The sequence below is a fragment of the Falco peregrinus genome, chromosome 6 (genome assembly GCF_023634155.1).
Source record: "Falco peregrinus isolate bFalPer1 chromosome 6, bFalPer1.pri, whole genome shotgun sequence".
Taxonomy (NCBI): domain Eukaryota; kingdom Metazoa; phylum Chordata; class Aves; order Falconiformes; family Falconidae; genus Falco; species Falco peregrinus.
Genome location: NC_073726.1, coordinates 29,642,331 through 29,784,157, shown reverse-complemented (window position 1 = coordinate 29,784,157; position 141,827 = coordinate 29,642,331). Strand labels below are relative to the sequence as shown.

At 46.9% G+C, this 141,827-nt stretch overlaps 3 protein-coding genes across 11 annotated transcripts in view; 2 read left to right on the top strand and 1 right to left on the bottom strand.

The window, feature by feature from the left end:
- Positions 1-12,803, bottom strand: part of LOC101919123 (uncharacterized) — a 25,392-nt gene extending 12,589 nt beyond the window's left edge. Inside the window, exons 1-4 of one of the 2 annotated variants that reach the window (XM_055808803.1) lie at positions 12,448-12,803; positions 2,239-2,424; positions 1,895-2,017; positions 1,363-1,590 (exon numbers count right to left, since the gene is read on the bottom strand). In XM_055808803.1, the coding sequence (XP_055664778.1) occupies positions 1,363-1,590; positions 1,895-2,017; positions 2,239-2,424; positions 12,448-12,508 (598 nt within the window). In that variant the 5' untranslated portion in view covers positions 12,509-12,803. The remainder of the gene's footprint in view (positions 1-1,362; positions 1,591-1,894; positions 2,018-2,238; positions 2,425-12,447) is intronic. The other variant, XM_055808802.1, reaches the window with a different exon arrangement.
- A 23,388-nt stretch (positions 12,804-36,191) lies between these two features.
- RBM17 (RNA binding motif protein 17) lies at positions 36,192-50,197 on the top strand. Of its 4 annotated transcripts, none has more exons than XM_055808359.1 (12): positions 36,192-36,284; positions 38,031-38,171; positions 39,674-39,790; positions 40,704-40,870; positions 42,785-42,879; positions 43,867-43,923; positions 45,856-45,997; positions 47,974-48,125; positions 48,821-48,897; positions 49,259-49,357; positions 49,701-49,773; positions 49,919-50,197. In XM_055808359.1, exons 2-12 carry the CDS (start codon positions 38,049-38,051, stop codon positions 50,020-50,022), a joined length of 1,206 nt encoding a protein of 401 aa, XP_055664334.1. In that variant the 5' UTR covers positions 36,192-36,284; positions 38,031-38,048; the 3' UTR covers positions 50,023-50,197. The 4 variants fall into 4 exon arrangements, with proteins under 4 accessions (XP_055664334.1, XP_055664331.1, XP_055664333.1 ...); XM_055808356.1 differs by having other exon boundaries at positions 42,782-42,879; XM_055808358.1 differs by having other exon boundaries at positions 36,253-36,284; positions 42,782-42,879; positions 48,824-48,897.
- A 14,917-nt stretch (positions 50,198-65,114) lies between these two features.
- PFKFB3 (6-phosphofructo-2-kinase/fructose-2,6-biphosphatase 3) lies at positions 65,115-108,404 on the top strand. Of its 5 annotated transcripts, none has more exons than XM_055808058.1 (17): positions 65,115-65,248; positions 91,967-92,092; positions 92,419-92,515; positions 92,976-93,042; positions 93,197-93,271; positions 93,538-93,594; positions 95,370-95,494; positions 96,217-96,424; positions 97,267-97,413; positions 97,794-97,898; positions 98,855-98,984; positions 99,195-99,257; positions 99,428-99,492; positions 101,088-101,258; positions 102,365-102,387; positions 104,364-104,414; positions 105,407-108,404. In XM_055808058.1, the coding sequence occupies exons 1-17, from the start codon at positions 65,233-65,235 to the stop codon at positions 105,411-105,413; spliced, it is 1,533 nt and encodes a 510-aa protein (XP_055664033.1). In that variant the 5' UTR covers positions 65,115-65,232; the 3' UTR covers positions 105,414-108,404. The 5 variants fall into 5 exon arrangements, with proteins under 5 accessions (XP_055664033.1, XP_055664035.1, XP_055664036.1 ...); XM_055808060.1 differs by lacking the exon at positions 65,115-65,248 and adding an exon at positions 86,716-87,115; XM_055808057.1 differs by lacking the exons at positions 65,115-65,248; positions 104,364-104,414 and adding an exon at positions 86,891-87,115.
- The last annotated feature ends 33,423 nt before the right edge of the window (positions 108,405-141,827 follow it).

Here is a 141,827-nt window from a genome sequence, read left to right as displayed (position 1 = left end):
CTCCACATCCAGGGCTCAGGAGCAAGCAGGAAAAGCCTGCACAGACTTCAGAAACAGCCCTTACAGTTACACAGATGCAGCCTCTGAGATAGCCATATGGGCTCTGCTATCATCACTGGGGAGAAACAAGCCTTTAAAAGGTGCAAATCATCTCACCCTAAAATAGACCTGAAATAGGGCAGCTAACACAGCACCATCAACACCTGTTCCCCCCTGTTGGTTATAAAGGCAGTCCAGCTCAGGTGTGGGTATCTATGCAGCAGGCACCTACCGTTCTGCAAGATTAATTTCCCCTTAAAGGCCCAAGTGCTGGTGAAAACCAGTTATTTCCACTCTCTGTTGGTAGGAAAAATCCTCTTGTGTTGACCTTGCATTAGCTTCCACCTCTTTAAAATTCAGACCAGTGCACTCCCCTATCTCAGAGGAGGTTGGAAGGGTAAGGAAGGCCTGAGGACTGTGGAGGTGGTGGACAGCTGCAGCCTTCCACCATCAATAACTCTGCCTGACACCCAGAGAGAGCTCCAGACCCTCAGTGCTATCACAGACCCTTTGAAAAGGGGCTTTGTTTTCTCCCTGCATATTGAACTCCTGCACTGTAGATTTAGGAGAGGTGCCATCAGAAAAGGTAGATAATTTAGGTGGAATGGAGTAGGGGTCATAAAGTGCCTTTTTTGGTGGTTTGGGTTTTTTTTTTCCTTTAACACGTCTAAAGGCATGAAAGCAAGGTTCAGAGGTTCTGCAGCCTCACTTGGGAGCCCTGCTAGCTCCCTGCACAGTGAAACTCAAGATGCCAGACCACAATGGGGCACATCCTGCTGAATCTGGGTCCAATATTAGTGGGCTTCTTGCCATCTTCTAACAGCATCCTGCATGTTAAATTAAGAACCGAGAGACATTGCTCGGGTTTAGCTATGGACTAGATAAACTCTGGATCCTAAACCCCTGAGCAATCATGAGAAATGCTTAGATATACCTTTTGGAGTACCTTACTGTGAAGTGACAACAGATGACCTGTAACTGCCAGGAGGAAGGAGAAAGAGAAATGCTTGTTCTACTGTTTTCTTCCTAGTATATGACAGTGTGGCTCTATCTGTCACACATTCTCAGAATTTTGCAGTTAGTCTGAAAAGACACCCAAGACAAAGTAGGATACAGCTATCTACAAAGTAGGATACATCCTCCCCCGAGATTTCAACTCCATCAGTCAGAAATCACATCTCCATTGGTGTCAGATACCTGAGGTCCCTGATCTCTCCACCCCCAACCCCAAGCAGGTTGTTCCCTAGGACTGATGTGCTGAGCTGGGGGGTCTGGACCCTGTCAGGTCATGACACCAATGTGATGCTAAAGCAACCATCATACCTGGCTCAACAGTCTGTGGCAGCCACTCACTGCTGTCGTTGGTGCATCGTATGTCAAGGCAGGTCCAGCTGATTTTGCCATTCACCTTCTTGCACGTGCAGGTGCCAGAGGTGGGGGGTCGCTTATCATAACCGCTCTGGCATTTGATATTTAATACTTGTCCCACATAATACTGTTTGTTCAGGCTTATAGAGGCATGTGGAACAGTCTTGGGAGGACCACAAAAATCTGTGGGATCACAAGGCAGCACATGGTTAAAGCAGGTAGATTTTACCTTCTGCTTTTGTTCTTGAAACAACATGATTTGTATTGGTTCAAAGTACAGACAAGCAGGATATACCAAGCCTTCCTAATTCTTTGTTGGGATATAAAATACTCGTTCGCTTACACCACACCGCTTGTTTAGCCAAGATATGATAGCAATTGTTTCTTTTGGTCTGTCAAAATAATCAAAAATTACTCATCAGTCTTACACTGCTTCCATGAAAATCAGCAGAGAAAGTGTTACAGTAATGAATGGGCTCTTACTTACCTTTCTGGTCAAACTTAGAAAAGTTTTCTTGCTTCTGGGGTGCAGGGGTCTGTGTTTTGCTTTCTGGCTTCTGTGTAAAATCTAACTCCATCATGGGAGCCGTTGACAACAAAATTTTCTCGTCTGTGGGAAAAGTTATATTTGCTGAATTACAGCAGGATGAATAGCAGAACAAAGCCAGAGCACCCAAACTTTTAAAGACAAGGTAGAATTGTTCCAAGTTCTAATTTGCAAAGATAAGCACAAAAGATCATTTGTTAGAGCAATGCCCAGATGTGTCTTACACTGACTAACTCATTGGAAAAACACCTCTAGAAGTGTAGAAAAGGACAATAATCACTTACCAATACATTCAAATTCCTTGTAGACCCAAGAAGCAACCTGACCTATACTCTGACACCGAATTCCCATGTACTGGCCACTTCTTCTTGCATAGCCGCTGTCACATTCATAATACAGTTTGGTCCCCACTGGATACATGTCGGCAGTGACATCAGCAAATTCGGTCCTTGGAAGAGCTGGGCACTTTTCTGCAAACAGAATGCCTGAGAATCAGGGCAGCCTGTGCATCTACCTTATTCACTGAGGACTTCCCACATCTTTCTGTCTTATCAGTACCAGATCATGCCCAGAGGGCAGTGAATTAAGCATAATTCTGCTCCCAGCCACAGGGCTAAATTACAGCTGAGAGATGAAACTGGGTGTCATGAAGGGAACAGGAGGGTAGCAAAGCTGTGTTTCTTTGATTGTCTCTAAGCCAAGGAGAGGCTCTGAGTGTCTGGTGAAACTATTAGTTATTTTAAGTGAACATTTTTTATTTTAATATTAGAACCGTCCCACCATCCAAAGCCACCTTCACATTGGAGTCAGCTGTTGCCATTGATTTTATAAGTATAGATTTGTTCAGGATGCAGAAAAATCCCTTGGGAGTGTCTCCACCAAGTGAAATAAAGCCTGTATTTGTCTAGATTTTTTTAAGTGTGTGTGTGTGCGTGCTGATTTTATTCGCTTGTGTTTCTTCTGGAGGAGAATGGATGCTGGAACAAGGATGTTCTGCAGCAGCTGGGGGCGGTGGCAGGACGCACCAGACCTATCTGCCTCCCTTGCCCCCCCTGCCTGAAGCAAGCTGTTGAGCCCTTTCTTTCTGCACCCAGCAGATGGGCAACATGAAACGCTACCAACTTTTTCTTAATGAAGCTGTATGCCGTCATATTGTAGAGCTGCTGCCTGCAGCAGAGCGTGCAGCCCTGAATCTATGCAGTGAGGCATAATAAGCAAAACGAAGTCATTAAAAGTTGCAATAAGCAAACACTGGAAAGGGGAGTAGACTTTTAGTTCTGTCTGAGCACACCAAGGAGCAGCTCACTGTGAAATAAGTTTGCAAACCTAAATATAACTTGCCCCAAAACAAGGACGTGAAGTACTGTGTCATCAGCAAATCACATCTAAATATACTTCTCAATCAGTTGGAATGAATTAAGTTAGGTCATTTCAGTGCACTTGAAAAGCCCACTGAAGCTGAGCTGGAGACCCGAAAGTTGATAAAGGCACTATTTAATGAATCTTTAAGGCCTAAAGGCTAAGAAATTAAAGGATCAAACAAGCTGGTTGCATCAGGGCTGGCATTTGGGATCTTTGGGTGCATGATCTTTGGCCCTTTATGCTTATGCATAATAGTAACAGCTATTAGGAGCAAAATTTCCTAGTCATCACGTCTACACATTTTCTGCAGCCATAATTAACGCAGCCTTAGCAACCAGCAAGAATGACTGCAAAAGGGCCTTGAATCCCTGAGACTTGATCATTTGGCACCTGCCCTTGACTCCCAACGTGCCTTCTTGAAACAAAGCCATGTCTTGCCGACAGCAACACAATCGGCGACTCCCAGACCCAGTCCCGCAATGCCCTTTTCTTTCAGAGCCACCTGTCATTTTCTCACTTTGATATTTTCTGCCCTTTTTAACTTTTAATTACCTTGCTGCTTAGTAAAAGTCACAAAGTTTGAAGAAGGCAACAATGAAAAGTATTCTGAGTGGCTTAACATCGAAGCTGTGTGAAGGCTGTTTTAACCCCCGTGTATCTTTGTGTTATCAGAGGATTCACCTTGTAAACGACATCAGACTGTGGCTTCAAGAGAAGTGACTGTACCCGAAATAGTTAACCACATGGTTTACCACAGACTGTCAGGGTGATTAAAATTAAAGAGTTATCAGATTAGCAGTAAGTTGAGATCACGTACTCTCACTTTCCCTGAAAGCTAAAAGCATGTTTCCCTCAAGACTTCAAAAGCCTCTTTGAAGCAGACTGTAGATCTGAATCTCAGCACGAGGCACTCAAACCTACAACTCTTTAGTCTCTTCTTAAGAAAACCCACAGTATTTAGCCTACTCATCATATAGGGCAACTGTTGTTTTAATCGATGATCAAAGTTAGAGCTCTGTACTTGCACGTGTCAGATAAGGATTACACAAAAATGGTGCGCTCGGGTGATGGCAAAGCAATACGCATCAGGCCGGTGCTCTTGGATCAACTCACCCACGTTGCAGCTGGATCTCACACAACACTCCGAGCACCCAGCCTTTTCATTACATCCACATCACTCACACCCTTGTCTTCTCACATCTAAACCACTGCGGTATCTACTTCTTTGGCCTTTACACCCATATTCCAGACTCTGATCCAGAAAGCACTTGGAAAGATGAATTTCCTAGGTCTCACAGTGATCTTCTGTTTGCTTCCCTCTGTTGACTTCTAACTGCTTCACTGTCACATCCAATATTTTGCTCCCATTTTCAAGAATGTTCTCCCTATCAACCATCATAACCATTCAAAACATTGGCTTCTTTTCTCCTGCTAGACCTCCTCACCACCGTGTTTGATATCAAAGTCATCAGCTTTTGGATTTATTGCTATACCAGTCCTCACACTGGGAGGAGGAGCCGTGCATGAATATGGACATTTCAAGATACCTGTTGTCATCATTCCTCTTGATTGTCTTTAAGTATCTTATCTATTTTCAGAGGTGCTTTTCTTTAAGTGGCCTTTTACTCATCTTTCAAGAACAGGCAGGCACGCAACATGCTGATCAGCATTACTTCTGTACTTTCTTGTCTTACATTTGGATCCTAAACTTCCTGTGTTGGTCAGCTATTTGTACCACGCTTATGCAAGCAAGTCCATCAGCCAGGACTCCAGGCATTGTGGCAGTAGATGTGATAATAACTCTTGATAATGACTACACGCTCAGCGAAGTCGGTCTGAGAATGAAAGCTGTAGTTTGACCCAGAGGAGCTCCCCGTGCTTTGATATTTAGCAGCATCACAGGTTCAAGCTAAACACTGTATTCAAACTCCCATCAGGGAAAAATAAGTATCCCCCAAAGCTGCAGAGGCCGTAGGTGGTGGCGTATAGGTGTGCAGGGGTGTTTCATGGCATTGGACCTCCTGGCATAGTGTGGGGAGACTGTGCAGAGGGCAGGCAGACCTGGTGAGGTCTGGACCATAGTGCCTGCACAGAATGACCTCTTGCTTATCCCTGGAACTTTGTGCCCAAGCGAACTGCATGGTTTTCCCTTAAAAAAACAACATCCCTGCCATGTAGGGGATAGAAAAAACAAGGGATGGGAAGAAACGAGGGAACTATGGAATGGCAGTGCAGATTTACTCCTTGACTAGGTTTCTGACTTTTTTACATTTTTAGGGAAGATTAACTTTGCTTTTTTTGCTGTTTTGCACCTGATTGGGAATTAGTCTGTCAATTCCTTTGAGCCCTTGTGATATGAAAATGTAAATCTTACAAAAGGTCAGTACACCTAGGTGTAACCTGCCTCATAGCCTCTAATGACCCAGTTTTGCATAGCCCAGATTTCCACTGGATTCTGTATCCTTCTACAGTTGCTCCAGGGCTCCACTCCTGCTAGCATTGGTTTAAAAGACTGCCCTCACATCATCTTCGCACTTCTTGGGGTTTTGTTTGCCTCCTCATTTCCCCACCCCCATCCTCCAATTCTCTACCCCCATGACAAGGTGCTCTGTGTCCCTATTTCCTTCCCTTTCAGTCCCAATGTCCTCTGTCCTCCCTTTCCTTCATTCACCAGCTTCATCAGCCCTCACCTACCATTCTTATCTCCTACACCAAAAAAGTGCCCTGTGACTCCATTTCTATGCACTCAGAGGTACTAACACAATGTATTGAAATGGGCTGAACAGAGAGGCTGGTGTAATTACATTCATGAGATTTAGCACTGCTATCAATTGCAGAATTGCTAAACCACATCACTTGCCTAAGGCAGCTGGGAGTCCACATTTCTCCCCATATTAGTGACTCTTTGATGTCTACAGTATTTCTGGAAATTTTGGAACTGGTTTCAAGTCTTACCGTATAGTGGATGGAGACATGCTCTTGGGATTAGGAGACTAGTGAATTTAGATGATAGACATCCATGAAACATAAAAATTAAAAAGTAGTTACTGCATCCTCTGGTGTGCTCCCAAAATTAAGTTTGATAACCTTTCTGAGACCTGCAAACCTTGTCATCTAAGCCACCAGATAGGGGGATTCTGCTATTCCTGCTTAAGCAACAGTGCCTGAGGCCATCAGAGGCATCTTAAGGCATCTGGAACCTCCACATAAGCTGTCAGGTATCACATAAGCTGTCAGGTATCACACAGGAGTTATTGGAGGCTGGTGCCAGGCACAATACCCTGCCATGCCCTGTCTTTTGCAAGTTCATTGCTGTGTGCTAAATAAAGCTGAACTGTCTTTGGCTACCCTCAGCATCTAGCTTTTGGCTGCCCTCAGCATCTAGCATCATCATGCAGGCTCAGGGCAAAGAAACCTGCTGGCTAAATCACTATCAGTTCTTTCAGTGCTTGCATTTCTTCCCTGGGGTTTCCCACTCAAATACAGTCAGTGACTTAACACAACGCCGCTCAGAGTAGACCTGCTAGCAATATTAGGATTTATGAAGCTCTCCTGCCTACTTCTCTTCCATGCCTGAGTTAGCAGAACAGTGTTAGACAAGGCATCAGAACAATATATTTTATCCAGAAGAAGTGAATGGGGAAAATTCATGATAAGTGTTTTCGGTATTAGATAGACACAGACAGTGAGTCATGCCATGATAACCTAAACTCAGAATTTCCTCTGTCATGCAGCTGTGTGTCACCAGCACTGATATTATTCTGGTGTCAAGTTAAAACATCAAGGTGCAAAAATAGGACAGTTTTCCCCTAAATACAAAAGCAGTAAGGTGGGATTTGTAGGAAACTGGCTGTTCTGAAGATCTCGGTAGAAGCAGTGGAAGAAACCAGGCACTTCATATACTTGCCCAGTTCAGAGATGAAGAGAGTCTCTTCCCAGAGGTACCAAGAAATCAAACCGTGCCCAAATGAAGGCATTTCCCCAGATGTGCCTGAAAAGCTAATTCAGCCCTGGGCGTTCATATGCTGTCTGAAACTATGTGCTCTCTACATAGCGCATGTCTTTGGAAGATGAAACTGTTACGGGTGAAAAGAAGGAACTGGTACTGGCAACTGGAATGAAATGGTAATGAATTTTTCTAACTTCAAAACTTATTCCCAGAGGGTCCATTAAGAAGCTAGCTACAGCTCTGCCTGCTTCTTTCACTTCTGATTAATGTCATTTATTGTCTTTGTGGATTTGTAAGCTGGCAATAGATCCCAGCTGTGGGGCTGGGGTGCAGACCTGAAGTTTATGGTAATTTGCCTGTGAGATTTTGATTAGCTATACTGTAGACTACACAGAGATTATCTTACAAAGTCACACGAATAGCAATGAGTCTGCAATGTAAGTGACAGAAATACAATGCAGATAAATTGCCAGGCACATGATTTAATGCAAACAGGAATGGAGATCAGCCTTATGGGGCAGGACATGGGTTTTATTATTCCTAGCAGTGGAGAAGAGGCATGTCTGATTCTAAGGCAGTTCAACACCTGCTGAGTTTGCTGTACTAGAAGATGCCTCTGTTGGCAAGACAGTGTAAAAGAATATGAACCATCAGGAGCTGTCCATTAACTCTGTAGGACCATAGAACATTAGGTTTGGGAGACATGCACTTCTCTTATCTGTTGGCTTAATCTGCTAACCTGCGGTTTGCCATTGACCTAGTCAGTGGAATGTAGTGCAAAAAAAAAAAAAAACTTCCATATACAGCAAAGCTAGAGTTGGTTTGACAGTGGACTAAGCTTTCTCATGCTCAGCATAATTTAGCCTCAGGAACCAGCCTTCTCAGTTCCTTCTGTAAAAAGCAGAGATGAGCAGACCTCTCTAGAGGACAGCAGATGCCTAACTTAAGTTCTCCAAAGCAATGCTTAAAGGTGCTTCTCTCTTTTTATCAGCTACAGTGGTGGACGAACGCTCTTACATGCTCACATTAATAATTGTATGGTTTAGCTAATGCATGGAAACCATGTTAAAGCTCACTTTGCTGTGAGCTCCCAGGAAAGCAGCCTGAAGATGTTGTGTTTTCTGCTGACCCAGTTGTTTCTTGATTTGATGTCTGCCTCCCCTCTTCCTAAACACAATTATCCCCCTTCAGCACCATATGACTCCTGTTTTAAGGCATGGACTGAGTGCCACCCAGTCAACAAAATGCAGACATTTCAATTCCCTGCGTAGTCACTAGAAAGACATTTACAGGACATGACTCTGCACCCTTATCTGCAACCTGGAGGTGAACTGTGCCCTGAAAGCACTATGTTCTCTCTCCTGGCTGTGAAGGGGGTCCACATGTCCAGCTTGATGGAGAAGATGGTGCAGAGTTCTGAAGTTAAGAAAGATGAATCTCATGCCTGCCCTGGCAGGGAGGCTGGGCAGGGGACTTGGACTGCAAATGTGGAAGAGGGAGCTTTAGGAAAGAAGGAGAATGTTTCCTAAGGCAGGGAGAGAGAGGAAAACTAGTGTAAGCACGGTGCACCACATAGAAAATACATGAAGTGGAGAATGGAGAACTTTTTTTTTTATTCTTTTGTTTCTGGGTGTTTACAACCTTCTTGGACCTGTGGTAAAGCCACAGAGCTCACACTCTTTAAAGGCAACCACTGCACATGTTATGGTAGCAGAACATAGAGTCTGGTTTTGAAAATACCAGATGTGAAAGCCTTGTTTTGGCGTGTGGCATTTGGGTTTTGAATAGGTTTGGCTGCATTTTAATCTGTGAGTTCAGTAACACCCGCCTCTTCTGTATTTTCATCTAAAGGGAAAAACACATTACTGAGAAAGAAAACCAACTTTTAAAACAGCAGCAGAAATTCAGATTCTTCTCTTTGGCTGGAACTTTCTCAGCCTTGCTTTTTGTTGGGTTGGAAGGGCACAAGAGAATAACCTCTCTGAAAATAATTGAACTGGCTGACAAGCATGTGTCCCAGTCTTGGGTAACAGTGAAAAAAGGTCTGATGAGGGTCTTCTGATTTCAGATGTGGCGTTAGGACTCATCTCGTTTGACTTGTGGCCTTAGCAGTGTCATTGATCTTTTTGCTGGAGCTCTCAGGAGTGGGATGGAAATTATTGGTTAATGTTGATGTTATTTTCTGTAAAGCATTAAACATTTTTCTAAATAAAGAGGGCTCTATATTCTTCATCTGAGGGCTCACACTTTACAAATGGAGAACATAAAGAAAAAGCAGCAGATGAGAGTGCTGCTACCCTGGCAGGGCTGAGGAACAGGGAGTCAAGTGAAGAAAGTAAAGGTGGACTTTGGAAATGTGTTTTGGAGAAGCATTGGAGGAGACGAAGCAAAGAGTCAGTAAGCCAGGTGGTTGAATGATTCAGGACCAGGGTCAGGAGGTGGAAACCATGGGTAGAAAACATCCAAAACCCGGGCTTTGAAGATACAATTAATGCAACAGAAAAAACAAGAGAGACAAAGCTAAACATCGAGGAAGAAAGCAGGGAGACCGAAATTGCAACACTCTGAAGGCAACAGAGTGAGGTCAAAGGTAGCGGCTTTCTAGCAGTAGCTAAAGAGTGGATTTTTTGCTGTGATAAAATAGAAGGACATAACATCTTATCTCTGATGAGATGGGGAGAAGCTTTCTCCCTCTGAAGGCAGAAGCAGATACTGCAGGATCTCTGTCCATAACATCTGCTTTTTCTCAGCAGGATCACAATTTTTTAACAATTTTTTAAACATTTTTATTTTAATTGTAGCCATGTATTGGACACTTCACTGCTGAGGGCCACTGTAACTGGAAGGTTTATAAAGGTATTTGCTCTCTGGTTGACCTTACAAGAATTACTTGTATGTGTTTGACAACCTTAATTTATTCTGCATTGCGTTTCAAATCCATGCAAGCAAGCACTAATATGCAAGTATAATGGGAAAGAAATTCCTCTCATTTAAATGACTGAGATCTGGTACCCATCTTGTGTGAATGAAATTCAATTGAATAAAATTCTTTCTTTTGTGAGTTTTAATCCTTTCAGGTTTAACTTGCAAATCTATTCAATGTACTCCTGTAAGATGAATAGCAAGATGGAAAGGTCACAGGAGCACAGAACAGCTTTTATCTTGTGTTTGACGCTCACCTAGCATACTTCCAGCCTCATCCATGCAGCTTCTAGGCACTGCTGCTGTGCAGAGTAAATGAGATAAATGTGATGCTTTTCACAAGAAAATCAGCATTTCTCTTATCCTCTTTAGCACTAAGGTGTAGTTTTATTATTACTAAATGAACGATCATCCCATGCCGTAGTTTTCGCAGATACATATCAGAGGACTTTGCCCTTTCAGAACACATCAGATCTATCAGTGAAACTGTTCTGTAAAACAAAGGGGTTTTATTTTCTTTTTCCCCTAATTATATCTACTCCTGATAGCACATTTTGCCAGAAACCTTCTTGCAAACAACATCTACAGCAGGATCTATTTACAGAACTGAACTTGCAGTGCTGGGACAAGCTGAAAAGACTGAGACAAGATAATATGAAGAGCACTGTGTACACTGAGTCATAGCTGATTTTTCACTAGTTTGACCTAGCCTCTTTCCCTTTTCTTGGCTTATGTCTGTTCCCAGGTCTCTCTGTTGATCCCTCTAATGAGTTAAAAACGGTAGGTCTTACAGCCACAGTACTTCAGGCATTTCTACAATGAAAGACCCTGAATGGTAAAAGGTGGTATTTCTACCTTAGCGTATTATTTGCAGGGAGAAATGAAAAAAAAAAAAAAAAAAAAAAAAAAAGATACTATGTTTAAACATTGGGAGAGACACTGAAAATAAATACAAGAAGCTGAGGAGAGATGAGCTTAGCGATACAGTGAAGAATGCAATGCATTTATTCATTCACCAGAGAATTAAATCACATCAAATAGCATAAAATGCAACTGCTCTAACACCCCTCAATTTTTTCCAAAAACCAGAAAGATTTCTGATAAATGAGGCTTGCCAGCAAGAAATCTCACAATGTGTCCCACCACAGTAATACAGAAAGCATGATATAGGGACCTGACTCATCCCAGAACTGATCCTATTTACATATCGTTGGCTGAATGTCTCGCAGCGATGCTCTTGCACGCAGCACTGAAACACTTGCCGCGGGCACTGGCACTTCACTTGGCAATGAAAACACCCAGTGAAGGAAAAGATACAGCGTTTACTGGCAAAATATTTTAAGGAGAATAAAATCACCTGGGGGTTAAATATTTTGAAGGTCCTTCCTGCATTAATAAATCATAAGCTACGCAATCTTCCCTTGAGATGCCCAGCCCCTAGTAAAATTCACCACCCTACTAGAGACGATCCGTCAGCAGTTACAGTACCAGTGTATCTGAGAACCTGCCTTAGGCTGTATCTGTTCATACCTCTCAATCTGGACATCCTCATCAGATACAGAAGGAAGGAAATACCACATTTAATGGACCACTGAGAATGTAAGATTATTTTTTCCCCCTTTAAACAAAGCAGTTTAAATTCAAATACACTAGTATATCACCAGACCATTTCTGAATGCACACACTTGTCACAATAACTAAGCCCAATATAAGCAGTATCACAATTTATGAATGTGTAAAATTATGCTGAATGAATTAGCTGCCTCTGTTCATGGTTTGTAGGCACTACTGGATGGGAGGCGTGGCTGAAAGAATACTTGGTATCTACATACTCATAGCAAACCTGGATGGCAACTCCGAACTAATAGCATTGCCATCAATTTTACCTACAGAGGTACTGACATTTCAGTGTCTATTTTTATATTTCCTTAAGTTACGGGCAAAATGGAAAAAAAACAAATTCAAAGAGCTACCTAAAGTGCACAAGGCTGCTTTGATCTGCCCACCATTCCAATGATGGGTTGGAGGATACATACATTACTCAGACAAAAAATATCCTGTAGTGCGCTGAATTGCTTGCAGTTGATGGTTTGTGGGCACAAAACCCATTTCTCTCATTTCCTTAGAATAATAAATTCCTTAAGCTCTTAACATCTTTCCTTACCTGAAAGGAGTCAGGATGTTGCAAACATCCTCCAGCAGCCACCACAAAAAAGCAAATCATATTTTCCCTACCCAAAAGGCAGAAGTAGTCTTTTACCTGGTTTGTTCCCCTTGGCGGATCCTAAAAAGAGCCACATCAAAAGGTACTTGAGCTCCATGGGACTTGTTCACATCTTTTCTCCGTAACACAGGATGGTGAAGCTTCTCAGAACTGATGAGCTGGTGCCAATCAAGCCAAGGAGTCACCTACTGCCTGGCTAGGCTGGTGGGGAGCATCGCCCTGCGTGCGCGGTGAGGTCTTTGCTCTTCGGTCAGCAAATCATTGTTTCACTGGCTGGCTCTGCAAGACAGAATAAAAGCTGCTCTCTCTTCAGGTATTAGTAGCTTTTATCCAGGAAATCAAACTTAATGCTCAGCGTGATGGAGTCTGCCATCGTGTGTAGGAAGTGGTTTGACACATCAGAGCTACTGACTCCAGAGCTGTTCCACTACAGCTGAGGTCAGTAGAAGGGGGAAAGATTCTGGTAGGTTTGTGCAGCCACTTAACCCTGAATTTGTGTCCAGGCAGGTACTTAAGAGGGACCATCACTGTAGCATAGTTGTCTTGTGTATGACAGTGGACCTTAGGCACTATCTGTGGGCTCTGCCTACAAAGAGAAGGTCCCGTGGGGTATCAGTTTGGCTTCTGGGGGGTCGTCTGCTAAGGATGATAAAGCCACACTCCGTTCGTTTCTTGATGTATGCATGTCTGCAGTTTCACTGTGTGAAAGCTGAGCTTCTGAAGGATGGATGGTTTGATCAAATAGAATCTATAAGGATGAGGCTGGCAGGCTGGGAAAGGGTTTCTCTTGTTCCGAAGTTGTCTGGTTTTCCATGCCTCAGTGAAATTTGTTCTTCCAAATGTCAGTGGTAAACTGGAAATGATGAAGGAAGTATCACACTTTATGTAGTTTTCTTGAGCCACTTCCACAGAAATTATTATCTGTTAGTACCTAGAGAATTAGTTGGGATAGATTGTGGAAAACCAGATTTAAACTCTATGTGGTATTCGGTCTATTCTATTTACAATCATATATATATATATAATCAAATCAATTACACGCTGGACATTTACTTCTCTCTAAGGAATAAAATCTTCCAAGCAGGCATGCTAAGAAATAGATGTGATACATTTTTAAATGCCACTACAGCTGCATCCATCAGTCACAGGCACAGATGCAGAGGATGCTGTGTTAGTAGAGACTCTTCTGTCCTCACACCCTTAAGGGAGATAGTCCTGTGAAAGACAGCTGACACAAGGGAGCTTCTTTTGAGTGAGACCTAAAACAGACCTTTTCTGGGGGCGCGTGATGCCATTATCTATGGGAGGCTGCACAAAGGTGCACCTTCGCCCCAGCATGTGAAAAGATGCAGCAGACAAGAGATGCTACAGTGCCTGCTTGCTCTCTCCTGATAAGTCTCCTTTTGCCCTTTTTCTGAAAGCTTTTGTGCAGCTTCACTGATGCAGGTGACAACTCCTCCTGGGGGGTCTGTTGGCAACAAGGCTTTGGCCAGGAGGTTACTGCCCAAACCCAAATGCAACAGGGCATAGAGAACAAGTAAGACTTCTGGAGCAACTGCTGCAGGTGAAATGCTTTGCTTACCCAGGGCTGCTCTGTGCTCCACAGATATTTACTGCCTTTGCTTTAGTACCAAATAATCTCCCATATTTAATAGCATAATAGGAAACGCTCATGCCAAAGCCCACTGAAGGATTTTGAGGGATTTGTTCTTGAAACATCTGCCCGAAAATCTTAGAACCAGTTCTTCACCTTTTGTCCACAATACCTGGAGATATGCAACTGCATATGCAGAACCGCAGCCATCTGAGTTGGTAAACCATATTTGCTAGATTTCCCAGAAAGAAATCCCAGTCTTTTTATCACAATTTGTCCTTCCCCTACTAAGCATGGGGTCTGTTCTTTGAGGGTGCGGGGATTTACACCCCACCATCACCTTCTGTTTTCTTGCCTGGTCAAACTATTTAATTTCATAGCTATTTGCATTACGGAGACAGAGAGAGGGCACCTTTTCTGCAGTCCTTCAGCTCAGTCTGCCTCTCTCAGCTGTACAAAATTCTGCCAGTTAATCAAGGATTGCAGGCTGAGCAGGGGGCAGCAGCTTGGACCACAAGCGCAGCTTCTCAACAAGCTGAATTTTTCCTTTTGTTGCAAAAGGTCTTTTTTCGGCAGATGAGCTGAGATCCACTCCCTCTTGCACGCAGCCATTTGCTTTCAAGCAGCAGATCTCAGCGTAGGTGGATAATAGCCACGAAGATTTTACTAGAAACGGTGAGTTCTTATCCTAGCAAGAACACGCTATGTGCAGTCAGTTGTACGGGAAGGAACGGTGACCCCAGGTGGCTAATTGCTACAAGCACAGTTTGCAGGAGAAAGACTCGTAACTCGGCATTTAGGCCTTTTAAAGGTCAGAATAAAAACCGTTACTGCTGGCGAGAGCAATTAGTTAGGTCAGCTTTGTTAAACAGGTCAGCTGGTGGAACGATTCCAGGAAAAACCAGTGCCGCTTCTTGCAAGGAACTGCCCCAAAGCAGAGCGGGGTGGCGACTGGAGGGACCCAGCAAGGGTGAAAGTGATCTAGAGGTAAAAATAAAATAAAAAACAAAAAGTAAAAATAAAACCAGGGGATTGGGGGGGGGGGGGGGGGGGGGGGGGGGGAGGCGGGACAGGACGACACGACAACATAACTAGCATTATAATTTAGATTATTAACATCAGATGTTATCAACAGAGGTGTGTGGCAATAAAGGAGGGGAAGCACTGTGAAAACTTGGTGGGAACCTGGAGAGTGATGGAGGGAAACAGGAGCAGCTTGAACATCCAGGAAGGTGTAGGGGGAAAAGCAGGTGCTGGTGCCTCTGTTGCTTGTTGACTTTCTTCCACTGATCGCCAGATTTTGCTGCTCAGAGTAGTCTTCTCTTTCAGCAGAGAGCTGGGAGGGAAAGGCCTGTCACATGGCCCAGGTCACCACAGACAAGATTATGAAGATTATTTTTATACCATGCCACGTGACCAAGAAAGATGCAGAAATGGAGTTGCCAGGGAGTAAAACACAGACACAGCTCCAGCCTTCTTTAGGTCTAGATTTAGCAAGGGCTTTTCAAAATTCTGCAAGTGCTTTTAAAACTCTTAGTGCACAAACTCATTTGGTCTGGAGGTCTGGAGGTAGCAGAGGCTGTAGGCAGATTCTCCAGTGTATCGGGTGCAGTTTTATCTGATGAACAGAAACCAGGATCATTCAGAAGCTGGGGAGAAAACAGGCATTCATAGAGGTGTGTATCGAGATCTCCTGAGACTTAGGAGACATGTCCCCTTTAAATCAACATCTCAAATAAAACAACGGGTATTGAATTTTCAGTTGGGCATTGATTATTTTATAAATCCAATGATGTTTCAAGGAAAAATCAGCCAGCTTTAAAAAAGGACAACACTAGGATCTTGTTGCAGCCCTTCCCAGTTCAAAGCAGTGATAAATATCCACATAACTCACTAAAATAAGCAAGCTTTGTTGTCTTCCTTTAATTCAGTTATCCTGTTCTGAATCACACTTACATGAGCCCTCTATTCAGGGGAGTAACACTTCATATGGACCTTGCCAGGAGCATGTGTGGGTGGCTCTAATAGCTAACTAAACTCTGTTAATCAGTAAATTGCTTATACATCCTTGAAATTATGGTAATGGTGGTTGTAAACTCACTTTATTTTTTTTAACTTGGGAGGAACTGTATTGAGAATTTTACCTTAAGCATGGGATATATTACTACTCTGTGAACAGCTGAAGCTCAAATAGCTAGGTTTTGCACTTAAATAGGCCACCCTTGGCTTTGTTTACAGACTACCTAGAGGGCTATGTTTAGTATTTCCAAGAAAAGATATTAAAGATGCCATGCACAAGAGCCCTTCCCATCTTCCACAGCAGCACCCAGCTCCGCTGCAAAGCAGGGGTGTGAGGAAGTCCCAGTTATACCATATACTAGAAATGATCATTAGAAATTTTTCACCCAACCTCATTATTTAGAACAGTCGAACTGTTTTAACTGCTTTTTATTTCCTATAAAAGTGAGACAGAGCTGACATGAGGCACACAAACTTTGCATCTTAAGTGGAGCATATTTACAAGGTCAACAAGGATTTAGGTTCAAGTCACGAGAGTTGCATGGTCAACATAGTAGTCAAAGTTCCCCCTTGAGTCAATGGAAAAAGTCAACAAGTGCATCTAGAGAGTGATTCACCTCCTCTTCTGGACATCTACCTCTACTGGATGAATCACCCATCTGAGCTTCTCTCCCTCCCTTCCATCTGCAGACAACTGTTAAACCAGCATAACTAGTTTAAACCAAACACAAGTCTTTCAGACAGCTGCAGCTGAATGAGACAAAACCACCCTGCAAAACTGTACTGAATTTGAAAAGAGTATTTAAATTGCTTATTTACTGACTGAGAACAGTCTTCCCTGTCAAACACCCTGAACGTAGTTCATTATACTCTTATTAACTATTCCTTTCACGGATGCAAAGTTCTGTGATAAATATGTGAGGACCATAAAACTGCAAAGGACCTCGAGGGTCCAGTATTCAGTGTTGGGCTAAATCCGTCAAACAAATCACTCTGTGTGGTTTACCATCTCAAAAATTGGAGGGGATGTGTGCATTGAAAAGTTCCTACTCCTCAGCAGGTACCAGAAGGGTTTCATCCTCCAGCCTGAAGTGGAGAGCAAGATTCTACAGCTGTCATTCTTCTGTGTTTATCATACTTCTCACCATAGCTTTCTCCATGAATATTTGTTACGCTAAGGCTCACTTCTATCAAATTAAGAATATGGGCCTTTAGTTCACATCCACAGAGACAAAGGAAATTCCGGGTTTTTCTGAAACACAAAGTGCTTTGAATCAAACTCTCTGTTGGAAAAACAGCTCTGAGATGTGTATGAAAGAACAGACTAGTATGAAGACCTCAGTGCAATGCAGGGATCCTAAAGATCTTTCTGTGTGAAAGAGAAAAACACAAAAAAGAGCCACCCTCACTGGCCAGTAAGAGCAACCTCTTAAACCTGAAGGTTTATACAAATCAGTACAAGAAGCATGAGAACAGCCTTGCTGGATCAGGCCAATGGTGCCTCAAGCCAAGCCTTTTACCTGCAGCAACAGCAGCAGGAGATGCTAGTCTAGGAGGGCACTTGACCTAGGCTGCTTCCAAGCCCCTCATTTCTCCAGGTGTCCATGGTTTTTGCATGAAATGCTGCTTTTCTGCCCATGCCTTTTGGCCCTATTTATGGACCTGCTGTCCATCAGTGGTGTCATTCCCATTTGAACCTGTGTGCTGGTTTTGGCTGGCATAATTGACTTTGTAGTAGCTGGTATGAGGCTGTCTTTTCGATTTGTGCTGGAAACAGTGAATACAGGGATGTTTTTGTTATTGCTGAACAGTGCTGACACGAAGTTGAGGCCTTTTCTGTCCCTCACCCCAACCCACCAGTAAGCAAGCTGGGGGGCACAAGCAGTTGGGAGGGGACACAGCCGGGACAGCCGACCCCCACCGACCAGAGAGACATTCCATACCATATGGTGTCATGCTCAGCATATGAGCTAGGGGGGAGGTTGGCAGGGGGCCGCTGCCTGGGGACTGCCTGGGCATCGGTTGGTTGGTGGTGAGCAATGGTTTTCATTTGCATCACTTGTCTTTCTTGGGTTTTATTTCTCTCTCTTTGTTATTTTCCTTTTCATTACATTATTACAATTATGATTATCTTTCAATTATTAGACCTTTTTTATCTCAACCCACAAGTTTTCTCACTTTTACGCTTCCAATTCTCTCCTGCATTCCTCTGCGGGGCAGTGAGTGAGCCGCTGCATGGGGCTGAGCTGCTGGCTGGGGTTAAGCCATGACAACCTGCCAGTGCTCCTGGCCTCCACAGCCTCCTCTGGCAGCAAGCTAAAGGACCCGTCCTGCAAATAAAGGACTCCTTTTATCTGTTTTAAACTGATGTTCTACTGAATGTCTCCAAGTTCTGCTGTTGTGGGATTTGGTGGCTTATGGTCTATATTCACCATATCACCCACCTTCGTGGTACAGTTAACCTACCCACATCCTCCCCTTCTCCATGTTGAACAGCCCTAGACCTTTGCTGCCTCTCCTTGTAAAGCAAATGCTCCAATCCCATGGTTATTTTAGTTGTCTTCCTCTGGACTTTCTCCAGTTCCACTATGTCCTTTTGGAGATGCAGAAAGCACAATGGCTCCGGCTACCCCACATGTAGGCCCACCAAGGTTTTATATGGCAGCAAAATTATCTTCTCTGTCCCATTCCCAGTGACAACACCCAACATCATGTTGGCTTTTTCGGCCATTGGTGCTGTTCTCCAAAATCATCAGGTTAGTATGCAACAACAGCCAAAACATCCCCCCAGTACTTCCCTGTGGGAATCAAACAACAAGCACATTATTATTACAATAAAGCAGTGTTTAATTAGCAGATCTGGAAGAGAATTTGTAAACTTACTCTCCTCAGACTTAGTGTCGGGCTGAGTTTCCAGCTTACGTTGAAAACTCTTGATATGTTTAGTTTCCATGTAGTGAATACTGCCACAATGCCATTAACACAGCGATGCCTAGGTTGGGATGTTTAATACTTCCCCATGCAAATACAGCCGCATAATACAGATAACTTTCTTCTAGAGATATTCTTATTTGCAATCATCATTGCTCTGGTTTGAGCAGAAAAATTTCAGGATCTTAAAATAAACTGATAAGTGAAGTATATTATTGTGTGATCATATTTGTTCCTTCCTTTCTCCTTTTTAGTACCATCAAGTTATAGTTAATCAGGCGTACTCAATCCTACAAAGCGCACAAGCCTTAAGAAAGCCTCTGTAGTGAGCTCCTTCCCCAAGACACCCTGTCTCTTTGCTCGACTTTAGTAAGAATTTTTACACTATCTGTCAATTTAGGGAAAATAACCTAGTTGAATTACAGGGTGAGTAAAAAATTGATTGGAAAAACCCTGAAAAGAAAGTGCCTTAAAATGGTTCAAAAGTGCGTCTAATGGAAGAGCATATTGAGCGGCACCGATTAAATGTCAGACAAGAAGGATGTATTGAAAGATGTTCTCCAGGTTATTATGTGGGTCTGAGGCTTTTCAGGTTTTTTTAACAGTTATCTGAATGATGACTATAGACAATCTTTACTGCATTTGCAGCAGATGCTAAGCCAGGAGAGATCATGCGTATATTAGAGGTCAGGAAAGAAATTCAAAGTTACCTCAATACACTAGACAAAAAAAGTAGGATGCAATTTAAAGAATAAGTGCAAGCTTTATATGTAGGCAGAATAAAAAAGCCTGTGAAATGGAGTACTGGTGTCACTGGTTAGATAGCTTTTCTGAAAATGAACCAGGGGTTATGTGCAGAAGGCCAACTGGCAATGTCACATGGAAAAAATGTAAATCTAATTCTGAAATATACAACATATGCAAAATAATCCCTTGTTTTATGCTTTGACAATAAAGCCATGGATGGAATGCTGTGCCCAGCTGTGGGCACTACACATTGAGAAAAACTCGGACCAGCAGAAGGCAGTTCAGAGGAAAGCAATGATAATGACAATGACAAGGGGGTCTAGAAAACATTTCTTAAAAGGAAAGACTGGATAACCTGAGACTGTCTGAGGAACGGTGATGGAGAAGGGGGCAAGATAACAGCCTTCAGCAGTGATAGAGATGGAGCCAATTGTGCCTAGGCATGGACTAGGAGACCCTCAAGTTTCCTTCCAGCACTGCAGTCTTGGGTCTGGTAAAGACTGTGCTCTTCACTCTCACTTTCCAGACTGCCAGCCCAGTGAGCTGCAGCCCGTGCTTTAACCCTATCACTTACAGTCAGAGAAAGTCCTTCTGCATCATCCTTAGCTCTCACTTGCCATCTAACCCATCCCCAAGCAGTCTTAGAACCTGACTGATTTTTGTACCAGTTAAACCTTCTTTAGCCCAGAAAAGAGCTGCACCTTCAGTTTTAAAGGGCTCTGTGCCTGTACTAAATGAACAAATGCACATTTTGCATAACTTAACAGCATTGTCGCCATAAAAGTCAGTCAGAAACTACATACTATCCACCTTGGGTGTTGGCTATGTAATATTTGCCTTTGCCTAACCAAGAAGGCGGCTTTCTTACCTATCTGATATCTAGGTACCAAAGGTGGAGTCCTGCCCGTGGGGCACAGCAGCCCCCGGCAGCTGCGGGCTGGGGGCAGGGGGCTGGGAACTGCCCGGGGGAAAGGGCCGGGGGGGCTGGGCACAGCCGCTGGGCAGGAGCCCCCAGCGTGCCCAGGTGGCCAAGGGGGCCAGCAGCGCCCTGGCCGCTGTCAGAAGCGCTGTGGCCGGCAGGGCCGGGGCAGTGCCCGTCCCCCTGTGCTGGGCACCGGTGCGGCCGCCCCTCGGGGCCTGGGCTCAGGGTCGGGCCCCTCAGGGCAGGGGGGACGCAGAGGGGCTGGAGCGTGTCCAGAGCCAGGCAGGGGCTGGGGCAGGGGCTGGGGGGGGGGCGGCGAGGGGAGCTGGGGGGGTCAGCCTGGAGAGGGGGGGCTCAGGGGCACCTGGTGGCTCCCTACAGCTGCCCGGCAGGGGCTGTAGGCAGGGGGGGTCGGTCTCTGCTCCCAGGGAACAAGTGACAGGACACAGGGAACCGGCCTCACGTTGTGCCAGGGGAAGTCTAGATTGGATATTAGGAAAAATGTCTTCACGGAAAGGGTGGCCGAGCGTTGGAACAGGCTGCCCAGGGAGGTGGTGGAGTCACCATCCCTGGAGGTGTTTAAAAAACCTGTAGATGCGGTGCTCAGGGACATGGTTTAGTGATGGGCTTGGCAGTGCTGGGTTAATGGTTGGACTTGATGATCTCAAAGGTCTTTTCCAACCTAAGTGACTCTATGGTTTTATAATTTCTTTGGAGACTCATATGGGGGACAAACACCTGAGCTGGCTGTCTAGACTCCTATTACCATCAATGAAGACAAGAAGACTCAACTAGGGCAGGGCTGTATCTTAAAAAAGATGTTTAAGTAGGTCGGATGGAACGTGCCCTGTAGGTGTTTGGTTTTCCCTATTGAAAATAAAGAGGATCTAGATGGTGAACTGACACACAGATACCCTTTATTACAGGCATCTAAAATCAGAGGAGATGAACCTGACCTCCAGCTAGTTTTAAAACACAGACTGTTACATTATACTATTGCCATCCCACCTTTGGCCCTTATATTACCAAATGAACTTCCCATGGCTGAAGACTAGCATTAGAAATCTTGCTGCTGCATGTCATAAGGCATCTTTCTACCTCTCTTTAGTTTTATGAGCTGGGTAGATGCTTCTGTTTAGGAAAGCAAAGTTCAGTGCCTTCCTCTAGCTCAGTGATGGCACAGTTAATCTCAGCTGTATGAATTTTGTTGAGTCAGCTATGAATTTACCACCTCATAGGAAGCTGTTGTAGATGTTCCAAGAAATGGGGCTAAACACTACCCCACAGAAATAAATGTAAACAGTTGCATTTCAGTTCTTAGATGAATCTTGCACCTTTTCCCTAAGAGGAAAAAAAAACCAAACCAAACTTCTCAACGGTACGGACTTTGAGGACTCCTTACAGAAATGCAAAAAGAACATCTAAATGCAAATAGTAGTGATATGAAAAATTTACAGAAGTTCTTCAGCTAGAGTAACGTGGAGGTTTCTAAATCTAACCACTAACCAAGAAATGTTAGTGTATGAGTGAGAAAATTGGTGTGGTCCTCAGGAAGGAAGTATAGAGTGAGAAAATGAAAAGGTGATTTAGAAAAGGTCAGGATACATTTTTCATCAGCCATGCTAAAGAAACAGAAAACAATACGAGTTTTTCCTCCTTGAGCATAAATTATTAAAGCTGACCCTTTTATTCACTGCAGAATAAGGATTCATTCCATGTGTTTTGCTCTTAATGAGGCTCAGGACTTTTTTACAACATTTTTTTAATGAATCCCCAAGTTCTGACAGTATCAAGAGCAATCCTTCAAATTGCTGCCAGAGTAACTCAGGCTGAGTTTATGCTACAAAAGTCAGACCTCATGTTTCAGGACATTATTTTAGAATCATAATTTCCTGTGGTTGCTCTGGGATTTTCTTTGTAGGATGTTTTTCTAATGCACCTTCAGCTGTTCTCAAATAGTGCAGTGACACCAGCATTCAAGGTGTTGTAGATGAAGGCAATCTAACATGGGGCAAGTAAGCATTGTTCTGGCTAACAATGGAGCACTAATGCTGGTCAACAGAGCTGGACATCTGCAGAGAGAAACTTATGGGTGAAGTATTAAATAAATAGCTAACTGGTGGCTATCCTTTCCATCACATTAGATTTCCATGACCCATTTTGTTACTGTTACCCTTGTACCGTATTCATGGACCGAGCACTATTTGTGCAGTGGAGAAGGTTGGGGTTGACGTGAAGACGTTGGGATTAGCAAAAGACCATGAGATGATGGATGTCTGAGGTGCAAAGCTCTGAGTAACCCAACAGGCCTGTTGAGGATTTCAAAGCACTCCATCTCTTTCTCTAGAGGGAAGCTTGGCTGCCAGACAAGATAACACTTTGGGATGAACAAGGTTGTTTTCACCTTTTCTCACTTAATATTAGAAGTTGATGTAGATGCAGACTTCTGAGTTAGTCACCTGTTTGCCATTGCAGTCAATGGAGAGCAGCAGATGTAGTTCAGATGATGTATGTTAGATGTTTGCCTTAGGGGGAGATGAACTTCACTGCAGAAGCATATGCTTCTCTGCACCGGCTACTAACAAGCCAAACACCCAAATGCTGCAGATGTCACATTTGGTCTGAGGATATCCACCAAACCTCCCACCTGGTTTTTGAGTGTTACAAACTGCTGAAATTGGCAGCAAATATTGCCCTGTGTTGCCTTGGTGTCTATAACTGTCTCCCAGTGCTCTGGGTCCTTGCCAAAAATAACTTCCCTACCGTCAGATTTATACCCTTCACTCAGATGAGCTAGCATGTTTGTCAAATATCCCAGATCCAGACCCTATCACCAACCCCACCATCTCTCTGGCTCTTGTGGTATAGTGCACATGTTATAAATACTGGAGCACATCGGAGTTTGGGGCTGAGCTCTGGGCAACATCGCTCTTCAAGGTGAATACAACTAAAACTGAAAGCAATGGACTGCAGCAAGCGAATCTGTAGTATTGAAAGGTTTGAGATGTCCACACCAGTCCTAACACTTGAGCTGTTCAGGGCTTCCAATGGTGAGTGCCTCTCTGGTGCTTGGAAGAAGGAAGGAGAAAGGTGACCTAGACAGGGTCAAGCTGACTGTAAAGCATGCTAATGAAGTGCAGGAGTTATTTCCATAAAGCAGTTCATATTTCATGCCCTGCAGCTGTTCTTCAAAAAAAACCCTAGCAGCTATTTATCAGGCTGTTCAACAGAAGTATGCTTATCCCACGGAAGTTCTCCTCTGACCTTCATAAATTGAACTGTCCACACTTTATAACCAGACCCTGTTGTATCACCTGCATCCATCCAGCCAAGGGAACTGCCTGCCCTGTGGTTGGCTTTGGAGGTTGCAGAGGAGTCACTCGTGTGGGGCAAATGGCCTCAAACTTTCTCCCCAAGGCCAAGACAAAGCTCGTTGTAACCAGAAAGCATTCAGTGCTGAAAAAAGTGTCCTCACCCCAAGACTCTGAGCTCAGACAGCGAGTGCAATGGGCTTTGAATCTGGTTGCATTTCCCAACTGCACAAGAAATGTGCAAACTTTGCGGGAGACCACTTTCATCCAGCAGAATCCCATCACATGTGGGATGGTCTCCAAAGGGTACGGCAACACTGCAGGCAAGAAATGGGATGGAAAATCAACATGTGGGATCTTTTATATCTCTTCTGGGCACAGGGACACTTTCTTCTCTATTGACACCTCTGATTGTCACAGTTCAGCCCTTCTGAAGTCCTATTTTGATCACCACATGTTGATAACCATAGACAGCCCTACAGGAGAACAGGGTCCTAGGAAGAAAGTATTAAACAATCTTACAATTCCAGGCTCTGTCCTAAGGAGCATAGTCCAAGCTCCTAAACTTCTTGATTTCTAATTCCCAGAGATCAACATTTCTTCATCTGGTGAGTTTGACTTGCAACTGTAGCTTTCTTTTAAGATAGGAGATCATTCAAAATACACAATTTTTAAAGCAGAAGAAAGAAGTGTCTGAAAGCAAGTATTTTGGGGATGAGGGAGTTCACATAGCTTCATGTTACGCCGAGTTTCGTGACACTTGTGTTGAAGCAGTGAAAAGAGGACAAGATTTCCCAGAGCTGATTTACTTCCCATCAGTCAGACTGCTCCTCACTCAGATGCCCTCATGAACATCTTCATTACGTCTGTTACTTGCATGATAAAAAGAGTAGCACTCAAAATAAAAAAAAATCTCCATCTGCCGTTTTCATGGTGAGCAAGTGGAAAACATGAAATATTTGACGTGACTAATAAAAGCCAGACGCTGAGCCTCCTCAATTTGGAGTGTTTTATCAGCTCATTTAAAGCTAGAAGAGGAAAGCACTCCAGACACTATGCCAGATACAGCTCAGATGCTATAGAAAGAACAGATAAAGGATAATATGAAAATATAAATTATAGCAGAAGGATAGTATCTACCTGCTTGGCTGTTTAGTGTCCAAACTGTGTCCACCAAGGTGATTGTATCATCTCTCTTAAGTGGAATCAAAAAGATTAAGAAATTAAAGACTTGTATCAAGACATTAAAATGAATGTTCCCTTTCCCAGTTCTTGGCCCAGACGTTGTTATGTATAGCTTGCTCCTTTTTCCACTTTATCAAGTTCTGCAGTGCAGCAAAGGCCAGACTTGGAATCTTCCTGCTATGTCTTCAATGGGCACTGCCCTAGAGCGTGGCTAAATCAGTCAGAGAGGGAAGAGAGAGAAGAAAACACGGAGAAACTGGACAGGTATCAAGGACATGGCTTGCTTCAGCTCAGCACAAAACCAGCACCTCTCACTGTGGCTCAGTGTGGCCAGCAGTGCCAGTCAGCATTAACGTACTGTATAATTCTGAGCTGAAGAAACTCAGAAGAAAAAAACTGTCCTTCAGGTAGGAGGCAACTGCACCTGTTGTAATGCAAATGGTTTTGCGCTGGGGTTGCTGTGGCATTCCAGTGGTCATGCACAGCCAAACCTCAGCTTCTTATGCTCCCTGAAAAATCACATTGTAGAGCAGAGCTGCTGGTACCGATTCACCACCATGAGCGTTGCCACAGGCTCCCCATGGTGGCACAGCCTGGCTCTGCCCTGGGAAGGCTCCATCCCAGCAACATCCAGCTCCAACAGTGGGCTTTAAAATGACAAATTGTAACCAACACATGCAACTGAGAAAGCAGATGTGCTAAGAGAGGGAGAGCTTCATGAGAAAGACTTGCTGTCAAAGGCAACAAGCATCAGAAGGATGAGGCCAGAGGAGACAGCTAATTTTGGCTCCTCCACTAACTCCAAATGTGGCCTGGGGAAGTGACTCCCCTGCCTTCCCCACTGCCTCACACCTGTAGGCTGTTAACAATAAATTGTTGATAACAATCTCTATTGTAACTGCAGCATGTCTCCATGTTCTCCTGCTTAAAGTCATGCACCCTTTGAGAAAAGACAGTACTTTAAAAGTCTTAATTTGGAGCACCACCTCCTAATGCTGAATAGCTAGAAAGCAACTGAGCAGAAGCTCAGTCAAAAGGTTTCCTACTTTATATTAAAAAAGAAAGAGAGAAGAGCTTCATTTGTTTTTGCTTCAGGAAGCTCTCTGCACCAACAGAGAAGAAAGTCCCTTTCTAAAATAACAAGAAATTCATTAGCATTTCTTGTACTTTTTTAAGGTCACCATTATAGATATTTTTGATAACACATCCTTTTACGTGCATGTGGTCTGCTCTGACGGCGGAGGTAATGCTGTTTACAAGGCTGTTACCTGAAGAGTGGGGTTGGTGTTTTTTTCTGATGTCTTCTTTGTTTTTCAGGAACAGAAGGATGGACAGTGCTCACACCTGGCTCATTGCTTGCTTATGGTTAAGGTCTTGGAAAGACACTTGGAAAGAGTGTACGAGGAAAAACAAAAGACATGGCGAACATTGCCATATTTAAAAAGATGAAAGCTCAGTGTTTGGCCTCCTTCATTTGCCTTCCATGATGCTGTAGGACCAGATCATTAAGGACTTCAGGATACTCTACCTCTGCTTACAGTGCTTTTTCTTAGGAAACATAGGAGTTGACAAGCTGGGCTAGATTACCATCAGTGTAGTCCAGTTATGAGGCCCTTTTCCAACAATCAGGATATCTCCAAAGGAAGAGGCAAGAAATCATACCTAGACAAATCAGAATAACCTGGTCCTTAATCCAGTTATGAGTTTGTTTTACAACATACAAAATAAAAGTTTTTTCTCTCTTGCATGAGATGGCATACTCTGAATAAACACATAGCTCTTTGTTTCTTACTACAGGAGTACGTTGCGAATTGTAGAGTTACCAAAAAGTTCAAGGCACACAAACTATTTTATCAAATGAAAACTATGAACAAAAATAACTCCTGGGACATAAGGTAGCATATGGAAACTGTCCCAGTAAACTAAGAAAGTGCTGTTCCATGGACTAGAAATGTCTTATAGAGATGATTCACCACCTGGCCATGGACCATGCTTGAAAACTTCCTAGGCATCTCAGTTTTAGATAGCTAAAATTGGATGAGATTAATTGTAATTGTATGAGACATCTTACCTGATCTTATATGTCCATATATCCAATACACACAGTCTGATTCTGAGATGGGAACTATCATTGCTAAACAGCTGGAAAATGCTGCCTGGAGCTTGCTGAAGGTCTGGATCCTCCAGCAGAATCCCATCATTTAGACCAGACTGGTCCATTCACAACGTCAAGGATGAGGATGTTCCAATATACCCGTCTCTGCATCAAGCACCTCTGTGGCAGAGATGATCTTGAAGGTTGATGTGTAAGTCTTCTAGGACTACTCTAAACCAGCAGATCTTCATTCAACAGATTCTGAATATCAGAAGCTTTATCTTACCTTCAAAAATTCACCTAGAATATCAATGCTATTGGACATACTTCAGGGCCAAGGATACTGTGCATTACACACACAGGAAGAAAGCCACAGAAGAAACAGAAGAGAACATGTCCTAGCACAAAAAGCTGCATGCACAGAAAATAAGTTGAACTTCTGTTAAGCTGGCAATCCTTTGCACGGACTAGGTGAGATTCTGTGGTACCCTTCATAAAAGCAACCTTTTAAGTTATGTGAAATCATCAGCTTGGGTGAAATCATCCCATAACTGGAGACCAGCAATTCCATAAGGAGGTCTGAATCCATCCTAAAGACGATGGACATACTGGAGAGAGTCTAGCAAAGGGCCACAAAGATGATGTAGGGACTGGAGCATCTCTCCTGTGAGGAAAGGCTGAGAGAGCTGGGGCTGTTCAGCCTGAAGAAGAAAAGGCTCAGAGGGGTGTTATCAATGTGTATAAATACCTGAAGGGAGGGCACAAAGACAATGGAGCTGGCTCAGTTCTGCTCAGCGGTGCCCAGGGACAGGACCAGAGGCAATGGGCACAAACTGAAGCAGAGAACGCTCCCTCTGAACATCAGGAAGCCTTTTTTTTACTGTGAGGGTGACTGAGCACTGGCACATGTTGCCCAGGGGGGTTGTGGAGTCTCCATCCTCACAAATATTCAAAAGCTGTCTAGACATAGTACTGGGCAACCAAATCTAGGAGACCCTGCTTGAGCAGCTGATTGGACAAGATGCCCTCCAAAGGTCCCTTCTAGCCTCAATCATTCTGTGATTCTGTGAAATCATAACAGCTGTGTTTGCACTAGAGTGTTGGATTGTGTAAGATCATTATTACTAAGAACCCATATATTACTATGTGGGATGTAGGCTGAGGATCAGAAATGAGAGGACTGTTTAAGTGGCCTGCACCTTTTAGATGTCTGCGTAAGATAATCTGGCAAGATATTTTCAGATAGCCATCTTAAGTGCTCTGGCTCTCCATGTAGTCACAAGCAAGAATATAGGGTTCTCTAGAGTGATTCAAAGGGTTCAAGGAAAATATCTAGCTCTCTCCATTGACCTAACAGGTCTTACATAGACATCTGACATGATGCTCCTCTATGGACAACAAGGTGTCACTTGGAATCAGACAATAGGTAGTTCACTGAGGTGAGGCTGAGCAGACGGCTGATTCAGGGAACATGGCACTATCCACTTGCATTTTACAGTACTCGTGCCATTTCTGAGCTAAACAACTAATGGAGGAGAAGGAGGTGGAGAACTTCTTTTGCATATTTTCCCAGTGCTCAAAGCACTTGGTTAGTAATCCAGAGCAAGCCTGGATGCTAAAGTTCTCTCCTTCACCTCATTTCTGTATAACAAGTAACAAAGCCATAGAAATAAGAGATTCATAGGATAACACAGATTGGAAAGGAGAGGTTCAACCTGCCGCTTAACACAAGGTTGGCTATGGGACCTCACCTGGCTTTATTCAGCTGGGGCTTGAAAACCACCAAGGATGGAGACTGCACAACCTCTCTGGGTATCTTAATGCCCACCAATGTGTTATTAACACCAAAAAAATCTGGTTATGCCAAGAATGTCATGATGGCCATCACGACAGGAGCTCAAAGTATTCTCCTTGAACATTAAGTTCTTGAATTCAGCTGTTTTGGACTGAAAACGGTTGTTCATAAGAATCTGATAAAAATCTGCAGCAAGCGGAAGGGTAACCTTACCTATCTCTAAAACGTCAGTACAGATGCATTTCCAGAGCAAAGTTGTATTGCTCAGTAACAACCCACAGTTCTTAGAATGTAATCTCAAATCCAGAATTATATTTCAGTTCAAAAAATGTACCTGTAAATTTGGAAGGAGCTTTCATTCAGATGTTTCAACTGCTGGTGAAAATTGCTGTCTGAGACTCCTGGTTTTGAGTACTCAACTCGAGATGTTTTCATTTGCCCAGAATCCTTCAAATGGTCCCAAGCTGGGCTCTCAGAATGATAGGAAATGCATTAGTGTCACTATTAAACTGTAGTAGATTGAAGCAATGTTTTAGGATGGAAAATCAGAGGAGCTGAATGATTCTGAAAAGGAGTGAGCTCTTTTACATGGGAAAAGGTTTAGTGAATTTAACCAATGGCCTTTCCTGGCATAAAATCTTCAAACCTGGAGACAAGTCTAACAGCGAGGAATCTCCACTGTAGCACTTAACGTCACTTGATCTTTAAAATGGAGTGGCAGCTATTGAAATTTTGAAAAAAAAAATAATGGTTTAACCAAGGTTTGGCTCTGATATAAGAGAAAACTAAAGGAAAGATGGGAATGCTGGACCAAAAGCTTTCACCGCAGGCACACAGAGTAATGGTTGGGAAGGCAAGCAAGCCAGCTTGTAAAGCTGATTTTCTCCTTCTCTTGCAAATACTCCCTTCACTGTTTGCCTTGGCTTCCAAAATCTTTCTCAAAGCTATTAGTTTTAAAGCTGATGACCAATGTAACAGAGGTTTAACTCCCACCCTCCACCCCACCCCACCCCCTGTCTCCTTCATTTTCATAAAATCACAGAATCCTAGAATATCTCAAGTTGGAAAGGACCCATAAGGATCATCGAGTCCAACTCCCAGCAAACACAAAACACCTGAAATCCCTCCAATTTATTGATGCCCCAGACAGTGGGATTTTAAGCATGTAAGAAACCTGTATTTTTGGCACAAAGACACTCTTGATGGCTGATGCAGGGTGATCTGAATAACTTTCTACCCAAATCCTTCCTCTAGCAGAGCAGCACAACCATTTTTTTTCTCTCAGTGACAGCAGACGTCCCATCTGTACCAAGTCTAGTCATGTGTAATATTTTCACTGTTACATTTTCAACATGTTTTCTCAGTTCTTCAAACAAACTTGAGACAGTGACGGTAGGACAAAATGGTCACTTCCTCATTTATAGCATTTTTTTCCCCGTTGCTGGCCAAACAAAAATACTCCACTGCAGTGTCAATAGCAACGGAGCTTTCTTTAGTTGTAATCAAAAATATTGAAATATGTGTGTCAGAAACTTCATCTGTGATGAAGTATTTCTGTTTTGAGACACTTTTTACTCATTTTCATTATGGAACTCAGCCAAAATATGAAACTAGGTAGAAATGTGAAATAAGTAAAAACTAGGTAAAAAAAACCCCACAATTTTCTGGGGGTTTGGGTCATTCTATATACAGCAAAAATACACCATTTTCTTCATCATTTTCACAGTCACATTTTCAGCTGTTCCCTTAGTAGAAGAAAAAATATTTCACACGTCTTTCTACCTATTTTCAATTCTTTCAGGTTACTACTCCTTCCAGTTTTGGGGGTTTTTTTCAAGCCACCAAGCCTAAGCCAATTTTCCCAAGGCAGGATAATTTTTTTTCTTGCGCTTTCCCCTTCATATTTCATTTTGCCACATGGGCAACGCCGAAGGAATTCATTGGGCAGACAGCAGTGATAATCAAACAGATATTTTCTGTGCCAGGGTGCGGTGCAGGAGGAAAGAAAAAATGTCCAGAAAGGTTTGAAGGTGCTGCCAGGACCAAGCCAGCAAATGTAGTGTGTGGCAGGGTCAGTTCTCCTCCTGGGACCTCCACCAGTGGCTGGAAACCACCATCTGATGGGATTTAACAACTTTTCAACTTAGAAACCCTTCTCTGAGCAGCCTTGGTGGTTTGCTTTTGCGCCACGTTGTGGTCCCCACCATTTCCCACCTGCGTGGGTGGGAACCGCTCGGCTCTCCTGATGCTCTGCGGTTTTGGGGGGGTTCCTGCAGCCACCGTGGCCACCCAAAGCCCCCAGTTAGCTTGCCGCGCACTGCCCTCTAATGCCATGCTGGCACATTAGCAACCCTCGTCCTCAGCGGAGAGCTGTAATAGGTAGTGCAAATGATCCACATCCCGCTAAAACTGCTATCAATGCTTAAGGGGAATTGTAAGAAATGAGGCATTTATAGGCTGCTTTTTCTCTCCAGCATTGCTTTATTTTACGTCTTCTTAGAAATCGCCATCAGGAAGAAAAATGAGAACTCCCTGTGTACCTTTTCTACACCATTTTGGCTGTCAGATGCATTTAGGATCCCCTTCAGCTGCCTCTTTTCACCCAACATATCTGATTTCTTTAAGTTTTTGTATTGCAGTGCTGCTTCTTGGAAGGGATGGGATGCCCAGGAGTTAGATGGCCACTCAAAGGTGTCCATACATGTTGGATTTATGGGTATGTTTCCTCCCCTTTTTTTTTTTTTTATTTCAATGCTTCCTAGCAGCCCGTTTGCTTTCTTGCCTCCTTCAGAGCACTGAGTAGGCATTTCTAGAAAATTATCCACAATGAAAGCAGAATCTCTTTCCTTAATGGAAGCAGCTGATTTAGAGCCTGCTGCTGTGTGTGTTTTGTTAGTACTATTTTCTCTTGCGTGCATTGCTTTGCATTCATTAACACTGGGTCCCATCTGCCATCTCATCACCCAGCCAGTGTTCTGCCATCCTTCTGCAACTTTTTGCTTTCAGCTTCTGCCTGATTACTCTGAATAATTTGGGATCCGCAACAAATGCTATCACCTTGGCTGTTCACCTTTTCCAGGTTGCCTGTCGGTACAACAAGGGCTCACAATCCAGGCTGGTGGCACTTCTTACAGTGTCACGGTGTGAAAATCATGAGTTTATTCACAGCTTTTTGGTCCTGCCTGTAACCCCATCTCCATAATCCCCCTCATCTCCTCTCCCAGGAGTCGAGGAGACCCAACCGCATCAAACCCATCTCAAACAGCTGAGAAAATTGCTAAGTTGGGAGAAGAAGCTGCAGGAAAAGGTACAGAGCAAAGCCAGATGAGATAAAAAAGGCAGGTACAGAGGCAGAACTGCTGAGACAGTGATCATTAGTGGGATTCAACATTTAAAATCCTAAAGGAAAAAAATATATTTGGAAGATCAAGTTTCAGCATCATCGTGGCTCTGTTGGAGGGCACAGAGCTGGCCAGCGCTTCCCCACCTTTGCAGATATAGCTGAAAAAGAGATTTCAGCCACAGTTACTACCTGTTTCCAAGATGAGTAGTGCTGGGGATGACCCCGCAAATTTTTCCTCTTTTTCCAGTCTGTCTGGGATCTCTAGATTTGGCAGCTGGGTGAGATTTCTCGCTCTGCCTGCAGCCTTCCTGAATCCAAAATGAGATGGCTTTTGTTGGCTGCTTTGCTCTTACACAGGTGTGTACAAGTATATTGTGGTTATTATTCCAATGATTAACAAATTCTGATCCATGCCTAATGCACTTTCTAGACTCAACCAAGAGTTGCTTCTCTTCTTGTGAATTATCTGATGCATTGCTTTAATAAGTAGTTATTTACAGGTCTAATAATTTAGCCTTTGCCCTCCCTGTTGTGACTTGTTCCTAGGAGGAATTGAAAACTCCTATTGCTATCTTGTTTTCCACCTTTTCAGACTCTAATCTCTTTTTAGTTTTTCCCAGCGACTGTCTTGCTGTGGTGTTCCCCTGTGACATTTCAACCCACAGTGATTTCTCTCAATACCTTTTGATGCAATTAACTATTTGATTCCTTGCTTTAACATAGGATACCAGTTTTCTCAATGGGATTCTGTCACTGTAAAATTAGTATTCAAGTGTCCTGATGATTTTCTTTCTTCCAGAAAGTTACAGATATGTGAATTATAGCAATCCTTCCTTTAAAAATGCAGGCATTGCTAGGGCAAGAAACCAAAGGAATATACTTGGGAGATCCTCCATAAATAAAGTGAAGACAATTTCTTCTTATATTTAAGAAGCTTTTACTGTTATTATGAAAATAGGTCCATCTGTAAATGCACTGCCTAGAAAGACTGCCTTAGTAGAAAGCAGAACAACTAGGAGAACAAGAGTCTAGTATAGTCCAGAAATTGAAATTGGATATCTTAAGTAGTAACTTTACTTACTAGCACCATTTTTTCAGCTAACCATGGAGAAATAAACTGCATAGAAGTGCAGTCAAAACCAATGCTGGAGATAGTCTTTCTTTCTGATTAATATATAGTGTCTGTAGCATTTTGAGGCTGAAGTGACAGTGCTATCTGCTTTGAGGTTGGAGGTTGTGCTTTGCTTTGCAGACAGTGTTGCATGTTTATTTACATTGCTTTATCATGTGGTGCAAGTGGCCATAATTCCTAGAAATCTCAGCTCATCCTATCTGACATGCTTGGTAAGAGCTGGAGATACACCTGTCCATTATAAGCAAAAAAGAAAATCCATTTTTGCTGTTGTCAAAAAGAAGACTCTGAATAATTAGTGCAAGACTTTGAGGTGAGCTACCTGGAAAAGATGGTGTGGTTGGTGTGGCTGGGTGAAATCCAGGCTCAGACAGATACAGAATTTTAGGGATTGTTTTGGAAAACAAAAATTATTTCTGCAGCTAGGTGATCAGAGAAATCAACCGATCCAGTCCACTTTAGGCCCAAATGTCATAATGCAATAAATACTTCTAAATAGCCAAATAATTTGCAATAACACAATTACGTGGTGACCTCCGTATTAGTGACAGTGATGGCACAGGGAAATGGTAATAAACATGCCTGAATACTAGATGGGGATGTTTGAAATACACTTGATGTGAAATGATGGCAAGTTTTCTTTCCTCCTAACATTTTCGCGACAACTGTGTTGTCAAACTCAGAAGAGTCTCATATTTTCTTCATTTTTTTCCCCCAGAATTAAGGTGTGCTTTGTAAGTAATTGGAAATGCTGAACACCCAAGGAGACAAGCTGCCAGATTACTCGTTCACTAAACTACTCAAAATTCTTAAGGAGTTAGAAATACACTATAGAGTATGGTGATATAACATGCAGGGAAAATGCAGTGTTGGGCATAAATGTAGTCCTGTTCTCTGCCAACTGAATTCCTAAATCTGCTTCAAACTCCAGTTTAGCTCCAACTAAATAAGGGTCAACAGCAGCTCATCATATTGCAGGGACACATCTCTACACTCGACTGTTTCCCAAAAAACTCACAATTCAGCTACAACAATTATTTCTTCTCTCCTCAGCAGCGACATGGACTCTTAAACCTGAAAAACCTTGACGATCATTGAAATTCTGAGTGCAGTACTAATATGGGGTTTGGTATTGCTGTTGCCACTGGGATTTGAAGCGGCTTTCTTCATGTGAGCTATGTAAAGCATCTGATAGTGTTTGCTATTTGGTGTTAAACCATCCTGGCAAAATATATTTTACTTTCTGTTTAATGTTGTTTGTCTCTACTCCTGTGTGTTCTTGTTTCAGCTGGGATCAAGTTAATTTTCTTAATAGCTGGTGTGGGGCTGTGTTTTGGATTTGGTGTGAGAACAATGTTGATAACACACTGATGATTTAGTTGTTGCTGGGTAATGTTTATAATAAGTCAAGGACTTTTCAGCTTCCAAAGGGCTGGAGGGGCACAAGGAGTTGGGATGTGATACAGCCAGGACAGCTGACCCAAATTGGCCAAAGGGATATTCCATAACATAGGACGTCATGCACAGCATATATAAACTGGAGGCAGAAGAAGGAAGGAGGAGATGTTTGGTGTTACGGCATTTGTCTTCTCAGGTCACCACCACACGTGATGGAATCCTGCTCTCCTGGGGATGGCTGAGCACCGGCCTCTCCATGGAAAGTGGTGAACAAATTCCTTGTTTGGCTTTGCTTGCATGCCCAGCTTTTGCTTTAGCTGTTAAACTGTCTTTATCTCAACCCACAAGTTCTCTCACTTTTACCCTCCTGATTCTCTCCCCCACTCCACTGGGGAGGAGCGAGTGAGCAGCTGTGTGGGGCTGAGGTTAAACCCTGCCACCATGGTTCCATGCACCTTCTTTAACAGGGTTGTTGCAGGGATCATTAGAGACCGGCCGACCTTCACATGCAGCCCATGAGATGTATGACCCCACCTCATTCAGCTCAACCGGGAACTTTTTCCAAGTGGGTTTGGGGCACACCACCACAGCACAGGACTCAAAACCCCGGGGCTACCCTGACTGCGGGGGACCCCTGACCTGGCCCAGCGCCACGGTCTCACCCTGTTGCACATCAGGGGCTGGATTCCCGGCGTGAGGAAGGAAACAAAGCTCAGAGCACCTATTACACTGCACGTGCATCATGAAAACTGAAAGAAATTTGGGCTCCTTTGGGACTGAGGGAGCCAGCAGCCCAGATTTCAGACCCATGATGAAAAATGGCATGTGCAACCGGCTATCACCCTTCTGCCTTTGCAAAATTCACCCCTGCGCCCCACTCTGCTGCACCCTGCCCTGCCCTGCCTGCCCGACCAATGTGCTACGGACTCGCCAGGGTGCGGGAGGCCGGGCTGCGGGAGGCCGGGCTGCGGGAGGCCGGGCTGCGGGCAGCCAGGCCCAGGCCCGGGACGCCAGGCCGCTGAGGGGGCTCGCTGCGGGCCTGGCACCCTCACCAGCGCTGCAAGTGCAGGGGAAGGTCTGCAATCCGAACGCCTCCTCCATTCTCTCTTGTAACGGACCACAGCGCCTCATCCCAGCCCGCAGCTCCCTGCGAAGGGCGGGGGCTTCCCTCCCAGTGCCTTACTGGTGCGCACTGGGCGGAGCGGGAGGGAGGCGGGGGCAGAGGCGTGCTGCCGGCCGCCCGCCGCCAGGGGGCGCTACAGCGGCGACGCTGCCGCAGCGCGCTCGGCGCCCATTGGCCGAGCCAGGCGCGCGGGCGGCAGTGCGCAGGCGCGGCCGCGCCCAGGGGTTGCGCTTCCCGGCTGCCTCAGCGGCCGGCTCATGGCGGCGGCGCCGTGACGGGTGAGCGGCGAGCGGCGGGCCCCGGCCGGCCCTGTCTGCCCGGGGAGGCCGCACCGGACTCCGGGGGGCGGGGGCGGGGGAAGCAGGCAGGGGGGAGCGGGGGGCCGGCGGCTGTCCCCTCTCAGCGGCCTCGGCCGTGCGGCTGCCCCCCTCGGAGGGGTCTAGGCGGGTGCGGGGGGGGGTCGGTCGGTCGGTCGGTCGGTCGGTCGGTCACGGCCCCTCAGTCCCGGCTGCGTCCCAGGTCGCGGGCCCCGCCGACCGCGTGGGGACGGGGATAGCAGCCCACGCTTGCTGCCGGTGCGGTGACAGGCCCTTTGCTCTGCTCCCTTCGGCCCCCCGGCTGTGGTGCGCCCCGGCCCCTGTCGGCGCTGGGCACAAAGTCCCTTTCCCGCCATGGCAGCAGCCTCCCCGCATCCATACGCGTAGCATAACGTACCCCAAGTGCATCGTGTCTCCCTCAGGATAGCAGCATTCCTACTGCGTAAACTTAACTGCCCTGTGGCAGGTGGGATTTCTTGTAGTGCCCTGTTCTCATCCTGTTCCCGTATGCACTATAATGTTCTCCTATATGTTTAATAATGTCCAATGAGTGTAACCTCCTCCGTTTTCCTGTGGTGAACTCTCTTCTGCTGAGCCTCAGTTGTTCATATTCCCCTTCAGGATTAATTGTTGCGTTTTTTAAAAAAAAGTTTTGCTGAGCTTGCCACCTTTTGGAGTTGTAATACAGTTGTTCTCTGCTGCATCTGAGACTTTTTCCACAGGTTTAAATGTGTGTAAGTTATATCTGTAGCAAGACTCATTTCCTGTATGTTGAATATGTTGGGCAGGTTCCCTCAAATATATGTATGTATCTGTCAGATCTGTGGGATCAAAATCTTGCTGATGAGTCTGTAAGATTTCACTGCAGACTGTTAATCAGTCGTGTTTGAGCCTGCAGTAAGTTAAGTAGTTACAGTTTTGGGGTGAAAATACTGTAATTCAAGGCTATCAGAATGTAAATAATGAGCTCACGGGTTGTTCCACTGGTGATTGAGCTCTCATTGCATTCAAATTTTGTTTTCTTCTGTTCAGGTGAGATGCAATATCAAAGTGATGCATTTCATGTCATGTTACTGAGGTTGTTACCTAGCTAACTTTGTATGTGTGTGTGTGTTGCATGTACATGCGTATATAAGTTCTGTGTATTTGTATTTTAAATGTTGTGGAAATTGTTACTTAATAATACTCTGGCAAGTTTATTTACTCTAAGAAGGCTATTCCTTTACAGTGATGCAAAAAATAGGAAGATTTAATAAGATGACTGGAATGTTGACATGTTTGTGTGGATAGTTTTTAAGCTCAGAAGAGACAACAATTCCTTTGTGTTTGATTCAGAAATTTTGAGGCTTGTGTGATACATAACATTGAATTTCTTTGTGAACCTCAAAATACCAGTGTGGATTAAGCGTAACCTTTTCAAAGCATGAAGTGATTGATATCTAACACTACAGACATAATTTTAGGAACTTTCCAGCACTTGTTGACACTTGAACAGTATTCATCACCTTTCAAAAATCCCTTTTATACAGCCTTACTCTAGTTATGTGTATCTGTTACTAGCCAGAAAAACATTTTTACTTTGAATTTTCTCTGACTTTGAAAAAAAGCTGTATAAAAATATGGTGTAGTAACATATGCAGACTAGTAGCAAACAAGCCCTGAACATAGATTTGTTATGTCATATGGATTTTTCCTTTTGTCTTTCAGTTTTAAATTGAAGAGAAAATGTCACTTTACGACGACCTGGGAGTTGAGACCAGCGATTCTAAAACAGAAGGCTGGTCCAAAAATTTCAAACTACTACAGTCTCAACTGCAGGTGAAGAAAGCAGCTCTCACACAAGCAAAGGTACAGTCCCTTTCTATTTTTGCTTTCTATTGTTCAAACTTATTTTGTGTTCAGAGCGTTGAGGAAAGCTTGTGACCTTTTAGAATACCAATTTGGGGGAATTTTGCTGGTATTTGTCTATGACTTCGTAGCGAGGAACCTAGCAGAACTGAGGGTGGGGGTAAAGGCAAGGTGCGTGTTTCTTGTAGTCTGTTAGAGGGAGCATCAGGTCTTTTAAGTAGCAGAATTAAAAGCTGATCTTCACATGTAACTTTAAAGAGAATGAGATTAAGCTTTTCTTCTTTTTTTTCTGTTTTGTTTTGTTGGGGTTTTTTGTGTAAGTAAGGGTCATACATACTGTAATAGTTGGCAGTACCAGCTGTTGGTCATTTTGGGCATTTTGCATCAGTTGTTATTTACATGTTTGCATTGTTTTATGCTTGCTATTTAAAAGGCTTTTGGTGCTAAAGTACAAATTGTTGTGCATTAGAAATTTTTGCAGAAAGTATTTCCAGTATATATAAAGGGAGGAGTAGTGCAGGCTGATTCTTTGAGCTTAAACTGTGACAGAGCCATTTTCCCTTTTCATTGCTACAGAATTTCACCCTTTTTCTTTAAGCACTGTTGATATTTTGGTTCAAGCAGGATACGTGTTCTTTGTGGGTGGTGTGTAGGTTCTACAGTGAGACTAATTAAAAAAGTAGTAGTAGCATAGATACTGAATACTTCAGTAGACACAGCATTTTTTCACTGGAATTACTCCTGGTTTATGCTGCTAAAATTGAGGGCAGGATTTAGTGGATAATTGGAACAACCTTTATAAATGAAAGTAACTGACTACTGTCTTAGATATATTCTCTGTCTATGTAACTGATAGGCAGTGTATGCATAGACCAATAGAAGAATACAATAGGATTAGAAAACTCAAGAGTTCAGAATAGATTAATGTATTTTATCACTTGATAAAATACGAAGACCAGTAGATCTTTGGGATAAGTCTGAGCCCCTTTTTAAAAAAAAAAAAAACCTGCTCAGTTCACTCTCATCTGAAGAGATCATCTGCATTTTTAATATGTTTCTGGTCCTAATCCTAACTTACCACAATTTGTTCTAGTGCTGCATGCACAAACAAAGTCTGATCTCACTTGCTTATAAAGAGGAAGGTAGGCACTGGTTTCACTGAAACGTTCTTTGAAATACCACATCAGATCTGTATTTGGGTAGCAGCTCTTTAACCATAGTTGCTAAGCATCTGTCTTGGAACCAAGCGGCTTTTGCCACCACTAAATCTTGACATAAACTTGATTATCCACATCAAGGTTCATTAGAAATGTTAAGAATTGTTGTGTGTTGATAAACCGAAGGGTAATGATATATTGAGCTTTGCACAGTGAAGAATTTGATACAGTGGTTTTCATCCTTTAAAAAAAAAGAGGCACCAACTGCAAGTATATAAAACAATCTGCCTTTTAGGAAACTTTTGTTACCTTCTTTAGACATTTTGTGTTTTGGTGATTTTTCAGAGTCAGAGAACAAAACAAACAACAGTCCTTGCTCCAGTGATTGACCTGAAACGAGGGAGCTCTTCTGATGAGAGGCAGATTGTGGACACACCACCTCATGTAGCAGCTGGGTTAAAGGTAAAACCAAGGCAGCTATGAAGTCCAGCTCTTTACAGATGTTTTGGAATTGGAATTCTTTGACTGTAGCCTGTTTGGTGTTTTTTTCCTCATCTTTCCTAGTGGTCAGAGAAGTGATCGTTTTCTGAAATTGATTTCCTCTGCTTAGAGGTTCTTTAATTAATGAATGTTTCAACTTTATACAGGCTTCCATGTGATACAACATGGAATTACCAAGGCTAATGTGCAGTTAAAATAAAACAGTCTTCCTAGCATGTTTCTCCTGGACAGTTTCAAAGTATTTTGCAAGACAGCAGTTTGGTCAGGCAAATAATGAATGTAATTGTCATCACACCACTGTTGGAACTGGACCTGTATAACAAAAGTAAAAGAAAAGCCACTAACCTTTTAAAATTGATTTCTCATTGTAAGGAATAAAAAGAAACTTTCTCCCTGAAACTTTTCCAGAGATAATGGTTCTGAAATAGTTCTTTCACATGAGAGAAGAGTATGTGTACCTCTGTTGGTATTCTATTAATAGCAGATGTTGAAAAAGACTGCTGAGATTGTGTGGGAGAAACCTTGCAGATGGTTGCAACAGCAGCGTGCCATAATAGTTCTAATAATGATTTCATGGGTTTTGAAAAATTCTTGTGCCTACTGATTTGTTACTTTGTATTTGGCAGAGGAGTGGGTGGAAGGGATGCTTTCTTCCTGGAAAAACTGGATATAGTGAGAGACTGGGTGAAATACTAGTTTTAAGTAAAGCAAAGATTTCTTCTGGCACCAGTGTGATTAGGATATTACCTGCCATTAGAGAAGTCAGGAACTGAGATTTGTGTTCTTGAGAGTGAGAAGGAAGTGTTAAATTCTTGGTTTCCAACTGGATGGTGTTTTCAAATCTCAGCTGAAAAAACTCCTTATTCTTTTTTAGGATCCTGTACCTAGTGGTTTCTCTGCAGGAGATGTGTTGATTCCTTTGGCAGATGAGTATGATCCCATGTTCCCAAATGACTATGAAAAAGTGGTAAAACGTCAAAGAGAGGAACGACAGAGGCAGCGTGAGCTGGAGAGGCAAAAGGAGATTGAAGAAAGAGAAAAGTAAGGCTTTCATTTAAAGTCATGGTGTAATGACGATTATATGGAGAATGGGCACATCAGTTTTAGTTTTATTCCTCTAAACAGTTTCAGTGAAACCTTTAAAGGTTTTGTGAGGAATACTGTATGCTTCTATAGAAACAAGTGCAGTGTTTTAATGCTCTTGCTAGATTACTTAACAGTGCAAAATTTACAAGATTTATCATGTTTACAGCCTCTTTGGCTGAAATACGTGGGTCAAGGTTTTCTATGTGTGCTTTATTTCAATAGTAGCAGCAATGTTTGGGTACTTCATGCATCGTTATCAGACTTTGATCATGCAAGTATTTTAGAGTATTTCTTGTCAGTATAATTGACAACAGAAATACTTTTCAACACTCAGTGATAAACCATCCTTTCTGCTTTTAAATACTACAAACTGATATATGAATGCATTCAGGTTTTAAAGATGTAGTTAGTACAGCGTTTGAGAGGCATAGTTGCATTTTCTTTTTTGGTATTCTGCATTCAGTTTAAGTAAGTTAATTGTGTATTTATTACTCTTTTGTCTCTGGACAAAAGAAAATATGACTTACTTTTAATTACCTTAATGCTCTTTCCCTGGAGTAAGAGGTCTCTTTAATGATATTAAAGAAATTGAATGCAGATTCAGTGTCGTGTTGAAGTAGGTGGTAAAATGTCTGTTAGGCAGGCAGTAAGATTAATTTGCTTATTTTAAATGAAATTAAAAAGCCATCTTTGTTATGGTATAAATCACGTAAAGTCTGTGGAATTACAAGAGGGGTGTTCCGTTGCCCTGTTTAGATTGTGGAAACTGTGGAGTTTTCTGTCTTCTCCCAGTTATATCTTCATTGTTCTGGTGGAGGAGGAATGCCTGAGGCACTGTCATACTAGCATGCAAGATCTCAGAAATCTGGGCTGTCATTTCCACAGCTTCAGTGCTGATTGCTATTTAGTCATGCTTGTACTTGTGTGTGGGCCAGGAGGGTAGTCTTTACATAGGACGTTAGAGAGAGGAAGTGAAAAATACATTATGCATTCTGATTTAAGGTTGGGGAAACAATCTCGGCCAAACCTGCATCACATGTATGCTTTGTGATAACCGGGGTGTTTGAACAGAGTGTGCATTTGTTTTAAATTTGCAGTCTAGAGATTCAGAAACTTTGTCTGGTTCCATAGCAGTGCTGTTCTTAGCATCCTGTAGCACAGTTTTGATGGCTGTGCTGGGAATGAGATCTGATTTATGCCCCAAGCTGTGCTCTTAATTTTGGGGGAAAAATACTTTTCCTTTTTTAAGGTATTAAAATTAGTAGTCTCATGATCACAGTAAGTAACAGTTGAAGTGCCAACAATTCTTGAAGCATTTCCCACCTAATGTTAAAAGTTTTAATAGGCTTGCCTGACTATTATTTTAATCGCCAAGCTAGCTTCTTAGTACTCTGATGTTTAAGCATGATGACTTACTGGGTTTTTTAATTGACTGCGTAAGTGATATTGCTCTGAATTGCCTGTGATAGGGAATTTAAAAGAGATTCTGTTCAAAGCAGGGTGATTAATTAATGTGTCTGTTACCTTGCTTTCTGTTCTATCCAACACCTCTTCCATTGTAGTCATTCAGTCACAGTAGTCAGTTTGGACTATATTTATTCAGACCATTCCTCATTTCCGTATGTTCTTGGCTGACTTGCAAGTGGAAAGTGATCTTCCTTCGGATCTATCTTACATTTCACAAAAAATTCTCTGAGGATAAAAGCAAAGAAATAAAAACCAGAGATGTTTACTTACACCTTTATGGAAAACATTATAAAGTGCCTATTAGAGTGTAGCAGTGTATTTCACGCTCCAAAGGTGGTGCCACAAATTAAAGCAGAAAGTTAATTTTGTTTTCTTATCCTAACTTACTGTGCCTCCTAGAAGACGTAAAGACAGACATGAGGCCAGTGGGTTTTCAAGAAGGCCAGATCCAGATTCTGATGAAGATGAAGATTATGAAAGGGAGAGACGAAAAAGAAGTAAGAGATCTGTTTGTTTTTGGTGGGGAAAGAGGAGAAAAATGTGGGGCGGGGGGAAATCACAATCCTGTTTCTGTTTCATGGATTCTGTGTTTCTCTGTCCTCAGCAGAGTAGTGTTATTTCTAAGCCTTTAGAATAAACCTAGCATTTTACTACACCATAACTGTTGTAATGCAGAAAACTGTTCTTTCCTTGAGGGCAGATGGCAGCTAAATCATTTGTGGAAAGACCTCTTTTTACATAAGTTTGTAGATATCTGTTTTAAGTTTCTGCATGGTGTAGGTTCCAGAAAAGGGGTGAAGTGTGAGATAAAAATCAGGCTGTGAGAATCACTCTTTAGTTTTCACTGTTAAAGCTTAGCTTTCCTGCATTTGTTATTTGAATGTCCTTAGAATTAGTTGGGAGATGTGGATCTGGATGATGAGATAATGTCTTTTCATAAACAAAACTAAACTTTGCTCTCTTTCAGCAACAAAGTTACAATAAATAATTTAGCTCTGTTGTTATTTAAAAAAAAAATTCTGACAGGGGACATTTGAAATACTTGCTCTGCCTTAGAAGTTTGGGACTATATTAGAATATTGCTCATTAAAATATGGAAGAGGCTTTGTACTTCACTGCTTTGAAAGTGTACGTAATCTTGAACAGAATCTTTTCCTCATTTGGTTTGATTGAGCAGTTTGAGAACGGAAGGTTTGTTTCACTGTAGTCTTGAATTCTGAAATCCTGTGAAATATGTTTATGATAGAAACAATATGTAGCACAGCATTGCAGTTTGATGATTTCTCCCTTAACGGGCTTTTCATCCATTTCTAGTCCACCACTGTTGAAACTTCTCAGCCTGCTCTCCTGTTATTTTTCAGTTGATAGAGATGTATTTAAGAATCGGCTGGTAAGGAGCCAGCAGCTGTGTTAAGATTCAGCGAAGCTGTATCGAGCAGCAGAACCTAATCATACAAATGTGTTGTCTTCCATTTTGCCCATAGGTATGGGAGGAGCTGCCATTGCACCACCCACTTCTCTTGTTGAGAAGGACAAAGAACGTAAGTATGCCAAAACCCTGTTCTCTAAAACCTAGCAGTGGTGTTTATTTCTCACTCAACTTTCTATTCAGTTAACCCCTCCTGCTGTTCTTCCCATATGATTCTTTGTGGCAGAAAACTTTGTGCTAGTTCTTTGCTGATGGGGGAAGCTGTGGGGAAGCTGCAGTACTGCTGTGTCTCATGTCCCTGCTCGGAGGGGTTCTTTCTGTATGGCTAGAGAAGTGGTTTGCCAGACTGGCCTGTTACCATCACGTTCAGATACTCATCGCTGAAGTGAAAGAGCTGCTGCAGGCAGGTTTCTCTGGGTGAACTAGAAACCTCCACAGCACAGAGAGGGAATTTTCCCATTACCTTTTGCTTTAGAAGGTACTTTATAAAGATCTTTTCTGAAGGGATTACGTGCTACAGACAGAATTTTCTAGATTTTTGAGGAATGGTACTTGCTTAAGAGGTGTGTGTGTAGTAGGGCTTCCTGCAGTGAAGGTAGCTTGTAGGCTGTCCACTAGATGGCACAATTTTGCCATCAGACCAAAACTGTTCCCTTTTTTTTTTTGCATGTCTAATTGTCTTACGTTTTTAAATTAATGAACAGTATGTTGTATATTTAAAAAATAATAAGAAAAAAGAATCACACACAAATTTTTCTTTAGGAGTCCTGATTTTATTTATGAAAATATTAACATAAAAACAAAAGTAAAGCTAGGCAGAGTAAGTGAATGATATAATAGTGAAAGCATTTGAAGTGTGTAAACATTGAAAACAGAAGGAGATTGTTTTGAGTAAATAAGAGTAACTGAGCAGTGTCAAGACAAAGTAAATATAGGCTGGATATGGTAGAAATATCCTGAGGGGGAAGCTTTCAAAATGTGACTTGATCTCACAAGGAAACCTTTGTACAGCTTGTTATTTGATGCTCAAAGCTGGACTGGAAAAACCTGAGAAAACATTGCTGTAGCAGAAGTTCCATAGTCCGGTCCATCTGCTGCTTAAATAGGGATTTTATTTTCCTCGTACAACTTCCTCAAACTTCACATCTGATGCTTTATTTGGTAAGATACAAGTTCTAGTTCACAAGAAAATAATCTGAAATAAAGTCAGTCTGAAAGTCCCTAAGTACATTCAAAAGTGTGTTCTGCATATTCCCTGTAGTGTTCTGTAGGTGGGGTTTTTTTACATTAGGCCATTTGACTTGTCAATGGAAGGTAGTTTAAAGATCGAATCAGTATGATTGAGATACCTATGTTCAGGGATGTATGTGTTCCCATCCCCCAGGAAAAGTTGCAGTTCAGAAATTGTCAGCGAGATCTCTTAAGATTGTATAAATACTTTGATATATTTATCTGTATTATATATTTGTATATTTACTTTGATATAAATGCTTTGAGTTGCATTCATTCTTTTTGATAGACTGATACCTCTTTTGTGTAAACATACAGTGTACTTTTCTTTACAGTCCTCAGGCCCCAAGCTGTGTGCATTGATGCATTTTTGTCTTAATTCTGTTCCTGATGAATGGGGCTATTAAGTTTGCTTGCTCTCTGTCTGGATAAACTCATTGTAATGCAGGTGGCCTCTTAATATTTCTTTTCTCCATTTGATAAGAGGTTAATAAATGCATTGTAGACCAATGGATACAAACTTGTTCTGTATGCAACAAGGAAAATCCAGAATAACTCAGATCTGGTTTCTGAGGGAGAGCGGTAAGGGGATGTTAAAGCAGCCTGTGCAAAGGTAACATTCTTCTGATCTGGATTTATGTGGAAGAAGTTTTTTGTAGTTTTTTACTATTAAAGCAGAAAAAAGTACAACTTGCCGATGAAGAGTTGTCTCTAAATGAGTTAGATTGAATGTATAGTACTCCAGTGTTCATAACAAGTAGATCGTTAGTGCAAAGTATTTTATTGAACCAGCCAGTGTCTCTGTTTTCTTCAGCTGTAGCATCATTTCCATTTGAAGAGGAGTCGAGACCTCGGGCACCGTCTTCCAAAGCAGCTATTCCTCCTCCAGTGTATGATGAGCCAGAAAGACCTCGTTCCCCCACGGGACCTAGCAACTCTTTCCTTGCTAACATGGGGTAAATGTTTGACTTCTGCACATTTTGTGGAAAAAGGCATTTGAAGGTGGTGGAAACCAGAAGTTAAAAGAGTTTGTCCGTAGGGAAGGCAGAACCCATTGCCTGTATGTGGTTAGTCTGAGTGCATATAGTCCTAACTGGCAGGATACAGAAAAAGTGATGGATTTACTCCATCAAGAGAAATGCATTTGAAGTGATTGCATTCAAGGCTCTGTAAGTGAGTAATGAAGCCACACTCCGGTATAAAGCATTTATGGCTTGTACAAGCCAAGCTAATGTAGTGTACAGGAAAACACAGATGGCATGTTAATTCCTCTAGATTTCTTTTCCAGCTTTGTCTTAAATTTGCTATGTATCAGTGGGCAAATAATTTCAGCTCTGCTTTGTTTGTTCAAAAATTCAAAGCATATTTGCATGAATGTAGCAGCTGTGGCTGCGAATATGTCCATTTACTTTTCTGTCTTGGATTAGCATGCCCAACACAAGTGTGTAATACTTGTGTTACCACTGGGGCAACAAAGAGAAGTCAAATTTGTAGTTAAAAATAGCTTAGACACCTCATTTGCAGGGTGTAGTGGTTAGCTATGGTCTTCTTATCGATCACGTTGGCTGTTTTGGGTATACAGCTTCAGTGTGGTCGAAATTGTATCCAGGATGAACACAGACACAAAACTGTAGTGTATTATATTGTTACACTGCATTTCTATTTTGAAGACAATTTTTGATGCAATTTCTTTGATAGAAAAGCTTTTTCTTTTTTTTTTTCTCCATATGATCCAGAAAAAAAATAACCAAACTCAGTACTGTCAGACCAGTTTACGCATTGTTACCACCTCTCATTAGCAATACCCCAGGACCTTCACTTCACAGAAGGAAGTGCTAAAAATATGACCTAACCTGCCTTGCTTTGACCACACAGTGAACTACTTTTCATTCTGTGACTTAGTTTTTTAACCTTTCAGCATTATGTAGCCAGACTTTTTGGCCTTTTTAATGTGCCTTTGTACATTTCATGGCGTACGCTTAGAAAATAGTCATGTAGTCACTGATCCTGTATTTTCTGTGTAATCTCATGTGCCTGTTGATAAAATGGGGAGTGCCTAAGCACAGAATATATACTGTGGTTTAAACTAGTATACCATGGCATGGTTTTTGTGTTTTGACCTATCTAGCTATGGTCTCCAAAGAAATGTCAACATGTGTAGGTATATTTTGATTCTGAATACTCATTCAGTGGGAATTTCAAAACCTGTCAGTGGAGGTGCTTTTTGTAAGGTACTTATTAAAAAAGGTACATTTAAATAGCTTCAGGACTTTATTGCCACAACATTATTATGTTCTTGAAAATTCAGAAAGATGAGACATGTTTAAATTAATACTAAGGGTATCCAGATTTGTTACAGGAAGGGCTGTCAAAGCCATATACTCTGGAGCTTAGGCCAACTTGAAACTCATAGATAGTGGACTGTGATCTAATGTGGGAAGTTGATTGTTCCACATCCACCTTTTCTCTAAAGCTTTTGGTACAAGCCACTGGCAGAGATAAGAAACTGGGCTGAATAAACCTTCTTCTAGTCTGATTTTGATTTACTATCAGCACTCTGATCTAGTGAAAAATGTCACTGTTCATGGCAGAGGGGTTGGACTAGATGATCTTTAAATGTCCTTTCCAACCCAAGCCATTCTATAGAGTGTATGATGCTGACCTGCACTGGAAGTTGGGTTGTATTTGTAAAAATATAAACAATTTTGTTTAGTCAACTTTTCTGACAACTCTTCTATCTGTAATTCAAGAGTAACACTTTCCATGGGGTGCTGTGAAATTGCTAGGTTGTAAAGGTGTGTAGAAGCTTTTATGTTTTCAGTCTTTCCGTAATGACATTTTAGGAGGTAGAATATTTGAGCACTCAGGAGAAATGCAATGTTAATGTTTTGTGTAAGAAACCTTTAGTAACTGATGCTTTTTCTCTTTGCAGGGGGACAGTAGCTCATAAAATCATGCAGAAGTATGGTTTCAGAGAGGGCCAGGGGCTAGGCAAGCATGAACAGGGGCTGAGCACAGCATTGTCAGTAGAGAAAACAAGCAAGAGGGGCGGCAAGATCATTGTTGGTGATTCTACAGAGAAAGGTAATTCTGTCCTGCGCCAGTAAGTTTGTGAGAAATGGTCAGGGAAAAATAATAGGTCAGGCTCAGTGAAAGCTCCTGGATTTTTTTGTTTACTATCTGTCCTTGCAGAAAACACTGAATCAGAGTTGGAAGAATGATTTATACCCCTTCTTGTGGATATTTTGCCTTTTTTTTATTTGTTTTTAAATGGTCCTCTTTTTTTTTTTTCTTTAAGCTTATGTTCCCCTTCCTACATCAGTTGCCCTTCTTTAGTGTTTGGAAGCCTTTTTTGGAGGGGCGATCCTGCTCTGTTCCTGCTGGCTTTTTCCCCATCACGTACTTCAGATACTGTTCTAATTTCCCTGCTGTTGTCTGATCTACAGACAACATCTAGACTTACTAGAACAGCACCTCTCCCTGAGCACAGGTGTTGGAAGTCAGGAGATCTGACTGATAGGATTCTGATTTATTTCCCTCAAGGAAATAGTACATTGTCAGTGTTCTAGCTTAATTCACATTCTGCAGAAGTGATTTTTAAGCTTATTGTCTTGCCAAGTAGCTATGAGTTCTGACTGTTCCTGATCAATATGAAACTACATTTTGTGGCTTTTATTCCATCATTTGATAACAGTAAGATTCTGATAAAAGCCCCCACATAAGGTTTAAATGAACTTTAATCTTAAATTATTCCATGACTCACTGTTCTATCTTCATAGCAGAAACGGGCAAGAAAGCGGATTCTAATCCATTGACTGAGATACTGAAATGCCCAACTAAAGTGGTCTTGCTAAGGGTAAGTTGGGAGTAAGAGAACATGTCTTCGTGTTTGCAGCATGCGTGCCTGGTTGAAAAGTTTAAACCTGTGTTCTTGTTACAATGACTGTACAGCTCGGATGGTTCTGGGCCGTACCTACATGGTGCTTTGTGTTGTGGAGAAAATACGTGTCCTCCTGAGATACGGGTTCTGACTGTAAATCAGCACTGCTTTAGATTATACAGTTATCTTGTCTTAGTACTAGGGAACAGTCTCCTCCTGTGGCTTTTGACTGGTAAACAAATATTCATGGTCACAGTTGCATGCATCTGTGATTTGTCTATATAATCATCTGTACACACTACATCCAGTGAGTTGGGTTTATTCTTTTAACTTTCAGAACATGGTAGGTGCTGGGGAGGTGGATGAAGATCTAGAAGTTGAAACTAAGGAGGAATGTGAGAAATATGGCAAGGTTGGGAAATGTGTCATCTTTGAGGTAAGAGATAATGCGTCTCTCTTTTTGACTGCTCTGAAAGCAAACTGGGCACTTCTCCCTCAACAACGGGCTTGTTGCTGCCTAAGAGAAGGGACGTAGATTAGAAGATCTTGCAGGGTCCTTTGCTGTGTTGTGATTCTGGATTTTCCATATCTGTAAGATATAAACTTTTAACATCAGAAATGGGGCAGAAATTCTCTGGGTATCGTGCTTTCGGAACCGTCTTATTTTTTTTTATTGTGTTCTCTTCACTACCTCTGTGAAGAGCAGCAATTTAAAACAGTATTCTGCTACTGTTCTAATTACTTCTGGGTTTGGGTTGGGTGGGGTTTTTTTGTTTCAGATTCCTGGTGCCCCTGATGATGAAGCTGTAAGAATATTTTTAGAGTTTGAACGGGTTGAATCTGCCATCAAAGGTAGGATATGGAATTGTGTCCTGTGAACCTCAGAGCTGACTTCTGTAGAGAGATGAAACAGTCTCACTGATCAGACTGTTTAGCTAAAGGAATGCCTATTTTACCGTATCGGTGCTTGCTGACCTGTTCTTGGTTTCAATTCCAGCTGTTGTGGATCTAAATGGGAGATACTTCGGAGGCAGAGTCGTGAAGGCTTGTTTCTACAACCTGGACAAGTTCAGAGTACTGGATCTGGCAGAGCAAGTTTGATTTTAAAAATCTAGCTCGAGGTGTCACTGTTTTGGCAATCAGGTTTTCAGCAGTAGGCTGGGAATAAAGGAGAAACGTAGCTTTCCTAGCAAACTGGAAACAAGCCTCATTGAATGGATTTTTCGCATTCGTTGTGACTTACATTTTTTTGTAATATAAAGCCCTTTGAAAGTAAGATTCACGTCTGTGTGTTTTTGAATTGCACAATTCTGCTTATTGCTCTGGGGATCCTGGTTTTTTTGAGCTTTCAGATGACTTTGTCCTTTTGAAAACCCACTGCTGAGATGATGCTTTGTCTGTATTCCTGCTTTCCTTGTTCTGGTGCTTCATCATGGACTCCCTGCACTGCATCCACAATAAGTGGGAAGCTCTGGAAAAGGACTATGTGCTATCATGCTTCTCTTCCCTGATGGCATCTCTCAGAGTTACAGCCATGCTTTTGTAAGTCCTCCGTGCCTGCACGCCGGTGTGATTTGGGGTCGTTGGACAGTTGACAGCTAGTTTATTCTCTCCTGACTCCAGGATAATGCTTTCTATGCCAGAATGGAGGCTGAAGTAACAAGGAATGAGTCTGTCTGTCTTCCCAAATCCAAAGAAAACACACGTTTAACCGAGGGAAATGGAAGGAGGAAAGAGTTTGAAATGCTTAGCCATTTGAAGCAGAGTGAGGGGACTGTTAGGAGCACTGTGCTGTCAGGCAGTCTGTGCTAGAAATAGCCAGGGTTAACTGTTTACAGGTCATTATTGAAATGCTATAGGTAGAACAGAAGAAAACTTGTTCTTCTATCTGGCCAACTATCATATTCTCACTTCCTCTAACGTCACACATACGTAACTAACTTTTGGTTAATTGATTCAAACCTGGCTTTTTCTCTGTATATATGTATTTCTGTATTTGAAGTCAAATAATGTCAAGGTTAGGCTTGTTTTTTGAGAAGGAGGGCTACTGGAAGTTTTCAGAGTAGGAGGTGATAGAAGAAAATTCTCATAAAGTCTGAAGAGTTGACAAACTAAACTACTAAACACTACAACTCTTTTTTTATTACTATTTTTTTAATCTCTAATCTGATGTAAAATAATACATGGCATTCTGCCTCTGATTTTGTATGCTTTTTGTTTGGGAACTGTGTGACAAAGTTGGCAAGAGGTGGCTATGCAATGATGGCAGTTGTCTCTGTGCGGTGTTGCACCTGGAATTGTGCAGGTATTAAAATGGAAGTGACCTCTGAGGGCACTTTAGCTGTTTGAAAGCTGATGCTGGATGTCTTTTTCTGGTTATACACATGTATTGGGGGGAGGGGGTATAGACCTGTAGTTGATCAACGCTGTGAATATCTCCAGTTATTGCCCTTTTATTAAGTTTTGGCTGCAGATCTATATGACAGACCCTTGGTCTTGTGTTTTGCTTATTTTGTCTGCTTGTGTTCCAACAACCTCTGTACAAACATTTGCCTGTAAAACAGAAAACAATTTTTAAAAAAATATTGTATTTTACCTGCTGTGTGTCAGCTTTCTTACTGTCCTCTCCTGTTGCACAAGGCCTTCCCACAGAGTCAGTCACTTCTACACCACGTGTGCTGCTGTTGGCAGTCGCTGTAACCCACCATTAGAAAAACCTCACTGCAGCAGAGGTGAAGAACCAGCCTGACTAATACTAAAACCACAGGACTTGGGGCAATAACAGGATCTAGATTGTTACTGGCTCTGCTGTTAGTTTTCTCTTTGACCTTGAGCAACACTTTAAGGCCTTTGCTACTATGTAGTAAAACAAAGAAATTAGCCTAATATGAATTAGCATAGATTTGCTTATAAGTCAAATAATCTGAGTGGCATGCTCTGGGAAGTTACAGTGGTAACAGTATTGAACTTAGCTTGAAATATGACTTGGCTTTAAACAACGTGATTTATTTATGGCTCTTATTTCAGCAAATACTTCTGTTCTGAGTGACTAGCTGTAACCATTTCCTGAGACACACAGATAATTTTTTTGTGTGTCATTTAACCAGCTGTTCTGCTATTTTCTCTATACCTGCTAATACCAGCTTCTGGGCTTTCAGTTTGAGTTGGAGGTTTTATATTTGCTGAGAATTGCTTTACTGAAAAATTTTGAACCATTTTGTTCTAAAAATCCTTATTATTGGTGTACGAGTAAAGTTTACCACTGGAAATGTAGGGTAGAGGACTTGTTCATGTAGTGTGTTGTGTAGGAGATCCATGCTACGAATAAAGTATTTTTCTGCACTATGGAGTCACTAAGACAGCATAGGCACACCACCTCTAAAGTGTTAGCAGACCTGCATTGCCTTAGTTCCATCTCTGTGTGAGTATGTGCTTTGGTGGGTGCTGTGCAAATATGTGCCGTTGGAGCCTGGTTTGTAAGCAGTTATCCTTTAGGCGCTGCCACAGTAAATGCAAACACATCCACAGATGCAGAAACCTGGAAAGGATCAGACATGCTGACCAAGGTCCTTAGTCAGACCTTACTTGTCACAGATAATGTAGTTAGTAGGAGGCACGTTTTTTGCAAATGCACATTCGTCCTGCATTGATGTGTTGGCTCAGGCTTTCTCAGGTATGGCTGTATCTTGTGTGCCTTTGAAAATTTGGTTCTGAATTTACTTCTCTGCTTCCTGCCTCCTCTGGAATGTTGTTGCTGACTTATTTCTATTTCTGGTAGTTTCTCAAATTACTTCTTATTTAACACCTCCAGATCTTCCTGCTTACACATCCCCCACCCCTGCCCTTCCATGATTCATCAGTGCCCTCTCAACAGGCTCAGCAGCACTTAATTTGGTATTCTTCGTTGCAGCTACGAAGTTTTACTTGTTGATCTTTGAAAACTTGAAATTGTGTGCACACCTTTTTCTGTAAGGTGCGTACTTGTAGCTGTGGCCTGATGCAATAATATTTTTGTTCCTCTTTTGAAAAGTTCATGATTTTACAGAAAACTAAGAGGATGGTGGCCTCTTAAGATACATTTGCCTTATTGGCAGTACAGTATTGGTTATACCGCTTCAGATGAAGTGTTTGGTATTTTTTAGGCCTAATTTCCTAAAGTGAGGCTTTAATTCCATGTTTGAAGTACCAGTGTAAATACTGTGACTCTCTAATGGGCCGAGTAACAACCTCCTCTCAGGCTAAGTATGAACTGTTCCTTACTTCTGGGAATCTAGATTAAATGCCTGCTTAGGAGAGATTTGACAGTGTCCTGCAGCTAACAGCCAGCTGAGAGGGACGTGTAGGACGTGTCAGCCTGGAGCTGAATGAGGTGTCCCTGGTGCTTTTTCAGCCCTGAAGTCTTAAGAACAGGGATTTGCATACTGGCATAACTGCGATCTTGTTCTCTTCCTAATTTGTAACACTGTACGCTGTTTCAACAGTAGGGAAGTATTGACTTGTTTGCTTTTGTAATTGTTAAAACCCCAAGGTTTCATTCCTGAGTGGCAACAGCTATTTCAGAGCCCATCCGTTTCCGTACATAGATTGTGATTTTATATTCTTACGTGTGCTCTTTGTACTTAACCTGTATTTCAGCTGTCAGTTTATCACTTGCCTACTCAGTGTCAGACTAAAGAAATCTGATGAGATGGAGCTCGCAGGGAACATCTTCGACATTACTATAGTCAAGATCCAAGCTTGCTTTGCCAATGTTACATGAAAATGAGAGTTGTTGCCCCAAAGAACTTGCTCTCTGAACAGCCATACGAAGAGGGAAGGAGGCAGCTACAAAAAGTGTCTTGCCCAAGGTCCTGCAGAAGGTTGACTGGGAAATTGGGATTACACCCGGTTACTGTGTACTTGCAACTATGCAACCAAAACTCACTTTCCTCGGGGAGCTGATTTTTGTTTTAGCAACAGAAGATGGTAAGTGCTCTTAGCCTTGCACTTTGGATTCTGAAGCGAATTCAGCTGGAGAAGATGCGATTTGTGTGCTGCAGTCTGTGTAAGCGCTTGCCTTTTGAGGTGCTTATCTGAAATCGGGCTCCTGTGGTAGGTTTGCCTGAGTGCATTGGTGTGCAGAAGCATGTGCATTGTAACCCTACGTAGTTATCATAAAGACAGAAGGAAAAAAATGGAAGGCTTCAAACAGGTTCTTAAGCCTCTTAAATCTTTCTTGCTCCACAAACATAAGTCAGGTGAGGGAGTACTTTCTGTCCTTACAGCACTTAGTGTAAGAGGCCCCGAGCAAGTCTCTGATTCATCCCGTCTTAAATTGAATTAAATCCCATGTTTGTGCCTGGGGTTGTTCTTCCCCAGGTGCAGGACTTGGCACTTCTCATTGAGCTTCGTGATGTTCCTGCCAGCTGATTTCTCCAGCCTGTCGAGGTCCCTCTGGGTGGCAGCACTACCCTCTGGGGTGTCAACCGCTCCTCCCAGGTTGGTGTCGTCTGCAAACTTGATGAGGGCACACTCTGCCCCATCATCCAGATCATTAATGAAGATGTTAAACAAGACTGCACACAGTGTTGACCTTTGGAGTCCACCATTAGTTACTAGATTCCAGCTAGACTTTGTGCCACTGATCACCACCCTCTGGCACCAGCCATTCAGCCAGTTCTCAGTCTGCCTTGGTGTCTGCTTATCCAGCCTGTGCTCCAGCAGCTTCTGTATGAAGAGGATCTTATGGGAGACAAGGTTTGAAAGCCTTACGGAAGTCCATTGCTCTCCCGTTGTCTACCAGGCCAGTCATTTCATTGTAGAAGGTTATCAGGTTGGTCAGGCGTGACTTCCCCTTGGTGAATCCATGCTGACTACTCCTGATGATTTTCTTGTCCTTCATGAAAACAGTTTCTAGGATTAGCTGTTTCAGAATCTTAGAAATGAATTAAAAATCTCTAAAAATTGGAAAAGAGCATGAGCATCCATACAGCTGAGGGCTGCTTACAGTTGCATCCAGCACTGATAATGCGTTCCTGGCTTGGCTACAAGACTAACCTTGTTCCCTTTCCCAATAAAGCAAGAACGGCTTGTGGTCATGGGGAACTTACTGTGTTGCTTACAAGCATTCTCTGTACCAGTAACTGCCGTACTATGTGGTGATGATTGACTCCTTAGGAGAATTCATGCCTTTAGGTGATGAGGCAGTTGTCCTTAAAAGGGAGCGGGGATGGATTGTGTTAGTGCACTGTCTGTTAATTTGCTGTCAGCTGAGCAGTGAGAGTGTACAGCCTGTCTGCAGCTCGAGGGTTTATTTGCTACTCTGGAAACTCCTGTGGTTTTTCAGGTGCTGTCTGGATTTCTAAACCTTACATTTGCATTTCTATATGGAAGGAGATGTCTCAAGAGAGACAGGCATTGTGGTGGGTTGTCACACCACTGCTTCTGGAACCACCCGCTGGCCAGACTCCAGCTACTGCTTGGGGGCAGTCAGCTCCCAGTTGGGGCTTCACCCCTGTGGCAGAGGAAAGAATTGAGCTTTTGTGAAATTCTGGATGTCAGCCAGGAGATTTGGCTTTCTGCTATGCTGAGCTGTGGAAGGGGTGGGTTTTTCATAGATGGGTTTGAGGGTAGCACCTGGGCTTGGGTGGTTTTTTGGTGTATCCTATAGGCAAGACTTCTAATAAAGAACTTCCCTCTTGCCCTGTGGTGCTGAAGATGTATTCTAGTTGAGGAGCAATCCCAGAGCCTTTATCATCCAATCAGTTTGGTTTATGTGAAACTTCACTATTTTTCTCATGTCCTTAGGGCCTGTGCTCTCCTTTGAAATCCCCCATGGACTTTCAGAAATGCGAGGCTTTGAGGTTAGTGCTAGGCTAATCCCTCGACCAGGAGGAGGCAGTGTGTTCCTCCGGGCTATGGTGGAGACTACAGGACAGCAGAAATACAGACTGGTCCTTTTATCTGCTCTGTGAATAGAGGTTCCTGCTGTCCAAGACAGCACTGGTTTCTCTTGAGTCCTGTACACCAGATCCAGGCCTTTTTGGGGAGAGCTTATCTTAAAACATGAATGTGCCATGTTTATATTGCCGGACCAATATTGCAAGCCCGGTTCTGTGTGACTGTGGAAGAGCAAAGCAGTTCCTGCAGAACGTTGCTCACACACCACTGCTGACTTCTGGTTATGGCTGTAGAAGGGACTTTGGCGAAGCCCAGCGGGAGGAGGTCGGGCAGCTCCTGGCAGAAGGCACGATGCTCGGCGGTGTGTTTAATACGTGAACATCACCTCTGCCCTCTTTTGGCTCAGAACCACATTTCAGGCGGGTGGGTTTAGCTTAATGGAAAAATACACCTGCTTTTCCTTTTTCTGGTTGTCGGCTTGCTGCGGTGTTCTGAAGAGACAGCTGAGCTAAGGAAGTAGGCGTGCTGGTGCTCAGAGTAATGCGTGAGAGGTGTGTGGGTGTTTTGAGGTGTGGGTTGAATAACTGGTCTATGTGTGAGAGGAGGCAGATCTCGTGGGAAGGCCCTCATCGATGCCTCTTATGCACTTGCAGAGCGGGCTTGAGAATGAACCTTTTCCTCGGAGGAGTGCAGTGACATTTCATGCCTCATAGAGGATGATAGGATTTTTCAAGGATGCAAAACCTGACAATTACATGAGTTGGTTATAACGTCAGCCAGCTCCAGAGCCTACGGGCCTTAACCACTGGGCAGCTCTAGATGTAATCATACATATGTCTTGTGTCAGGAGCAACAAACGAGTAGCTGCTCCTTTCTCCTCACCAAAGGATCTGTGAAATCTGAAACTTTCTTTAAATGAGCACTTAGGTTGGTGAGATTGCCTTTCTCTCAGGTCAGTGGGTTAGATGTGGTGCCTGCCTTGAACGTCCAGGGTGATCTTACCTCCTATTTACTGCAAAAAAATCTTTTGTGTCACTTAAGATGCAACTCAGAAAATCAGTGGCAAGGAGGAGAAAATGCAGTAAAGTCTGCAGGACTTCGAACTGCTGGGAAAAAAGCTGGGCAAACCTAAAGTCTTCTGCTTTTATGTTGGAGAGAGAGAGAGGGATGACAAAGTCCCTGTCCATATGCCCGTGCTTGAGAGCTTACCCAGAACTGTGCAGTAGCAGACAATAAATACAAATGCTATCCTGTACTGAGCTGTGCTCCTTTAGCAATCTTGCTGTCCATGTTGGGTGGGGCTGGGTGTTGCTCCTGGCTTTCCGTACACAGGAGAAAGCCCACAGCTTTCCGTATCAGTAAGCAAAGTCCTCCCTGAATGGGCGTAAGCTGGACGTTGAGGTGGAAAAGCTGCAATCGCAGTTAGTTGAAGAAGGGATAGCATCTATACTTCTGCAGATTTTTCCTCTCATAACTGCCTTCTCTGATTTCTGATCGCCGCTGAGCTCATGATCGCAGCTATTTTCTTTCCCTCTTCTTTTTAGTATCAGGAGATAGAGAAATCCCAAAGCATGGGGATTCATGCTGCATTTTGCTCTTGTTAGTATAGAAATCTAAGAGCACAGCCATATGTCTGATGTCCAAGCAGCGTTCCCTCACCCTAAGCTTTCAGCCTGCGACACCACGCTGCCCTGCTTTGGCAGGCCTGACGGCTGGTGCTTGCCTGCCCATCTCCCAGCGCACACTCTCCAGCACCACAGTTGGTTTCTTTACAAGATAAAGCAGCTAATGCTGGGGATGGCTAAAGCAGGTGCTGGATATTTTGCAAGGATGCTTTAAGTGGCACATGCCTAAAGCCCAGGACACCCTCACCTGTATGGAAAACAGGATTTTTCCCAGGAAGATGACTAACCCTTTTCTTGCTTCTCTCCTGCTTCTAATTTCTCCTGAAGGAACAATGTGGGGTTTTTTTCCAAAGCAGTTTTTAAGCATCTTGCCACTTCATAGCCCTTGAGTTGTTTTTCCTCTCCCAATCTCTTAAGGCGTGATCTCTGGCCTCTGGTTGAGAGCTTGCAGCAAGTCAACAGCTCGGGAGTCCGCATGGTCCTGCCAAGACAAAGGTCTTCAACTCATCACAGATTTCTCCACCGTTTGCCGCAGGCAGAAAGCTGGGTAGCTTTTTTGGACTTCACTGCTTCAAACTTGTAAAACTTGTATAGCAACTGTGAACCAAAATTCAAATGACAGTAGCAAAACACATGAAGCTCCTCCAGCACCTGCTCCTCTCGTGAGGATGGGAAAAGAAAACTGGTGGGGTTTGTGTCATTTAAGGCACTTCAGGCAAGCGCTGGGTTTCTGCGATTGCAGCGATGCAGAGTTGTCACTGGGAGAGGGTATGGGCTGGAGCAATCCCCAATGACTTGTCTTTCTGTAGGAGGGGTGATGCCCTCACCCAGCAAAATTTAAAGACCTTTCCAGGGAAGTATCTATATGGCAACGAAGTGTACTTAAACCAGGGTTTAGGCGTTTGCTTCAAGCACAAATTCCAGAGGAAGCCCCAGGACCGTGCAGCCCACCTCCCTGTACCGCACCAGTTAAAGCTCTGCACGCCATCCCAGATAACACAATGCAATTGCTTCTGCAGATGCTCTCCCAGAAGTATCATGTTCACCTGCAAGGGCTCAGTTCTTCCAAGGAAGACAGGAATTTAGGGCTAATAAGGACATTAAGTCCTGAAAATACCATATGTGCTAGTCATGTATTTTCTCCCCCTTTCTTCACTTTTCTTTCTACCTGATCATTTCAAAGCGTTTTACTTGGGTTTATTTCAGTCTAGCAGGTTGCTTTATTCATGAGGAAAGCCTGATGATCTTTGGTTTTCCTGCTGTGTTTTTGCTGGCAAAGTTTGTGAAACATGAAAGCTTGGAAACCTGAGGCTACTAGCAGTTTTTATATTAACAAATAATGATGTTGGCATAATAAAATCAATGCATACATTGGGGTGGTTGTTTTCTGATTTTCTTTATTATTTTTTTTTAAGAAAAAGGCTTTAACGGCATGGCAAAGATTTGCCTGACCAAGCCTGGACTGTGTGAAACAGAATTGGTTATCTGTCACTCTGGATGCATCTGAAGAATGATGGAGATGTTTCTCCAAATGTGACATTTTCTCTTCAGTGCTAGGTGGTGGCAGTTCAAAGCCATGGAAATCGATGGAGAGAGGAGAAAGAGCTGCCTGCACAGGAAGAGCAAAATCACATTTAGAAACCAGTTGGAGCTGGCAGCTGCAGAAAAGCCACTAAGGTGTGTAGCTGACAGCGGGTGGTGCTGCTGCAGTAATTACTGCGTGCAGATCACCCCTGTGAAATGCCATCCCGTTCCTTCTTTCTCTCCAAGCCCAAAAGATAATAACTGTGCAAAAAGGGAGACCAGGATCTGGAGCTGTGCAAGGGACCAAGAGTACCTGGTCCTAAGTCTTTGACCTGCATATCTCTAATCCAATCTTGCTGTAACACCTTTATAGATAACCTGATCTTTGTGATAGGAAGATGCCACCTCTAATACCAGAGGTGAGCAAAAAGTAATCTGTCTAGGTCAGGCTGCAGGGTACTCGGTGTGCTCATTGTTCCCAGTCCCCAGGCATCTTAAGCCCCAATGACCTGGTTGTGCTGCCCACTCTCCCAGCAGAAACGGTATTGCCCTTGCTACCAAAAGGCCACAAGCCTCTCCGCAACTTTTCCGTCTGCTAAATTTGCAAGGCTGAAGCATCAGGCTGGTGATCAACACGTGGGGAGAGCTGGCCAGATGAAAAGGAGCTGGGTACCACGTGTCTCTGGCTGCTAGAGTGTGGGAGGATTAGCAAAGGCCTTGAAAACGCAGACATGGGCTGAAAAGAGAAGCCTCAGGGCTATAAACATCTCACTGATGGTCAACGACTGGTCACTGAAGTGCAACCTTGAGAGATTGGCTTAGGTGTCTAACAACAGCAGCTCAGCAAGAAAACAGCTGAGCAGTGGGATAAGGGGCCTGATGCTGCCCAGGAAAGCAGCACCTTCAAGCAACCTGTAACCCAGGGGGTGAGGCTAAGAGCCTGTCTGAGCACTCAAAAGGACAAAACAGGATTACGCAAGCCAGATCGATCGTGTGTCCCATGACATACCCAGCGCCAGCAATTACAAGCACCCTCATCTTTCTTGGGTTTGTGCCACGCAAGCCATTCAAAATGTTATAAATATTTTAAATGAGCTGACTGCATTACCATTTGCTTGTAGAGTACAACCCTCGCAGTGAAGGAGATCCCTGTGACTGATTCTTGGGCTGAAACAACTGCGTGGCTCCAGCCAAGAACAGCACTGACACCCTTGTCTCACAGACTGCTGGCACCCATTATCTTGCTGTACCACTAACTGGAAAGGGAGGTCAGTTCAATACCAATTTCCTGGCTGGGCATCACTGATACGCAGATCCATTCCTCCCTGTATAGCTAAAGATGTCTCTGCTTCCTTAGGTCTGTGCAGAAATGCTGAGCAGCTTAGCTCGTCTCCAGTGCCCCTAGATGCAGAGGTGTGCACACCTACTGGTCCCGTGCAAGGTGGGGAAGGCAAGTCTCCATCTGGCCCAAAGGGGGGTTTCTGGGGTTAAGGATGAAGCTGAGGACTGCAGTCACAGCATCTCAGCCAAACACAAGTTTTAAACCTGGGAGAAAGGTAAAAGGACTCTTTGATGGGTCAGTTCTAACTAAACAACCCCCCTAAAATATTAATGCTCATTAAATTTTGCTTTTGTTTCCTTCAGAGACAGCTTCCTACAGGACATGGCTGGGAAAGGTGCTGGCAAACATTGCGGCTCTGAGTGCCTCTCCCATGGAAACCAGCACTTGGGAAGATCTCAAGAAGCCATCTGGACCATCCCTCAGCCCCAGGGCAGGATTAATGCTGGCTAAGACTGTTTCCAACGTGTTTGCCCAACCTGTTCCAAAAACCTCAGGTGATGCTGAGCCACCCGCCACCCTCTATGACTGCACAGCCCAACATTTGTGCTCTGCCAAGAGGAGACATGTCCTCATTTCACCGTCCTAGACCACATTGTGTTTAGTTTAGTCTAAACCTAGTTTTGGGACCAGCTTGCTTCTCAGTGTTTTTCTTTTCTTCTTTTTATTAATTATTATTAGTGGTAGTACTTTTATGTTGTTCTTCTTAGACCCCAGACAGGAATGCTGGTGAACAGTGAGTAAGGGATGAAAATCCTAGTGCACTAGAAATCCCCAGACTATGTTTGAAGGCTTCCCTGTTTATTTAAACTGCCTGGCACCACTTAGATGCCTGAGGTGCCTTCTGTGGGTGAAAAACAATAGCATCTAATATAGAGAATGAGGCAACAAGATGTTCCAACTCCTGTGATGGCTTTGGCTGGAGCTTAGAAGAGTAGCTGGGTCCTGGGTGAATGGCCTTTATTTTGTCCATGGGATGCAGGGGAGAAGTAGGTGCTTCACTGCTGAACAGGCACCTCTTCAATCCCCAAGCACGCCTGGAGCACCAGGGCGCAGCCCTCCCTCCGCCTGCCTGCCCCAAGGCTGGGTGCTTGCCCGGGGGTTATTGAAGCCTTTGCCCTGTTTCATCCAAGGGGTGACAAAGCCTCTCTGCCTCCCTGAAGCAGGGACCTTAGCAGGGACCTTAACCACCAGCCTCTGATACAGGACCTGATTGCACCTACGAGATGCTCTTACTGGGAAGTTTTGGAGCTGAACTGACAGTGTCCAGGAAAGATCAGTGTTGCAGAAAAAAAAAACCAACCAAGGAATTAGGCACCTTCCAAGCTATACAGGCACTGAGCAGGATGTTATGGATAGCAAATTTGGGCGAGAACGTCCAAACATGGATTTTGATGGACGTGACACCCAAGTTCATTACTGGGTCTAACCCTGAGCGTATTGCGTTATGTTTCTTTTGCCAAGCCCTGGAATCATGTGCTAGAAATAATCTTCCAGAGATGAACTGCTGATCCGCATTAACAAAGGCAGGTGTAAGGTCCTCCACCTCTGTTGGAGCAGCCCCGTGCACCAGCACAGGCTGGGGGTGACCTGCTGGGGGGCAGCTCTAAGGAGAAGGACCTGGGAGTGCTGGTGGGCAGCAAGTTGCCCATGAGCCAGCAGTGTGTCCTGGTGGCCAAGAAGGTCCCTGGGACCCTGCGGGGCATGAGGAGGAGCATGGCCAGCAGGGCGAGGGAGGGGATCCTCCCCCTCTGCTCTGCCTCCGTGAGGCCGCGTCTGGAGTGCTGGGTCCAGTGTTGGGCTGCCCAGTTCGGGAGAGATGGGGAACTGCTGGAGAGGGGCCAGCAGAGGCTGTGGAGAGGATGAGGGGACTGGGGCATCTTCGGGATGAGGAGAGGCTGAGGGAGCTGGGCCTGTTTTGCCTGGAGAGAAGAAAGCTGAGGGGACCTTATCAGTGTCTACAAACATCTCAAGGGCGAGTGTAGAGTATGCAGACAGTGGGTTTGACATTGATAATGTGCAGCTGTGATCCTGCAACAAAGAAGTAAATAACTTTGAGGGAGTATGAGAAGAAACCCAGAGGAAACACAAAGGAGGAATGTGATCTCATCTCTAGAAGATAAGGAGACTGTGAACAGCAGAGTCACCTACAGTGAACAGCGGCTGGGCAGGCTGGGCGCATGGACAGTAGAGTTTGACTAATAATAGAGCTTTTAGCAGCACATGTGCAGAGTATAAACTTATAAAAGCTGTAACTAACTAACAATTAAGGTCTTTGCTTCACCGTCATTGCAAAGTCCGTGCCTTCATTGCCACAGGCAAGTGTCAGGAGGACGGGGCCAGGCCCTTGCCAGGGGTGCCCAGCGACAGGGCACGGGGCAACGGGCACAAGCTGCAGCACAGGGAGCCCCACCTGAACAGGAGGGAGAACTTCTTTACCGTGAGGGTGCCAGAGCAGGGGAACAGGCTGCCCAGAGAGGCTGTGGGGTCTCCTGCTCTGGGGACATTCAGAACCCCCTGGACGTGACTGTGTGCAGCCCGCTCTGGGAGAGCTGCTTCAGCAGGGGCTGGGCTGGGGGGGCTCCAGAGGCCACTTCATACCCTGACTATTCCATCATTTATCCTGGGCAATAAAACTGTAAAAATCTGATTTTATATTTTGTAGAGATGTGGAAGCTCATCACTTCAAGGAACATCGTTTCTTTCCCAGAGTACAGCATTGGGTTAGAGCTGGGCTCTCATTCCTGCCAAGGGTGGATCAGCAGAGCTCCTGGGTAGACAGGGAATTAGACCAGCAACTGGAGGGGAAAATGTTTTAAACAGCAAGATGACAGCATGTCCTCCACGATGCCCTGTGGATCCCGCATGCCTGGAGACGCAGCATTAGGTCAAACCACCAACCCTTGCAGGAGGTGCCTGCCCAGGGCCGGATCCCGCACAGGGACTGTGAGGGGTAGATGCTGACACTTGTGTGCAGCTCTGCTCGCCCGGGCTCCCCAAGCAAGCCAGGGCAGCGCCAGGCTCTCCTCCCTCTCCCTTGAGTTGCTCCCCGTTGCTCAGCTGTGAGCTGTTCTGGGATGGCTGCACGGAGCAGCCAGGGCCACGCGGTGCAAGCGCCTGTGCCCGGAGCAGGGCTCAGCAGCCTCTGGCAAGGGGTCAAGGAGCCTGAAGGACGGGGGGGGGGCTCCACAGGCTGTGGAATAGCACTGGGGCTTGCTGAACTGCCTCTGGAAAGCAATGGTTGCTGCGGCTGGAAAATGCCATGAAAGGCAGGTTGCCATCCTGCCACCCTGGCCTCGGGCATGGCTGAGGTGTCCTTCATGGGATGCTGGGCCATGTGGAGTGAAGAAGGACTCTCCTTTACCTGCCGGGCTATGTCTGGCAGCAGCACGTAGACCTCTTGCCCAGCTGCCTTGAATTTTGCCAGCCTGTGGTCCTTTAGGGTTGCTAAATGTCCTAGGAAATTCCATTTCTGAATGATTTTTCCCCAGGAAAATGGTTGCCTGCCCTATTTGCCTGTCCTGCCATGTTCTCCAGGGAAGGTTTCAGTTGGTGGAAGGAAGCCCAGCAGCTCATGCCACCAAATCTATGCTTTTGTCCCTCACATGGTTCTGAGGCTCAGGGACATTTCCACATGCATTCGTCATGCCCAGAGCAGGGCAGAGGCAGCAATGCCACATAAGACTTTGATGTTCCTGCCATCCTTGCTGGAGTTACAGTTCTCATAACAAAGCCTGGGGAGCATTTTTTGGAATCCTCCTCCTCACCCACTGGCTTAAACATATTTCTCCAGGGGGTGTTAAGCCAGATCTGGCAGACTCTGCACTGGAGCAGGTGAAGAGTCCTCACCTTGAGCATCATGGTGGTCTGGATGGGGCTGGAGCCCACAGTAGACGGGCAGGGAGGCTTTATGCCACCACTGTCACCAGCACAGGGGTGGCTTGAGGAAGGTCTTGGTGACTCCAGGAGGGAGGAACAGTTCTGCAGAGAGCAAAGACGGAGCAGAGAGCTCATGGTATCACTGTTAACCACCAAGATGGAAGGACGGGGTCCAGTCCTGCATAGCTTAAGGAGTTTCCCTTGAACTAGCACCAAGCCAGTGCCTTTTTCTTCCTCCAAGGAGGAAGTAAAGAACGGCAGTAAAAATAAACAACTCTCCCAGGTGATAATGCTCCACCTACACCTCCTGCTGCAACCTGAGCTGCAGGTTGAATGGTAGAGATTAAGGCACACAGACCTGATTACACTGCAAAACTCTGGGCTCTGCTCAAAGCTCATCCCAGCCCCACGCTGGCTGTCCCTGCTGCGCTCCCAGGAGACAGGGAGGTGTGCATCCTCAGCATGGGGGTTAGCACAGCAGGATCTGAACCTCCAGGTGCCTTGGCCTTGGATGGTCCAGCCTGTGCAAGGGCAGACACTGGGCAGGGGGATCTGAGTTTCTAGCTCCCTGGTGCTGGAAGCAGTTGTGTTTTCCCAGCTTGGCCCAGTACCACCGCAAAGAAGATGGGATCGGTGCTCTGCTGAGCTCGGAAGATCGGCAGTGATGCGGGAGGCCAAAACCCCATCATCCCACCCACAGCCATTCCAAAAAACCCACCACAAACCAAACCAAACAACCAGTTCCCACTGCCTTCCACCCCTTCCTACGCCCATCTTTGTCCTGTCCCTGTCACCTCCCTCCTAGCCCTGCTGTCTCCGGGAAACGAAGGGTTAAAACCTCCGAAATTGCAAGAACTCCCTCCTTTCTGCAGTGCCTGCCTCCGAATGACGCGGGTTTCTGCCGGGCTGTGCCCAAATATGTCCGTTTCCTTCTAAAAGGAGGAGGAGGAGGAGGAAGGGAGAAAACAGAAAAGAAAGAAGAAACACAAGAGATATAAGTGAGGGGGAAGCAGCGGGCACCGCGGCACCCGGCGCCCCAGCGCAGCCCCGCCCCCCCCCCGCCCCATGCCGTTCCGCAAAGGTAGGGGCTGGGGGGCGGGGGGGGGGGGCTGGGGGGGGGCAGCACCCCGGGGGTGCGGGGGGCACCCGGGAGAGCAAGGCTGGGGGCCGTGCCCCGGGCGGTGCCTCCCGGCAGGGCTGGGGGAGGGAGCTGTGCCCGGCTTCGCTGCGCTGCTGGTTGTCGCGGGAGGATGGGGGGCACCCCCATGCTGGGCTGTCGGGGGAGGATGGGGGGCACCCCCATGCTGGAATGACACGGAGAGGGGGAGCGGAGAAATGCAGCTGTAAATGGCAGCTGTCCCCCCTCCGCTTTCCCTTGGCTGTGGGTTTTTTCGTCCCTCCCTGCTCGGGGGTGGGTAAGGGGCTCTGGGTGGTGCAAGGGCTGAGGGTGGGAAGGAAGTGGGGTGTTTCTGGGTGGGGGGGTGCTGCTGGGAATTGTTTGGGGAGATGCAGGCTGAGAACTGGCAACCTGCCTGCATCTGTGGTGGCCCTTGGGAGATGCTCAGCTGGAGGAGCTGTGCCTTTGGGAGCCTGGGAGGAGAGACCCGTCAGGGAAACAGCTTTTGAGAGGGTTAGCACACCTGGGCAACCCTCTTTCATGCCATGGTGCTCTCTGATCTGCACCCCAAACCATCTCTTCCCAAAAATTCCATCCCAGCAGCTGGCAGAAATCCCTCCTGGCCATCCCCTGGCTTGGCAGCGAGGACCCAGCTATGAGACCTAAAGCCCCGATGGCTGCTCCTGTGTTACCGCACAGGGGTAATGGATGAGTTTTCCATCCTCTCTGGGCTGCTGCAAAGCAGAGGCCCTTAATGTCACCTCCTCTTCATCCCAAGGGGGTGTCATAGTGCAGGCATGGCGGGGCACAAACGAGAATGCTCATGGTGGCTCCTTCTCCTCACAGGTCTTTTGGGAGGAGAAGCATAGGGGAAAAAAAAGTCTTCTCCAAGAGCCACAAAAGCTAGGGGAGGCAGGGTTAAGCTGGGATGTGAAAGGACATGGGGAGAAGATGCTGCTCAGCATCTAACCCAGGTGCTTTGCCAAAGCAGACCTGGACCAGTGGGCAGCTGGTGCCGTGCCAGGGGCAGGCAGCACTGGGGCAGGGCCAGAGGGTACCACTGTGGAAGTGTTACACACTGAGGCTGGCAAGGCATGAAAGTGCAACAGGGAGGGAATGAAAATTTGGGAGAGAGAGGTTGATTTGTTTTTTTCACCTCTCCCTGCTCTGGGGAGGATGTTTTGGGTGTGCGGCAGTTTGCCCGCAGTGATGTTCACAGAGCTCGTGATCTCAGGCATGGAGATTTATGTTGCCTTTTAAGGTTCAGTGAAGCATGATGTGGTTCACACCCTCGCATCTTGACAGTGCAGCAGACTTCAGGTCTTGACTTAATTTTAGGTGATAAGCAGATTTGTTTAGAGCAGAAGGAGTGATGCCGGGGGGTGGGTGGTTTGGAGGAAAGGAGAACGCGTCAGGCTCTAAAAGCACTGAGCCCTTGGGGGTGGGCACGGAGAGCCAGGGGGAGCTTCCCATGCTGGAAGGCAGCTCGAGTGGCTCTGCTGCAGCCTCAGCAGGGATCCCAGTGATAGAAATGACAGGCAGGTCTCCAGCACATGGGGACACACAGTGGGTTTGCAGTAATGAGGATGCATTTCCACGTGGTCCTGCCCAGCACACCTGAATTGGGGAGGACACATTTGTTGGGGCACCGTGCTTGCGGTCGCCACTAGATACTTGGGGCACAGCTAACCTGCCAGTCCTTGGGACCTCGCTATGAGCAATCCAGTTCTGCAACCTTTGTGTCACCCTCGCAGCCACAGCTTGTCTACAAACTTCCTCTAGAGGTCAACCTTGAAATGCCAGAGCAGCTGCCAGCAGCTCCTTGCATCAACTTGCAACTCCACCTTGGGGAAAATCCGATGTGACAGAGAGGCCAGTGTGGATGGATTTTGCCCTTTGCCTGTGCATGTGCATGCTCAGCTCATAGTGGAGACCCCCCAAGGACCCCTTCTTCTTGCAGATGGAGATCATAAGACTCAGACTAGAACAAACCTGCATGCGTTTGGCCATGACAATACTTGCAGAGGCTGTCTGTAAGACCTGGCTGCAGTCTGTAACACCAGATGAGAGCATTGCATTGGGCTGGTGGGACCCCATGTCACCAGGCCTGCCTAGACCACTGCTCGGTGGCTGCAGCTGGGCTGCCTGGGCTTCCGATGGGCACAACTACAAACCATCAGGCAGGAGGGTTGTGCAGAGCACGGCCTTCTGTCTGCCCTTCCAAAGCTTCCCAGAGCAAGCCATGCACATCCTTAGTTTGCAGGAGTCAGGCATGAAGACATTTTCCCTGTAGTTCAACCTGGTGCATAAAAATCCTTGCTGAATTTTGCTTGACCTTGTCCTCGGCCTGGCTGGAATTGGGATACATGCCTGGACCTTCCAGAGGAAAAGGGGAACTCCAGCCAGCTCAGCAAGGAGGCTGAGCCTCTCCTGTGGAAGCCTTTTGGGAACAGCCTCTCCCCCCAGGGCTTGCTCACTGCCACCCAGATCCAGGGTGCAAAGAAGAGGCTCTGCCTAAAGGCTGCGGCTGTGCAAAGCCCAGGTAGCCTGAGGCACAGGGAGACTTTGAGGTGTGAGTTTGGGAGGCCCTAAGCTGTCTTTGCACACCCCTGAGTGTGTAAACGGAGTATCCTGCAGAGTAAAATGTTAACTCGACCCCTGGCTCTGCTGGTTTCTCACTGCTTGCAGCTTTGGCACCACTTGCCTGGGTCTTCCGGGCAAGACTGTGCTAAATCCTCGTTGCCTTGGCTCTGTCCTGCCTCCTTTCTCTCTGGGCACTGTAACCAGTGGCATTGCCCCAGGATCTGCACTTCATGTCTGTACAACAGTTGCCACTTAGCCGACCTTAAGGGCATTTGGCAGTTTCAGACGTTAAAGAACGGTATTTCTAGCAGGAATGCTCAAGGACAGCTAGAAGGAATGAGCTGAGGGCAGGAATTAATTTCTTACCAGCATCGCTGCATCAGCTGGGAGCACTGGAGAAAGCCCTGATCCCCAAGCACTGCCATTGCCCTGCAAAGCCCTGTCTGTGGCTGCAGCTCTGCTGGCAGGAGGTGGTGGGAGCTCTCACCTAAAATGCCCTTTGCCCCGCCTGAAAAATTATTTAATTACTGCAGCTGACGCGAGGAGGCCTGGGAGCGTGCAGGTGATAAGCAGCCAGGATATTGCCAGCGAGTGGGACGTTTGTCATTTGTCAAAGGACAAATGAAATCCCCAGTGGTGTGGCTGGCTGGGAAGGAGCTGGAGATAAGCCTGGAAGCCAGTGAGCACAGATCAAACGCATGATGCTGGGAGCAACTGGCTTCCCAGGCTATTGGTACAACCATTAATTAGCAAGTTGGCAAGGGCATGGCAGATGCGTGGTGCAAGGTGCTTCCCAGCTGAAAAAAAAAAGATGCATGACACCATTAATGTATTATTCATGGGCATATATAAAGGTATAGGTCGGCTTCGAGCTGTGGACGGGGGACGCACTGTGTGCTGTTTGGATCACTGGTCACCAGGGCAAGTTACTGCTGGGCTGGTGTGTGCACAGGGTCCTGCGTGGTGATGCACGGCTTGAATTGGGAGAGAAAGGGGAGTCGGGGCCCTGCTTGATGGAGGGGCAGATTCTGGAGTGGTTGGCGTTCATTCTGTCTGTTGATGGTCCTCTCTGGGACTGCCAAGGAGGATCATGCTGGTGGCTGAGGTGGATGTGGGCTGTGGTTTGGAGAGGTGATGGTGGACGCTGTGTTCCTGCCAAGGAGCTCTGCTGCCATGGACATCGGCTGTAGTTCTGCAACACCGGCACAACCCCAAGCAGAGACAGCTCGGACAGCTGTGGCCAACTGTGCTGAGCATGCTGTCTTTGCAGGATAAACAAAAAGAACTCAGAGCAAGGTGGAGATTAGAAAAGCCATGGGCATGGTGGACCAGTGCTGGGATCCTGTGCAGCATCTGGAGGAGCCGCCACAGCTTGCAGAGGCAAAAGGAGGGACGCTGGAAAAAGCACAAGCACAAGGGTCAGGGAGCTCCTGAGGGGTCTGTGGCTGAAACCTGATGTCTGTCCTTCCTCTCTGGGCTGGGAGTGGAAAAGCAAGCGGTGCCTCATGGTTGCCGCACACATGAGTTTGATTAAACATCTCTTTCCAGGCTGAGAACAATCTGGTGGGCATTCTTGCATATGTCACGTGGGATGAGGTGACTCTCACCTTCCTTAGCCCTCTGCCCTGAGGTGTACAGCGCAAGCCAGGTGCCCAGGTGCTCCCAAGAGGCAATGTACAGGCAGGCCCAGAGGAGGATGCTTTGACGATGGACGGGCTCAGCAGCCCCAGTGGCAACCTCTCCCATTGCTATTGACCACAAGGAGAGCCAGACACTTGGCTCCACGGTGGCAGTATGCAGCTGAGATGAATACTACCTCAGGGCTAGCAAAGGGCTGGAGGAGCTGAGCACCCACCATGTAGAGGGGAGCAGCAGGTTTGAAAAACCATCCCTAATTTTCCCAGGGTCCTTCTTCCCCACATCACACCTACCTCCATAAGGACTGATTCACCGTCAACCAAGTTTTTCGGAGATCTTGGAGACTATAACAGCAACGCCCAAATCCAGCCCTTGGGATGCTTGTAAGGCGCCGAGCTGCTCTACAGAAACCTCACTGTGTGTCACATCTACTGACCCCACTGCAGATGTGTTGTGTTGGATGTCCCTCACCCACCATATCCCAGCCACCATGGGGTGCTTGTCTGCATGGAGGTTTGCCATGTCCATGACACTGGGTGCAGCAGAGCACCTGGTGGACCTGCACAAAGCCCTGCTGCTGTCCACCCTCCCCTGGCTCCTCTCTGCCAGTAGCCATCAGAACAACCCCCTGTGAGCAGCTCCTGTTCAGCTGTGACAGCAGTTGTTACACAGCGGGGAGGCTGATAACAGGGGTTGTTTTGACAGAAGAAATGCCCTGGTGGGGGTGACGTGGTGGAGGTGATTTCTGCCACCCAGGACTGCAATTTCTAGTTGTGTCGTGGGAGGAGCAGGTAGACAGCCCAACCATTATAACTATATTGCTCTTTATTAGGCCTTTTTGCTTTCTGTTTGCAGAAGTTACGATGTCTTCTGGTTTCATTCCTGCTTACTGTGATCAAGGACACCCTTGTTAGCAGAAGCAGAGGTGTCTTTCACACATCAGCAGGAAGGGAAAGGGCAAGACCATGTCACATCCCAGTGTTGTTATTTCTGCTGCGTGTTCCCTTTTTTATCAAGCTTCCTTGATATCACAAGTCCTGCAGATAGTCAGATGATAACACCCTCTGATGGCAAACAATCTGCTTTTACAGAGCGATTACAGCTAAGGGAAGAGATTTGCCTTTCTGCAGCTTTTTGGTGTTAAAAGGGATAATTTTGTCACTTTGGGATGCTTGCTGGCTTGCTGGCAATGCCCTGCAAATCCACATGCTGTGTGTTTGCTGGTCATGTTCCCCACCACCCCTTGATGTTGTGATTCCTTGGCAGCCCCGGAAAACTTTTTATCCAGTGCCAAGGAGGATTTATAAGCACTGATGAGTGACGCATCTGATAGGGAGAAGCCAAGCAGGGAGCTGGCAGCTGCTGGGGCAGGGTGGAGGGGTTCTGCCTGCTGCAGCTCCCCACGGGGGCTGTCCCGGTGACAGTGACGGTGTGCGTGTCTGCTCGCAGCCACCTGCTCAAAGGGCAGCGAGGAAACATGCAGCAGAGCTGGCCCTAGCTCTCCTGGCTCACCGGCTCGTGCCTCAGTCAAACCAGCACCTTATTTTCAATGAGGACCTTTCCTGGAAGGCTGGAAAACCCTTTGTGTCCTGCTTTGCCCCTTGGTCAGCGTTTCATGCCAGGGTTTTTTCCTTCTGGCTTTTGGTTTTGTTTCATTCCCTTTCGCCTCACTGCTCTCTGGAGTGAAACATGAGTAAATGACCCAAAGGAGCAGGTGTCTGTCCCCACATCACACCTGTCCCAGCACGTCCCTGCTCCCTGCAGCTCCAAGAAAATACTTGGTGAGCGTGACCTTTCCACTGTCTCTTTGACATTACACTTTCTTTAGCATTTATGACCACTCATGGAGAGCTTTTCATGGGTGTGAGGAGGAGTCACTGTGCCTGGTGGTTGTGTTCCTGTTGGTGCTCATGGGGTGGTGCACAACCAAGTGGCAAAGCCCAACACACCTCGTGGCATTAGTGCCGCGGAGGACATGCCAGGCTGTGATGGGTAGGTGGGACATCCCTCAATGCCACCAGCTGGAGGTGGAACTGCCACGTGACTCAAAAGTGTTGTAAGAGGCTTGTAAAGGGTGTGCAGCTCCCCATGGGGGAGTGCTAAGGTCCAGTGGGGGCTTTTGGGACCTGCTCTGCACCCTGATCCCTCCAGAGAAACCATCCAGTGAGGAGATATGGGTTGTTACTGCCTCTCAGACTTCCTGAGTCTGGGAATTGAAACCACATAAAGATGCGGTCGCTGATAGCATATCCTCATCTCAACCTGGGAGCAGGCAGGCATACCTGTAACCTGCCTTCCCAGGGCCAGCAACCCACCAAGCAACCTGGGATGCTGGAAACGCCCCCCCTCAGGTGTTCTGCCTCCCTCCTGCATGGATGGAAAAGAACTCTACTGTATTTACATGGTGAACAGGCGTCATCATGACCCCAGTGCTTTCTATCCATGCCACCAGCTGAAGACCAGGTTCAGTGGCCATGTTACATTGGAAAAGCCCAGCTGGCTGGGCTTGGCTTGGGTTTGGCCCATGGAAAATGGTCCAGCCTCTCCCTAGGAAGCTCAGCATGGGCTTGGGCTTCACCCCAGCACTCAGATCACACCAACAACAACCCCCAGGCCACTTCTCCACCAGGTACCCCACCATCTCTGACATTCCCTTTGCCATCAGAAGCCCGTGCTGGCAGGCTGGCTGGCATGCTGAACCCTTCCCTAACACACCCTCAAGATGGAGAAATTCATCTCGGCATAAAATGACTCCAAAGGCTTTAAATCAGATGACCACGGGTTTTTCATGGAGGGACGTGGGAGGATTTCAAAACCAGCAGCCGGCGAGGCATGATCCCTGTTTGCCTGGTGCGTGCGTGCACACACGCAGACACAGGCATGACTGTCTTGCAGGGCACCCCGCTTGTTCTTCCCCTGCATAACCACGTTTTAAGGCTGAAAAAAAAGAAGATGGGAAGATGGGGGACAAGCTTGAGCTGGGAGTCAAGATCAAACCCACACAAGTGGTTTTAGGTTTCCCTTGTGTTTTTTCCCTGGGGGATTCCTTGCCCTCCCATGAGGTGCTAGGCTTCCCCTAATATTCGTTGCTATAAAGGAAGCCATTATTTTCTTCATAGCATCCTTTTTCAGACTTAAAGCTTTTTCCACCCTGGTTTTCTCCTTCCTGGAGCACAAAATTGCTCTCATTTTGTGCTCTGCCAAATATCTTGTTCGAAACACCTCATTGGTACTGGCCACGCCGTCCCATCCTAGAATAAACCTCTTCCCAAAAGCACAGAGTGTGGGGTGAGATGTGCCCTTCCCTGGTGCTGAGGAACTAGAAAACCTAACCTCCTGCTAAAACACCCTGGAATTGGGCTTTTTTTATTGGTTTTCCATTACTTCTTTTTCTCCAGGGGCATCATGTTGATTGTTCATAGTTGGCTGCTGAGACTTTGTTATTCCCTCTCTCCCCAGTTCTTCAGCCCTCATTGGATGGTTTCCAGCCTTATCGCTTGAAGCAAGGGAAACTGAGGCACGGGGGGGTGTGCGGCGATAGGCTGGAGGTAGCGGCGATTGTGGCTTTAGCTGCTTTTATCCACTCTGCATCAAACCTGGCTATGCTGGAGCATCTTGTAGCCTGTCCCCCATGCTGGTACGTTTTGGTGTGTCGCTGGTCCAGAGCTTCAAAATCAACCCGTGTGGGTAGGAGCAGGGTGTTAAAGCCCCACCTGCAGAGATTTGGCTTGGAAATAGGGCAAAGCTTTGCGCAGTCCTGGAATAGGTTATTTGAGGACAGGGTGGGGAGGCTGAGGCAGAGAAATGTCTCCCTGTGAAATGGCTCGGGGAGAAAGGATGCTGCTTGGGGGCTGGGGAAGGGATGATGGTAAATGAACTGGGAAAAGTAGGTGCTGCCACATTCTTGCGCAGCCCCAGCCCCACTTCGGGCTCTCCTGACGGGGCCAGCAGCCGACGTCTTGGCAGGGACACGGCTGGGCTGGTGTTAGATGGCTGCAACCCTTCAGCCATCCTGATTTATTCCCCTCTCTGACGCCTCGGCTGTCAGCTCTGCAGCTTGTTTGCCCAGCCTGACGCAGGGAGAGCCTTTTGCAGGGCAGCAAGGTGAACTTGTTTACCCATTTATTTATGATTTTTTTGGCCGTGCATGGCGTGCTGGCACCCAGCCGCTGGCGGGAGCCCATGACAGCGGGGACGTGGGGTTGCCGGAGCACGTGCCAACCCCGGGAAGCCGCACGGGCTGTGCATGCCCCGTTCACATGCACACAGGGAGGGAACGATGCTGGGCTCTGCTCTCCTGACCTCGCTGTCACCCAGCGCTGTCACCCAGCACCGCCACCCTCCCTCCCAGCAGCTGCAGCCTCCTCCGGAGACATGCGAAAGGGGCATGAGCAAGCTATTGCCAATGCTGGGGGGCTGCTGGGCTTTCTGGTAATTTCCAGGAAACCTGGAGAACAGCTGAGCCTGGTAAACAGCAGAGATAACGTGCAGGGACTGGAGGTGTTTTTCTCCCAGCGGTACTGGGAGAAAAATTGGGAGTCTTGCCTCCTGCATGCAGATCTGGCCACATGCCCCAAGGAGGGATGTGACTTTCCGGTTTTGGTTTCTCTGGAGCCAGGATGCTCCCGCTGCTTCTGCTGAGGGATAAGCAGGAGGATGGGTTGCACTGCGTGTGTTCTGCTCATGGGCCTGAAGGCAAGGACTGAGCGAGTGGCAGAGCTGCGGTGCTGGTTTCTGTGCCTGGGAGACTGAATTATTCTGCCCCTAAATATGCAAACAGACACTACCAGGTTATCCTGCACAAGTGGAGAATAAAGGCTCCTTAGTCACTAATATAAATTTATTTGGAGGAAACTTGTCCCTTCATCCCATCTGTGACCCAGGTAAGCATCCCACCTTGCTGCCAATAGGAGACTCCAGCATGCCTGGCGCAGAAATTTGGATTTTTTCCTTGTTTTTTTTATTTTCTCAGAAATCCTCCTTATTAGCAAGGCATTTCTAACAGGAACAGGAGGAGGCATCTGAGGCTGTGATTTGGGCTTGGGCAGCCTGATGAAGCACCTCCACCCCCAGCATCATGGGATGCTGCCCTGCTTTGTATCAACACTAGTGCTCCAGGGATGGATCTGTGCTTGTGAAACAACACTCCCTTTGCAAAAATTTAAAATAAAAAAGGGGGAAAAAAAGTTGTGGGTTTTGTTTGGTTTTTTTTTTTTCCGCAGCCTGGGTCTGTTTCTCAGCTGGAGGACTGGATCCCATTCACAGCTGAGCATGAGGTTTTGGGGTGGGAAGAGGGACTCAGAAATGGCTTCACCACTGAAATCTCCATATTGTTGAACCATCCCAAGCAGGACAAGTCGAGACAGAAGAGGCACCTGCCAGCAGTGACTTTTGTGTTTGTTTGTTTCTCCAAGGTTGATTTGCCAAAGGCAGGGAATGGCTTTTCACCTCCTACCAGCTGTGAAGTACATGTGCATGGGGGAACACAACCAGCAAAGCCTTCAGTTCTTTTAAACATCAAATCGCCCCTGGTTGCTGCTGTGTTTGCCCTCTCCATTTTTTTATCTTCATGAATTCTGGGTGCAGCTGAGCTGTTCAGAAACTAACCCAAGTCAAACATGTTGTGCCATGAATAGGAGAGCATCTTAATAAATTATTAAATGGTTTATGGCTGTTGCAATGGCAGCAGTTTGGGCAGCTTCTCAGTGGAGGACATGAGGGTAGGAAGGGGGTCTTTTTCAGGTGTTGCTTTAACAGTCCAAAGTTTGAAAAACCTGAGGTTGCCTTTTCTGGCTTGGCTTTGGATGTCCTTCCATGCCGTGCTTGCAGCGACAGGGTTGTGTGGCCCTGGCAGCTAACGGCCCAGCTGCAAACAAGACGAGACAAGGTAATGTGGGATGAGTCTTACTCACCCCCTTTCATCAATGACTGACTCTGTCTGAATGTGAAAGGACCAGATTTTTGAGTAGCATCTGAAGGCAGCAGTGGCATGGGGCTGCCAGGGATTGAGGTGGTTGCGTGTGCTCCTGCACGTGTGCTTGTCCAGGCGTGGAGGGCTGGATCGGACTCTGCGTGAGATGGGTTTTCAAGGTTATTTAGCTGGTCAGCTCTGGAATGAGCACCTGTGTTTAAGGCAGGACAGTGAGGGGACATGCAATGCATCCATGCTTAAAATATGTCCTGCAGATATGGGGGGCTGCAGCTACCGTGACCCTCTGACCAGCCTTGCCTTCACCCCAAACCCACACTAGTGGGATCCCCATTAGCCACAACTGCAGAAAAACTCTGCTTTTGCCTAGCTGGCAGGTTTGGGATATGCTCTGGATTCTGCCCGTGCAAACCTCTGTGGGTCTCAGCACCCCGATGGGTGCAGACTGAGCTCCCGTTGGCTCAAGGCACAGGTCAGGAGACCCAACCACCCACCTGAACCATGAGGCATCACAAACACCTTCACCCAGCACTGGGAACAAGGTGCCCATCACATAGGTGCCTGGGACTATCCAAGCTGGGTGATAAACACACAACGTGAAGCGAAGGAAGGTCGTCCCTTGAGCCCCTGTCCGGCTCTCTTTCTTTATTGGGAAGTTGGCAGGAAAGCCCGCCTGGGAGTCGGGTGGCTGTCAGATCTCTTGTTGACTCAGGCCACTCCGACAGTTGTTTTAATTCAGCCTGAGCGCCGGGTAAACAGCCGGGTGGGAAATGTGACCCCTGGCTCCGACCTGGCCTCTGCAGCCTCAGCCCATGGAGGTGCAAGCAGGGAGAGGCATGGACCCACAGCATGGTGCAGAGGGGCATGTGGGCGCAGTGGGGATGAACACGTGGGGTGAGCCCTTGTCTCCTGGAGTCATCTGTTCGCTTTTTCAGGAGTGAGAAGAAAAGCGTTAACCCTATTTGGGGCAAAGAGTTTGTGCTGTGATTCCCTGATGACTGGAGTTGCCAGAAATACTGAAGCAGACGCAACAAAAGTGGTTTTCCTCCGTCTCCGTCATATTCAGTGGGGACAATTCATGGTCAATGGCCAACATGTGCTTCCACCTGTGCCATGACCTTACAGTGCTGGCTCTCAGCTGGAGTGACAGCAGCTGGTTTGGAGCACTCCCTCGTGCTACGAAGCACAGCATCTTCCCTCATGATCCCTACCTGCCAGGTACCCATACGCTGGTTTGCTACTGTATGTTCAACTCCAGGGCAAAAACCTAAACATTCAGCTGAATTTTCTTTTTTTTTTTCTCTCTTTTTTTTTCCAAGGAACTGTTAACAGCTTGTCATTGCGGGTCGGAAAAATTAAATGCATTTGAGAAAATATGTTGGCAGCAAGCTCCCCATATTGTTTCAGCTTGTCCCAAAATTCCAGAGAAATTTCCCATTAATATTTTTCATGTCTGATTGGAAAATGTTGGGGAAAGAAGAAACAAATTCTGTAGATATTTTTGGACAATTTCAGACTTTTTTTTTTTCCAGCCAGGTTTCCATGGTGTGGAAAAGATTAATTGAAATGCACGAATTGAAAACAACTGCTAGGAATTAGATAAATGAAAATCTTTGCCCTACAAGCAGAAAAAAATCTAAGGATAAGGAAATTTAGCTTCTGCGTTCCGGCAATCTGATTCCAGTGATTTGGCTCCAAAAATCGGTTAGGGGAGCTGTTAGAAAATCGGAGACCTGAAAGGTTACCTGAGGGAGGCTTTGAATGTGGAGAGTTCCAGCAAAAGATAAGGAAACTCAGACAGGACCTTACTATTCCAAATGTCAGTGTATTGGCCATATCCTTTCTCCCTTAGTTGTCTTTCACAGACAACAGTCCCTGCAGGTCTCAGGTTTAAAAGCACGTGGCAACAGTGTGGAGAAGTGGGACACTTAGACCTTACCTCTTGGTGCCTGGTTTCCAACAGCTGAATGGAGAGGTGAACCCCTGGAGGGGCTGATCCAGGGAACAGCTCAACCTGAGGAGTGGTGGATGGTCCCAAAAGTGGTTCTTCTTGGCCAGAGTTGAGGCGCGTAGGACACTGTTGGGCAACCATCACCTGCCATTGCCTGTATGACCCCAGCCCTGCGAGGAATCAGGGACGAGCAGGTTGTTGATATGGCAGACGTGTTCACAAGGGAGTGGGTGGAAGGATCCGCAGCACGTACGCGGTTTCGAAATGCATCTCCTCATCAAATCTTTACTCTTCCTCCCCACCATGGGTTCTCTGGATTGAACAAGGAATTGTGTTTTGGGTCACCTCATGCTGGAGCGCACCGAGATGTGTGTTGGGTGGCTTTGGACAGAGACTGCGCTAAGGGGTCCCTCTGTACTCACAGGTTACAAACACCTCCAGGATTTACACTCAATAGCCACAGCAGGGCAAGTGAATTGCTCTGGGAGTGCCCATTTTTCTCCGCAGATGGTAGAAATGATCAAAGGTGATGAGTCCCTTGTAGACACCCAAAATGACATAAATCCTTCCCAAATAGGACCCACAGCTTCGCTGTGGATGGAGGCAGACACAGCAGGAGCCGAGCAGGGCTGCAATGCCTCCTCCCTGTGCAGCATCCCTCCAGGAATGTTTCCATCTGAGCCTCCAAGGCATTGCAGATCATCCTGGGATGCTGCTTCGTAGGACAATGCTTTATTACCCCATGATCAAAAGTCCCCGTATCGGGACCCAAAGTGGTATTAGCAGAGGTGGACAGCAGGGATTAAAACCTACCCTTTTTCCTAGGCTGTGATTAACCAGGTGCATGCCGCTGCCTACAGGCACCTCCTCCTTGGTCAGCAGGCACAGAAAGCACCACGGTTCCTTCCCAAGAGCTTTACATTGTAGCTTTTTGCATTACTTTGAAGAGATTGCCCAGCATCTCTCGGGTCTCTGGCTTCATGACATCATTGCCTGCATCTCTTCAGAAGCCTCTTGGTCACCATGGTGATGCTGAGGTTGCCACTGGCCTGGGCTTGTTACATCAGGAGGTGAGTCAGCCCCAGAATGAAAGGCCACAGCCTTTGTTATTGTTTGATCTAATAACCAGCAATGCTGAGATAACGATCCAGGCTCTTAATGAAAGGTGGGTGTTAATAAGACGTTAGGACATAGTTCAATAGCAAAGTCCATGGGATAATGACAGGCTGTGATTTCCGGAGGGTGACCATCTCCCACCTGCAATGGGTTGAATGGGCTCATCCCTAGGGGGTTTCACATCCATCGCTGCAGCCCCGCAGGCAGGAGACCTGGGGAGCTGCATCCCAAACGCATGGCTGGGCTGGGAATTAAGCTCTTCATGAACACAAACGACTTCAACCGTTGGGCACCACCATGGAAATAGTTCCTATAACAATCTGTGCTTAGGGGAGGGCTGGGATGTTAACTGCTTCCCACAGGATCTCCAAATTGCTGCAGCACTTTGCAGTGCTGTGCTGGTTTTGGCCGGGGCAGAGTTAATTTTCTTCTTAGTAGTTCATCTGGGGCTGCGTTTTGGGTTTGTGCTGGAAACAGGGATTTTTTTCTTATTGCTGAGCAGTGCTGACACAGAGTACAGGACTTTGCCAGTCACCTCCCACCACCAGCGAGTAGGCTGTGGGGGGCACAAGGAGCTGGGAGGGGACAGCCAGGACAGCTGACCCCAGCTGATCCAAGGGATCCAAGGGATATCCTAAGGATGATGCTCAGCAGGTAAAGCTGGGGGAAGAAGAAGGAAGGGGGTATGCGTGTTTGGAGTGATGGCGTTTGTCTTCCCAAGTCACCACCACACGTGATGGAGCCCTGCTCTCCTGGGGATGGCTGAGCACCTGCCTGCCCACGGGAAGTGGTGAATGAACTCCTTGCTTTGCTTTCTTGTGTGCGTGGCTTGTGCTTTGCCTATTAAACTGTCTTCATCTCAACCCATGAGTTTTCTCACTTTTACCCTCCTGATTCTCTCTCCCATCCCACCGGAGGGAGCGAGTGGCTGCGTGGGGCTGAGCTGCCGGCTGGGGTTAAGCCCCAACAGTCCTAAATTATATCCGGATCAGGTGTGAGCACACGGCTGCATTCCTGCTGATTTACCCGGAGAAGGCACTATGGTAACATATGCCAGGTTTACGCTGGCAGCAGCAGGGCAGGTAATATCTGATCTGGCAGCTGGGACACAGTAACCCCATAAAAACACTTATCTTCCAAACTGACAGGGCTTTTGTGCTGGATCGGTGCATTGCATTGTCACAAATGGTTGTGGCATCGGGACAAGGTAACCTAAAGTCAAGTTTAACACCTTGGGAATTTACACCCTAAATCAATGCCACGACTTTCAGTGGGGAATTTCACACCCTAAAATCACAGGGCAAGCAGGGAGGTGTTCCTCTGATGTAACTAATACTACCTGCGAGTAGGAGGCACATCCCAGTGTCAGGCTCATGTGGATGTTGACTTCCCAGCATCACTGACAGTGCCAAAACCTGAATTTTGGCACTCTGGCTGATCCGTAGCCTTTGATCCTTTCTGTTGGGACCAAGCCTGAATTTTTGCAGCCAGATTTCATTTCAAGGAGGATCAGTATCCAATTCCTGAGACTGGAATATCCCCAACCCCTTGCCGTCTCATTCCCCTCAAACCACTTTTAAAAACCCATATTTCTCTCCACAACCTGTGGAGTCAATTATCTTTATGATTTAGCCCATTTATGGGGTGAGTTTTGTTTTGCACTAGTCTTGTAAGGTCAGGAACTTTCACAGGACATTGCTCAATCCTCCTGGACCTATTTCTGAGCAGACCTGCCAGCCTTGAGAAACAGCCCTGCTCCAATGGGTGTTGCAGGTTCAGAACGTTATTTCCAATTATTTTTTTTTTTGAGAATGACAGGATGTAATTCTCAAAAATTACAGATGAAACTCCTTTCCTGGGATTTTAAATTAGAACATCGGTCTGGGACACTCCTTTGGGATCATCAGGCCTGACTATGGACACCCATCTGCTTCCTTGAACTTTACTGGGTCTTCCCAGGGACCCTCCAAGACCTGAGCAGAGCTGGGAGCACCCACCTCTCTCTGGGGACAATGGAGGGATCCTTGAGTGATTTTGCTTCTGATCTGGGGAATCGAGATGAAATCCAGGCTCTTACCCTTCCTTCTTCCTCAAATCTGTCACAGCCAGGCAATGTGTTTGCAACTCTCCTGTCTCCTTTCCCATCCAGCTTCAACTCACCCGATTATAGCCAAACCTCAATAGTTAGGGCACTAATCAGACAGCTCAGAAGAATCTAGGTTTGGACCCTCATCCTCCTGCTTGAAGGGCTCCTAAATGAAAAGGAACTGAAGAAAATAAATCCCTTTTAGCAAAGCTGATGGTGTAGCATGACAGAGGGCTGACTTCAGGCAGAATTTAGCATCCCTGAAAGAGTTTCTGCGTTGCATCAAGCGTGACGGTGCCAGCACCCAGGGGAGCTCAGAGCACAGGGCTGAGCAGGAGCAAGCAGGTCCCCAAGCCTGAATCTCTTGAATACTTAAAGAAAACTATAGGGAACCCCTTTTTTTGCCATTGGCCAGTGAAATGATGTTGGTTTTTTTTACTGCCTGGGTATCACCCGTCGTTGCAAGCCAGGTCATGTGCACAAGAGCTGATTTTTGCTGCTTGTTGCTCGAGCGTTGGGAACAGTGGCCCCGTGCATTTCTGCAACCCTGTGTGGCTTTTCCTGCCTCTTGGCTGCCAAGAAATGCAAGCTCAGCTCCCTGTGCGATGTTTAACCGGGGCTGAGCAATGCCCTGTGCCTCGGCGGGGATTTCCCCCTCTCAGGCTAAGCACTTGCTCCTCAGCATCGGCACCTGAACCCCTTTGAGTTTTCCCCTTCTCTGGCTTGCAGCTGGTTTTAAGGAAAGCTGCACCCAAGGCATGCGGGTGCCAGCCCTGAGCGCTTGCTCTGCTGGTATTTCGGCGTTCAGCTGCTGTTAGCAGCTTGCTGTGTTGCTTGCAGATGGGGAAGGAAGACGTTTTGTGAGCACATCAAGTCCAGTTAGGGAGTGCAATAGTCTCAAAAACTGGACGGCTTGTCCCCGGCAGGGGGAAGGGGCGTTTGCATGGGTGGGTGAAGCAAGGCACAGCTCAAAGGCAGCCCTGAGCACACGGTGTTCCCTGCCTTGCCCCCATCCTGCATCCCAGGCAGCGACCAGCTCTCCCAGCTGCAGACCGGAGAGATGTCAATCGGGAGCTCTCCTCTGGTTTCAGGGTAGGGGACTGCAAGTGCCGTGCTGAGCAGCATCCCATCATCGCTGCGGGAAACCCTGCCTTGCAATAATACTGGGAAGAAATGGTTTTGCCCAATTTCTGTTCCTCTTTGGCCAGCAGTGGGGTTGATGCTGTAGGTTTGGTACTGTTGAGGAGGAAAAGGAGTGTGAGATTGTAAGGGCGGGGGTGTGTGTGTGTGTGAAAGTCAAGAAATAAGGAAGGAAAAAACATCTCGTTAAAAGGAGAGAAGAGAAAAAGCTCTTTTCCATGGCAGAAACATCCCGATGGTTTGCAGGAGCTTGTTGCAGTCCCCTGGGCAGCCGGGCTTGGCAGGATGAGGGAGAGGGTGAGATAAGGAGAGGGAGCGGTGATATCCCGATGATGTAGGTACAGTTCACACTTTGCTGATTGATTTATTCTTGTAACTGAAATACCTGTGAGGGGCGAGGGGAAGGGAGACGATTGTGTGCAGACACAAAGGACCGTGAACTCCAGCTGCCTCTCCAAACCCAAACACTTTTTATCAGCCTTTGCAAAACCCTCCCCACCAGGACCCTGATCCTCAGCAGCTTTTGCAGACTTCGAGTGCCTCCAGGGAAAGTGCCATCCGCAGGGAAAACAGCTCAGCATCCAGCGGTGAGAGGAGAGGGCAGCCACTTGGTTTCCCCCCTGACCTTTTTGAAAGCTCCCAATTCCCTTAATACATAGGAGACAACTTTCTTGGCTTCTCCCAGGAGCCCACTGATTTTTTTTTTTTTTTTGGAAGTGCAAAGTATAGTAGTTTGGGGTTGTTGGTCTTCTGTTTTTTAACTAAGGGTATAAACACCCCTCAGTCAGCCCAGCAGAATTACTTTCTCTGTTGCAAGAGGGTGTTGTTAATGCACTAACAAGAATTTGGGCAGCTGCTGCCTGACTTTTGCAACCTCCCTCCCAGGGTAAGGGAGAACTATCTGTGCCCATGTCCCGGGCTGGCAAACTGAGGCTGTGCTGGAAATTGTGGCGGGGCAGCTTGACCTGAGCACACGTATGGCTGCATCTATACAGTGATGCATGAACAGCTCCCAGCCACCATCTCCAAATTTTAACTGTGCAAGGAGCTGGTGTGTGCAGGGCTGGACCGCACCGTGCGGAGCCCACTGGGCATCATGCCTCCTGTCCCCTCCATGCCACATCCTGAGGAGATGCTCCGTGTTGCACTGGATGTAGGCGTGCGTGTGACTTGTCTTTTCCCTCCAAGTTTCCTTTAGAGAGGGGGAAAAAAAATAAAGAAAAAGAAAAGCAAGGAGGATGAATCATGGCTTAGTCAGAGTTGGGGCTCTCTGGAGCGATCGCTGCCGTTGCCTGCATTTTGATGCCAAGGGAAGGGTGCTGGGGAGGCTGGCTGGTGGCCCCTTGGTACTGGTAGGTTCTGCCAAAGGGGATGGGGAATTTAGTCCAGGATATGGACTGTAGTCCAGGATATGGAATTTAGTCCAGTCTGGGATGCAAGCAGAGCCTAATTCTACCACTCAGGGTGGGTTGCTGGGTCCGTTTGGTGTTTGAGCAGCAGGGGAACAAACAAGGGAACTGAGGGGGATGGATTTTTCGTGTTTCAGAGAAGGTCGCAGCATGTAAGCCCTGTAAGAGACGGGTGTCCCGCTCTCCCAGGAACAGGATTCTTCACTCTTTTCTGCCAGACTCGCCTCCTTTGTGCTGCCCTGCCGGCTTCCTGGACCTGCTGGCTCCATCCCACGGATGCTCAAGGTCATTTTTTTCCCCACCTACTGCCAGGACCTTCAGATTTTGAGCCCTTGGCATGACACTTATACCCCCGTCCCTTTACATTCATTAAATCTCTGCAGGATACTGCGATGGGGTAGGTGAGGCAGCATCTCCAGCACACGCTGCCTGATTTATTCCTCTCTCCACAACTTTCACCACTGGCGAAGCCGAGGATGTGGGACCACATCGCTGGCTGTCCCACGGCCTGTGGTGGCTCTTGGCGAGCTGACGCACCTCTTACTAACAGCGTTTGGCCCCCTGGGTGTCTCGAGCCCTCCAAAAAAAAAAAATCGCTGAACTCAGCACCCCATGGGCTGCTTTTGCAGCAGCTGCGACCAACAGTTTATTTACTGGTCCAGGCTCTATTTATAGGGAGCCGCGCTTTTGCCCGGCACGACTGGATAAGGGGGGGGAAAAAATAAATCCTCTGGGCACACCTAGTGCTGCCCTGCCCGCCACCCTCTCCCCGCCGGGAAAGTGCCTTATAAATAGTAATGATGCTTCTTCCAGCTGACCTCGCTCAGAGCAGCTGGGTGCTCGTGCCTTTGAAAACCAGGCCATTTATTTAGGAGTTGAAGCTTTCCGCTCCAGTTATTTAGGAGTTTTTAAGCCAAGAATTACTAGGTGGATCTAATTTGAAGTGACTGTGATTTTAATTCAGGTGGGGTTTCGCTTTCGGGCTCCTTTTGATATTTGGGGGATGGTTATCAAAGGGGAGAGGAGCCATGGAGAGGAGAGCGGAGTCACTGGGGAAGGGGGGATACCTGAACTTCTCGTCCTGCAACATCATGTCAATATTCTTCCTTCTTGCATTTTAGCTGGGAACTGAATTTTCGTGGCTTTCCATGGGAAAAGGTCTGGGATTTGGGGGAAAAAAAACCCCTCCTGCCCTTTCCTGAGGATGGATTTTGTGCAGTGGTCCAGTGCGCACTGCTGGCTGTGACCCCCAACCCCACCTTTGCTGGCCAACACGCTCGCTGGTCTCCCCCATCTTCCTTCCCACATCCCAAATCTCTGGATCTTTCCCAACTCCCTCAGAGTAGCTAATTTTTAAAATTATTTTTTTTTTTTGCCTGTGAATACTTTTTTCCTGCGTAGGAGAGGGAAGGATTGTGCTTTTTTTTTTTTACTCCATCCATCTTGGCTCCATGTAAGGAGGTAGCCAAGAATATGTTTTTTCTAGATCTGTTATAAAAATACAAGCCTTTGCTTCTCGAGGAGGAAAATACCCTACATAATAAAAAAAGGTTATTGCACACTTGCAGCACCTAAAACGCTACTTATTGAGCTTTACATTTTCAAGCAAAATTTGCTTGCTTAACCCACACCAAGGCAGATGCTCCCACCTCTAAGGCTCTTCCCAGCCATGGCACAGCCCCGTGTGTCCCCGCTGCGGCACGTTCCCTGCTCAGCACCCTGCCACCCAACCCCCGCATGCCATTCCCCGCTCAGCACCCTGCCACCCAGCCCCCCGTGGTGCCCAGCAGGGACCCCCCGCCACTGGGGCTGGGCTGGGTGCGGGCACCTGCACATCTGGGGTGCTGCATCTCCCCAGTGGTTTGCTGGGTGGCCTTTGGACAATGTCCCTGGCCCCTTCGTGCAGCAACCTGGTTCCACCGGATCAATAAATAAATAAGGAAATAAATAAAACATGAATTATTATTAATAATAATAACAGCAAAACAATAATTTGAAAATATTAATAAAAATATTAATAATAATAAAAATAAAAAGAAGAAAAATAAATAACAAAAATAAGTAAGAAAAATAATCAACAAAAAGGAATAATAAAAACAAATAATTAAAATAATAAATATTTTTAAACGGCAATAAATAATTAAAATAATAAATCATAAGCCAAACAATAAAGAATTAAAATGGGAAATAATGAAACCCTAAAGAAATAATGATGAAATCACGAAAATAATTAATGAACGCTAAAACCGGTAGATAATGAAATTTACTAACGGTCATTATCGCGCCTGTTGGGAGGGCAGCCTCCCCCCCCGGGGTCGTGCCCAGCGCTGCCGCCGCCCCCCGTCCCCCAAGCGCGGCGCTTTGCGGGGCTGGGGGTGTCACAGACACAGGCTGGCGCCCGCCGCGGCTTTCCGCGGCCGCGGAGCGGGGCGGGGCGGAGCGGGGCGGGGCGGGGCGGAGCGGGGCGGGGCAGCGGCCGCGGGCGGGGGCGGAGCGGCGGCCACGGGCGGGGCATCCCCGCGGGGGGGGCCCGGCCATGTGCGACGTGAGCGACGTGCGGGGCGCGGACCCCGGCCCTGCGGCGGCTGCGGACCCCGGCGGGGGGGGGCAATGGGCGCGCGGCGCAGCCCCCGGCCTGCGCGGGGGTCCCGCCGCGTTTCGTTTGATGTTGCTTGGGGGGACGTCGTAATTTGTGTTTCCCTTTTCGTTTTACTTTCGTTCATGTGATGTAGTTGTTGACTTTTTAGTTCCTTTCTTATTTATTTTTTTCTTTTTTTTCCTCTTTTCCTCTTAATTTACATTTTCTTTTCATTCTTTTTCATTTTACTGCATTTTTATTTTACTTCGTATTTTACTTCATTCGTATTATACTTCATTCGTGTTATACTTGGTGTTTTACTTCAGTCGTGGCTTACTTCGTGTATTTCTTCATTTGAGTTTGATTTCATTTTATTCTTTTTTATTTATCATTTTTATAAATACTATTTACAATGTTTACGGACCTTCTTTTATTCTTCTATTTCATTACATTGCATTGCAATCTCGCCATCCCACCGTATTGCTTCGAACCGTATATTATTTATTTTTTTTAACCGTGGGCACCGCCTGCATGCGCCCTCCGCCCTCCCCCGGCGCAGCCCCGCAGCCGCGTGAGTGCCCGTGTCCCCCCCCGCCCCCCCCCACCAGGAGAACAAAGGCTGCGGGCGCAGCGGCGCCGCCTTTGTCCCCGCTGCAGTGCGGGGGGCGGGCGGCAGGCGGCAGCCGAGCCGCGCCCCCCCCTCCCCCCCCCCTTCCGCGGCGGCGCAGCGGCCGCCCCCCCGCCCCCCCCGCCCCGGGGGCGGGAGCCGCGGCCCCGCCGGCCCTGCCGGGCTAGAAATAGGCGCCGCCGCCACCGCCGGCTCAGCGCGGCCACGGCAGCAGCACTGGCCGACTCCCTGCAGCAGCCGGGCAGCCCAGCCCTTCCTTTCCCTGCCGGGAGATTTTCCTCCTTTTTATTTTTGCGAAATCAAAAGGAAATTAATTTTTTTTAATTTTTTTTTTTGGGGGGGGCGTTCAGATTGATAGCGAAATTAGCGGCGGGGTTCGTGCTCGCTCTCTCCACGCACGCAGCGGCAGCGTGGGTGCCGTCCCTGCCGGCTTTGTGCCCTGAAGCCCCGTCCCTCCTCTTCCTCCACCTCCCCCCCCCGCCGCCGTAAAGCCTTAACAAGGCTCCGAGAAGCATCCGCAAGCGCCGCAGCCGCTTGCTCAAACCACCTCCAAAAGCAGCGACCGCAACAAAAAGCCTTTTTCTTTTTTATTATTATTCTTTTTTCCCCTCCTTCCTCTTTTTCTTCTCCCTCCTTTCCCCCCCGCAAACGCATCAAGGTGGACGCGGAGCGCAAAAAGACCTTTCTTTTAAAAATGCCCATGGAGCTGACGCAAAGCCGCATCCAGAAGATCTGGCTTCCCAGTGACAACCGCCCGGCGCTGCCCCGCCGCTGTGAGTACGGGCACCGCCGCATCCTCGCGGCTGGGGTGGGGAGCAGCCCCCCTCCTCCAGCGTACCCCCGGGGGGGAGGCTTTGCAACGCCCCCCCCCCCCCCCTTTCCCATAATATCCATGCAGCATCCCGCCCCCCCTTCCCCCGCCTCCTCCAGCATCACCCCGGGCGCATCCCACCCGCTGCCATCCCGTGAGTCACTTCCAGCGCCGGGGAAGGTGCAGCCAGCACGTGGCAGCGCCCCCCCGGGGGGGCGGGGAGGTGCCGAGGCACGCGTGGCCCAATTTCCACCCCCGACACCCCCCACCCCCACCCCCCCCGCCGTGGCCTCCAGCCCTGGGATTGAAAGGGAAAGGGAGCAGGTTGCTAACTTGAGATTTATCAATGATATAATAATTTTTTTTGGGGGGGAGGGGCAGGATTAGGGCGATGGATTTAGAAAAAAGCCCCCAGCCGTACGCACTTTACCGCTTGACCCTGTGCTGTGTGTGAGATGAGATAGGAGGCAGGTGGAGGGGGTGAGGGGGCAGAAATTAATGCTGAAACTTCTGCAGTGATTTCTCTTTTTTCAGAAGCTCAGAAAGCATCTTGAGTGTTGCAAACCAACCTCTGCGTTTAAAAAAAAAAAAAAAAAGGCAGCAAACGCTTGGGTCATCCTGATGTTACTATAAAACAAATCATGAATCATATAATACAATAGCAAAGCTCGAGAGACAGCTCTTTTAACTCACCCGACAGCTGAACTGACAGCTGCCGGTTGTGCAACTGCGTGTCACTAAATAAACGTCGCAGGAATGGGCCGATCCGGGGCTGCGGGGGGGCCGGGATGCAGGCGGTGGCACTTCCCAGCCTGGCAAAGGATGGAAGTGGCCCGGGCGGTTGGCTGAATCAGGCTTTCCAGTGCTTTTTCTTCAGCAGGCGTTTGTAAAGGGGCTTCGGACATTGGTTTCCCTTGGCTGGAAAGCCCCCCCTTTTAAAAAACGATAATAATAAAAAATAAATCCGATGGATTTGCCATGTCTTAGCCCCCTGGCTATGGGTCAGGCGTGTGGCGAGGGGTGGCCAAGCCCTGCAGTGGAGGGTGGCACATGCCGCCTGTGCAGTGGGAGCTGCCGAGGAAATGGCTTTCAGCAACAGGCTGCACATCTGGGCTGCCACGGGGCTTTGCTTTTAGCTGGGGAAAATGTCTCTTGGCTTAATGCTTTGCAGCTGGATTTGTTTGGTTTGGTTTTTCTCGAGGGCTGACACCTCTGAAAGAAATCCCTTGTGAGTGTGGAGCCTCCCTGGGGTTTTTGCCACTTACTCACCTGGTTTCTCAGAGAATTCCCTCTTGGCAGAGGAGAACACTAACATACTTTAATATATTAAGACATTGAGGGGCTTGTTAATGCCATGGTGTAGCCTTGTGATTATTTTTATTTTATCCCAAGGTGGGAATAAGCCACGCCGGGTACCATTAGTTACACTCTGTGGGAAGAGCGTTATTGGGCTTTTTTAGTTTGGTTGTGTTTTGTTTGTTGTTTTTTTTTTTAAACTCAAGGTGGCTATTTTAACTCAAAGTGCTATTAATTCCTTGGCAGCAGCAGTGCCACACAGCCAGGTGGGAGAGGAGGTATACCAGAAATGTGAAGCCAATGGGAGGGAGGGAGTGGGAGCATCCTCAGAAAGCTCCTGCCTTGGCCGCTGCCTGCGAGTGAAATAATTAGTCCGATTGTTCACTTCCTTGTCAGTGGAAGGCTCGAATGGATGCGGAGTGATGCCTTCATCTGGCCTTTTGATGGCGATCCATTAAATTGCTGTCAAGCTGCACGTCTCTCACGTAGGGGCTGGGAAAGTCAAGTCGTCGCAGGCAGCTGGATGGGCAGAGCCAGGCGAGGGGAGGGGGCTCAGCTGGGGGATGCTCGAGGAGGAAGGGGGCTGCCACTGCCTTCCTCTTCCCATCACTCCGGCTCGGCAGATGAGGGCATGTGAAAATACGTCTGTGATGTGCATGCAAAAAAGCCCCAGCTCACACGTCAGTAGGGGGATAGCAGTTCCACATGCGTGTGTGTGCGCGCAGTATGCAGCGCAGAAACATGTTCTTGCTGCATCCCTGAAGGTGTTGAGGAATTGCAGAGGGAAGAAGGTGGAAAAGGGGAATTTAACGTAGAACATATGGCGTGGGCTTGTGGGAGGTGTGGGGGAACACTTCTTACAAGGAGACTAAAAATGCCTGAAGTGGGAAGGTGGCTATTTTAGCTAACCTTTTATAGAAGCACATTTCCTTCCCCTTTTTTGTCTTCCTTAACCCACTCTGGTGAAGCATGAGAGCGCATCAGCGCTGCCTTTGTAGCAGACAGAAGGCACAAGTGACGAGCTGCTTCTAAATACCCTGATTGAGCCTTTTGAAAGTCATCCCTGACCTTGACTTACCTGGATAGATGTCAATAACGAGTAATGAATATGCATTGAAATCCCTGATGGCTTTCCAGCAGGTGATGAAGAGAAATGATGAATTAGGGCTTTGTGAAGCACTGGGAGCAAAACACTGGTTTCTGTTTCATCCCTGATGCAAGGTTTCCTGGAGGCTTTTGTGATTTAGCTGGGTTTGGGCTCAGGTTCCTGATAAAAAGTTGCACACCCCATGCCCTGGTGTCTTGGGAGGTGCTTCCCAGGTCTGTAAAAAGATGCTTTTTCATGGTCTAAGGGGAACCTGGATCTTTGCTTTGGCAGCAAACCGAACTGGGGGGAGATTCCTCAAATACAGGTGTTTAACTCCAGCAGCACCCTTTGGAGGTGGCGTGTGTGTGCCAGTGCAGCGCCAGCACTGGGGCGGACTTGGCTGTCCGAAGCCAAAGGGATGTGCACAGTACCCAGCGTTGTCCCATCCTCTCAGAGTGCTCTTACTTTAATGGCCTCGAATCCTCTTGGCTCCACTCTTGAGATCCTTTGTCCCCTGGCAGGTAGGAAAGAAAGGAGGTATTATTCCTGCCCCCCTCCCTTTTTTTATCTTTTATCTAATAAGTGGTTGGTATTTTGTGCAAAAAAAGATTTGCACCCATAGGTTAGTTGAGGATGTGAGACCGTTAGAGAGGAAAAAATATTTCTCTGGGTATGTTGCACAGCTCCCCTGGTACCCCAGCGCAGAATCTGTGCTTGCAGCTGAAATCAATGGGAGCTGGCCCGGGCTTTTGAAAGGCGGAACAGGGGAGGCAGGTCGCACAAAAGGAGTGAGTGTGAGGGCAGCCCCAGCCTAAGGAATGTGGAATATTTAGAGAAGTTAAAAAAAAAAAAAAAAAAGGAAATCTCTTTTAGGTAGTTTATTCATCTCTGCTTTGGTGAGACTGCCAAGCAGATGATGGGTGGCTCTTCTGGGTACCGGTGGTGTAACTCTTCCTTGTGGCCTTAATTTTGGTTTCTTTAGCTGTGGATTTATTTTATTCGTTTTTCTTAGAAGGAGAGCGAAGTTCTATGTGCTTTGTGTGCTTTCTGGACACCTCTGTTTGTTTGCCCTTCCCAGATCGCCACTGAAAAAAATCTATCCCGACCTACCACCCTGTCTCCATCCCCAGGGAACCCCTGGCATCTCCGGATCGCTCTGCCTCTGTCCCCTGGTCCCACCTGCAGGCAGCTGGGACAGGCAAGGCAGAGCTCTCCACCCAGACCGTAATTAAGCTGAGTTTTTATGGCTCTGCCACCCGCCACTCACTCCCTGCATTCCTTTCCCATGAGGTCTCCGGGCTCACCCGGGCCGATTGAAGGCTGGGTGAGAAATCCCCCGGAGGGTCTCTGCCTGGCCTGCCTATGCTGGGAGGGCTTGTGGCGGAAGGCATGAAAGGCGACTGGCTAATCCAAATTCCATTAGGCATTGTTAAAATCTTCCTTTCCAGCATTTAAAGTGCTTGGCTTTCTGCCTTGGCCTGTGGTGTGCGCAGCACCATGTGAGAAGTGATTCTGCAGGGCAAACCCTGGAGGGGAGTGAGGATGCTGCCACATTACATGATCCATGGAGCCGCGTGTGGTCCAGATGCATCCTGTGGCACTGGGCTGCAGAGGACTAAAAAAAAATCCCAAACTGCATTCCCAGTCCTGAAACCTCAGCAATTTCCTCCAAACTGAACCAGGAATTTACTTTCTAAAGGATTTATGGGGGGAGAAGTGATTCACCTGGGCAGCCCGACAGCTGATTTGTCTGCATTTTTGTCGTGCCATTTGGGTGAGCTGGAGAGGAGTTTCTCTTCGCTTGCCAGGTCATCACTAAGTGATGCCTCTGGATTTATTTCCAGCTGTTTGACATGGACCATCTTTACAACAACAGCGGCAGCAACAAAACTTCAGCTTAAAACAGAATTGGCCAAACCACAGGAATGGGAGGTTGTGTTTGCCTTGGGGTTCTTTTGGTTGGTTTGTGGTTTTTCATCGGTTTGGGTTTTTTTGAGGAAACTGAGGCACAGAGGTTCTGCAGGGAGGTTGGATCAGCTGCTGATTCCTTGCCCAGTTTGCAGCCATCAGGAATGTTCTCCTTGCTGTGGCTGTTTGGCTGGCACCAGGGTGAATTTGGGTCACCGTGGCTTAGCTGAGGCAGTTGACTCACTGTTGGGCAGCCATGGAGCCATCCACCATGTTCCCTGCTCCGACATTCAGCAGATCCCGTGCAAAAATAAGCCAGTGGATTCACCTGCTCAAGGTTTTGGTTGTCCAGGCTTAGGAGAGGGATGCACAGGACATACTGCAGAGATGGTGCAGGGCAGAGGCTTTGGGTTTCCTCTAGCTGCTGAAGGACTTGGGGGAAGGCTGGGTTGAGAGCAAGAGCCTTGATACAAGATGAGCTGGAGGATTAATGGCTGCTCACGTTGTTCTTTGTTCTCATAGCCTGTGGGCCACAGCTTGCCAATTCCCCCACTGTGATAGTGATGGTTGGCCTCCCAGCCCGAGGGAAGACCTACATCTCCAAGAAGCTGACTCGCTACCTCAACTGGATTGGTGTCCCAACAAAAGGTGAGGCTTGCACTGGCTGCCTGGGAGAAGCATGAGGTCTGGTCCACGGGAGTCCCTGTAGGAGCTCAGTGCCTTGGGAGGTGGGAGGTAGTGGGGGATCTTTTCAGGATCCCATGGGCCAAATATCCATGTCCTCCCATCTCTTCTGCTGCAGCCCAGGTTCTCCTTCACTTTGAAGACCAAGGGATGTCCCTGAGCCTCCTGCTCTAAGGATGTCACTTCTTGGCCCTTTGCTAGAAATCGTTATCTGCAGGAAACTGCACAGCTGAGTCGAGCTGTGCTGACACCCGCTCCTGGTTTTGACGATCTTTACCTTTCCCACACAGTTTTCAACGTAGGGGAGTATCGCCGGGAGGCGGTGAAGCATTACAGCTCCTATGACTTCTTCCGCCCTGACAATGAGGAGGCCATGAAAGTCAGGAGGTGAGTGTGGGTGCTCGCACTTGAATCCCAAATGCCTGCCTCTGGGAGCATGTTTGGGGGTGATGAACAGAAAAGTTGGGCTCTAGCTTGAGTATTCCCTGCCTGCCCAAGGAGGGCCTGACTGGGGTGCCAAGGGCTGAAAGCTGAAGCTAACTGGGCTTCGTAGCTTCAAGGTCACCGACACATCCTCCATCAGTGGTACCCAAAATTCATCTTCAGCCTCAGTGATGTAGGGTATGAAGTTTGGCCTTTGCTTCTTCATCCACCATTGCCATGCTGCTCGGCATGCGTGGCTCTTGTGTTTTTGGCAGACAGAGGGTGTCTTTGCTAAATGTCCCTGTGAGGGAGGAAAAGTGATGAGGAGGAGCTGCAAAGCCTGCTGCCTTTTGTGGAGGGCTGTGCACTGGCTGCAAGCATCTCCAAGGACATCAGGACCAGGGATGTCTCACCTCTTTTGCAGGCAATGTGCCCTGGCTGCCCTGAGGGATGTCAAGCTGTACCTGACGGAGGAGGCTGGCCAGATCGCGGTAAGCTCAGAGATCTGCTCCACAGGGTTTGGCAGCAGTCCTGGTCCCAAAGGCGCTGTGCCCTGTGCGGTTCTTTCTGCAGTTCCTTCTCCGAGGAAGGCCTTGGTGGGCAACCAGGCGCTCTTGGTGCTAATTGAAATTTTTGCTTTTAAAGGTTTTTGATGCCACCAATACCACGCGAGAGAGGAGAGGGTTGATCCTAAACTTTGCCAAAGAAAATGGGTTCAAGGTTGGTACCAGTGGGCTGCTGCCTGTATTGTGCAGTCCTAAAGTGTTGGCCTCATGATGCGTAAGGGAGCTGCTGCTGGGTTTGATGGAAAAATGTGAAGCTCTTGCCTTGCTCCCAGTACCCAGCCTTGGGGAGGGAAAGGATGGGAATGGGGCAGAGGGGGAGCTCTCTGGTCAAGTGGGGAGGAGATTGGGCTGGGCAAGGGGCTGGTTGAATGTTACAGACCTTGTCAGTGGCTTTCAGCTGAGCTTTGCTTTGCTTTCCAGGTGTTCTTCATTGAATCTGTCTGCAATGATCCCACGGTAGTTGCCAGCAACGTTATGGTAAGCATGGAAGTGTCTTGCTTTTGTTTTCCCTTGTGTAGGATTTCCTACCTGTGCCTGGCTGGTTTCTTATCTGAACATCTTGCCAGAGTTGGCTGAGGATTAGGAGGTTTTTATCTTTGTATGATCTATTTGTCCTGGGATGAGAAAGGAGCTTTTGTCTCCCAGGGCCACCTGGAAGTAATGAAAATTAAAAGCTATTGTAGCCTTTCCCCAGTTCCTTTCCACACTCTCTGCATTTCTGTTGACATCTAACTTGATACCAAGGAGAGAAATGTATTCAGGATGTTTCGGTGACCCTGTCAAGTCTCACTTTTTGAAAGTGATGGGTGTGTTTAGGTGTTTAAATCCCCTCAGAGAGCAGTCAGGCTTGGCGTCTTCAGCCACATGCAGCTTCCCAAAAATCTATTGAGGTCTGCTTTGAGAAGAATGGCGGCCCAGCTTAGAGGTTTCTTGCCACTCGCTGAAGTCTTGGCTGGGAGAGCAGAATAAATCACTGCTTCCTGGCTCCTTTGGGAGCTGCTGGATCTTTGCTTTCCCACCAGCAGAACTCCTCCTTTGCCCATGAGGCTTGGCTAGGGCAGGTAGATGATAATTGTCTACCTGGACATGATTAACCTGAATGAAAGTGTCCTTTCTCTGCTGGGCTCTGCTCCAGCCTTATCTCCAGTTGTACAATTCACAAGCCGTTTCATGGTGTCTGGGAATGTTTCAGGATATACAAAGTCTGTGAGAAGGGTTTTGTTCTGCCCCTGGGATGGGCTCCACAAAAGGTGCTGGGATGGGAACTAGAGCATGGCTTCTGCTCCTGCTGGGAGCTGGTGTCCCAGGGCCAGTTGACCGTCTTTTTGGGAGGTTGCACACAGCCTTTTCCATGATGCTAAGAAAACATTCAGTTTGCTCCATCTTTTTTTTCTTTTTTTTTTTTTTTTTTCCCTTCTTTGCAAGACCCTGAAGCTGGATTTTTTGGAGGATTTAATCCCTTTCTTTGGAAACTAATGCTGGAAGGGGGAGAAAATCAACTGCTAGCTGAGCGTTGGTTTTTGCTCCATGGGGTGCTGCAGCTGAGTGGTGCTCTTAGTGCAGAAAATGTGCTGTGAGCCCAGTGCAACGCCATGCATGTTGCTCAGTTGTGTTAATGTGTTGACTTTGGGATTGTTTGTTAAGTTCCTAAGGTGTAATGCTGCTGCTCAAACCCAAATCTTCAGGAAAAATAGCATGTTAGAGTAGTTCAGGTAGAACTTGGCCCATGAGAGTTCTGGATATTTGCATTGCCCACTTCCAGCATCTTTCAGCCCAGTAGCTTGTAGCAGATACTGCACAAACGTGGGCTGGATATTGTCATCCTGCTGTCTCGGATGGTGGACAGCCAGGTTGACCTCTAACTCCCGGGAACTTTACTCAAGAGGCCTGGAATAAGCATCTTGTCTAAGCGCATGCACTTTCCGTTCTCAGCTTGAATTGTCTAAACCTGATGCTTTCCTTTAGCCGTAAGAAAGCTCAGTTTTCCCACTGTTGGGTGCTGAGGTGTTACCCCAGCTCTTTGGAGAATGGGATCTCCCCTTGATGATATGAATCTATACCAGTCACGCAAGGCTTCTCACCTTTTGCTTAGTTTTGGGTCCAGTTTGCTTCTTTTGTCCTATGATATGTGATGCCTGGAAAGTGGGTCAGCTGGTAGTGGATCTTGGAGGACTTGCAAATTTGAAATAAGCACGGTCTGGCTTGGATTGCTTCCTAACCTTTCTTTGTGGTATGTTTTTACCCTGACACAGGAAGTAAAATTGTCCAGCCCTGATTACCGGGACTGTAATTCAACTGATGCCATGGAGGACTTCATGAAGAGGATCAACTGTTACCAAGCCAGCTACCAGCCACTTGACCCTGATGACTATGACCGGTAAGAGAATTACTGACCTCTGAACTGGCTTGGATGCCTTTCTTCTCCCAGGAGAGGAGTGATGAAGTATGGAGCTGCACTTCATTTTGTCTTCAAACATGTAACAACACTAGAATAACGTTTGGCCAAGCCTCACTGTGAATTCAGGCTGCTTCCTTCAAAATGCTGTTCTTCCCCAGCCCTGTGCCAGGGATTCGGGCACCAAAAACTTTCCAGGCTCTTCTGGGCTTGGATATCCCCATTTCAACCTTGTTCTGCAGTCTAAACAAAGGGTTTGGGAAAGCACTTGGGTCTGTGGGTTTCTGAGGTGCTTTTGTCATTGTCCCAGTGAAAGGAAGGGAGTGTTTGGACAGGCTCAAACCACAAGGTTGAGCAGGCCCTGTGGTTTCATCTAATGTGTGGCCTGGGAAGACCTTTGCTGCCCTGCATGGATTATCCTGGTCCTGCTGAGCCCTGTCCTGGGGAGGAACATGTTCGCTGCTAGTCCTGTTTAATCCTCTTTACTGCTGTGAGGAGGAACGGCGATTACACTGGTGTTAATTAGCTCTCCATGAATTGCCATTACCTGTTGGCTTCCTGTTGAAAATAGCCTGAAGGAGATCCTTTTAGCTGGGTGATTATGTTGACTGAGATACCTCACAAAGCCATTTTTCAAGGATGATGTTTGTTTCTTTCTGCTTTCCCCACTGGCTCCCGCCTCATCTTCACTGTGCTTTCCCTAGGGAGCTTTCTCTCATCAAAGTCATCGATGTTGGCCAGCAGTTCCTGGTCAACAGGGTTCAGGATCACATCCAGAGCAGGATTGTTTACTACCTGATGAACATCCATGTCCAGCCCCGCACCATTTACCTTTGTCGACATGGCGAAAGCGAGTCCAACCTCAAGGCTCGGCTCGGAGGTGACTCGGGCCTCTCCAACAGGGGCAAGAAGGTGAGGGAGGAGTATTCCTCTGTGGCTTCTAGGAGTGATGTGGCTGTAGTAGATACCATGCGTTTGGTTCAGTGTGTATTTGATGACCTCTGGGATGCTCAGAGGATCCATGCATAGAGCTGGTAAGTATGGGCTCTGGCATGGCCTCAAAACAAGTCTTTCCCAGCCATCAGCGTTGCATGTTGGCTTGCGTGTCGTTAGGGTTTAACAGAGGTTGGGCTGAAGAAATCTCTAGAAGGGTATGAGTGTCTTCATTGAGTTGGTTCAGACCCTGCCCACAGGCAGGGTGGGATGTAGGACTGCTGCCACCCTATGGAAGGGGACAGCCAGCTCAGAGGGTGCTTTTGGACTGCTCGTTATTGATTCTTCAAAGACCAGGTCAAACGCACTGCTTCAGAGAGGGTGAATAGCTATTTTGGCTTGCCAGACCGTTTTGAAGTCCAAATGGAGTCATCTGAGGTGTGACTGTTACCAAGGACCACAGGACACAACAATTTAGCTCTACGACAAATGAGCAGAGCTGTGGTTAAGGTTGGCTAGGGGTCTCCCGTAGCATTATAGGAGAGACCAGGTTGTGGTGGTGTTTCTTGGATGTTGATGTTGTTCCTCTATGCCATTAGGTTGTTGCTTTCTTCTCTGCTTTCTTTCTGTTCTCATACCCCTCATAGCTTCTGGGGATCAATGCATGTGTGGCTGCTCTTCACCTCAGAGCAGAAGGCTGATGTGTCTGCCTATAGAAGGCAAAAGAGGTCCTGGAGAAGGCAACGTTTACTGGGAAGCAGGGAAGAAGGCCCGCTGGGAAGCTGTGGATCAGGAATCAACCCCTTTTTTATGTCCCACAGTTTGCACTGGCACTGAACAAGTTTGTTGAAGAGCAGAACCTGAAGGACCTCAAAGTCTGGACCAGCCAACTAAAGAGGACAATCCAAACAGCAGAAGCTCTCCAGCTGCCCTATGAGCAGTGGAAGGCACTCAATGAAATCGATGCTGTAAGTTTCTTTGATTGCAGTAGAAACAGCTGTATTATGCTGGTTGCTGCTTGGCAGAGAGGGTGATAGCATTGGCCTTTTCAATTTTGCCTAAATCTCACCTTTTCTGGGGAGATTTTCCTTCTGTGGGAAAGGGTGGCACTTCTGCTGCAGTAACCACAACTTGGCTTGGCTTCTGATCTTAGCTCTGTGTCATGCAGATGCTTCAAGATGTTGGCTTGAGTGAGCAGATTAAAATGATACTTGCTTGGAACTGCTCTGTAGCTGGCCACTTGGAGGGTTATAGACAACTGCCTTGGAGAAGGTTTTGCATGCTGGGTGTGCTGATGCTTTTTGACTTGAGCACGTCCAGTAACCTCATGGACGTCCTGTTCTGGCAGGGTGTGTGTGAAGAAATGACATATGAAGAAATCAGGGAGCAGTATCCAGAGGAATTTGCTTTACGTGATCAGGATAAATATTACTACCGCTATCCTTCTGGGGAGGTAGGTCTGCAAGGAGACCTTCAGAGGTGTGACTCTTCCTGTATGTTTCTTGTTTTCATTCTGTCCTCTACACTTGGAGCAGGGAAGCAGTAAGTGTTCCAAGAAACGAGAATCAGGAAAGGTCAGGGCTCATGTTTACCTTTTGTGCTGAGCTCTTGTGAAATTGTGGTATGTGAAGATCTCATGAAGAAATGTGTCGCTTAACAAACAGTCCCATTGACTTCAAAGCAAAAGGGAGGGAGGAGGGGCCTGGAGGTTTCTTAGTCCAACCTCCCCCCTTAGATCCACTCCAAGTGCTGTGCTGCCCCAATTGCCCTTTCTTTCATTTGCAAAGAAGTAATTTCGATGCCTGTTCTCAGTATCATTCCCTGAGGGCTGGTGTTGGTATCTCCATTCCTAGCAATTTGCCTTCAGGGTGTAACACTAGGGATGATGCTTCAGGTTGTGAATTGGGCTTTTTATCCCCAAATTAAGTTACACCCATAGACATTCGGGAAAAATCTTGGGAGGCTCCTCCTGAGGTGTCTTAAGGGGGGCGGGGATGTCTGACACTTGAGCCTGGGTGTCTGGGGATCCTTCTGGCTGCCTGTCACAGTTCTTTATGAAGTCCTTCAAAACACTGGAGTTTTTCAGGTTGCTCCAGAAAGTCAAATTTCAAGATGATAGAGACACTATGCCTAAAGCCCCTGTGCAGTTGTTGTTTACTTTAATAAACTCTCCAGGGCTGTAACTGAGATGTGAATGGCTTCTTTCTCTTCGGGCCAGAAGAAGAAGCAGCTATTGATCTAGAATAGCCTGAAGATGAGGATTTGTTGAAACTTTGCTTGTTTGTTAGCAGTAATTATATTGGTTTAGTCAGAGGCATGAAATCAACAAACGTACCAATACAAAGACCATTGCTTCTTATGAGGTGCTTGTTTTCTTGATGCTATGCCATGTCTTCCCTTCTGTCTCAGTCCTACCAAGACCTGGTGCAGCGCTTGGAGCCGGTCATCATGGAGCTGGAGAGACAAGAGAATGTCCTTGTGATCTGTCACCAGGCCGTCATGCGCTGTCTCCTGGCATACTTCCTGGACAAAAGTGCGGGTGAGCTCCCTGTCCCTGGGGAGAGGATTGATCCTGCTAGAGGAGGGATGATAGAAGGAACTCTGAGGAGATGAGAGATGTCTTCAGGTCCATGCAGGGCCTGGAGCATGCATCTCTCTGGTGTGGGGTGGCCTTAGCTGTTGATGAAGATGCCTCAGCCCACTTTTGGAGAGGGGGTGGGGTAACCCTCCTGCTTTGCTTCCTCTGCAGATGAAATGCCTTACCTGAAGTGTCCCCTTCACACAGTGTTGAAGCTGACCCCGGTGGCCTATGGTAAGTGGTGCCTTTCTACTAAACATGCCAAGGGGTTTGGTTTGTACCTCCTTCTGAATCCAAGCTGCCTCTGGGAGAAGAGCAGGGGTCTGAAATGGGGCACTTTATAGCATCCTGTGCCCATGGGGTTTGCTGATGGCACCTCTGTCTCCTTGTGCTCCCTTCTGCAGGCTGCCGGGTGGAGTCCATCTCGCTGAACATTGAAGCTGTCAACACCCACAGGGAACGGCCAGAGGTGAGTGTTGCTTTTCCTCGGAGCCGTCCCTTGGTGTCCCCCTCCTTTCCCCCATGGTCAGCTGGCAGTGAGGATGGCTGGGGTGGGCATGGGGAGGTTGCTCAGCTGGATGTTTTGAAAGTGCTGCTGGAGGGCTGGAGCATCAGATGGGTTCTTGTGCTGCAAAGATGTGGCCAGTTGAGGGAAAAGGACTGTTGCACATGCCTGCTTCCCAGTGTGTTTGCCCTGATTAAAGCCGGCCCAGGGAAAGCTCTTCCCTGGTCTTTGACTTTTACCTGTGCAGTCATCCACTCACCTGAGTGGGGTGTGGAGCTACAGATGGAGAAGGTGGCTTCTCCTGTGTCTCCCAGATGGCAGGCAGAGCCCAGGCTCGATGCCTTGCCCACCATCTCCTGCCTTTGTGGTGTTTGGTTTTTTGGTGTTTTTTTCCCTGGCATGCCCACTGCTCTGTGGGGTTACCAGAGTGCCGTTCTGTAGGGCTGGGGTTGGTGGCACTGGGCTGGGGATGCTGTGGGGAAGAGACCCCTTGTGTGGAGAAGAACTGCTGCAAGGTCAGGTCCATCTGCCACATGCTCCACTGGGCTCTCGGAGGCCAGAGCGGGGGATGCCAGCTCTGTGTCAGGGCTGGGTGGCCACCCAAGGGGGACCCAGGGACCCTGGCAGGGCCCATGTCCCAGCTGCTGGGACATTTCCAACTTGTGCTTAGCGGTGATGGAGCCCAACTGGTTGTTGGATGATCGGAGCCGTCCCCTTTTGGCCCACGTCTCCTTTCCTTTGCTTCCCAACCTTGGCAGGCAGCAGTGTCTGAGCCACCTCTCCCTTCCTGTGGCCGTAGCGGGGGAAGCTGGTCCTTCCCCTTGCCGTGGGGGGCCACTGGTGCCCTCCTTCACCACCCACCACCCTTGCAGCCCATGGCCCTCCTGCCATCCCCAGCAGGTAGGATGGAGCCAGACACGCGTGAAGTGCTTGGGTCCCTCTGCTCGGCTGTGCAGGTGCTGCCCCTCCACCCCATCTCGCTTGAGTTGGAGCTTGGCGCGGTGCTGACCCTTGCTGGCTGCTCTGTCCCCACTTCCCAAATCTTCCATATCCGCCTGGGCTGGCTCGTCTTCCCTCTTCTTGCTCTCACACCTCTCCCTGGGTCGGAGGGACGGGCTTCGAGGAAACCGATGGGTGCCTCCCTCTGTCGTATGGCTTTTGATTACCACTAGGCTTTTCAGCAATCTATATTTACTTTTTTGTGAGCCGAGGCTCAGGTGAGGAGAAAGTCTGTCTCGTTTCCGAGTGCAGAACCTTTTATTTTTTGTTTTTGTTTTGTTTTCCCTCTCCTTTGGGAAATCATGCTGCGTTCTTGAACATTTTGCATCAGGGTTTGTGGTTGTTTTTTTTTTCTGGTGTCCAGAGCCTTTCATTGCATCCTTCGCACATTGACAGTGATTGTGGGGAAAAGCAGAGGCTGCTTTAAGAAAAAAAAAAAAAAAAAAAAAAAGAAAACAACCTGCTGCTTTTTTTTCTTTATAACTGTCGCCTTCTTCCCTTTTTTTTTATATTTTATTTTATTTTTTGTTTACTTTTTTCTTTGTCTTACTTTAATTTAGGAAGCAAAGAAGGGACCTAACCCGCTCATGAGACGTAATAGCGTTACCCCTCTAGCAAGCCCAGAGCCCACCAAAAAACCTCGCATCAACAGCTTTGAGGAGCATGTGGCTGTTCCTTCCGCCCTGCCGGGCTGTGTTCCTCAGGAAGTGCCCACGCAGCTGCCGGGACAAGTTAGTTGAACTCTTTTTTTGTTGTTGTTGTTCTTGTTGTTTTATTGTTTGTTGTCCTCCTGTAGTTCCTGAAGCTGGGGAATGGCTTGCACTTGTTGCAAGCTGTGCTGCTGTCCCTGAGATGCATCTTTCTCCCACGGCTGCTGTCCCTCCCTGCCTTGGGTTGGTTTCGGGAGCACCCGCTGAAGGGTCACTGTTGATCCTCTCTTGGGTTTCGAGAGTGCTGTAAAGCCCTCCAAAGCTCTAGGCTGCATTAATTTAGTGCCTTCGCCATCTGACATCATGGTGTCAGCCTCCTGAGGAGCTGCATTTCTAGAGTGGGCAGGACTGAAGGGCTCATGCCTTCCCCCTGGATGTGCTTGGCTCTGGTGTAGGTCTGAGCATTGCAGTAAAGCAAATGTTCTTGTGCTTCCCTCAAGAAGGAGCTGCCAAGGCTCATCTTTGGCTGGAGGGGTCTCCTTCTTGGAGCAATAGGTAAAATGGACCAAAAATGAGTAGAAGCCTCTTGGCATGGTGAACCCAGTTGCCTTCTGCAGCCCTGGGTGAAGCCTTGTGGATAGCTGCCGTGATGCTTATGTGTCCTCTCCTCTTTCACCCCCCAGTGAAGGGATGTAAAAAGAGAGACCTTGCTTGCTGCACACTTCTCCAGGAGCAAAACCTCTCCCTGTGCTCATTAAGGAGCTGGGGTGGTACTGGAGAACAGCATATATGTCTAGGAGCCCCTTCGCCGTGCTGCCCTTCCCACTAGCTGCCTGTTGCATCTTGGCTGTCTTGCCCAGCTCTTCTTGGCGTTGTCTGTGTTGTCTGGTGTCCTCTTGGCCAGATCCCGGGCAGGTTAGGAAGGGTGCTGTGCTCCTCCAGCCACTCTGCTTGGTGACCGCTTTGCATGAGCCTTCCCACCCCAGCAAGCACCGAGCGGGGCACCCTGGTCAGTCATTCAGCTTTTGGGGTTCCGCTTGGGCTGGTTGAGTCTTGCAACAAACCCTTTGCCGGCGCTGGGTTTGGAAGCTCTGGCTGTTAGGTGCCCCTCGCTGCCGTCGGTGTCCTCTGCCTGGACTCGTGCGGTGTTACTGACAGCTCTCTCCGTTCTCTCTGTCTCTCTGCAGCCTTTACTAGGGAAGGCATGCCTGTAAGTACCTTCTTGCGTCTTATTTTCACCCCCTTTCCATGTCTTTTGCCATCCCACTGGTTGTTTTGTTGTCGCTGTGATACCCAGCGGGGGCATGGACTTCTTGGAGTTAATATTTCTCGGGGCTGGGTGGGTGGGTGCAATTTGCCTACGGCTTAGAAAAGGTAAAGAGGAGACAATGGATGCTGCTTTGTCCAACCCCTCAGTAGCCTAGCTTGGGTAAATGTCCCGATGGCATCGAGAAATGAAACAAATGATCACTTGCCTTCTTTTGATGATGTCTCAGTTCCCTGCCTTCTCCTTGGATAGTCACGGGATGGGAGATGCTCTTGGGTTTTCCTAGAGTTTTCTCCTCTGCAATAGCACATCGTACTGTAGGTGATAGACCCAGGTGGTCTGTCCTTCCTGAGGGCTCAGAGTTGTCTATGAGTGATGGCACCAGAGAGACATCTGAGAAGGTTCTAATCTCAGCCCTCAGCAGGGTTTTGTTGCCTGCATGGGAGCAGGATTGTGTTTTCTGGAGCTGGACTGATCCTGGGCCCTGGCATCTGCAGTTCTGCAAACCTGGATTTTGGGAACAGTTGGCCAGATGTCTTGGGCAGAGTAGATGCAAGGGTGTTGTCATCCTCTACCTCTGTTAAGAAAGCAAGATGCCTTGAACATTTAGTGCACTAATTATGAATAATCAAGGTTTTGACATTTTGGCTTAGTGCCATTAGATTCATGTGTAGTAGGGACAGGACAGCTTCTGGATTAATTTGAAGCCTTTGGACTTGAATCATGCTGTGTCATTGATTTGAGAGCAGCAGTCATTGAGCTGTGCTCAAATGTCTTCTTGGAGACCAGGGAGATCTTGGGGCTGAGCTGTGGCTGGGGGTAGTGCCCAGGGGTCTTTTTGCCCTCTAGACCAGCCTGTGAGCATCCTGGTCCAGGTTCGTTTCGTGGGCTGAAGATGGAAGGATTGGCTAGAACATGGCCAGGCCAGAACTCAGCCCTGCTAGCACGTTACAGCTGGTGAACCTCCTGTTTCTTCCCCTTTTTGGAGTAAACCTGTTGAAAAAAAAGGGAAGTTAGGAAGGACATGCTTGGCTTTGCTTGTGGATGGGCTGGGGAAGGTCATCACACCTCTGGTCCTGTGCAAGTGCAGAGGCTGGGTGGCTCAGCATGGCCTGCATGCCTGTGCTCCCTCCCTGGTTGCTCACAGGCACAAAAGCCGCTGATGGAAGTGCCTGGTCATCTTGGGTTGCTTTGGAAGTGTTTTTGTTTCTCTGTCCATCCCTTTATCCACCTTTCTCTTAACTGTGTTGTAATAAAAAGCACTGCGTGCTCCAGTGCTGGCTGGGGCAGTGGAAACATGCTTCAGTGTTGAGTTTGGGAGATGGCTGCATTGCATTTTGCTAGACCAGGAGCTCTGCTGGAGCAGGCAGTGACGGTTACCCATCCCAGGTGTAGGCTGGCAGCAGCAAGTTTAAATCCCCAGCTACTGGGAGCCTGCTTCCACCTACTAGTGTGGAGTTTAAAAGCTATTTTTGAGGGATCCATGAAGACACCCCCAGCCAAAGGCTTGGTGGCATTCACACTGTTGTTACCTCTTGGAGGCTGTTGTCTTGTACTTACATGCATTTGGTCCCTCACTGTGTCCCACCACAACCTGTATGGGTTCAGGGGATGTGGAAGGTGCCTCCTCCCCAATTTGCACCATGGGACTTGGTTGGAGTGGGCACTTCATTGCATCAGCTCTCACTGTTGGGATCTTGACCCCCATCCAGGAGGACTAGGGGACACCTGGAGAGGCTGGGGACATGGCTGTGTAACTCAAGAGTTCTCTTGGCTGTGGGGTCGAGCTGGTTTGGGGTCGTGGGACTACCTGGTGTGATGATTTCTTTTCCTTTTGCTTGGTTTGTGATCCAAACTGCACTTTTTAACAACAACCTGATCCCCTCCCTTCTTCTCCCCTTCACTTTTCATGCTTAAAGACGACCTGTTTGTCACTTTCTCAAAGTTTTCTCTTTACTAATATTTCCAAGGTAAATGGCTGTGGTGCATGTGGCTTTTCCTAACCCTCCTCCTGTCTCCCTAGATAACAGAGGACAGCTCAGCCCACCCTGCCTCGTAGCCTGGCTGGGATTCCTGGTGCTTGTGAGAGGCAGTTTAGGTAGTAAAAGCAAAAAAGAAAGAACAACAAACCTTGAGAAACTTTCCTGGCTGTTTCCTAGTCCTTTTTTCCCCAGCCTGTTTTGTCTAGTTTTGCGAAGTGGGAAATGTCCTTGTGGTGATCATCTCCCATTGGGTTTCTCCTCCAGCAGATGCTCTCCTCCAGCCATCACTCTTGGGGCTGGTCCTGCTTGTGTTTAGCCGATTGTCTCTGGTTTTGTGGTCCTTGCCTCATGCTGGTGGGTGTCAGTTGTTGCTACCCTGCACCAGGGCTGTGTCCGAAGCAGCTCTAGGGCCTGTGAAACCTCACAGCGCATCATTGGGGGAGCGGGTGCTCCTGTCGTGCCACTGGTGGTGTCTGGTCCCCGTGCTAGCTCCTTGGCATGGCCAGCAGGAGCTTCCTCTTGGCAGTGCCAAGGGTGGACAGACAGTGACCGTGTCCTTGGCAGGCAGGGGAGACACTGCCCACCCTCAAGGAAAGCAAGAGAAAGATGTTTAATTGGGCTCCTTGGATGAACACCATGGTCCCTTGTCACCTTGCCTTGCATGGACCAAATTGCAGCTCCAGAAGTACAGAATGGGTTGGGTGGGAGGGTTACTTTGTTTTTTAGGGATATCTCTGTCAAATTCTCACGCTGTAGTTAAAGCCAGGGGATGTGTGTGGGTAGAGTCAGCACATCCCTCCCCCCTCTCTCCTTGGGTGGGCAGTGTCCTCTCCGCTGTGGTGGATGCTTTCATAGTGACTCGTGCTGTGGCTTTTTGTTACTCTCCTGTCCTCTTGTTGATGTGCCCATGGACGATACTGCCAGAATGGGGTCCAACCCAAGCGTGATCCCCAATCCCCATCCTTCCCTTCTTGTTGCAGAACATGAACAACTCGCAGAAGCCGTCGTGACTCCGATGGCGCTGTTGTGAGGCCACCAGCGACACCAGTGGCGACGCCAGCTTCCCATCCCATCGCCATTTCTGAAGCTTGCTTATAAACCAGTTGGCAAGGTTGGCCCTCAGCTGTTTCTACCCACACCCGTTCATCTGCAAACTGCTCTGCTGAAGGCGGAGAGATGCGGGAGAGCAGAGGAGAGGAGCCGAGCTCCCTGGGGTCACCGCCACATCTTTAAGCTGCGGCATTTGCTCTCCTCTCCAGTGTCCTATTAGATCATAGCAAGCTGTAAAGTGCTTCTAGTGCACAGGAGTTTAATTTTCCTCTCTGTAAGCCGTTTTGATCTTCTTTTCTATAGATGATTGGTACCCATCCATATCCGGGTGGGTTGTGTATATATGTGGATGGTGCAGGGTTAGCAGAGAAATAGGGGGAAGGGGAGGGGGGACTGAAGGGGTTTTGCATTTTTTTTTATTTTTATTGTTATTAATTACTTTTCAACAAAGTCCCTAATGTGCTGTGCTGCAGTCCTTTACCCACACTACAGCCTGTTGCACACGCAAGCCTGACTCACCCAGGTTCGAGAGCACCAGGAAGGCAGTTGTGTCAAGTCTTCCACAGCAAGAACTGCTGGGTTTAACCAAAAAAGGACCCCAAAACATTCTTTTCCTTCTTTCCTTTTTTATTTTTTTTTAATCAATACACCTTAAAGGGGGTTGCAGAGAATCTAGACCTGCTTCTAGAACTGCTCATGAGCTGCCTGTAGTACAGGGGTAGCCACGCTGGGGGTGGCTCGGGCGATGCTTTCATCTCAACGTGAAGGGATAGTCTGAGTTCAGGTGTGTGTTGATTTTTGGGGAGACTGAGGACCAGTTGAGGTATATGCCGGTACTTCATCTCCCCTTTCCTCTTCCCTGGAGGAAAGCAGAGATTTTGCAAGAGGGGGTTGAATCCCTGCAGCGTTGCAGGTGGGCAGGCTGAGCTAGATGCGTTTTGCAGACACACAGGTCTTGTGGAGGTGGCCAGAGGTCTGGCTGGGATGCAGGAGTCCCTGTATGGCTGCAAAAAGGCACAAGAAGGGACAGTTTTGTCTGTGTTCTTTCTCTTTTTATTTTTTTTAATTTAATATATATACATGCTCACACACATGTGTGTGTCTGTGTGTATACCTAGAAACCGCTTGGTTTTTGCACTTTATTTGTGGCAGAAGCATAACTGTTATTTTTTCAAGTTGTGCCCCTTAACAGGGGAAGCCTGAATACAGGCAGCTTTTTTTTTTTTTTTTTAATTTTCTATTTTGCATGCTGGAAAGCTGGGACTAAAAAAACACATAGTAGTTATGGTGTTCAAGGTCTGTGTGTATGGGGGGGAAAATAGGGCAAGGTCCTGACGTAGACTCCATCAGCCAACTCCCAGTGGTTTGATACGAGAGATTCTTTCTTGGCAGCCTGTCCCAGGCTGCGAGACAGAGCTAAAAATGGCAATTAACCACTATTGCTTTGTACATAAGTCTGGATTTTGAAAATTTTTTTGGCGTTTTTTTGTCTGTTTTTAGGGTTCTGGGTTGGGTGTTGGTGTTTGGGGTTTTTTCCCTCCCACTTGTATGTGCTTCTTCTCCATCCTCACCTTGTGCTTTTTGGCTGCATCACTAAGCTGGAGGCAGAAGGTGCAGGCAGCCAAGCCCTCTTGCAGCACTGGACTGGGTGTTTGGAGATGGGCAGCTCCCTGGCTTCATCTTCCCATGGGTTTCCCCAGCCCACTGGGTAGGAAACAACATCCCTGCGGATGGGAGTAGACAGCTTTGGGGAGAAGTCATGATTTTTAAAATTTCTGTGTATGTTTGTGCATGTATGTTTTTTGGGGGGGTTGCTCTGTTTTTTTCCTTTGGGGAAAAGGTGAACCACAGTGCCTAGCGCTTCAGCCTCATGCAGACAAAGCATGTGCTCGGAGCGGCACCGACAACGGGGGGGGGGGGGGGGGGGTCCATGCCCAACTGGGGCAGGCGGCCTTGGCAGTGCCCTGCCTGTGTGAGCTTGTGCATATGTGTATTATAGTCCTGTACAGATGAAACAAAGAAATTTCCCTCCCACACCCTTTTTTTTTTTTAATAACTGCGTTAAAAGCAGGCTTCTCCCTATGTACGCAGTCAACATCTGCTTTTTTGGTTTATCTGACCTGGAGAAAAACGGATGTTTTGGGAAGGCAAGTCACTTGTCTTTTCAGCCTCCTTCCTGGGGAGTTTTATCTTTCTCCTCCTGCTAGGGTAAGATAAGCCGGCAAATGCAAACATGACATCTGGCTGCCCCTTAATCAATCCTGTACACATGTAATTCTGCAGATGTTTTGGGGTGTATTTGTGTGTGTGTGTATGTATATATATATATATAAAAAATATATATATATAAAAAAAAAATCAAACAGCAAAAAACCTTCATGACCCTAAATGTTCTTCCTTTGGGATTAATAGAAGTCTTGAAGATCTACAAAAAGATGATATTGGAACTTGGCATTTTTTTCCAGCAAGGGGAAAATTGGTCTTTGAGCAGCAAAGAGGTCCTCTCGTGCTGGAGGGGTTGGCAGTAAATGGGATGGTGTCAACCCTGTGCAATCATGCTGCCCCTCTGTTTTGGTTAACAGAGCCAAGGACTGGGCAGTGATGCTCCAGCCAAGGCAGGTGGGGAGGGGGGACTTGCCAAACTACACTGATGGGTTCTTCCCCCTGCTTGTTTTGTTTTCCTTTGTGATACTTGAAATTTTTTTTGTTTGATAGCAAAGCGCTCTTTATTTATTTAATGTATACTGCAAAGCTTGGAGAAGGGTAGTTACTTGGGATTTTTTAATTGTGGTATGTTAACTGTTCTGTATATAAGTCTGGAATAATTGCCTGATACAAAGCTGTGCCAGCTTGAAAACAGGGTATGCCTTTCAGAAATTTGTATATTTTGCAGTTGCTGGACCAATAAAAAAATCTTGTTAAAATACAGATGTAGCCTGGTTGTTCCTTGTGTTGGGAATTACTCAGGCCCATCTCATGTGCAGCTTGGTGGCCACATAGTCCTGCCTTACACATGTTCCTGTACCTCAAATCCCTCCTGGCCCCATAGCGGATTTGCTGAGTATCATCTCCAAGAGAAACCATTTGGATCCTGTGGCTTGAACCCTTTTTTTCTGACCACACTACAGCAATGTTTAAGTTTCTGTTAGGGTGAGTGAAGAGCTCCTCTGTGGAACTGAGGGCATCGCTCCTGCAACCAGGTGTCAACACCTTAAGGGCAAGCAAATACCCTGCAGGTTCTACCTACTCCATCACTGCTCAGTATGAAGGTGATGTGCTGGAATATGTCCTGCCTAGATCTTCACATAGGCTGCAAGTTAGGCAGGTCTAGGCATTTATTCAAAACTAGTATGGTTCTTCAGACCAAATACCTGTCTAAAATGGTCCTCATGAATTTCAAGGGCTGGGCAAGAGCTGTCCTCTGAGATCACAGCTGTCTTTGCCCTGAAGGCAGGAAAAGAGCAGATGCCACCTGCGAGCAAAGTTGAAAATTCTCTGCAAAGTTAGTTTGGTTGTTTTCCTGTTGTTTCTCCCCCCAGCTCCAGAGCAAAAGAGGGAGCAGAGGCAGCAAAAAGTGCAATTTGAAGATGGTGCTCCAGAGCACATCTTGGGTGGATGGTCCCCATGTGGTTGGAGGCTTGTCCCTCTTGAGCAGTTGTGCTTCTGAAAGCTTGTTAGGAGCAAATAGGAGGGGAGAGAAAAAAAAGTGTGGACTGCCATGTGTTCAAGCTCAGCTCTGTGGTTAGTTGCTGCTGGCTGATGTGCAACTCTTGCTCTGATCTTCCCTGGGTTTTCAGTGCAGGTTGAGCCTTGCTTTGGGCTGGGGCTTGCTGGGATGCAAAGGAGCCATCTGCTTCCTCCCTTCTGCTCTGTGCAAGAGGGCCTCTCACCAGGGAGAGGGCTCTCAGATTTAAAGCTTAAGGCATCCTCAAAAACTTTTTTCTAGGTGTATACACAGATGTACAAGACTTTATGATGATGCTCATCCCTGCAAGCATCCTGGGGGCAGGGAGGACCTGTGCTCTCTGGGTAATCCAGAAACCACAAGAATTTTTTGTTTGTTTGTTTGCTTAATCTCCATCAACCTGGCTGTCTCCTTGACCCAAGCAGAGACAAAACTCCTTGCTTTATTTTAGGGCAGGGAGTGTAGCCTTGCACCCCACCTTGCAGGGAGTCCCACAAGGGTGCAGGGGCTTTGATAACACCACGAGCTGTGGTGGGCTGAGATTGCATGTAGCCACAACAGCGGCGCTGCTCCCCTGCCTTCCCTGGGTGGGCAGGGGCTGTTCTGAAGCTGTGATAATCTTGTTCTTGTGGGGGGAGCACAGGAGGAAAGCTTTGCCTCCTGGAGTGTGGCTGTGGGCAGCACTTCCAAGGCTGCTCTGCAAGAAAACACCCCCTCTGAAAAGCCTTTTCTCCTTTTTCTGCGTGCAGGGGGCACGATAGGTTTGTGTCAGGATATCTGTGCGGGAGAGCCGTGCATGGGAGGGGGTTCATGGGCCAATGCCATCCCAGACAGCATCCTTTATTTGTCTTCCATGAGATGCATTTTGTGGCATCACAGAGAGGAGAGATTCCTCGGGGCAAGGCGGCTTTAAAGGTTATACATGACAGTGGGAACATTTCCCGTCTCCCAGTCAAGTCCCATTTTCATTTAAAAAAAAAACAACAAACAACAAAACCCAGCTCACTGCTGGCACACAAGGCTAGCGAACTTGTGATTGCTAAAAAAAATAAAAAGGGCAGACTAGTCACGCTGGCTGACTCAGCTCTGATTGATGGCTCAGGAATGTGTCTGATACGTGCAAGGGATTAAATAAACCACGGGCAAACCTTTACAATACAGCATGTTGGATAAAGCACAGCTGGCACCCCGCTCACCTGCCTCTGGCTGGGGAGTGACTGTCATCACGTCATGGGATTGGAGGGGGTTTGTTCTTTTTTTTTTTTTCATCTACCTGCAAGAAAAATTAAAAAGAAATGGATATTTTGGGGGGTTGCTTTGCAAGGGGAAACAACTTGCTGCTTGTGGCTCTAATGGGAATTATTTACAACAGCTCCAGGTACCTAAATGCATTTGTGCACTTTTGCTCCAGCAAACACATCCTGGGCAGGACATGTATTTCTACTGAAATATGAAAAATTTATTTTGCAGCTGTGCACAGACTTGTGTAAATCACAGTCTCGCTGCTCCGTGCCTTAACCCTGCTTAGTGTTAGGGTCCCTTCCCCATCCCCAGGGTGGGCTCAGAGCCCGGGCTTCATTCATGGCCATGGCCAAGGGAAGGCTCCGTGAATGTGGATATCTGACCCTTGCATTTCCCTTGCTTGAGTGTCCACCTGTACCCTCCCTCCTCTCTGAGACTGAGGAGTGTGATGGGGCAATGCCAGGCTCCTCTCCCCAAGCTGCCCCCTCCCTGGGGTAAAACAGCCTGTTCCCATGAGCAGTCAGGCTCAGTGTGGGGCTAGGGTGGTGAATACTCTCTCCCAGCAATTTCGCGCCCCCAGTAAAACCTTTCTGTTGTGGCTTCTGCTGTAGAACCTAAGCCATTCTCCTCCCACCTGGCCTTTACCCATTGAGAGGTTCCCCGGTCCTGGTACTGCACATCTCTGGTGGCCTCCCCAGTCGGGTGGGCAAGGGTCCCACACTGGTCCCATCCTTCAGCTCACCTGCCTTCACGGGAGTCACCGCTAGGTGCTGGCTCCCCTTCCTTCCACCTGTCCAGTGTGGCACTGGGAGCCTTTTCCACCCCCGGCCATGCATGCCTTGGCTTTTCACCAGGCAACATCAGCAGTAGATAGGCAGACCTACAAGTTCTGCTCTTTCTAAAAACTACACAGACTCAGAGTGTTTTCTGAAAACCTTTCTGAATTTAAAAGGTCAGGTAAAAGAGGACTCATCCAGAAGGATAGAGAGGGGACAACAGTAGCCAGGACAACAGTAGCCATGCCACCAGCAACAGCCATCCAGCCTGCAGCTGAACCTGCTCAGATGCTCCTAAGCCCTGTGAATTGGTCCTGCTGGAGACACCTCCATCTGCAGCCCATCTGTTACCCTCCTGAATGCTGCAGAGCATCCAGCAGCAGTGAGGAGCAGCCATCAGAATCATCTGGACATGCTTCTGCCTTTGAGCTGCTGCTTAGAAATAGCTGCACAGTGACATATACCTTGTGACAGTCCCTTGCAACTTCCTGGATAAATACACAGAGGGAGTTGGTGTTCTGGGTTTTTGTCCAGACAATGGGTATCACTTGAGAAATCAGGTTGTGCCATTCCCCCAGCCACCTGCTTTTCCTTTCTGATCTCTTTCCCCTTGGGGTATGACCTGTTTGCCATGGATGATCTGGCCTCTGTTTGCAGAGCTGCTGCTTGCCACAGCCAAGGCAGAAATCAGGGGAGACCTTAGAGGTTTGGTCAGCTGGCTTCTGCTGGGAGTGCTTCGGGAAAGGAACTGCTCAGAAAAAAGTGAATTGAAACTGAATCTAGCTGTCAGTAACGCTAGAAGAAACTACATCACGTGGACAGAGGAACATCACAGCACTCTCCAAACTACCAAGCTGCAACAAGGTCTTGCACCACCTCATACCAGCATACCCTTCATACAGTCCCTCTACTGCCTTCTCCTCATCTCGCTTCACCTAGGGCATGTGTTCTTTCTCCTCTTGCTTCTTCCTCTCTCACCTTCTCTTCCTCACCTGCTCTCTCTTCACTGGCTGCCCAGCCACTTCATTTAACCAGCCACAGCTGCAGTTTATCTACATCAGCCAACCCACCGCCCCTGAAGCCAGCCCACAGCTGTAAATTATCAATGATAATTAACCCAGCTTCATTCCTCTACAGGGGAATAGTGGTAAGAGTCAATATCGAAATGGTTGACATATGCCTGAAATGCATGTACGGTACCTACATCCATAAAGTTGGCTTCATGTCCTCACCCCAAGAGTGCCCTGCTGCATCCTGCTGCTCCTCTGTCCTGCTCCATGGTCCACCCCCAGGACCTATGCCTGATCTGAGGAGGCCACAGAGGAACCAGTCCTTGCTGTTGCTGGGGCCAGGCTGGACTCTGCGTCCTGGGAAACCTTCACTGTAAGGTTTGCTCCCTGCTTTCCTTGTGGCCTGATGCACCAGCTGACATGTGTCAACATGAGACAGTCCACAGAGCAAGAATACAGAGAAATTGGTCAGTGGTGTACTGAGTGTTGCCAGGCCTCAGATCTCCTCATCTTCTCTTTCTCCATAAGCCATCACCATCCCTTGAAGACCTGACAGCTCCAGTCCAACTGATGAGGGGCTAAATGCCTGGAGAGGTCTTGAATGTTATCTCCCATGAGCCTAAGGGGAATCTAATTTGCAACCTGATAAGACCATGACAAGGTTGCTGAGTCTGGTGAGCTTCACAATCAGCCAGACAAAACTCGACTGGTGCATCTGTCCACCCAACTGGCTGGCAAAGTGAGTGGAGAGTTTCTTGCTGATCTAAGGAGACTCAAAGCTAGCATGGTCTGAAGGGGTGGTGATGAGACAGCGTTCAGGATCACACAGGCTTTGTGAATTGCTTCTCCCTCTAGTACAAGGTACAGAGCCTTATATTGCATCCACTCCTAGTCAGACACCTAGCCAACACTATCCTGTCTTTACTGCCACAAGAAGTATCCCAGTGCTCTTTGTGTGGAAATCAATGTTGGCAAAAATTTGTACCAACTGGTGGCCTGGTGCAGAAGTTAGAAAAGTGGATGGCAGCAGGGGTTGTGACCAAAAAGCACGGCTGAATTGAAGCTACAAAGAGAAACAGTAATTAAGACCTAACGAATAATTACCATGGTGGAAGGCAGCTTGAGAATGAGCACAGCCCCAAATCCAGATATTTCTAGCTGCAGCTGAAACCCCACAATTAAGCTGTGATTTTGGTCATTATGAGGAGGTATTTCCAGAGCTGGATCTTGCCTTTCGCTGCCTTTATGCACCAAAACAACTGACTCAGCATCAGCAAAAAGAAACCCCAGCATTTTGATAAATGTCATCCAAACCAGACTGGAGAGCCTGCATTAGCTTGCGTTGGATGCCTCCACCAAAGCTGGATGCCAACCTGTGGGCAGAGCTGCCTTTTCCTGATGAGGAGATGAAGTGGCTTTCTGGCTAGCGGGGGATGTGTTGGTTTAGGGGAGGTGGGGGGTACCTAAAAATACTGACGTCCTACCTTGGGAGCAGGAGTCCCACCATATGGCAGCATGAAGAAGCGAATGTCACCATGCATTTCTCTGCTCCTTGGTCCAACTCTGCCCACTCATTACTCCAGGGCACCGTGGCAGCAGTAAGCCAGGCGAAGAAGGGAGCTGTAGCTCCCATACGTGTACCTGGTTGTCCCATCCACCCTGTGCCACAAGCACGCTGTCCTCAGGGGTGTCTGTATGGGCAAATCACACCAGCGACCTAGATTTCAGGGTGATGGTATGAGTGTTAATGGCTGATTTCCTTCCTGGTTCTCCCACTGGTGATGCTGCAAGGACTGTGACTTACTCTGACCATTCCAGGGCTGCTCTTTTACTTTCCAGACGGTATTAATGTCACCTGCTCAGAGGGGTGATGCCACCCTACCAACCAGGTGCTCTGACTCACTCACTCTTCTTTCTGCCCAGCCTTGATTAATCTGTGACAAGCAGCAGACGTGTTCTCCTGCCATGCATCCACCTTACTCTTCCTAATTGCCCCATCCTTCAGCATTTGCTAGGCATTTCCCGTGCATTTGCTCCTTCCTCTGTAGTTCCTATGCAATGTGCAGGCATCTCCCAAGCCTGTCCTCCTGGTGCAGAATCTCAAGGCCACCTTTTATCCTTTGACGAAGTACAGACAACCTGCGCATTAGCCTGCTCTATAATTGCTCAGCCACCACCAGCAGCTACTCGTGCACAGTTTCTGCTGTATGGGTACAAGGGTTAGATGTCAGTTTTTTTGGGGCCTGTGTTGGTGACTTTAACCTACTGGAGAAAGATGAGAGAAAAGACCTGGGAGTCATCCCCAGGTCATGTTCTTGGAGGAAGAGGTTGCCCTTTCTACCTGAGATGTACCCATCTACAGTGTCAGAGTCATTGCCACAAAATCCCAATGCCTTTCCAGCCACCACTTTGGTTTATCTTCTTTATATTTTCTTCACTTTTTTCCTAAGAGGATATCATCCACTTGGGCATATTCTCAGCAGCATTTTTGCACCATCACAGGCCCCTTTGGTGGGATGAGCCCACCTTCTTGAAGCTGCTTGGGACAGGGAAATTATTTTCTTATTTGGCTATAGACTACCCAGCAGGACCTGGGTGCTGTATAAGCAACGCATAATAAAGTAATATAACACTGATAGTCACCATAATTAATTTGTAATAATGACTGGCGTGTCTTTCCAGACCTGCTAAACCAGCATGCAGGTTTGTGGTATCCCTGAACATGGCCATTGCACGGAGACTAATTCCAAACCTCTTTTCCTGACACAATTTTGCCCATCACCAGCTCTGTTGCAGAGGTGAGAGAAGTCTGTCTGCATCCCTTACATAAAATCACATGCAAGAGTGAGCAAACTAGGGAAAGATGGGGCTGGGAAGAAAGTTAATTAAGTCAGAAGAATTGTAATAAAGGGTTTGCAAGGCTCATGGTTGAAGCTGGCTGACAACCAAGGCTTTGGTTCACCAGAAATCTTCTCTTCTACATGTAAATAAAAATAAAAATATCTTCCTGTCCAAATGGGATGGAAACCAGTATTTTTCAAAATTTCCAAAGCTTCTTTTGACTCCATGAACTGACATATGATTTTCCTTGTTTTGTTGAAGACGTTTTAGATGAAGTGTTGGCCTTTTTTGACAAAACATTCCGATGTCAGAAGACACTGCACTGGGTTAACTTGAGGTAATGCTGGGGAAGAAGCACAACTGGTGAAAGAGTGAGGGGTAGCCCTTCATCAGTCATGAAAGATGAAATTGGGTTTTCTTTGCCCTTATCTTGCACAGGGCTGGACACCCACCTCATCCATCCAACAGGTCACCTCCAGGCACCTCCTGGGAGACCCAATAGAGAGGAGCTATGGCCTCAGGAATGCAGGTAGGACTCAGTGTGGTGTCTCTGGCATCTCACTATCATCCCTTGAAATGCTCTTGGAAGCTACATGAGCTGAGCAGCCAGCAATGCCCCAGACAAGGAGAAGGGTTAGGAGGGGAAGGCTTAAACAAAAAGCCCACCTGTCTGTTCAGTTTTAATGCAGCTATTAATTACCTTCCTATCTGCTAAGCTGATCTGAGCATGTCTGTGGCTTCCTCCTGAAGCTGCTCCTAGCAAATCTGCTGCTGTCTGTGTGCTTGCACAGCTGCTGCCAGGGTCAGGAGGGATGGGACTGATGCTCATAAAGGTCTGTGAGGATGTCAGCCAGCCCGGGAAGGCTTTTTGCCATGGCTGTGAAGCTGATTTGCCTGCAGAGAGGCTGACTCAACAATGCCGTGAGGGTTCAGCTAAGCCAGACAATCGTACGCCTGCCACGGGGTGAGGCCATGCACGTGTTGGGCAGCCAGGCTTTGGCTGATGGGCTGCCATTGCAACAGCCTGGCAGTGCCTCTGAGCCTGTAATGTGAGTTTTGCAGCTTCTTTTGGAGGCTTTTTTTTTTCTTCTCTCCACAAATGCAACCTGGGAAGCTGAAACCCTCTGGTATTTCCCAATGGCAGCACAATGCATTGCACAATATTTCCCTTTCTGGTTGCACTGGTGGGTTTTTTTGTGCTGGTTTGGGAGAGACGATTTGGCTTCATGGCTTGTCTTGGGCACAGCCAGGGTTTTTGCAAAGCGTGATGTTTGCCAAAAGCAGGTAGGACCCCATACAATCATTATGTCCAGCCCATCCACTGTCTATGGGATAACAGTTCCCATGTCTGTACATCTCTTGCAGGTTATGGATCAAAGTAATGGAATTATAGAATCATAAAATATCAAAGTTTGAAGGGACCCATGAGGAACATTGAGTTCAACTCCCTGCTCCTCACAGAACTACCTAAAACTAAATCATTGGTGCAAAAAGAAATACAAGCAATAAATAATAAATACATACTGTCCAGGAAGTTGGTATTTAAAGTGCCAATGAGCACAGGCAAATTGGTCACCTGCTTCAAAAGGGGCCGATTTGCTCCTGTGCAAAGGTCAGATGAAGTATTAAGCAGCTGCCACATCCCTCTGCTATTTTGAAGAGGTCATTTCAGATAAACAGCTGTGGGACCCGTTGCTGGCAGTGGTCTGTGTCCAGTTTCGTAGGAGGATATTCAAAGCCAGGCTGCGTGGGAGATCCACGCTAACTCACAATCAAATCGCACCCTTCGGTAAAGAAACCTCCAAATTGCACCAGGGGTCAAGATACCTCCGGATGAGTAAACATTTGCTGCAAGGGCCTGGGAATAAATCCACTGAAGGAAACAGGACTAATAGCTATTGAAGAATTAGTCCTTGCCTCCTCTATTGAAGCGGGTATGTTTTCAATGGATCCCATTAGCTGCAACCAAGCCGCTCCGGGTTATCATCGCCTCTACTTGTGGCAGATGAGACAAAGCACAACACCGAGGCATCCAATTGCAAAACATATATATATATATATGTTTTGCAATTGAATTGGTTTTTTTTCCCCCAGGGTGGAAATCCAGTAGCATCTTCTTTCATAGAATCACAGAGTATCTCAAGTTGGAAGGGACCCATAAGGATCATCAAGTCCAGCTCCCTCAAGTAATTAACCAAGGGACCAAAGCAAATATGGACAAAGAGCAAATTAAATCATTATGGATTGGTCATGCCTGCAGAAAATAAAGCTGTCAGGGAGGTTGTTTCTTTTGCTGGCTGGGATTATTTATAGCCATGCCGTCTGTAGGAGCTCATCTGAGCATGTAGGGGCTGTGGCTGCTGGGAGAAATTAGCTGTATTTAAGTAAGGCTGGGGACACAGGCAAAGCCGGGCAGGATTCTTCTGTGTGAGCTTTTTTTCTAGCTGAAAACATTGGTTTGTCAAAAATTGAAGCTTTCTGCAGCAGCATGCCAGGCAATGTTTATATTGGCAAATGAACAGGGTCAGGGCAAGGGCTGGAGCAGGGGCTGTGACCGGCAGCAGTGTTTTGGTGTATTGCCTGGTGCAGCGCTGGACTGGGTTAACCGGCACCCGTGGCTGATGGATGCAGGGGACGACATGGCTTAAGGTTGGCTCCTGGATGCAGCCACACTGTGTTTACTACCCAGCTTAGGTATGTGCATCAGGTGGGGGTTTCTCCTGTCCAAAGGGACTCTCCTAAAATAAGTGAGGGTGCGTGCTCAAATTAACTTTTTATTTGAGGCACACTGAGCAGGACCTTGACTACAGATGCAGTCCGTGGACCACAGGATTATGTGGATTACACATAAGGGGTCTGTGAACACACCTGAGGGCAGCAGCCTGTTGTCAGGAGGCTCATGTCCCACCATGATAGATGAACTGCACAAGACTGGGAGCAGCTGGGGAAGGAGCAGAGGGCACCACATGAGCGTGATGCACACCATGGCCATGCCATGCACAGCCCCGGGAAAGTCCCAACACTCAGAGTGAAACTCCCTCTCAATGACCACGTCCCCACTGCTTGCATGTGGAAGAGGAGAGCTGTGGAAAACCACCTGTTTCACAGGGCTTTGGGGCTGAGGCAGAAAAAGGTTTCACCCTCAGCTGCGTGCAAGCTCCAGTTAGCTGCGAGGGCAGGCAAGCAGCACTGCTCCCCAGCTGGCAGTTTGCACAGCTCCACGGGGCACCTCTCCATCGGAGGGCATCATCCTGGGCAGCAAAGCTGTCCCTGCCTCTGTGGCCACCTCCATCCTCAAACAGCAGCCCTAGCTAAAAGGCACAGCTGGGGCTGCTGGACCACTGAAAGTTGCCTGTTGTGCTGGTCTCTGAGACCATATGTGTGTGAATCATCCCAAGGCAGGTCTTTTTTGATGGATGGAAAAGTTTTTAAATTATTGTTTTTATTATTACTATTGTTATTGTTGTCTTTGTTACTATTACTTTGTTTGGGATTGGCATATAGAATCATAGAATCATTTAGGTTGGAAAAGACCTTTGAGATCAAGTCCAACCATTAACTCAGCGCTGCCAAGCCCATCACTAAACCATGTCCCTAAGTGCCACATCTACACATTTTTTAAACACTGAGGGAAGGTGATTCCATCACTTCCCTGGGCAGCCTGTTCCAATGCTTGACCACGCTTTCCATGAAGAAATTTTTCTTAATATCCAGTTTAACCCTTCCCTGGTGCCACTTGAGGCTGTTTCTTCTTGTCCTGTTGCTTGTTACTTGGGAGAAGAGACTGACCCCCAGCTCGCTACAATGTCCTTTCAGGTAGTTGTAGAGGGTGAGAAAGTCTCTCTCCCCTGAGCCTCCTCCTCTCCTGGCTAAACTCATCTGTATACTCATGTGCTTATCTGTACATCTTGGGAGCCAGGAGGTAAGAGGGATCCAGGCACATCAGATTCAGTGGATTCAGTATAGCTCTGTTGGAGCCCAGACCCTGTATTTGTCCAGGAAAGGTTTGGGAAAAGAAGTGTTAAATGGCCTCATTTCTCATCCTCTGCAGTCCCCAGGCATACTTCACTGATCCCTGGAGGGATAAATTTCTGTTGTAGCCTCAGGCAAGAGTCACATACCCACCTAGATCTCCAGGAGCTCAAGTGACTGATGAACCTGTATGGGGAAGACAACAAACCCCAAGGTTTAGGTAAGTCCATTCTACTTTCAAACATAGCCAGGGCATCTCCTAAAAGAAAGCCAAGGTTGAAACACATCCTCCCTGCCTTCCAGAGTCAACATTCCCCTTCTTCCTCCACGGTGGTCCCAGTTATGGATTTTCTGCAATCCTGGGACCAGGCATCAAGCAAACCTGACCAAGCAGCGTTCCCACAGGGCACATCCACCTTGCGGTCTCACCTCACTCCAATCATTGCCTTCCAGTTTAGGACCTGCTGGGGCTGGGGGACTGCAGCAGAACTGATGTTGTCTAATGGGGTTGATGATGGACCAGTGGAGCCGTAAAACATGGGAGAACCTGTGACTGGTGTCCAAACTGGATATTTACCTTTTTTAAGCTTCTTGGCATTACATCTATTAGTGCTGATGCTTTGATTTACAACCTGTGCCTTGCCCAACAGATGCTGCCAACAGCAAAAGTTTGCGGCTCCTTTTGCAGCTGGTGAGCAAGCTTTAATTGTTGCATCGCCTAACTCTCCACCAGGTTGGAGAAAGTTAGCAGCAGCCAGCTTAAGCAAAAAGGCTGTTTGGTTTCAGGTGCATTTTGTCCATCCATGTCCAATAAAGCCTGTAGAAAGCATGTGGGTTTGGCTCCTCCCTTGAAGGAGAAACTGGAGGCAGACAGAGGTTCTGAGTACAGCAGTATTTAAAGCTGTGGGTAGTTAGTTTCCACCAGTAAATGCAGTCCTCTCACATGTGGTGAGTGGAAGAAGTGACTGAGATTTGCATCTTTGCCTGGCACTGCCTTGGAGGCAAGAAGCAGCACAGCTGCTCGAAAAGAGAGCCAGGGCTGTGAGCACAGGGGAAGCATGGGGGAGGACATCGCCATGTGTCACAGATAGCCATTTCCAGTAATCACTGCATGCCGCACGGCTCAGGAAAAGCTCATGTTTAATTTACCACAAGGCAGATGTTGGATAGTTCTCCCATTGCTTGGTCACAGGGCTTGAAGCCCCCTTCTTCTTCTCTGCTGTGACCCAACAGAAGCAACCAGCAACACTGATCTTATGAACCATCTCTACATATGATCTCCTGGCAAGGTTTGTTCCAGTTAATTCACTGGAATTTCTGGTCTGACAGAAATGCTGTTTTGGCCTTGGATGCCTGAGGACAGGATTGCTATACCTGGATTTGGCCCTACAAGTGCCCCACATCTACACTGCATGAGATGTATGCTGGCATGGCTCCTTCTGGCCTTGCTCAGCAGATGGATGTCAGAGATGCCAGACACCTTGACTGCTGGCACCTGCAAGGACACAGGTGCCTTTGGAAACTCAAGTCCTCGAGTCAGTAAATTATAGGCCAATTAAGTCATGAGGGCAATACCTAGAGGCTGACCAAGACGCAACCGTTATTGCACTGGGCCTTGCATGGATGTGGAGCTGTAGATAGGCCTTTGCCATGCTGAATTACCAATCCAGGAGGTTTTATGCAGAGCCCAGAGGCTGTGCACTGGGAAGGCAGTGTGGGTGAGAGGGGTGGAGATGAAGAACCAAACCATGCCCCTTGTTCAGGTGCATAAATCTAGCAAACTCCTTGCCAGCTAGTACTTGCTTTACAGAACATGCTGGGAACAGTGTTCATTACTTATGCAAAGCTGCTCTATTATGAAAATAAAGTCAAAGATAAGCCAAACTAGCCTGTCATGAAGTCCACCGGGGAAAAAAAAAAAAAAAAAAAAGAAGTGTTTAGAGAGATGCAAAAACCGCCCTCTGCTTGGAGCACTGAAGCTGGGAGAAAATGTGTGGTTGCGAGTCTAGGTCTGTGCATCAAGTCCTATCTGATCTCCCAGAAAACGCACTGGCTCCTTGTCTCCTCCTTCTCTTGCCCAAGGGATGTTTTGACTCCAGCACTGAGCAAAGAGAAAGATATATGTGACCTAAATCAGGTTTTACTTCTGCTCACATCCCTCCAGCTTGAGTAAACAGCAGAGGATGTGACTGAGAGCACACACGGTGCCTCGCCAACGCCTCTTCTCTGCTTCAGGTTTTCTTCTCCCTTCCCCAGAGGTGAGTTTGACTCACTCTGTATTTAGAGAGATGCTTCCCCTTTCCTCACACCTCTCATTAAACCGCCCTGATCAGCCGGTCCCCAGCCCACCTCTGCAGCTTTTCTTGTTACATGGAGCAGCTTTGTCCGACAGGACCTACCTCCCAAACCAAACCCCACAGGAGGGCTGGGGGAGGGAGGGAAAAAACCTAGGTACTGACAAAACAAACACAAAAAAGCCTCCCTTGATCAGTCTGAGTGCCAGCCCCACCCTGGGGTGTGGAATAAACACTGGCACGTATTTATTCATCACCACTCAGCATCCAAATATTTGTTGCTCTGTCACAGGGGCACACACATTCACGCCACCCGTCAGGTGCCTTCTTCATTTGCAGCAAACCTGAGCACACTTCTGTCCGCTAAGGCAGGGGAGGGAAGAGATCCTGCCTGGAAGATTTGTTATCAATACTCTAGGATTTCTAGCAATTTGATGTCTAGATGCACAAGGATATTTCTTTTTGGCTATCTGAACTCCCACCTAAACACTCTTCTGGACAACACATTTGTCTATTTACATTCATGTGCTCGCATATCTTTTCATGTGTGTATGCATATGCATTTAGCATATATGTATATCTATCCACCCACATTCACCTACCTATGAATACACAGGGATGATACTGGAAATGATGATCTGGATGCCTTGGCATTAATAAAGCATAAACCTGATGTTTGCGGAAGTGAATATGTGGCACATGATGCCATTTTAATCTGCATACACACATACACATTTTCTCCATCTGTCTAGTTACAAGCATGCCAATATATAGGTGTGCTTGACACCAGTATGTTCTTATATGGGAATGTGGGTGAATTAATTTAGCACACAGCTCTGCTTATCTCAGCCAGAGTAAACATCAGCGGAACCATTTAATTAAAAATCACATGCCGGTTGTATTTGGCTGAATCAATATGAATCCAATTCGTGCATCGATGTCCTGATCATCTTGATGTCATTACCACCAGAAGAATTAAATGTCCTTGTATGTCTAAAGAGGAAAAGCTTCTGGCTGACCCCATGACCAGTACAGTGCTTCATCCACTGGCAGACTGGGTTAGGCTGCAGGTGAGATGTGGAGGTGTGGCACCTGGGAGGAAAGCTTTCCCTAACGGTGAGCACACACAGCAGCGATAACTGCCCTTTGATCTGTCCCAGCTTTACGGATATTAGGGGAAATGTCTTTAGGGCAAGGGAGTTCCAAATGTTGACCATGGTGATTAGATAAGGGTGTTTAGGGAGAAGCTTAATTTCCTGACTGAAACGGTCGTGATGACCTTGTGATGTGGTGGGCCACTAGAGGTCTGGGAACAGGTCCCAGGGGAAGGTTTCTTCCAGTGTCTTCAAGGATGTAAAAGGGAGGGGATTTCTCAGCTATTCTGAGTACTTTATGGAACTGGGATTTTATCTAGAAGGGATTAAAATGGGGTGATTCTCTGGTGAGACTCATGAGTTTGAACTGGCAACTCGGAGGAGCATTCAAGGCACAATGGAGATTTTTGTTCTGGCCCAAGTCGGGCTGTCCCTATACTCACAGGACGTGTTTTATCTTTATCAGCGACAATCTACTTTTGTTGTCTTTACAACAGCCATTCCACAGCACCTGCAATATGCTTCAGTGCCCACATTGCGGTTTAACTTCAAGAGTGAGGTGGATGATGCCCAGCTCCCAGTGAGGGCAGGGGGTGTGATGCCCAGTTTAGACGCAGGTGACAAAATGTCTATGTGCTTTTGACTGGCTTGACTGGATACGGGGGAGCTGGAGTCAGGCAGCTCTGGAGATCTGCTCTGCTCTCTGTGTTTTTAAGATGAATAGAAGGCACAACTCTTCCTGGTCAGATTAGAAAGGGGTTCAGTACGGCACATGCTCTGCCTGAAGTCATCCTTCCACTGTTCATTGCTGTGGGCACCTGTAAACATGCTTTTTTCCCACAGGCGTACCTACCCACCAGTGGAATAAACACAGATTTGTGTTTTTCCAGCTAAAAAGCCTTTGTGGTCCCACAGCCAAATCACCATAGGATATGTTGCTCCTCCAGCCACAGCACATGCACACCACCTGTTACACAGCAGGCCAAAGGAGTACCTTTCTCTACTTTTTTCCTGAAACTGTCAAAAGAACAGGAAGGGAAGCCTGGGAGGTCAGTGTAGTTTTTCCAATCAGATGTGCCAAGGTTCCCCTTCAGATATGGCATGTTCTATCAGACAAGTGGAGGTATGATGGCTTCTGACGTGAAATCCCATGGCATAGGCTGTCACAAATTCCCAGCGTAATGTGTAACACTGGCAGACAGTGGCTTGGAGCTCATTTGCAGCACTTCTATAATTGGAGACACACCTCTGAAGCTATAAATGTAATTGCATCTCAAGAGATTACTGAGATCAGGGAAAGAAGGCCATCAGCTGCTTTGTGACCATGCTGAACCCTCCAAATAGACGGGTAGCAAAGTCTGTTGAGAAGGCATTACAGGTGGCTGCTGCCAGTGACAGGGCTTTTCTGTGGTCCATGGCTTGCTGCCATTTTCACACCCCCAGTTAGACACTCTAACCATCACCTGTAGTTGATCCTACTTCTGATAAGAGTATCTCTGAATGTAGTGTAAGTCAGCCCCGGCTCTGCACAGACCCCTGGGTGGCCTACGTTCCAGTGACGAAGTGTCCCTGTGTTCCTCTGCGGTGGTTTCAGTGTAGGAGGGGAACAGAGGGGGAGAAGGCTTTTTGGGAAGCCCTACAAGGTGGGTGTGGGTTGACCAAGGTTCCTTGGCAGGCTCCAAGGTCTTCAGCGCCACCTACTGCCACGCTAAGCCTTGGCTCCCTTGTCATCCCTCCAGGAGTGGGTTTAGAGGATACTTTCAGGCTTATGGGATGGGGATAATCAGTAACCACATCTATTACCCTGCTGTTCCTATGGGCTGAGTGCAAATTAAAAACCATGCTAGTGTCTGGAGACAAAACCCCTGTGCTATTTCCCTTACAAATTCATTCAAAGGACAAGAAAGAGCAAATACTTGATGGCAGTTATCTGACAATGAGCAAAAAATAATAACTGGGAGCTACAGTGCTGTTCTTTCTGGTTGGCTTCTGCCTGTAGGATGGTCTCCGCTGTCAGCATTAAGTTACGAAGTGAAGGCTGAGTAGACCATTCAGTGAAGGTCAGAGGGAAACAGAGTGGTTATCGCTGCAGGTTTGTTGACTCACCTTTGGTCAGATCCAAAGCATCCCTCACGTTAAGCAGCCAACAAATGTTAGAGGAACATGCGATAGGATAGGTGTGGCTGATGCAATGTATCTGACTCTATGTTGTGTTCTAATCTCAATCAATTTAAGCAAAACAGCTGAGGTCAGTGAAGTTACATTGAATTTACAGCCCTTGTATATGTGCAGAACTTGGCTCTCCATGCTTTTTCCAGGTAGAAGAACATAGATGTTCAACAGCTCTGCCAGACCTAGGAAAGATCTGATTTATGGAGCAAGACAGCAAGTCATCTCTAATGTGTCTCAGGATTTCATCCATGTGAGAAAAGCCTTGACAATCAGCCACACAACCCACCTCTTCAGCATTTAGAAGCGGGTGCCATTCTAAGACATTTTGTGGAGTACACTCCTCACCTGCGCTCTCAGGTGGCAGCAGTGGCTCCACAATACACAGGCTCCTCTCTGCCTGCACAAGAACCTGGTTGTTAATTTTATAGAACGAAGACCCCAAACTGAGTCTGTTCAACCTTGCTTCTCCTTTAGATGAAGCCAAAGGCCACGCAGACACTTCAGCATCTTCCAGTCCTCAGCAGTCCACACTGTAGGCAAGGGGGAAGATGAACCACAAAGTGTGTTTCACATCACCTGCAAAGCTAACATAGAGCACTGCAAGGGTTTCAACATAACAGAAATGAGCAGAACTTGGGTATCTGCTGTATGACCTCTGGTGTGAGCAAAGATGTCTGGGGCTCCAGAAAACCCATAAAACATCTTTAGGTAGAACTTGCTCATATTTAGGGAGTATAAAGTCTTCCAGAACCATAAATGACTGATCTCAGCTCAGCAACACTTTTTGTTCCTGTGTTTGCCAAAGAAACTAACATACACTTGTTTGCATTTAATTCTTCTGGTTAGTGGAACCATTACTAGGAACTGGGATCAGTTTGAGCTAGTGAGAGGGGCTGTGGGGTGGCTCCAAGTCACAGTTTTGACAAAATGTGCACATTCAACATTAAATACTTCTCCTGTGGTCCATGAGCAGGGCAGGGAATCCTACAGGTGGCCTGGACTTCATCTAGCATCTTGGTTGAGGGATTTAGGAGCTGATCTCAGCATGCTCCCACACCAAACCCTTTGTCTTCCCCAAGGTCTGGTATGCTGTCTGATCCTCTGGGACCTGGAAAATAGAAGGAAGCAGCTTTCAAAGAACTTGTAACCCAAGCAGGGGAGATTTTGGAGGAGAAATTGAAAACTGGAGATTGAGTTTATTAAAAACAGTTTGCTCAGTGCCACCAACAGTCATCTAGGAGTGCTTGTGGTCTGGGAGTTGAACACAACCTCAGGACCTCTTGCATGTTCTTCTGGTGAGGATTTGATCAGCCTGATTCAGCAGGAAAGCAGTAGATACTAGAGACGACTTGGAGGTTCCCATTAATGAAGGTTCAATCTGGCATAATTGCAACCTAAATGCTTCTGCTAAGCTCCAGCTGGTGTTGATTCATCACTACCCTTCTGCTGCAGATGGCTGGGTAAATTAGGACTCCTCTGTATAGCAACCTGTAGGCTTTTTCCAAGAAAAACAAACAAAAAAACCCTCAGTGTGGTTTCTGCGGGAATGGAATTCCCACTGAAACATTGGCTTTGTCCCTCTACTGAAAAGCAGCCCCATTGACCACATCTACAAAGGGCACAAGTAATACAGACTTCTCTCAACCAGAGAGAACCTCCTGAGAAACGATGTTTTTCACTAAGTTCTTAACAACATCTCTTCTAGCTAATATGTTTGTGCTGCTCCTCCTGGCATGCTGAATGGCAGGAGAAGGGTACATAGGTGCAAACACACCCAAATTCCTAGTGGGCATCGCCCAGGTCTCCACCTGGGAAATTTGACATGCAAAATGTGACCCTGATCACCTGCTGAATGCTGCAGGGATCACTTGTTGCAATCAACCTTCCTGGCAGGGCTTGCAGGCATGTGATAGGATTAACTCCCCACCTTTGGTGTCCCAGTGTACGTGTCTCTTTGGCAGTCCTGCACCTTGGCATGCAGAGAGCTAGGTTTCAGGAGTTCATGGTGACCTTACAAGAGTCTCTCTGATCCTGGACATACCTCTGACTAAAAAGGAGAGGCTTGGGGTTGAATGATTTGACTTTCCAGTGCTTCAATTTACCTAGATGCAAAATAGTGATAAGGAGTTCTTGGAGATCTTTGTAGACTGCATCATGTCTTGCTTATGTAGGAGTTAATGATTCTAATTATGATATCCTTTTTACTACCAGTGATTTAACACAAAGGAATCTACCTGAGGTGATGGGACAAGAAACTTTTTATAGTGCTCAATCAGCAGGATTTGGAGAGGAAACATCTGAGCTCTGTTCCTGAGTCTGTGGCTGTGACTGCTCCAAGACCTTGGCCACAACACTGAGACATCTCTGTGGCTCACATTGCCTGTATGTAGAACAGAGAGAATTTCTGAGCACTCTGCAGAAAGGATGAATTCCTCACTGCTGTAAGACGACTAGAGAAGACATGAGTGCCAGGGAATGCAAAAACACTTATCTTTTTCCTCTTTGTGGCTTCCATTTGTGGTCTCAGCATCTACACTGTGCTCTGGTGAGGCCAGAGACAAATACAAGTTTGTATTTGGCTTACCATAACCAACATCAACGAAGGGATCCATGCCTCTGGTAGAAAATGCTTCAAAATCGGGGGTGGGGGGTGGCGGGTAAAGCTTGGACTACTCTGCTCTGGTCTAAACACACGGAAATGGAGATTTTTAAAGCTCCCTGTATTAATAGGCTCTAACTTGGACAACTGACTCTTCATGAGTAGTCATGGCAATCACGTTCAGCTGACATGGTCTCCTGGTTTGAGCTAAGAGTGCCTGTCATGTTGACTCTACCGATGGGTACTTTCCACAGGGCATTTCTCCACTTAGAAGTTGCTTCTCTTTTACTCCAACACAGCTTGAATAAGTCAGCCTGCAGCTTCTGACCACCTTCCAGGAGACAGGATTATTTTCTTATTTATGGAGGTAAGCATTTCCAAGCAATGAGTTAAAACAGCTAAAATTTCCCCTGTGGGAGAAAAGGGACATGTTTAATCCATTTCCATCCACCACAGATTCATCTCTCACACCTGCCTTTCACCTTTTGCTGTCAATAGTGCTTATTTTTTCTTTGTTTCCTTTTCATGTTCTTTTCCTTTTTTTTTTTTACAGTCTTGTCCATTCTGAGCTGACCTGTGGAAGAACTGTAAAAGTAACAAAAAAGCCTGAAGAACATGACTTTGACTCAGTTTGCCATGTGTCTTTTACCCTGGCTTCAACGATGAGTCGAGGCAGCATTGCCTTTTCAGTTCCACTCACACATGGATTCTGCAAAGATGCGGCTGTTCGCAGCGCTGTGAGGAATCGCACTGAAATCATGGGAAATAATGAGTCACATGCATGGTACAAAGTCATCCAACACAGTTTCCATTTTTCTCACCACTCACTGATGTTTAGAGCATGCTAACATGGTGATGCTTGATACAATAGTGAATAAAAACAATTCAGGGAGAGGTGTGATATTTAACTTGGCCAGAACCTCCCAGGATTTCTGAAGCACTTCAAGATCCTTGGGTGAAAGACAGATTGTAAGGGCAAGAATATCATTATTAATAGTTTAAATTCCACCTTCCAGACATGTGAAGTAGCAGGATCCTAAGGTCAGGGCAAAAGAGCACTATACGCCGCATGCAGCAGTGGAATTTGATCCTTGCTGCAGGGTGAGTTGCTCATTAGAGGGGGGACTTTGCACCACCTCTGCCAACAACAAGTTGCTTACAATAATTGAAAATGGAGTTTTAAAGATAATTTGTCAGCCTGGGATAAAAACCCCGGAGATTTAACTGCAAGAAGTTCTCAAAGACACAGGGCAGAATAACACTGTTCTTAGCAAATTAATCTCTTGGTGTGGGAGCTGACCTGGACTTAGGCAGCTGCTGGAATATTGGAAATTGTTATTCTTAGCTTTCAAGTGTTAATAGCAAAATACTGTTTGGGTTTTTTTCCTTTACCTGCCCCCCCCCCCCCCCCCCCCAGCCCCCTTCTCCCTTCCACACTGGAAATTTAAAGAAATAAAACCAAAACCAGAAGTCCTGACTGTCCTGACTTATGGTCATGGAGCAAAGGTTCAGTCTGGGCTGTATGTGAGAGCTCATTTCTTGGGCTTGAGGACTACTGGAGCACTGATTTAGGGATACCTTTAGTAATGAAGCGCTCCAATCCCACACTGCAGTTTCCCCTAGTGGCCACATTAACTAATAACTGATAAAAAAGCTACCTTATTTTGCCAAGGAGCCCCGCAGGGGTCCTTCACAGCAGGTGCAGAGGTGTTGCAAAATTCACCAGCACAGCATTTCTGCATGTGGGTTCAGCTGCTAAGTGAGCCCCAGGGCACCCACGTGCTGGTCACTGCCCCAGACCAGTTCTGCACACTGAGCACTGTGGGGAGCACTGGGAGGGTCTGTGTGAGGGGTTATTGCAAAATATTGTGCCTTGTGGTAAAATGGTCAGTGTGACATCCCCAGGAGAAACAGAAAGGGAAAGAGGAAAGGCAGCCCCTGCTTGAACTAATTGAATCTTGATCACAGGACTCATCAGACTTGTTGACTAGAAATGCTTAATCTTCTCTGGGAATGGTGATGTGAAATGAAACGGTTGTTTGCCTCTGGCCCTTCCCTTTGAGCATTGCATTTCACCCTACAGGTGAATAACAGGTTGTTTGGTCCCAGGCACCTCTGTGGTGAATGCACTGTCAGCTTGAGCTGAAAAGTGACAGGCTGCAAAGCCCCAGGCTCTTTTCTGCTCTGCATCATCCCCCATCAGTGCTCTGGAGTTGGTCCAGCTTCCTGGGCTTTGTGAAATCTCCCGGGATTGAAGTTCAAGATGGTGGGAAAAGACAGCTCTTCTCCTGGAGATAACCAACATGTGGAAGGATGATACCTCTATCTGGACCTTGTGCATGTTGTGTCTGCTACAATAAGCCTTCTGTAAACCTCTAAGAGACAAAACCCTGGTGTTGCCATACAGCAATAGCAGGATGCTCCTGCCATGGGCCTGCCATTCCCTTGGGCTCAGCAGAGCTCAGGAAGGAGGCTTTCCCTTCCCAACAGCTCCCTTGACCTTAGCGAGAACAACACTGGGAACAGAGCAGATCCTGCCCTTGTAAAACCGTTCAGTCTCTGTCCCCCAAGACCTCCATAGAAGCCCCACTAGGCGGGCATGTTGCTGGATGAAGCCCACATTCCTCCTGAGGAGGATCAAACATGCCATCTAAAGCAATTCAGTTCCAGCGGGAGACCTCCTCAAGGATCAGCCGTGCTGGGTCATTAGGACTGCCAGGCCTGCGAAGCAGGGGGGAGACTGGAGAAGGCAAGTGAGCCGTGCATCCAGTGTGGATCCTACAGTCTGATGGTCTTGTCGTTTCTACATGGCTGCCTCAGGTTGCCCAAGGGCTATAGGTTATTTTGCTTAAGAAAAGGAGACAACATAAACAAGAGTCAGTCCACAAGCCTTCCCTTTTTGGTTAGTGTCATCCAAACAGCAAGGGTGGACTCTTCTTGGCTAATATTTAGACCATTGTGTCATGTAAATCCTTTTGGGATTGTGTTGCCACCAAGCAGCTGAAAAGAACAACACGGTGCAAGATGAAGGGCAAGACTCATTTCCTTATTTCATTTGTAATTGTGTGCCTTTCAATCCAAAAGGAGAGGAAGGCCATAACATTACCTGCTGCAGTTCCAGCCTTAATGAGGCCTGGGAGGAGGACTTGATAATTAGGCTCTTGAATCATGTGTTAGGTGTGAGTTTCTGTTCCAATGCTCTGCCAATTAGCACACAATTCCTAATCAATAGCAGGGTAACTATGAGATTAGGGTTAATGGGTCAGACTCATTGAAGTTATCCTATTCTATGCTAATGTCAGATTAGCTGAGTCCTGGTGTCATTAGTTTTACCTTTCCAGGTTTCTGGCTACAAAGGAACAAGGGGCAGAAATGGGTTGTAATTAACCTCTGGTTTGCATGAGAAGACTCCTACACCGGGTTTTTTAGATGTGAGATGGGTGTCTAGGTTCCCATCAACCAAGATCTAACCAATGGTGCTTATGGTGCCCACAGAGAGATTCATCCTGCCCTGAAGGGGACAGCAGGCGTGGGATTCATTTGCCTAAACACAACTACCAAATACAAGGGCTGCCCTGGACATCCACATCCACAAATCCAGAGGGACTGGCTGATATCCCACAGGGAGAACCATTTCCCCTGGACAGAGGATGGATGACAGTCCCTGAGACACCTCAGTTGTGGACAACAAGGCACAGACAACTTAAGATCTTGGTATGTCCAACCAAGTGAGTGATGAGGGATTCAAACCAGCTCTTAGCTCAAGGCAGTCAGCTCCAAGGAGAGGGGTGGGAGTAAAACTGAAGGTAGGCACCCAAAGCGGTGTTTGCAGCCCTGTCTCCAGGCCACAGAGACCGCTGAGCCTTGTCACATTCTGGAGCCTTCTTTCTTTCCAAGCCTGTAGGTTATACTTCCAAGTAGGAGAAAGCCCTCTGTGGAGGCCATCTGCTACTCTGACGGCGTTATTCAGGGAACCAAGGAAAGCCAGGTGCTGGGTCTGGAGCTGAGATATGAATCTTTGCCTTCCTTAGCAGAAATGAGGAAAGTAAAAAGCTAAGGAGCTTTTGTTACAGAGAAAAAGCAGGATTTTTACAACCAGCAAGGTCTGTCTGAGCTGTTGGCTGAGTAAAACCATGAAAGAAGACCCATATGGAGAGACAGCACTTGAATGAGTTGAATGGGAACCACAATCCTGTGACACTGATGGTGGGTACCAAACAGAAGCCCTGCCTAGCTGATGATGCCAATCCCTGATCCCCTGGAGAGAAACACCTCCCAACCCCAGAGATAAGATGTGAAGCAGCAGGTTCTTCTTGGTATTTACAGGGTAGTTTTTCTGGCTCCAGAATAGAGAGGAGCACCCACAGGGACACTGAGTCCCAGGGACCAAGTAACTGCCAAGACCGTTTTGCTTCCATGACTTTAACTTGGCCCAAACTTTACGCCTACTAAGATCTTCCAAGTGATGCTTTTCTCATGTCCATTGAATCCTTTGCTTCTCTGCTACTTGGCAGGAAAAAATAGTTTCTCTGCAGGATTATTCCAGTGAGGTGGTGAAAAGGGACCTATTTTGCTATGGCAGGCCCTGTTCAAGTAGCAGCTTGGCTGAGAATATTTGTTACACAGGTTTGCAGTGTTCATATTTCCCTTGTGACAGGACCTGAACCAAACCCTGACATTGCTGTTCAGACAATGTCCTGACTGTTGCAGTCATTTTAAGTTTTTTTTTTCCTGTATTTTTTTAAGTTTTAAAGAAGATCATGTCATATTATGTAGGTTCCTTTTTCAAACTTCCTGAAGACTTTTTTCCACCCTTTAAATTCCAAAATGATTCTGTGGTTTTTAAAGGCTCTTTTTTTTTTTTTTTTCCCCAAGAGACACAGCCACATTGTAGCCTTTCTTCTGAGGTATTTGCAGCCAAACGCTAAAATAACCGATATGCCTAGCAGCAAAATCTAACGTCTGCCCCTGAGGGCATAGAGCACAGATGTGGCTTCTTTTGGGGACACAAAGAGTTTCTTATCCAGGACATCAAACAGCTGGCTTCACTCTATGCTGCTCATGCTTCAGTGCAGCAGGACTGGCTTTAACAGTTGCTCCAGATAGCATGGCTCAGGCAAAATCCTATTTATTTGACGACAGTGGTGCCGTTAGTAATCCCCAAATAATCCAAACCTGACCAAACACTCGGGTGTTAAAACTGTGCCTTTTCTCTAGGCATAGTTTTAACACCCGAGGCTTTCCTGTGCTGTGTGTTGCTGTCCTGTTTCCTTGGGACACTCACTTCTACTCTGGGAGAGTGCTCGTGGGACTGCGGCATCTTTGACTCAGTCTCTTTAAAGCACAGAGGATGAAAAGCAAAGCTGTGTGTATCTGCGGATATTCTCCATTGCCAGACACATATTTTCCATCACCAAATACGCCATGGACAGAGTCCTGCTGCTTTAAGGGTTTTGAAAGTCATTCAGACAAATTCACTGGGAGACCATTCAGGAAAAATGTGGCTGTATGTTTGTCTTGTCATATTTTCCCTGAAGTCACCACTGTCAACTATAATACTGGGCTAGATGGTCATCGTGTAGTCATTTTTATGTTGTTTTGTACAAATAAATACAACACTCGTGTTTGTCCTCTCTGGCTCCAGCCCACAGTGCACAAGATGAGCGCAAGAGTGGGATGAGAGAGGGCCAGTCCAATGCCATCCCTGAAGTTAGGGGAGGCAAATGTGTAAGAACACAATGAGCACAAAAGCAGATGTACAGGATCAGGCCAACGGTCCACATAGACCATTGCCAGCAGTGACCATTCAGAATACGTGAGCCTTCTCCCAGGATGCCCTGCCAGGGATCTGAGCTTGGCAGTCAGGGAAAAGCATTGCCAATGACATGCCCAGCAGGAGCCCATCCTGGGTCCTGGTGTTTGCTAAGTCATGCTGAAGTCTGCTGCAGCATCCTTGTGTTGTCACCCAAACTGATGTAGCCAGAGGCTTGGACACATCAGTCCATGCTGCAGCCGCCTGCTTCCTTTGCAATGGAGATAGAGGTGGTGAGACTGAGGTACACACAAATACTCACGGGAAGGGCTCAGCTTGGCGGGGAAGCAGGTTATTTCTGCCCTGTGTCTTTGGCTTGGTCTGAGCATCTTGGAAAGTGAGGATGAACAGAACAGCTCTGGACATAGCTGGTGGCTGTTCTGAATCCTGTTTCTTCTGCACCAGGTCCCAGCCGCTCAGTGGGAAGCGCTTAACTATCAGCAAGGAAACCATGCAAAAATTCATGGGCACTTGCAGTATGTCGAGCAATTGGTGATGAGGCTGTTGTATCCACATTGGGCACTGGAGTTGATAAATCAGGAGGGCTGAGAGGGCTCAGGACAGGGCGCAGGTTTCCCTCTGAAGAGGTGCTTCCATCACCTCTGAGCCCAGGCCCAGAAACAGTGGGAGCATCAGGGAGAGGGGCTCCAACCTGCATCCATGAGCAGAACAGCATCTCCTTAGCGGGGACAGAAGGGCAGCAGGTGCTGCTGACCCATGGCCAGACCTGGTCAATAAACCTGTCCAGAGCAGCACCAGCCCTGGAAGAAAAGCCAGGAGACTTCCTGCCCTGAAAATCTGATATCAGCCAAAATCTCCTGTCCGAATCCAAACGCTAAGCACGATTTCCCCACATGGACCTGCCTGCTTTTATCCCACAACTCCAAATTTCCTCTTATTAAAAAAAAATAAAAATTAAAAAATTAAAAAATTGTCCCTTTGCATAAGAGCATTATTTCTACCTTTTATGAGACGGGTGGAAGTTTTCACAGAGAAATAACTCTGGACGGAGTTATTAAAAGATTAAAAAACACACCCATAAAAAAATTAAATCCAGGCTGAAAAAACAAATATCCTTACCAGAAGTCAGGGGTGTTTTTCATAACTTCTTGCTTATGCTATGAAGTCTGATTTTTTTTTTTCTTTTTTAAAGGGATGAGGTAGACTCAATTACTTTGCTGAGATTAGTATGACCTGCTGATAAACCAGATTAAAAGCCTCCTGCTCTAACATTGTATGGTGCTGTGAGAATCTCTCTAGCTCTGTAATCTCGTTGATTCCTGTACCGATGGGAGAGGCATTGCCTTGCTTGTGTTTTTGATGGGCTTGTGCCTTATTCTCATGATAGCTCATAATTCATGCTCTGTGTGGGTGTGAGCACATGTTATCAGGGGCATGGCAGGTCCCTGGGGCTCGTGACTCATGGTGCCACTGCATCACAGCCCCACTTGCAATGGGCAGGTGATCACCTTGTCCTGGAAAGAAAAGGTGGTGGGGTTACAAGTGGCTCTGTTGAAATCTGGCCAAAGAACTGAGATTTCAGGGCAGGAAAACCGAAAACCATGGGAAAAAAAAAAGTTAAAACCCGAAAAACCTCTTAAAGACTATAGAAGAGCTGTGATTTCAAGTAAATCTCAGTGGAAACTGAGAATCTGTAAGAGGATGAAGGATTTTAGATGACCTGTGTTTGGGCTGGTGCAAAATTTGCCGTGCTGAGACCCGCTGTAAACAGCATCAAGACCAACGTGCTGCAACAGTGCTGGCTTCGACTTGCTCCTGTAGGATGGGATAAATGCTTCTTTTTAAAGGAAAAAGTGAACGTACAGCATCAGGCAGGGAAAGCAGACGTATTCATACAGTTACTAATGTTTGCTTGAGCCGGCAGATGCTAGGCATGTCTCAAATACCTTTACTGTTTCTTTTTTACTTTTTTTTTTTTTTTTGAGTTGCTGAGTCTCATGGAGCTGAAGTCATTCTCAGAGGTGACTTCAGGACACGCAAATCACCTCGAAGCTCTGCTGGACTTTCGCCTTATGTCTATACCAGGTGTTTTGCAGCACAGTTTGCTTTATGCATACTTCTGTCTCTTGAAATACCTGGCACCAAAACAAAGCGCGGTCTCCCACTTTCTCTCCTTTGGGCATGAAAACCATACTGATTCCTTCTAGCAGGCATGCTGCAGCTCAGGTCCAAATATGGATTTAGAGGAAACTCAACATCCTTGCTCTAAAAAAAGCCAAAAAGCCCTCCCCGCCTCCCCCATAATTACAGTTTGACATAATGAGTGAGTGGTATTTATTAATTTCAGCTCTCAGAGCTGATGTCACAGCAGAGTCGGGGTCCGGGAAATCTCTGAGTCACATGGAGATGCAAAGCCAGGAAATATAAGCAGAAGAAAAAGAAGTAAATACTAAGGTGAAAGAGGCTGGGAGCTGGTGGCAGCTTCCTGAAAGAAGCCATGAGAACCCGGTCGGTGCAAAGAGCAAACCTTGACCTTGGGTTAAATGTCAATATTCAGCTTGGTTGACAAATGAAGGCAGAACGCCTCCCTGTTGTGATCACCCAGTGATCTAAAAGAGGAAGGAGGCGACAGGCTCGAATATGACCCAGGGTCCTGGAATGCAAACTGTCCTCTTCCTTCACGGCTTCAGCTAATTGAGAAAGCAACCAGTGCCTCCACGCGGGAGGGGAGACTGTGTCCCATTTCCATCTCCGCTCAGTTTCCTACCAGATCCAGTCTTGCAACATATGGATTAGGATCGGAGGATGCTGAGGGCTTTGATCTCCCTGTGAATTCAAAGGCTGCGGGCTTGGGTTGGGAGGGTGCTCTCGGCATAAAGAAGAGCTTCAGATAGCCACAAGCTCCCTGTGGATCCTGACTGAATTCAGCAAATGCCTGAAGGTGAAAAAAAGTTTGGAAACATCATTTTTTGAAAAGCTAAGATTCAGGCATTATTAAGTAGTTGCTGCCTGCTAAAATTCATGCAATTTTTAATTTTTCTTCCTAATTTTTAACCATGGTATTGGTGGGAGGTTTTTCATCACTAGCTAAGTAGAAGAATGGGGAAAATCTTTTGGGGGAGAAGAGAAACCAAGGACCTACAAGACCCCACTGCTCTGCATTGAGTATAAATTCAGGCTGAGCTGCTTGTGCTCCAGGTGGCTTGGTGGGGTGTCTGAAGCCACATGGGGCTAAGGCAGACCATGACTTCTGAAAAAGTAGACACTGCCCCTCCTCAAAACCAAACCAACAACAAAACCTCAAGCTTGTTTTTTTCTTTTGTTTTTTTTTTAAATTTTTTCCTGCTATTTTAAATTCCAGGTTTTCCTGATGAGATCATCATCAGTGATGCAGACAAGCAGAGGACTGGGTAAACAGGGAAGATTTCTCCTCTCCTGCATCGGCGAAGAGAAAATGTCTGCCTGATCATTTCAAGTGAAGTTGGCATGGTTTTGCCTGATGTGCTGAAGACATTCAAGTTTCACTTCACTGTGGGAACTTTGCCTGTGGTCCGAGTGTGCTGTCGCTTGCAACATCACGTATTTTTTGATACAAAGCTTTTGCTTGCCTGCGATGAAGTGTCACAAAATTTAATTTGTTTTTTTTTTTCTTCTGCAGCTGCAGCCCTGACTGGAGAAGCGGAGGGTGTGAGCACTGGGGGACCAGGACTTTGGTTTCAACACTGGATGTGCCTGGCTGGGGAGCAGAAAGGACACATTCTCACCTTTCTCTCTCAACTCCTTGTATGTGGGAGCACATTGCAGCCAGCAGCAGGGAGGAAGCTGCTGGTTTAGGTTTCCTTTCAGGTGCACCCTTTTGCAGCATGACTCATTTTGTGTTCATCTTTGCCACATACATGATTTTTTTTAACCTCTCTTTGGTCTGAAATAAAAACCCTCTTTAGCCTTGAAGAAGATCTTTTGCCCCTGAGGGATGTGTATGTGAAACAAAGAGAGATGGTGGGGAGGTACGTGAGCCAATTTAAGAGGAATGTCCCGATGCCAGAAATGTCCTGTGCCAGAAATCATGAACCTTTTCTCCAGTTTTCCCAAAATCATTGAGAGAGGCTTTTCATAATCTTCAGACTCTGAGAAATCCCAGACTTAGTGCTGTGGTTTGGTGAGAATCTCGGCTGCATTTCTTCTAAACTGAACTTTCTGGTGGGTAAAGTACAACTTTACCGAGATGCCTAGTGATGACATCTGTCCTATTGAAATTATTAGTGTTATTTTACAGAGCCCAAAAGTAAGCAGTTACTTCTAAAGACAGGAGTGGCCTTAGGAGAGGTGTGGTGCCCATGCCAAAGACCCTAGGATCACATCCACAGCAGCATCTGGGCCCTGGTGATGCTGTGGACATGTGCTCCTCACTGCAAGGCGAAGCAGGCCAGCGAAGAGGTCATGCTGAGGACAATAATGCTCTGTCCTCTCTTGCTTTTGGCTTCAGACCCCACCAGCATTTCCTAAAATTAGGTGTTTATGCTGTTCCTTGGATGAAGTCACCAAACATTTTTTGCCTTCCAGAAACAGAGGTGCCCTGACTGTTGCTTTAGCAGTGCAGGGCTTGGAGAAATGGGAGATCTTCAGCTTGAGGAATACAGGCTTATCTCTGCCCTCTCTTCCCCCTTCTCACTGGAGAAAGCACAGCCCAGTGGGCTAGGGCTGTGGGACCCTCTCTGACCTCTTAGTGAAGCTGTGGGACCTGATGTCAATTGCAAAACCTGCCCAAGAAGCTGAGGAAACACTTGGTTAATGTCCTGCGGACTCCACAGAGCCACAGCTACTCCAAGCCAGCGGTGCCTAAGCCGTGTGCTAAATCCTTATTTCCAGTCAGTGTGGTTATGCCTAAACTGCACGTCACCTAGGCTGAAGGCATGATCCATGCCGCAAATGCCAGGCAGAGCCACAGACAGATTTGGCAATGAATTGCAGGATTACAAAATGCAGACACTGGAATTTTGGTGCATCAGTAGCATGGTATCTTCTATGGCCACTGGCAGTCACAGGACTGGGGACCTCATGGCACAGGGACCGCTTCACTGTTTGACATCCCACTGGACAGGTAAGAACAAACCTTCATCCCAGAGCAATCACAGCCCCAAGCACAAGAGACAAAAATGTGCCCAAAGATGCAGAGGGACCCAGAAGCCTGGATGTAATTGGGTTTAGGTGGTCTGGAGCTGCAGTCGCTGTTATCAGGCCATGCTGTCCCCTTTTCTCCTGCTGCCCTTCCTCCTATCATGCCTGGCTTCTTCTCCCATTGACTCCTACAGCTGCACAGTCTAGACAACTTAGCCTTTCACGAGGTTTAAAGCGAGTGGATACAGCTGCATCTCACATGCGCTGCATCTCACATGCCTTTCTGTTCATCTCATGCATTTACATTGTATCATAGGTCCTTCTTGCCTTTTGTTCTTGTTTTGCTCTTCTGAACTCTTTCTGACCTCTTACGAGGCTTATCGCTGCCTCATGCCACTTCTGATACGCTCTGGGAAGCCTGTTTCTCTAACAGCTGACTCTGGATACGACAGTGAAGGTTGGCAGAGTATCTTGTAAGCGCATGTGGAAAAAAACCCCTTTGAATAAAATAAGGAAAATTCAGGTGTTTGCAATTTCCTTTTCTGGCTAACTCTGAAGGAATCTTTGGCTTGTTTTGAAGGACCATGAAAACCAGGAGAAGTGCTGGTTCTCTGTAGTTCACCGTATTTGATATAATGACAGTAATTTTAAAATCACTCCCAAAGGGCTTTGCTCCCCAAAAGGCTGGGATCAAAGCCTTTTGCAGAGTAATTCCTTCGAGACTCAGATTAACGCTATCTACAAGATGATTAATGATTAAGGGACAAGTTTAGCATTAAGCTCTGTGGTTCATTAATGCCACATGACTTGAGGTCGCTCCAATAGTCTGGTCACCCTGCAGTCCCAGTCTTATCTTTCATTGCCATAGCACAGCTGAAAAAAACAAAACCCATGGGAGATAGCAGCATTTCTGGTTGCTCTCTCTAGGAGAGAGCCAAACACGTGGCACACCATCTATTGCTATATGGTGGAAAGGTGAAAGCTGATCACAGCTGGTCATCTGCCCTCCTAAAAGGATCAGTCACCCACAAGGGGCTTTGCAGTGGTTTTATTTAGCCCACAGGACATGTGTATTTCTCAACATATGAATCTGAAGTAAAACCAGCACCCGTAAAAGTGTGCTTTGTGCAAAAACAGAGGAAGAAAAAGCACTGAAGGCTGGACTTCCCTCCAGCCCCACCAGCTCTTCACATCTTGAAGTGGTGGTACATCATCCACTGATCTTCTGCACTGATCCACATGTAATTCCTGTTGAACTTTTCCCCCTTGTTTTTTTTCAGTTATGGGATGTGTCAGCTACCTAAATCCAGTGTCTGTTTTAAGGAAGTGTTTGAGTGAAGACATGCCAGGAAGGGAACAGGGTGACCTGAGGGAGGAATTGGAATGAGGATGGAGGTATGCAGTGGCTTTATTCTTGAGGGAAAGGCTGTGGGGATGGGAAAGGGTAAGAAATCAGAGTGGATGTGTAATCCTGCCATGACTGGAATGGAAGGATGAGAAATGTGAACTTGATGTAGAAGGTAAGTGGGAGCCAAAAAGTCAGAAAAAAGTGGGTATTATCTGCTGTGTTTTGAGTGGAGAAGTATGGGGGAACAGGCAGGAAAAGCAGTGGGAGCTCACATTTCTTTTAGTTCTGATGTCTAGGACCTAAGTGTCTGCTATAGAGCTACTTGCATATTTTGGGGTGTGTTTCTGATCTTTTATAGATATTTGCTCCAAAATGGGATGAATTGTGTCCTGAAAGAGCCTATTTTCTCCATTGGTTTCCAAAGGGGTATAGACAGTATTTCAGGTCTCATACCTACAGTCTATGGTGGGATTCAACTCCAGAGTCAGAGACCTCCCTTTTCATACTTAGAACATTGGTGTCCTCATGTGATTCTGATGTCTGAGCTCCTAAATACTCATTGGAGATCTAGGGCAGCTTTCTGCCTAGATGTAGATGCCTGCTGCCACTTTATTCACTGTGATATCTCCTGTCTGGTCTTCAGTAGCCAGGTGGGTGTCAGCCTCTTCTCCCAAGTAACAAGTGACAGGATGAGAGGAAATAGCCTCAGGTTGCACCAGGGGAGGTTTGGGTTGGCTGTTAGGAAAGATTTCTTTTTCTTTGGAACAGGCTGCCCAGGGAGGTGCTGGAGTCACCAACCCTGGAGTTATTTAAAAGACGTGTAGATGTGACACTTAGGGACATGGTTTAGTGGTGGACTTAGCAGTGTTCGGTTTATGGTTGGACTCGGTTATCTTAAAGGCCTTGTCCAACCTAAATGATTCTATGCTTCTATGTTTCTATGTCCTCTGTGGTCTTGTGCCATACCTGTCGGTTTGGAGCAAATGTCTTTGATACCCTTGGGTGCTGCAATTATTTCTAGACCCAAATGTTTAAGCAACTCTATCCTGCCCTTCGTATATGCAATGGGATCCAGAAAGCTAATCCCACTCATGAATATCTAGGGTCACTTGAGCTGTACCCTGTGTGGCTTCCCTCCTTCTTCAGCTGCTCCTGGCCTCCCACAGGTGCTATGTCACATCTGAAAGTCCTTTGCAGATATTTCAGGCACCCAAGGGTGTCTCAAATGGCCCTAGATGCTTCTATATTGTTGAAACAACCGAATCGAGCTCCTGCATTTGGCCACAGCCAACTCTGCAAGGCAGAATTGACCGTAAGTGGGAATTTTATGTCTACTTGGAACAGCTGATTAGTGGGATCTGGATGTGCAAAGGTAGGAAGACTCAAGGCAGCAAGTGAATGTAACTATTGGAGAGAGCAGAAATGAAGGGCAGCAGGGAAGCGGTTTGGCAGTAAACCAAAGATATCTTTACACTTGTCCTGTGGTTCCTTCCTCATTTGACCTGTTTCCTGTTTCAAGCACTGGTGCTGGTAGCACTGTGGACCGTGCAGAAAACTGGGCAGTTTGGCCATACATTTTGTGCTGCAGTTGCGAGCTTCCTTCCTGCCAGTCTAAGAAAATGTGTAGAAAACACCATCAACACATGGACACCTTGCCCACTTATCAAAGAGTCATCCTCACTATTTAATGGTTTTGCAAAACTCTGGAGGGCTGCACTAAAGCGTAAGTTATAGACGTGATATTTAGAGACAGATACGTTATGCAATAGCTGTAGTTTGAAGGCTGTGAAATAGGGCCTGCTGGGCAGAAAAGTTGAAATCTCAGGCTTGGAGGACACAGAAATGTGAAGTAGAGATGAGTCTGGGTAAGTCTGCAGCTTGCAACACATCCCGCTCTGACTGGGAATTGAGCTTTTCCATCACTGAGAGGCTTTAGGTTTGGAGGTGGCAATTGTCTCACCCCACTTCAGGACCTTGATTCATGTGCTTAAACTCGCCCCAGGTAAAGACATGCACGAGTAGCTGGTGGATAATGACTTGGCAATTGGAGGGCAGACAGGTCATGTTGATTGACTCTGGGTACCTGCTTCTTCAAGGGTTTTCTATACTGTGAGGGTGGTGAGTGGAAATCTAAGGGCTGGATCCTCAGTGCTAACAAGGTGTAGGACCTTCATTAGAACTCAGTCACCCACAGGTCTTTATGGAGGCTTTTTCTAACTCACCTTCCCACAGGGAGAAGTGGCTGCTCCAGCTAAAGCTGAGAGACTCTGTCAGAAGATTATTATGAACTTGCCCTGAAAGCCCCATGGACGGTGAGCAGATTAGAAATGCAGTGTGAAAAGTCAGCCTCTTCTCTGAATTGCTGTGCATGGGTCTTGAACATCAGCTTTGAAGAATGAGGATCCTGACCCCTCTCTCAAGCACCCC

Coding starts and splice junctions, on each gene's coding strand:
- RBM17 (XM_055808356.1), top strand. CDS start 38,049: ATGTCACTTTACGACGACCTGGGAGTTGAGACCAGCGATTCTAAAACA. Junction 38,172..39,673: donor CAGCTCTCACACAAGCAAAG/GTACAGTCCCTT, acceptor GTGATTTTTCAG/AGTCAGAGAACAAAACAAAC. Junction 45,998..47,973: donor TCTTTCCTTGCTAACATGGG/GTAAATGTTTGA, acceptor TTCTCTTTGCAG/GGGGACAGTAGCTCATAAAA.
- PFKFB3 (XM_055808060.1), top strand. CDS start 87,037: ATGCCCATGGAGCTGACGCAAAGCCGCATCCAGAAGATCTGGCTTCCC. Junction 92,516..92,975: donor GAGGCCATGAAAGTCAGGAG/GTGAGTGTGGGT, acceptor CCTCTTTTGCAG/GCAATGTGCCCTGGCTGCCC. Junction 98,985..99,194: donor CTTCCTGGACAAAAGTGCGG/GTGAGCTCCCTG, acceptor CTTCCTCTGCAG/ATGAAATGCCTTACCTGAAG.